This window comes from Thunnus maccoyii, chromosome 3, assembly GCF_910596095.1.
Source record: "Thunnus maccoyii chromosome 3, fThuMac1.1, whole genome shotgun sequence".
NCBI lineage: Eukaryota > Metazoa > Chordata > Actinopteri > Scombriformes > Scombridae > Thunnus > Thunnus maccoyii.
In genome coordinates, this window is record NC_056535.1 from 7,358,127 (window position 1) to 7,500,999 (window position 142,873).

General features: G+C 40.1%; 5 protein-coding genes across 8 annotated transcripts; 4 read left to right on the plus strand and 1 right to left on the minus strand.

Moving 5' to 3' along the window:
• Positions 1–1,012: 1,012 nt before the first annotated feature.
• frmd4ba (FERM domain containing 4Ba) lies at positions 1,013–49,604 on the plus strand. Of its 3 annotated transcripts, none has more exons than XM_042406813.1 (24): positions 1,013–1,231; positions 25,423–25,488; positions 25,594–25,688; positions 25,889–25,981; positions 26,324–26,408; positions 27,703–27,759; positions 28,135–28,157; positions 32,352–32,435; positions 33,829–33,894; positions 34,340–34,397; positions 35,040–35,126; positions 40,328–40,404; positions 40,906–41,044; positions 42,312–42,453; positions 42,558–42,691; positions 42,775–42,891; positions 44,135–44,363; positions 44,508–44,564; positions 44,672–44,807; positions 45,432–45,596; positions 45,844–46,604; positions 46,717–46,852; positions 47,822–47,887; positions 48,426–49,604. In XM_042406813.1, exons 2-24 carry the CDS (start codon positions 25,423–25,425, stop codon positions 48,538–48,540), a joined length of 2,988 nt encoding a protein of 995 aa, XP_042262747.1. In that variant the 5' UTR covers positions 1,013–1,231; the 3' UTR covers positions 48,541–49,604. The 3 variants fall into 3 exon arrangements, with proteins under 3 accessions (XP_042262747.1, XP_042262750.1, XP_042262748.1); XM_042406816.1 differs by having other exon boundaries at positions 47,822–47,960; positions 48,426–48,513; XM_042406814.1 differs by lacking the exon at positions 47,822–47,887 and having other exon boundaries at positions 1,014–1,231.
• A 3,918-nt stretch (positions 49,605–53,522) lies between these two features.
• Positions 53,523–57,551, minus strand: arl6ip5a (ADP-ribosylation factor-like 6 interacting protein 5a). The gene is made up of 3 exons (XM_042405919.1): positions 57,125–57,551; positions 54,552–54,769; positions 53,523–54,283 (listed from the first exon to the last, which is right to left on the minus strand). The coding sequence occupies exons 1-3, from the start codon at positions 57,301–57,303 to the stop codon at positions 54,108–54,110; spliced, it is 573 nt and encodes a 190-aa protein (XP_042261853.1). The 5' UTR covers positions 57,304–57,551; the 3' UTR covers positions 53,523–54,107.
• Positions 57,552–57,709: 158 nt separating this feature from the next.
• Positions 57,710–65,654, plus strand: trnt1 (tRNA nucleotidyl transferase, CCA-adding, 1). The gene is made up of 8 exons (XM_042405917.1): positions 57,710–57,820; positions 58,013–58,142; positions 60,412–60,605; positions 61,264–61,402; positions 61,532–61,658; positions 61,829–62,022; positions 63,064–63,317; positions 64,856–65,654. The coding sequence occupies exons 2-8, from the start codon at positions 58,013–58,015 to the stop codon at positions 65,099–65,101; spliced, it is 1,284 nt and encodes a 427-aa protein (XP_042261851.1). The 5' UTR covers positions 57,710–57,820; the 3' UTR covers positions 65,102–65,654.
• A 213-nt stretch (positions 65,655–65,867) lies between these two features.
• On the plus strand, positions 65,868–68,321 carry avpr2ba (arginine vasopressin receptor 2b, duplicate a). Its single transcript, XM_042405918.1, has 2 exons — positions 65,868–67,001; positions 67,579–68,321. The coding sequence occupies exons 1-2, from the start codon at positions 66,137–66,139 to the stop codon at positions 67,785–67,787; spliced, it is 1,074 nt and encodes a 357-aa protein (XP_042261852.1). The 5' UTR covers positions 65,868–66,136; the 3' UTR covers positions 67,788–68,321.
• A 59,918-nt stretch (positions 68,322–128,239) lies between these two features.
• LOC121894479 lies at positions 128,240–131,349 on the plus strand. 2 transcript variants are annotated; one of them, XM_042407094.1, is made up of 4 exons: positions 128,240–128,837; positions 129,143–129,260; positions 129,356–129,535; positions 130,854–131,349. In XM_042407094.1, exons 1-4 carry the CDS (start codon positions 128,758–128,760, stop codon positions 131,112–131,114), a joined length of 639 nt encoding a protein of 212 aa, XP_042263028.1. In that variant the 5' UTR covers positions 128,240–128,757; the 3' UTR covers positions 131,115–131,349. The 2 variants fall into 2 exon arrangements, 1 of the variants encoding a protein (XP_042263028.1); XR_006095544.1 differs by having other exon boundaries at positions 129,147–129,535.
• The last annotated feature ends 11,524 nt before the right edge of the window (positions 131,350–142,873 follow it).

The window sequence follows — 142,873 nt, forward strand, 5'->3', positions numbered from 1 at the left end:
AAATGCATTTAATGGTTTATCTGAATCTTATATGAGTGTTCAGCAGTCTGAATCAGTCATATCAAGTGGATATCTGTCACATTTATATTCGTTTTAGTATCAAATTCCCTCTTTGTGTTTCCTCAGACAGTGTTTCCCTGTTGAGCTGTGGTGGAAGTATAGTAACAAAAGGAGGAACTTTGGCACTAAAAAGACTAACGTTGAAAGATATCTACTTGATTTGACTCATTTGGACGCTGAAGCTTCATATTAGCTTCAGATAAACTTTTAAATACATTTTTGCACAGAAGGAGGACTGTGAATTTTGGCCCCCATCACTTACATTGTAAGTGCATTATGAAGGATCTTCTAATGAACAGGAGGAATGATTACAGCAAGAAAAACATGTTTCAATGTTCATCTGGGCACCTGACTACTGTTTTAAGTCTGTTTTAAGAAAGACTTGAAAAATTGTGAGCCTGTCCTTTAATCACAGGTTTTATGAATGGTGCCGTTACACTACCCAATTCCTTCCTAAACTGGGGCATATTTTTTGACTAATTAAACAATGGAAAACAAAGAATATTTTATTAGACTGAAACTGGTCTGACCTCTGACAAATTATCCCACAATGGGCCTCAGGTACACATTATGCGCCTGTCTTATGAAGAGCACAGACAGTTCAGAGAAGATAATTCAACAAATGGATGAAGACAGACCACATATAGTTTGCATATTCATGTGAAAGAGGCACATTTCCTACCAATCATATAGCCTAAAATTGCCCTTCGCAAACACAGACCTCAAATTATTCTGATCCACAATTTAATGTTTACACTTTCATTTGCACTGAGCAGTAGTGTGTTTACGCAGCAGAGAGCGCTCCTCCATTGGCCAACAGCCGTGCGCTGAGGCAGCGGCAGAGGGAAATTCGTCTGTCCCATCCTGAATGTGTGGAGGTAGCGGAGAGGAGGAGGCGGGGAGTGTGAATGGATGGGACTGCCTGTGTGGAGTGAGAGACAAGGTTATTATATGCCGAACAGGCAGCCGCTTCTTTTCCTGGACTTTTCACCCCGATCTCTGATTAACTCTACAGAACCAACTCGTCATTCATTCTAATAAATATTTTATTCTGTGTGAGCCTCGGCTTTTAAGGGGAGGGGAGGATTTATTTGACTGACCCGGTGCCGGCGGAGACCCTCAGCGCTCAGACAATAAGTGGGAGCGATCAGATCACAACAAAAGACACAAGGTGAGAAACGTCTGATTATCATATAAACACAGCTCATTGGAGCTTATTCGGGATAAAGTTTAACCGTGAAACAATATACGACTGTTTGCTCACCTGTAACAGCGTTTGTGGCTACCACACGCGTTTTGTTATCTTTATTTACAGTAACTTGCACACTTTTCTGTTATTTTGTACTTTAAACATTTCTCTATGCGTTATTTGTAGACTTTTGATCTTTTATAGCCTATGTATCATTCCTGTGGAGAAAGCGTGCTTATTCATCACTAGCCTACATCAGTGCAAGACACGTTCACTTGCTCTGTTTGATGATACAAACGGATCCACGCCTCCCTTTAACTGGCATGTAGTCTGAATGTCTTTTACATGAAGTCTGGTGACTGAATGTCAGCTGGGTGTTGAATTGTTGACATGTAAACATGAGTGCTTTGCTGGTCAGAAACGTGTACTTTGTATATTTTGTTTTCTTTTCTGGGACAGTTTAAGCACACTGACAGGAGCTTGTGGAGACTTCAGTGATACCTGTGATGCACCTTATGCAGAGAGGATGAGAGAAAAATAAGAGCCTGTACTGTTTTTTCAGTAAAAATGGACATACTTTCTGCTCTGGTTCATGTGGTCAGCCGGTCAGCTCTGTGTGAATATCCTGTTTCCTGGACAAAACAAACAATGGGGAGGCAGGCATGTGATATCCTGTATGAGTCTTGTGTCACCTCAAACCATGAGAAATAGGAGTGTGTGGTGCTGGGGAGGCCAAAAAGTAGAATGAAAACTTTACAGCAGAGCTTTAAAATACATATATATATATATATATATAACTGGTTCGACAAAGTGAAAGGCCTTCTTCTTTTTCTCTCTCATTCATTTGTTGTGACACAGCAGGCCTGGCATGAGGAAGCTTAGTGACAGGAGGTGTGTGAGTGACACAGAACAAAGGCACAGGGCTGGTTTGCGTAGGTGACAATATTGAATTTGTGCCTCATGAGAGCAACATGTGCTTTCTCTCTTTCTGACACACACACACAAACTGCAAAGGCAGCGCGGCTTTGTGTTGACTTTAGTCTAGGATGTTCAGCTGCTTTTAATGGGGTCAGCACTTCCAATTCAATAAAGCTATTAACCGTCACAGAATATTCCAACGCTGCTGCTCAGCTCGGCACAGATATTTACCAATCAGGGTCCATTATCAGCCTTATCTGTACAAGGCAGTGTTTGAAAGGGTAAACAAGATTAAACACCACATCCAGTCAACATGGAGTGTGTGACCTGTGTCGATGAGGTGTTCCCACCTCTCCTCAAAGCCCCTGTTTTGTGTTAAAAGTTGTTCATCAGCATTTTTCTGTTTCTTTCCCACACATTGTCATTATCATGTTCTGTGCACACATCTGAATGAGAGCATTTGTCAGCTAGGCTATGTGATACTGTTGTCATGCAGGTTCATCCAATTCAACACTTCTGCTTGAAAACAAGTTCCTGCCAGACTGGTTCTGAGTACAGATTTTGTCTGTACAGATAGGCCAAAATATTTATTAAAGTCTGGCATGTGACGGATGAGAATGTAAATGGAATCCTTGGAAGTTAAGTCAGAGCACTTCCTCGTGCATGTAACAGTTTCGGTGCACATACTTGTATGAATACATTCAACCAAGTTAATGAAGCTTTTACATTTGGTGTTTGGTAGCTTTTTTCTGGGAAAAAAGTCCTATAGGTGAAAAGAGGCAGACATTTAAACATATTACTGACAGAAACTTACAGGGCTTCTCTAGTGATTTCGTGTTGCACTCCCATAAAGTTGGGGTACTCACAATAGACAGATTTTAAAAAGAACAGTTAAAATGAATGCATTAGTGGCCGAGAAATCCTAACTTTTAGTCCCTACCAGGAGATAAGTTTCAAAAACACTGGATCCTGCAGTATAACCCTGGTGACATCATCAGAGTAAGACTTTGGAGCCCTCTTTCTAGGGCTACAGCAGACATTATTCAACTCACAGGATGAGTAGGACTCCTCATGGTGAGTAAACTAAACTTCATGTGTAAAATCAGCAGAGTACACCTTTAACTTAAATAATATCCAAGTAAAAATATGTCACATCACTGAGAAAAGAGTAGCTGTTGTCAGAATCGAACAAAATATGGATCTTGTGCATTAGCACTTTAATATATATGTAAACAGGCTTGCTGCTGGAGGCCTAATTCAGGGTCAGGCACAGGACTATTTTCTAGCTAATGTGTTTGTGGGTCAGCAGTAATCTATAAGCTTAGAGATGTCAATTCAGACCCCATCCAGAGGGGACATCTGAGTGAAGAGGCTGGGGCCTTGCTTGTTGTGGATGTTTAATAAAGTGATTTAGTCCTAAAACTTTTATCACAAATCTCTCAGTTCTCCTGCATTTGCTGTAAATGTCCTCAGTGCTTCTAGAGCTTTCCGTAGCATAATCACAGCAAACACAGTTCACACCGAAAGTTGTACCAACAAGAATCTGTTCCTCATTGGCTGCAGACCAGCTCAGCGGTGTGCAGACACCACATCTCTTTTCCTTGTTTCATGTCTGCTTTGTGCCCTCAGAAATGACATCCTGAGTGAAACAAAGAGTCTGGTCTTGAGTTTCATGTGAAAAGCAGAGACACATTGTGAAACAGTCCATGCTGATTGTGTGTTTCAAAATTTACAAGAAGTACCACGTGCAAACAGTTTTATGAGACAAATATACTGTTGTCTTTTCTTTGATTTTTTAGGGATTTGGTCCTTTCATGTGGATATGTAGTGAAAAATGATGTTCAGAGGTTGGTTGATGTGTTTATTTCCCATCAGAATACAGCAGAAAACACTCATAATCAGCCCTGGAGAGTGGCTCTCAGCTGGTTGGTAATTCCTCTGGGAGATGGTTTCCATGTCACTTAGATGAAAGAGATTGCATTAAAATAAGCTCCAATCTGTTTAAGGACAGACACGTAGCAGCTTGTGGACAAACTCCCATCAAAATGCAGTGCTCAAGCCCACCTCCTTATGAATTATTTAAAGAACGGACAGAAGGATGGATTTATAAGTTGTCCATGTGTATTAGTGGTTATTGACTGGGGCACTTCAGAGTAAAAACCCTCTGTCCCAGGGGAAGGTTTGTGGGAAATTAATCACAATTCCAACTGTGCGTGGTTTATATTAGTACGACAACCTATATAAATTAGGTGAAACAAATTGGGCTGGTGATATGTCATCATTTATCCTTTAAGCTACTCCTGCTTCATTTCTTCAATAGCGACCTCTGATCCTGGTTTCAAGGTGTTAATATGTAGCAGTTATATGCAACTTCCTCTTTTATATTTTAGTTAAGTGAATTGTCACTATAACAATATGGCGCAATTCAACCCAAAATGTCTAAAATCACAGACAGCAGGAAGCTGCTTGTATGTTAATGCCAAGGATTATTCTTTAGTCTTTTGAATGGTTTTGGATGATTTTCGACAAACTACATTGAAACTTACTTTATTTAGTGAAATAACAAACTGAAGATGGTGAAATCATTGTAACAAACAGTTCAATGGGCCACTTCTTAATTGGTGTTTCACAATGTAACACCCCCCTTTTCGAATAAGTGCTGTCAATGGATTGGTTTATTGATTGAGTACCTCCCATCCTTATTAACCAATGAGTGATTATTCTGTGTATATATAGGATGAAGACATAGTGCATGTCAAAATGTTAGTCGTTTGCACCTTAATAAATTGCTAAAGTGAATTGTGTGCTCCAGTATCTTCTTTGGGTTCATTGAACTGTTTTCAACTGTTTACAATTTGTCCTTTTCTGTGAAAACTGACCTCTGCCTGTGGAGTGGCTGAAGTGTAAGAGATTCCTTCTACTATGGTGAAATTGTTGTTCGTGTGGGACACTTTAAGCTTCCTGGGAGTTAAAGTTTATCTTAGGAAAGATGCTTACTTGCTTTTTGCTTCAAGAGTCAGATAAGAAGGGTGATACCACTCTCATGGCTGTATGGTGAATATTGCCAGTAGCCGGTTAGCATAGCACAAAGACTTGAAGCAGGGTGAAACAGCTAGCCTCTTCCTGACGTTAATGAAATACACCTAACAGAAGCTCTAAAGCTCACTAATTAACACTGTATATCTTTTGTTCTTTGATACATACAAAACCCAAAGTGTAAAAATGATAACTTGTGGTGTTACAGTGGTGTTACATGCCAGTCAACCAGCTGAGACTTCAACACAGCCAGGCTAGCTGTTTCCCTCCATTTTCAGTCTTTATACCAAACTAAGCTAACTAGCTGCTGACGTTAGCCTGATAATTTACTCAACAGAGATGAGAGTTTAATCAATTTTCTCATTTGTCTAGACAAGAAAGCAAATTCACGTTGTTCCCCAAATATCGAACCATACCTTGAAAGGTCACATGTTTTGACAGCAGATTGCTAAAAAGTTGCAAAGATTCATTTAAAGACAATGTTGGTGGATATCATTGATAGGTGAGAGTCACAGTAACAATAACATGTAATTAATGTTCTCATGCTGTGTTTGAATATTTATATCTGACATTCACACCTACTTCTCTCAGTGATTGTTCGGGTGTGAGAAGGTGAAAAAGTAGGTTTGAACTTCTTTCTCAAGCTCCCCTAATTCATTCTTCACTCTACTCCCTCTTTCAGAGACTTCCAAAAGTGTGCATTGTTCTATCCCCATGTATGATTAATTGCATCCCGCTGCCTGCTACCATGGCAGGATTCTTTAGAACAGCGAATACTTTTGCCTTAAAAGATAGCTTCACAATTTTTCAAGTCTGTCCTCAAACAATAGTCAGGTGCCCTGATGAACAATGAAACAGGTTTTTCCTGCTGTAATCATTCCTCCAAGGACCAATCTAATGGCCATTACTGACCATTAGAAGATCCTCTCCAAATGCACTTACAATGTAAGTGATGGGGGACATAATCCACTGTCTTCATTTTAAGCAAAAAAATGATTTAAACATTTATCTGAAGATAATATGAGGCTTCATCCGTCTGAGTTAGTCAAATGAAGTGGATACCTTCCACAGTTACGGTCTTTTTAGTAAGAAAATCACTCTTTGTGTCTCGACAAAGTGTTTTCCTGTTCAGCTGCAGTGGAAGGATCAAAAAGAGGGAATTTTGCCCTAGAAAGATATTGACTTTATTTGACTAATGTGGACGGCTGAAGCTTTATATTATCTCCAAATATTTTTGGACAGAAGTAGGGGTGTTGTCCCCCATCACTTACATTGAAAGTGCATTAGGAAAGGATCTCTGAATGTTTAGTATTAACAGAAGGAATGATTAAAGCAAGAAAAATTCAATTTTCATTTGGGCACCTGACACCTGAAAATTACAGTGAGAGTGAGATAAGACAAAGATTAAGGTTAAAACAGAAGAGGACAGTTTTTAAGGAACAAAAATGTAATTGTGTTTTTTTAAAGATTTATATCAAGAGCAGTTGTTGTTTCTGTTCAGATGGTCACCATCTAGATTTCTTATAGTTTACCCAGGTCTCACTATTCATACGCCTTCCAAAATCAAAATACTGTATGCTACTGTGCAGGTGGGCAGGTGAAATGTAGATCTGGTACTGGATCCAAGCAGGGGGGGCACCTGCCTCCTGGTGAGTTCAACCACATCCTCGGGCAGTGAACCCAACAGATCTATGCAGCATCACACTCCAGAGCTGAATACCCCTCTTTTTGTTTGTGTTTTGCCTCCTCCTCCTCCTCCTCATGTGTCTCTCAGACTGGGATGTAATTGCTGTGAGGCTGAGAAAATGAAAATAACAACAAAGCGAAGCCCTCCACCACCTTTTTCTCTGTCTGTGCTGCTGTTGGCTTGCCTATAGGAGGTTTTGGAAAGATGGAAAGGGGATGGCCTTTCCTGTAATTATGCGGTTTGTGTGCTGCTCTCCATCCATATCCATCTATTCATCCCCCTCTTGTGATCACTCTCCATTTCTTGCTATTTTCCTCTTAAATACACACTACACAGGCACACACAGATCACATGCACTTACACACACAGACACAGACACACACACACACACACACACCAGGAGAGCTGTGAGGTGATGATGTAGAGGGGATGTTTGAAAGCCCTGAATGGTAATGACCAGAATGAGACTCCCTACACCGCAAGTGTGTATAAGGTAAAGGAGGAGAGGAGGATGGACCAATAGGGCTTGAGCTGCTATTATTACCGTCTCAGGCGCAAATAGAGAGGTACATGGTGTCGAGTCTGGGGGAAAAAAAAAAACATGCTCCCACTGCAGGCGTACCTTACAGTCTTGGATCCACAGTGATCAATACTACTCAACGCTTAAAACCCCATGCGAGTGTTTCACATGGTAAGTGCCAGAAGGGATGGAGGCACAGTAAAGAGACACGCTGGAGACTTGTGTGAATATGTGATGTACTCAGTCTCACAACCCCCCACCTCAGTCTCTCAAGCCCTAAGTAATTTCCTGTTGTGCTAGATTTTTCTTGCTTTTTCAAACCTGGCCTGATGAGTTAATTTTGTTTGGGTTGGTTTGTTTAAAGTTGTATTGTTACAGACGGTGTAGAGCTGTGTCTGGTAAACATTAACTACATATTTGATCGTTTAACCTCATTATCAAACTTAAAATGTAAAACAAAACAACCAAAGAAAATGAACAGGAAAAGGTGGTTTGATACAGACTGCAAAACCATTAGGAAGACATTAAGAAAAGTCTCAAACTAAAAACACAGGAATCCAGACAGCCATGAACTCTGCCTTAGTTACTGTGAGACTCTAAAACGTTTTGTTTGAGACACTCTGAGAACAAAAATAGAACAATATCGACAAAAGCAATTACAATTAATTGACAAGTCTGTGGTCAAATGAATTCTGGGAAAAAAGAACTCATTTACCAAGAAATGCTACAATGAACAGTCCATTCAAAATGGACATAGATGGAAAATTTTGGAAGATCTCTATAGAAAACCTCCAAAGAATCAAGCTCAAGAGCAGATTTCATAAAAACTGAAAGATCTTTAAAGAGCTATTAAGAATGATCAGAGCCCACTGGGTTACCATATCGCAGAATTGGAACTGGAAGACCGTTCAGAGGCATCTGTAAGTAGTAACCTGGGGAAGTTATTTTTATATAGACTTCCCCATCGAGTGTCTGAAGCAAAAGTCAGATTGAATTCCTTCCAAATTATAGAACAGCCTACACACACTAAATGATAAATATGTCAATTAAAATAAAGTCACAATTCATGCATGCTTTGTTGATTTCCAAAAAGCTTTTGATTCAGTCTGGTGTGAGGGATTAATTTTTAAACTAATAATAAGTGGTATATGAGGGAATTAAATCAATATATGAAAATAACAAATTGGCTGTCAGAATTGGAGATAAACAGACAGACTTCTTCCCACAGGGTACAGGGGTGAAGCAAGGCTGCAACCTCAGCCCCACCCTCTTCAATATGTATATTAATGAACTGGAATTGTTATTAGATCAGTCACCAGCACCTGGTCTCACTCTTCAAGACACAGAAATCAAGGGTGTTTTATGCAGATGACATGGTGATACTGCCTCCTGCTAAAGAAAGTCTTCAGCAGAGCCTGGACAAAGAAAAACCTCAAACTCTGCATGCAGGGCTGAATTAGGCCAATATCCTTTACTTCTAAGTATTCAAAAAAGATTTATCAAATTCTGAAGCCATATTAAAAAGAGCAACCCTGAGTCCCCTCAGCCAACTGGTCCTGAGACCGGCAGACATTTCATCTTCTGACATCACAAACCCCAGCCAGTGTCAGAGCAGTTACACTATCCCTCAGAAGACTAGACTTAATCAAATTATAACTAAAAAAAAAGAGGAATACATCACTGGAAAACTCAAAATATAAACTAGAAACATATTTTTCCCTAAACAGACAGTGTACTGTGGCAGACTACCTAACCACAGTAACTGATAAGAACCTGAGAAAAACTGAGACTGACAATGTACAGACTGTGTGACCATAGTCTGGCAATAGAGAAGTGCAGACACAGGCAGACCTGGCTGCCCAGAGAGGACAGGCTGTGCTGCCATTGTGTTGACAGAATTGCACTTTCTAACAGAATGTCAAAACTACAGAAATGTTAGGGAGGAATTCTTTCCAAAATCTGAAAAAAAATTGCCCCGAATTCCAAAGTCTGACAGAAAGGGAGATATTACTTCTTTTTCTGAGGGAAAAGAAAGTATGTTCAGTTTGGCTGTTAGATATGTCACCTCCTGCCAGAATAAAAGAGCCAACCAGTAGGATAGATAGCCGTTTATAAATATACTTATACTTACCATATTCTACTTACCTCCTCCATCTCCTTTTGTGTTTTCATTTTGTTATTTATAGATTAATTGCTGTCTATTTTATTCACATTATTTTTGCTAATTTCATTCCGTGACATTGTCTTTCATAATCATAATTGTGCTTTGGCAACGCATCTCAAATGTCTTGCCAGTAAAACCTATTGAACTGAATTGAAATAGTGGATTTATGCTTTGGGCGTCATGAGGTTGCTGTGTGGTAGACAATGAAGATGGAGGCTGTATAGACGCTCACCCACTAAACCTTAGTATTCATCATTAATGGAGTGTTATGTGAGCCTCCTCTTTTACTGGCTTCATACTGGAAACCAAAACCCCCACCTAGTCCAGTACAGATAACACACACACACACACACATACACTGTATCCCAGACACAGCTCACCCCTCCGACTCCTATCCCCTGTAGTTTAGAAAGAAAGAAATCATCCAGCTGCAGTCACCTTCACCACTGCAGCTTGAGATGAGAAGGAGAAGCAGGGAGGGGAGTCATTATCACCTGCCCCATGGACCGAAACCAAGCACCCCGCTGGTCCACTCAGACAGGCCACTCTGTGACAGGGACAGAGGGCTGGGGGGGAGAGACAGCATGTTAACCAGCAACATGGAGGAAACATGGAAGTGTTTGGTGATACAATGACGAGGAAAATGTGTCAGAGGAAACCCTGTAATTCAACAGAAAAAGGCTGTGTTTGATCTAGAGGTCTTTTCAAGGTTGCATTGTGCTATTAGGAGGCTTGGCTACTTCCTTTTGAAATACATGGGTTGTCATATGAGTAAGTACATCCTTTCACATATTGTACTGTACTCTTTTGTAACAGCAACAGAACATGTCTCATATAACTGGATTGGTCACATTTACAGAAGCATGCCCTCTCAAGACAACAACGTTTAGGTGTCCATTATCAACATTAGCCCTTTTAGTCATAGTCAGTCATTGGCCAGCAATGAATGATGTCAGGCCAGTGTTTGGTGATACTGTGGAGGGACTTGGATAGAAAGCTGATATGGAGGTGGTGCACAGGGCACAGTTGTAACAGGTGTCAAGCACACTGGGAGGAAAGATAATACTCAGTGTCCCCAGGGGACGGCAGGGGTTGTTAGACTGAGGAAAATGAATGGTGGTGTTAACGTTTGTGAAAATACATTCATAGTTATTTCTCTGCATTTAGTATTGCAGAAATCTGTAACGCTTATTTTGGTTGCTGTATAAATTTCTCTTTTGAATAAACTCAAAATGATATGAAGCTGAGAATTCAGTTTTTTGTTGCACTGTGGTTGACATTATGTGGCACATCCCTTGATTAGCATGTTCCCCCCTGTAATTTATTTAACTGTCCAGATGACTGATGATTTGTGTGGATGGTTAAAAGGCAATTACTGCAATCCCCTGGTAATACCAATTCCACAGAGATACAGCTTTACAGTTCATCTGGGTGACAGTAATCTGAATGCAGAGTCTCAAACTACTGTAAGGCTGACATCATGATCAAGGAGCATCAGTAATTAGACACAACATAACACACAAATTAAATTAAATTAAATCACTTAATACTACTACTATCTACATTCTTGAAAATGTGTACTTTTGAATATATACTATACAAAAATGGATGTATTGTAAAGTCAATGCAGTTTTAATGATTTTTTTTTTTTGCCACCTTATTGCCATGGTCACAGGTCACATCATTTTGATTGGTTGCCAAACTTTAAGAGGGCTAATATGTGGGCTAATATAATATGAGCCTATTAGAGGGCAGCTGTTGAAGAAACAAAGAGTAGAGATAAGAACACACGAGAGTGGCATGCTGCTGATAAAGAGCAACTTTTGAGACTCTGATGGACAGTAAATGATAACTTTCATTCCTGAATTAGTTTTAGTTTCACTCTGCGTCATTATGAAGGCGATATGGCAGAAATGTTAGCAAACAGTTGCCTATTTACATATCCAACAGAGAGCATAATTAGCTATCCTTTTTGTGTTGTGTTTCTGGCCACCTGATGAATGTTAAGTCCAATATCCAATATTCTCCCTTTAGCTCTGTTTTGGTCTTTACCAATCCCTGATAAAATAATCTGTCTCTTTAGCTGCTAGCTAGATTTTTAGATTAGTCACTAACTTTGTCTGTCTGCTGTTTAGTGCTGGTCAGGTAGTGTACAGTGAGATGAGCCTTTTTGCTAAAACCAGCTGCCTGCTGAGGTTGGAAACAAAGGTGATGAGAGCAGTGAGAGTGAACCAAAACAGTAAAGTTAAGGACTGCAAAACCAAATCAACCAGCTGAAAGATGCTAAAAATCTCCTTAGAGGAGAAGGGACCTGCAGAATCAGGTGATAATTCTCTATAGGTTTTTCATTGCAAGTGAAACCTTTTACATGTATTTATTTGACCCATTCTCAGTATAAAACTATTAATTAGTGCAGCTTTAAGTTTCAGTGTTCAGCCTGATCTGATGGTATTTTTCCAGTAGTTGCCTCATCTCTTACCCTTTTTCGTTGGATCTAGGTCTGTTACTTAACTATGAAAAGAGAGCTCTTTTTCTGCCTCGACAGCAACTCTTCCTCTGAGAACATTTGCATTGTTAAAAACTTAATTTGTTCACATGTGGTGTCTATTCTAAGCAATAAAATATTGAAAAGCTATGAGACATGTTTTCCATCTACATTGTAGCAGCTGTTTCAGAATATGAGATGGTGTAAACAGTAGAAGTATGGAATTAGACGTTCTAGCTGCAGTCAAGCAGGAACAGATGCCCTATTTTGAGGCTCTTTGCTCTACAAGCTCTACCAACTTATAAATCCCCATTTGACTCCCACCGAACTCACCCTCCCTTTAAATCATGGCACCTCTTGAAATCACTCTGACAGAGCTGGAACCTTTGAGAGTGTTCGGCTTACCGAGAGCTTTTGTATTCATACAGCAGGACAAAAATAGAGGTTTTCTGCCATATTGGTGGCTTATTACTGACAGGGCGGTGGCAAGTAATCCTCTGAGACCACTCTCTTTGTTTCAAAGTGATGTCTACTCAAGCCACACTGGTTGCAGTGTGTCTGTACAGCATCTACTAGAGGGCAGTTTTCAACATACAGCACCGATGCATCAGTTGTGATTTCTCAGGCATGTGTTGTCTGCTCAGATATGGCCATGTAATGGATCCGATTATCTAGTTAGTAAATTAGATTGAGAGTGATATGCCAGAGGGTCTTATATCATCTAAATGTATCTATTAACTGCCAAAACTCCACTAATTGCAGATTGTAGCTGCAAAATTGATTTGTATAGACACACTTCAGTGTGTCTATATATTATGTTAATATATTGGTTTAATTGAAGGGAGCTATAATCCTTGCAGGGACTCCAGGGCACTATTTCTGGTATCAGATTAAACCAGGCTAATACACTTATATACATATATTACTGGTGTCAGACAATTTAACATCAGATACCACGTGCCAACAAGATTTCTGAGAACAAAGAGAACTGCTTTCTCATTTTTCACAAACAGGATGTAGAGCAAAATGAGACAAATCACAGTGTTTAATGTCAACTTCCATTTCAGTTGATGTGGAAATTTACCTTACAACCTCCTGTGTCGAGAGGCTCAACGTGAACTGTGACTTTTTCCAGGTTCCCCACACATTCTCCCTTAGGCATCATTCACAATTATGGATGGAAATTGAACAGATGATGGTCTTGATTTATTTATAGTTTCCCTATAAGGGCTGTTATTCATATGTATTTACAGAGTAAGGACAATGTGCTTCCCAGAATGAGTCTGAATGATAACAATTGGTGCTGTTGTCATTCCCAGTGAACTATGAGTGAACTATGATGATTTGTTGAATGACAGATCATCTATAAAGGACATAAAGCATAATCACGTGGATTCTTTAAAATATCTCTTACTTGGCTCCTCAGTTTTAAATCTGCAACCCTTTTCATATATATATATATATATTCAGACACATTATGAGCGCTGCAGAATATACATTATCAGAAGAACAATTTAAAATGATGCTGTTTTTTTTTTTTTTTTTTTTGTTCCTTTAATAGTTCCACCCCCTCATTTGCCTCAAGGCTCATTACAGCCCCTCACCGGTGGTGTCTCCTCCCCTCCCCCTCCTCTGCTTCATCTCTCTTGCTTTCTCTTTGTTTCATTTGGACGCCTGTGGAGATGTCCACAGTGGCCATTCATATTTTCCATCACTTGGCTATGATATTGAAATCTAATGACACAGGCTCTTTATGCTGCTTCTAAGAAATGTCTCTGCAAATCTGGGCTCCCACAATCCCTCGGGGCAACATTTTGACACGGCAGACAGAGCTGCTGGCTGACACGGCAGCCTCTGTCCCCCACGCTTCCCCAGCTCTGACCTCCTCCTCTTCATAGCATCTGGGTTATACACACACATGGTTTGTCATGGCCTGTGGCCTACAGTGTGCCCCTGAGCGCCGTCCCATACAGCAAACGGAGCTGGCCCCAAATCCCCAGACACAACTAACAAGCCTATAGGTGGATGGTGGCAGCTTGAAGTGCCCAGGCCCTCGCTTCGCTCCCTGCCTTCTTTTCTTTTCTACCCCCTGCCTGGCCACACAAAGCCAGGCTTGACTGTACTGCGTAAACAAAAAGCTTCTCTGTCTTGCCATTCATTTGCCAAATGGAGCTTTATCACATGTTGTTAATTGGCTGTAATTAAGATGTCTTGTGGTTTTTTTTAAACAGATGCAGTGACAGTTTCAGTCAAAATATATAATGGCAACCTCTTACTCACTGGCATGGTTTGCAAATTTGAAGGCCTTAGGGTAGACATATTTTTAAATTTTGAGCTTCTTTTGTGTTGATTTGTGTTCTCAATGAAAGACGAGTCAGTGGTGTGTCTAAGGGAGATTAAACAGAAGCAGGATCAGGCAGAATGCGTGATATTTCATTTTGAACTATTTAAACTGTTTTGTCAATTTTCAACCTAATCTTTAGCTATACAAATTAGGGATGTAGTGTAAAAAACGCTTGCAGTTGTTGCTGATGTTCTCAGTGTCTCTGGGGCTCAGCTGCAAAATCTGTTCTTCCGGCACCAGCAGTGTCATTTGACATATCCATTGACGTAGTTGGGGGCAAGGAAGAACTACAGGCTATATTGGTGGTGGTGCCTTCAAGAACAGTCAAATGTGGGTTTCCCAAAACACTCCGCCTACCATTTTATGCTAATTTTACGAAAAGCAGACGCTAAAATATCACACTACTAAATGCTTTAAAATATCAGTATATTTGGAAGAAAACTAGTGTCATGATAGGCGGCCGAATTGGTGCCGCAGCTTGAGTAGCTTTGCAGCATTGACCGGTGGCAAGTGAGGATAGTCAGAAAAAATGGAGACAGACTGAAAACTCTGCACTTCAACAAATGTTACAGTGCTTTGGCAAACCTGACTTTGTTTTCTGACAGAATATTATATCGGACTATTATTCTGAATACAGAACAGCACAACAGCAACTGTGTTACCTGTAACTTTTACAACTGCTTCCAGCTTTGAGCACAGTCTGGTCCCTGCTCTTCGTCATCCAAAACAATGAAAGAAACAGTATCTGGTTGCTGTTTTTCACCCCTTCATCCAGGATTGTTTCCCAAACCAAGCTGAAATGGAGACAGCAGACTGTGAAGTTATTTGACTGTCCACGGGCAGCTCTGGCAGCATTCTGGCTAGTCAGTAAGTTTGCAATGATTTCCCTTAACTGACTCCAGCACACCGTTTGTGTTATGATCCTTGCACACCAGTATGATATATCCAGACTCAATGAGGAAAAACATTTCGTAAATGAAAATAAGCCTTGATAAAAAGATATAACGCTGCTCACTAATGTTGTCTCTACTAACTGGCCACTGTGCTGGGAAACATACTCGCCACCTACGTTCCGTAAACACACTGTCTGTAGCTGATTGGACGGGATGCGCACAAAGCATTCTGTTTGTTGTAGGATTCCCCCTTAAGAGCGATAGGAAGCGAGGGGAATCTACAGCCCATTCTCAGTTTTCTCTAGTCATAGGGCACCAATTTCAAAAATAATTGCACATTTCTGCTGCATAGGTGACCTAGTTCTAAGAAATCATCATTTTCACAGCGGTGAAGTTTCCCACTTTTTAATGTAGCAAAGCCCATTAAAAAGTGGGACATACTCTATGCATGACCAGAGATGACCTCTTTCATGTTTTATGAACTTAATCTATTCATGTATGATGTATGACTTCAAATCATCCTGCTATCGAGTATCATGATTTCTGACAGCTGCGTCCACCTGCTCCATCTCTGGGAGTAAACCCTCCCGCATGTGTGCGTGTGTTATGCGGTGTGTCAGGCATACTGCACAGAATGTCTCCCATTCAGCCTGTCAGCTGCAGTCTCAGTATGTGGCATAGTTCGTCAGCTGTAGGTCCGTGTGGATGACAGCTGCTTCCCTGCCCCGCTCAGGCTCTGTTACCTTCACTCGGTGGCCTTCCTCTTTTAGACAATTAATCTACCACTTACTGTACACCCTAATTGCCATTGCATGTTGAAATGAGCCCGGGGACAGAGAACTGTGATGATCTTGGCAGCGCGGCTGCCCCTGTCATGCCCTGCCTTGTATTCTCAACAGATTCAGACCTATTAATTCTGAACTTCTGGGACTGAACAGAGCAATGGGCTAAATTGTAACAGCCTACCCATCTGTATTCTTATTAAACTTTCAATCCAGGCATCACGAGTGAAATGAGGCCCTTATATTAGCAAAAGGGGCATGGCATTGGCATATAGGTAATAGCAAAGCCCCCCAGACAGATCATAATTCACCACACAATTTCCAGCACTAAATGTATTTCCTCTTTTTGTCCCCAAGGGTTGTGTGACACTCAATTTCCCCATCTGCTGGCTATAAAGGGGCACTGCAGGGTGAACACTAAATATGTCAGTCACCGCTGCGCTTCCACAACAATTGATTGTACTCTGCCTGAGGGGGGAAAGTATAACAACAGCTTGACAAGAATGAGCCTTTAAATGAGCAGAGTCTTGTGTACAGCACATGACATGCATAGAGAAATGTTTGCTGGAGTGACATCAGAGGGGGTGACTGACTGTGGTGTGAGGTCATGGTGTTTACAGCCGTGGTGCCAGGCTGGGGATGGGGAGAGTTGGAGACAGTAGCCATTTAGAGTAAGTTACACAGGCAATGCACACTGCCTGTGAAAAGATATTACCTTGAAGAATGAGCCATATTTTCTCTGTGTACTCCGAAACATGTGTGTTTGCCTTGAGAGTCGAGGAGAGTCTCCTCGGTGATGTCACCAAGGAAACAAAGAACCCTCATTTTGAGGACATTGACTTTATTTAATACACAAAGATTAAAGTTGCTGTGATCAATATTTTTATATTAAAAATGGCTCAAATGTCTATGTGTACCGTGAAAGGGATCGCTCATAGTGACAAACCCACAGAGAGTTATCAGCCTCTGCAGACTCTGCTTTTCCCCTCAGCTCTTTACTGTCTTTCAGCTTATTCTACAACTTCACTGTTTTGGGTTATGTTCACTAATCTTATAACTTCACTAGCAGCTAAACATATCTCAGGAGTTGGTTTAGACCAAAACAGAGCTGAAGGAAAGTGAATATTGGACTTACATTCAGAAACACGACTCCAAATGAATGATAATGTTGCTCTTTGTCTGCTGTTCACTAACTAGCCACATCAACTTTATAAGGTGATAATATATTTACAACCTGTTCCACTGTCCTTAAGTGACCAAAAACAAATCAGTTAATAAAGGTTTTTGCATGATAATGATACATACATTTAGTGAAAGATGCTACAGAGCTGTATCTTTTAAGATGGACATGGATAGTTGTTGAAGTCACACTGCTTATTATACATCCTTCAGAGTTAGCACAGACAGTTATTCCCACTTTCCACTGGGATGCCCTCTCTGAGTATAGACTCCCACAGATTGATTCTAGCTGAGGTCGTCGCCCCTTCCTACATCCTCACCCCACCAAAACCCCAGTATAGAGCATGGAAATCAACCGGGATTATCCACCGCCTGCAGGCATTTGGCATGTGCGTGTCTGTATGTGTGTGTGTTCACAAGAAGTGTGCATATGCGCTGCTCTCAGTAGACAATGCCTGCATGCCCTTGCATTGAAAAAACACTGTATTTTTTGTTGGACTAACATAGACTATTTAAAGTAATTGAATTTATTTTGACTTTAAATCTTTTACTAGAAATTAGTTTTCAGTATATATTGAAAGTCAATTGCATATTCCTGAACTAATTTCTTGATCCTATCCGAGCTATCTGCAACTTCTTTTGATGTACTGACAACTGTCTTTTAAAAATTCCTGAAACAAACTGCTTCATCTGAAATAAGTAGAGTTGGCATTTTTTTAACCTCAGAAATATGTGCTGCAAATACATCTGAAATCCTGCATGTATTAACATGTGGACCTTAAAGTAATGCTCTCCTTTACACACGTGGTGATCATGTGTGTGATCAACAGCGGCTTGTGTCCACCATATGTCTGGCTGCCTTGCCCGCTGTTGCTCCAGGCAGCTGTGGCCTCGCACGTCTGTCTGTATTTATCATGGTTATATAGCTATGGTGCGTCAATACCTTCAAAATGGGTCTCTGATGATGAAACCTGCCCTCCAGAAATAGATCCATCCAGTATTTAATCCTGTTAGGACATTTTTTTTACACTTCAAAGGGGACTTTAAAATGACAGGGGAGGAATGAAATTGTCTCCCTGTTATAGTATTCTGTAAATTAACAACACATTTGCTGTATCATTATTATTGCTGGTGAAGCCTTGTGCACTATTATTCTTATGTGTATTTGACTTTCTTCCAGACAGCCTCCAGTATATGTTAAGAACTTTAGTATGTCTATTGAGATTCACTGCCAACCAGAGAGAGGTTGGGATTTATTTTTCATAGATTTAAAGGAATATGTCGACATTTTGGGAAATATGCTTATTCACCCTGTTGCCAAAAGTTAGATGAGAAGATCAATACCACTCTCATATCTCTGCTAATTATACAGCCAGCCAAATCTACCCCTTAAGCTCACTATTTAAAACATTTATCTTGTTTGGTTAATTTGTACAAAAAATGTAAAGACGACAGGTTGCAGTTTTACCAGGTGTTACGTGCTGGACTATTTCTTGGCAAGGAGCAGTGACTTCCTGGAGTCTGCTGGCTGCAGCATCATATTTATTGTAAATATATAGGCTATATTAGAGTAGTATTGATGTTCTTATTGAAATCTTGCCAAGAAAGAGAATAACCATATTCCCCAAAATGTCTAACTAGAGTAATGTCCATGGATCTGGCACATTTGTGGATTAAAGTGTACATTCGCATTCTCCTTTGTAAATTACATGTAATCCCATTTTCTATAAAAGCCCAATGTCACAGCTGCTCAGCTCAGCCAGTTCACTGCCTGCATAGGCGGTAATTGAGATGTTTATTTCCACTATGTATGCTTTGGAGCGGATTTACACTTACATGCATAACTGCACGCACTGAAGCAATTAGATGCATGGCCGATCCTGATCTGCACCAAGATTTTTGTTTATTATTTGTCTGCGTGGTGTACGATGAATGAACACATAAGGGAAGTTCTATATTGGCTGTAATTGTTACAGCAGCTCCTCTGATATCCTGTATAAAAGTTGATGAGGCAGGAAACAGAATCACTCATTTATTTACTTTGCCTGCTATGTTTTTTGAGGAATTATTTAAAAAATTTTCAGTAGAAGATCTGCCTCTCTAATCTTTCGTCAATATCCTTCCCCCGTGATATTACAGCAGATTCAGGCCACCACAGTGTGCCTGCTCTGAGACAATTACGCTGATCATGTTCAATGAAACAGCACCGTGTTGACTGTGGACACTTAAGCATTCTTGGAAACTGGGGTCACATAAACAAACAGCAGGATATTGTTTCCAGATGAACTGCAACATGTCGCTGCAGAGAGCTGCTCCATCTCTTTCTTCTCTCCTGTATTGCTTACTCGGTATTTTTCCTGCCTTGTTTATTTGAGTCAGGTGTGTGGCTTGTGTGTGACATTTGCTTATTAATGGCAGCTGTACAAAGGAAGACATCTGGTAGTGAGTCACAATTGCTTTTCCTCCTAAATTTGTGCATCAAAGCCTTTTCGAATGCTTTCCCCCTCACAGTTTCACTTTTAGTTTTGCCTTCTCAGATCCACCATCTCTGCTGGTCCAAACCAGACCAATTATTTTTAGCACTCCTGTAGAATATATTGGGTGGGGATGTCTGGTCTCCTCAGGAAATTGCTCCAGCATCCCAGACAAAGTGACAGACCATACCCACACCCTTCTTACACAATGAAGTTGAAATACATGCTGAAATAAAACAATAAAAAATATGATGAAGTAATTGGCCTTAATTTAGCATGTTAAAAAAAAAGAAAACTTCAAATTTTACAAAAGGAGAAAGTTCAAAATCACAGATCGGATCATCAAAACAAAACATTTATACTAGCGTGAGTCACAGAGGAAAGTATTTATGAGTTGAGGGGTGGAGTGGGCAGCCGGAGTATGTTTCTGTGTACGCTGTGTTTGTATACAAGTGTGTTTATGTAGATGGGGAGATGGAGCCTCTGCAGCAGGGGCCTCGTGGTTCTGTCCTGCCCTCCCCTGCACTCTATGAAGCAGTGTTTTGGACCGGGGCCCAGGACCAAGCCTCAGGCACGCTACTCCACTCCAGCCTCTCCAGAGCGCCGACTCTCACTGACATTACATCAGCTGGGGAGACATAGTATACTATGTGTGCTTATGCTGGAGGGTAGATGCTCCTTTCAATTGTTGCTCTCTCAGAGTGAAACGAACCAAAGTGGGCTGCAGATCATCTTTTCTCCTGCTTCTGATTCTGTGAGGTGTTATCAGTAGAAGTAGAAACTGGCCATCAGGGATTAAAAGACAGTCAGTCATGGCTGTGCGCATCATGCGTGGAATGGAGGACCTGGTGGCATCGGGCAGCCAGCTCATCTGGAGCCTAGCACATCAGACCTTAAGGAGGTGGTACAATCGTGGGCTGATGCCATGCAGACGCTTCCTAGAAGCCTGGTTCAGGATTGGAAAATGCTACCAGGTATGGCAGCTCCTCGACAGACGACATTATTGACAGCATATGTGATTGATCGTTCCTTGCCAGATGGATTTCTTTAATTATCTGTTCAATTTTCATGGTTTATATTACCCATAATTTCCCCACTTTCCTCCAAGCCCAGGGTTAGTGAGTCAGTACTTTTTCTCAACTGGCTCATTAGTGTATGCATGTGTTTATTTGTGTGAATGCGTAAAGGCGCAGGCTGCTTCTTGGTGAGTCACAAAGCCTGTTTTTTTTTTAACAAGGGTCTCTCTCCTGGCACACATGGCAGTCATTAGAAAAGCAGCATGACCAGCCGTTTGATCTCACTGTCTGGCTGAAGAGGAGAACTTTCAGAGTTAAAAGTGTTTGAAATGCACTGTGGCTGGAACACCTGAACGCTGTCTGTGTGGTTTACACATCATGCTCTCTGGGCAAACTTGAAAGTTATCAGGTTCCTCCTTTTTGCTTTTTCTCAGCATACTGCCATGTGAAAATGACTTTTGTTGTAGGTGGCACTTATCAGGGCTGTGTCGGTTAGTTTAAAACTGCTTTCCATAACCCAGTTACATTTAGATTACTTTGATATATTCAAAGTATAAAAGGTACAAATTATTTTTGATGTTATTGCACTGAACAAAATGCAGCATTAGAGAAAGAAAGATTTTCTGTTTGATGTGTAAACCAACAGAAATTTCACTCTGTGTCACCTTTTAGAAACACAAAGGCTCTTTAAACTCCTGCGTTTCTTGCTTCCTGTTTAAAAGAATTCTCAGAAGTAACACAAGTATCAGATCCCTTTAATTTTTAAGCAACATACTTGAATACTGTTTTTCCCCCTCAGAATCACATATACTGTGTACACGGGGGTGGAAGAAGTTTTTACAGTATAAGAATCAGAAGAAGTCCTGCATTCAAATTTTTTACTCACATTAAAGTATACGGGTACTGGCAGCCAAATGTGTTTAAAGTATCAAAGTGAAAGTACTCATTAGGTGTCACATTATTATTACTGATGCACCAACATTTAAGAAGTACTTTAATGTTGAGGTTGGTTGAGGTGGAGCTTTAACTCTAACAGTGTTTCATATTTTATAAACTGATTGTATGTAGAATCTTAATTTAACAGTAATTAGTGACAATAGCTGTTAAATAAATGTGTTGGAGTAAAAAGTACCATATTTCCCTCTAAAATGTAGCAGAGAAAAAGTAGCATTAAATGGAAATACTCAAGTAAATTGGTTTAATAATCATTAGTTACTTTCCACCACTGTTTATACAAGGATACTATAACCACTCCACCCAGCTTTTGGTTTCCTAGGCTGAACCGGTGAAGTGGTAAGTTTGTAGACCTGGTCAGAGCTGCAGGGTGTGCCCAGCTCAGCCTGAGCAGGTCAATGGCTGAAGGTCGTGTGAAGAGAGCACCATTGGGGCTCCCTGCCCATAATGACAGGGCTTCAGGGGGATGACCTCCCTGACACAGTCGTGACCTCCCTTTTTATCATCAGGGACCTCGCTCTGAAGCTCAGGTCCTCTCTTCAGCTGGACGGAGGCCAGTGATCACTGTCAGCCTTTTTTTTTTTTTTTTTTTTAAAAAAAAGGACAGCATTGTTTTTGAAAAGCTTTTCTAGTGCTACTTTGTTACTGATGTGGAGGAAGGTGATGCAGATGTGAATACAGTATATCTTTATCAAATGATACTCTACACATCTTAATAGTGAGTGTTTTTAAGAATTTTGAGTCACATACACAGATTTTGAAGGTGAATCTGAAATTCAGGGGTTGTAGCTAGCTGTGAGTTTCAAATCAGATTGTTAACTAAAGGCCTTTGTCCATGTTTTGATGTCATTGCCCTGCAACAATACAGCATTGATAAATGAACCCTTGGAAGGATTGTGCCCCGGACAGCCACAGCAATTCATGAAAGGGTTACTATAGTGAATAATCCCTGATAAACAATGGAACAATGTGTAATCAGCAGTAACAATTATTTTTCCTAACAAGACATATATACTGTAGGTGTGGTTTTCATTGAGGTTTGTTCCAGTGCTTTATTTTTCCATTTTTGTGTAAGTGACACAGATTCTTGCCTCTTCGGGACCACTGAGATATGGTGCTTAAAAACATCCCGCTGTGCAGCTCACATTAATACTTGAAATACAGTAGAGAGAGTGGGTATGGTATTGAAATTTGGGGCTTCAGAGCAAAAGTTTGCATAATACCAAGTCAGCGTGACTGCAAATGAAACCCTTTGTTGAGAAGTACATCAGCTATGCCCACAGAACTGTAAATCTCACTGAGGTTTAGGGCACTGAAAAACAACTAAGTGGAAAAGTAGCTTGTACAATATAAAAGTGAAATGACAGCTCTGTTGTGGTGCAGAGAACAATATGTCCTGGTAGACTGAAGTTTAACACCATGCCAGAAGGCATCTTCCCGCCCGGACTGGACGTCAACTTGACCCTCAATTTCCACCACAGAGGCCAAGCAGTTGGATGCCACATGTTTTTCACTCAAGTCACAGAAATAAAACAAGTCCTGGACACATTCCTGGGCAGCAAACAACATTCAGGCAATTCAGTCTTAGCATTGAGGGTCTCCCTATGTGTCACAAAGATCTGTATAAAAATGCTGTTACTGTTGCAACCTAAACACATGAAATACAGTAGATTCAAAGATTGATGGAATAGGAAAGCAGATTTTTTTATAGCATGAGCAAGATCATTTTTCTGGCTCACTAATTTCCCAACCACTAAGAAGTATACTTTTAATGCATAAAAGCCAACATTTGCAAAATTCTAATGTGATTATGTGTCCATCTAATTATTCTGAAGGAATAAGTTTTTTGTTTGTCAAAAATTCAAATCCTTAAGAATTGGTGTTTTCAGCCTAATCAGGGGCACTGGAATGCACAGCTGTCTCCCACTGTGTCTTTTTTTATACTGCCACTGGGGGGCTCCAAAGTCACAAATTTTAAAATTCATAGAGTGGCTTTAAAGGTTCAGTGTCTAGAATTTGGTGGCATCTAGCAGAACGGACTTGGCAGAGATGGAATATAATATTCATAAGTGTGTTTTGGGCAGTAGGGCGGTGCAGTGGTTAGCACTCTTGCCTCACAGCAAGAAGGTTCTGGGCTCGAATCCTCTGTCTGGCTGGGGACCTTCTGCATGGAGTTTGCATGTTCTCTCCGGGTACTCCAACTTCCTTCCATAGACCAAAAACATGCAGGTTAGGTTAAGTGGTGACTCTAAATCGCCCATAGGTGTCTCTATACTATATATCAGTCCAGTGACTGACTGGTGACCTGTCCAGGGTGTTCCCCCGCCTCTCATCCAATGTTAGCTGTGACCTTCTAGAGGAAGTATGTTTTGATTAGTGTATAATCCCATGAAAGTAAGAATTGTTGTTTTTTCGTTACATTTGAATGAGGCATTTATATCTGCAGAGGGAGCGGGTCCTCTTCCACGGAGCCATGTTGCACTGCCATGTTTCAACAGTAGCCCAGAACAGACAAACCAAACACTTGCTCAAGAGAGGGACTTATGGTTTTTTGTGAGTTTCACGGCTACTATAGGTATTGCTTGGAAGGGGAGGGGGAGAGAGAGGGGGTCAGTTGGTTGCAATCTGCAACCTCATCGCTAGACATTCTTCATCTTACAAATCCTTGCTCAGTTCAGTACACTCAGGGGTTGCTGCTACAGCCTTATTTATTCTGACATGACAAGTAGCTCATAGTGGCTAATGTTAGCTAATGTTAGCAAACTGTAGATTGATGCTGTGTAACTGCTAATTATTGAGTCAGTTTGATGGCCAATACCACTTCCATTAATACCACTCTCTATTTGGAGAGTGGTATTAATCTTCTCATCTGACTCTTAAAAATAAGGCAAATATGAGTTATTCCCCAGAATGTTTAACCATTCTTTTAACATGAGAATTTCATGACCTAGAAAAAGACTGATTGAACAACTCCTGCAAATATAAAGGTGGGTAATTCAAAAACATTTTAAAATTTCAGAATATGAGCCTGAATGTTGGCAACAACTTAAGACACTGAAATATGACTATTATTCATGCCCATACAATAGTAATATTCTATCTTGTGCTGCATTGAAAGGCAGCTCTGCTGACTGCAACAGAATTAATCTTTAAACCATTCACTGTAAACAATAGAATGGGAATTCAATTAAACTATGGACCAGGACGTCATTGTCCTTCAGTTGTGTTTCTTTACAGGAGAGGAAAACGTGGGATGTTGACATTTCAGGGATTTTCATTAGACCAGTGTTGATGCAGAGGAAGGATATGTGGGAGAAAAAATGGAACCGTATGAGCCAAAAAACGTCAGCCTGTTTAAGATTCACTGTGCACTTATAAAGAGAGGGTTTATGGCTGAAATATCTCACTGCAGCACTTTTTTGCACCTTAAACAATCAAATTAAGTATGCCGATCTTGCAATGTATTTGATCAGTTGGAGTGAGCGTCCCATGTGGACACTTGCCCAATGGCTCTTCTTACCAATTCATTCAGAACAAAAACAAACATGATATTGAGGTGAGTCCCTATTCAACTCGCAAAAGAGAAACCATTTTATCCTGGGGATAAAATAGTGGAATCATGGCTCTGAGTTGAGAGGCAAAGGTGGAGGTGGAGTGTTTTTGTAATGATGGCATTGTGTTGTGGGAGCTGTCATGTCTCATGTTTTCTTTCTTTTTCCAGATGACAGAGGGCCGTCTGTGCCAGGTACACCTCCTCGATGGCAGGAAGCTAGAGCTGCTGGTTCAGGTACAGGACATTTTCTGCTTGCCGCCTTAGTGACAAAATATGCTGCATATAGTTTGAGTAACTCTAAAATGACTTAAACTGAACAACTGTATTTTAACCTTCCAGCCCAAGCTTTTGTCCCGTGAGCTGTTAGATTTGGTGGCGTCACATTTTAACCTGAAGGAGAAAGAATACTTCGGACTATGCTTCATAGATGACACGTATGTACATTTTTCAACATAATAGACATTTTAAAGCTCGAAAAAGCATTAAAAAGATGTTTGTGTTTTATTTTAATTTCAGATTTGGTTAATTTAATCCTCATTTACATCAATATTAAAAAAGAAGAGAAAGAAAGGGACAGAAAATATTTAAGATTGCAGTATTCCAACATATGATTCATTCTTTTATCCCTGCTCAGTGGCCAGAATAACTGGCTCCAGCTGGATCGTAAAGTCCTTGATCATGACTTCTCCAAGACTTCAGGTCCTTTGGAACTCAAGTTCCTTGTGAGGTGAGTGCTCTCGCTGCAAACACTTGCCAAATGTGGAATACTAGTGTGCTTACCGGAAACATTGGCTTATAATGACTAATGGTGTAATCATGTTTTACATGTTACACTAAGTTGTGAATAACAGAAGGTTATTTTGTAGGACTTAAAATTGCAGCTAGTCCAATGCTGATTTTGACCAGCAGGTGGCACTGATGTAACACAATTTCAATTCTGCTCTTTGGCTGCCAAACAGTATCTCATATCAAACATGAGACAGTATATGGATAATGCAGAGGCACTGGAAGAATGCATTGATATTCTGTTTCAAATGAGCTTGTATGACCCAAAATAAACTCTTTGCAGGTTTTACATTGAGAAGATCACCTTCTTAAAAGAGAACACAACAGTGGAGCTGTTCTTCCTGAATGCAAAATCTTTAGTGTTTAATGTAAGTATTTTACATTTTAAATTTCTAAAAGGGTGTGTCAAATATTTATTTATTAAACCTAGTAACCAGATTTGGCATGTCCTTAGGTTCTAGATCATCGCAATGATTAATGAAGCCTAATCTCACTATTGATTTGTCATCATTCTTGATGGTTAACAAGATAACTCATGACTCATAGGACATAGGACACATATTGTTATTCATACAAAATTAACCTTGTGCAACTCTGTATTTAGGCCCATATTACACAAGACTTAGTCAAGCAACATTTTAAATATCCATTGCTTCAGCAAATAGCATAAATGTCATATTACCAAAATCTGCAGTTCGTTCTTTTCACAAATTACTTTGACCCCATCTTTATGCTGAATTATTGTGCATACTTCAAATGTATAAAACTTTATCCTTAACGTGATTTATTTGGGAAAGAAATATCTGTACTCTCCAAAAACCTCTACATTTACATTTTTGAAAGATAACACTGCCACATGCCACTGAGGTCTCAAACAGTTACTCAGAATGCTGCTTTCATGTGCTGTTGGAAATTTTACAATACTGCGCAAAGTTAATGACTTAGTGTCATGATAGCCATATGTTATTGTTTAATGCAATTGTTTAGAATTAACTCAGACGGTGAAAGACCTTATGCAACGACCACAGCTTCATAAAAAAAAATAGCCACAGACTCTGATTTATATGACAAGGTTTCAACCCCGTAGAGTCAAAAATTGATTGTTTTTCAAAATTACTGGAACATCAAGTTACGTTTCCAAAGTCCATGGACACTTTCTAAAAAAGTATTAACATGAGCATTATAAATTAAGACAGGCCAAATTAATTAATAGTAGGAGTTTTTGAACCATACGAGGAGCACGTGAATGCAGCATGTGATCAAACGTTGCAGTGCAGTTTTTTTTCGCGGGGATAGCAGACTCGTCACCATGGGAGACGGAGACTGTTGAACCTGCTTTCGGACCGTACCACTTTACAAAGGGGGCTGCAGCCTCAGACCGGACAGCCAGCCTCGGCTTTCTACGCACCAGTCTGTGCTTAATTTTAATTGTCTATAGGAAATAGTCAAGACACCTCGTGTTTTGAAAAACATTATTAAATACTGTTCTCGGGCTATTTTAAACACAGTATTGGCCCTGTGGCAGTGGTTCAGTCGGTAACGGTGGGACCGAGGTACGGGACGGGGAGATTTTCTCTTAAGTCAAGTGTTTCGGACAGGCTGGACTTTTTGTGCGTGTAAATTCTCTGAAATCCCTGTTATTTTTCTTAATCTATACAACAGGAAACCATCGAAGTGGAGAGTGAAAATGTTTTCAAGTTAGCTGCATTCGCATTGCAGGTAAGAAAGAGCTTGTCGCAGGCTTTCAAGACTAAAAATGTTGTCACTCACCCAAAATGTGAATGAAGACCGTCGGGGCACGCAACATTTGAAAACATTTGTCTCTTGTGGTTTGGTCGTAGCTTCGTAACTTAGCACTGTAAAAGAAATTGACCGTTTCATATTAATACTGCTTATTGAAATGAGGCAGTTTGTAGAGAAATTAAGACGATGTCAAACTAAACTGTAACTTAGCCAGTGGTGTTTAATGGTGTAACGTTAGCTTTGTGCAGTTGTTGCAGGAAGCATAGCATCAATGCATTTGGCAATTTAGTAGCTTAAGTGTTCAGTTTTCTTATAAAGCTTTTACTAACTGCATTATTTCCCTTTATTAAGGAGGCCAAAGGAGATTTTACCAGGTAAGACGTTTTCATTATTTAAGCTCTTAGTAAAAGAAATGTAGAAAAGTTTACACACAATGTCTTCGTCACATTGAGTGAACAGTGTGATACATTTGCTTGGTAGAAATGGTAATTTCATTAATTGTTCAGCTACAACTACAAATGTAATGTTTCTTCCTTTCATAATTACATCTACTAACATATTTCATGTTTTTGCTGTGTGTGTATACTAAACCAGCGGCCTGATGTGTATCAATTTGGGGGTCCTTGACACCAAAAAGGTTGAAAACCATAGTGATAAACCATAAACTTTCATTAACTAGACATAAACTAAAATCTGCAGTGAAATATAATCACTGTGCAATCTATGAATTGTTTGTTGCTGTACTCTGACAAGGAAGTAGGGTTCATTTTTCTAAGTTGTTTGGTCAGTGCTCAGTGTGCAGTCTGTTAATATTCAACTTGACTGACTCAGATTTTGATTTTACGCTGGACTTCCCTCAGTTAATAATTCCCTTGAATTTGTTCGTGTGACATTGACCTGAACCCTGGCTGGCTCGCTGCCATCCACATGGCCCTAACTATGTCTGTTAAAACCAGAACACTTGAGTTCCTTTGTCACGCTGTTGTCTATGAAGGCAGATGCACCATGTTTATAATTTCAACACAACTTAACAAAGACCGCTCTTTCTGGCATTTTGTGATTGCGTCATCTCTTTATAAATGTCATATATCCTGACACACACAAACACAAACACACGGACACTGTGTACGTGATTTGGTTGATGACACTGCTGGGAGATTTTGTACGAAACCTCTATAATCTGCTCGCTAGTGGAGATAATGTTTTCATAGTGGGCCTCAGAGGCTTGACCTGCTGATAAGGTATGTTGGGTTTTTTTTTTGCTAGCTGTAGGAATGAAGGGCACTGGCTGCAATCAGTAAACACTCTGTCTGAGTGTGTGGCTGAGCAGGTTGAAGCAGCAGAACCTGTGTGCTGTCCCAGTGCTTTGCCTCTAAAGGCCTCTGTCCATTATGTCAACACAAAGATTTGTGCTCTGTAAGGAATTGTGCATGTATGGTTTGAATGCACCTAGTGACATATGCAATGCTGAAAATGCAGTTTGACCCCTTGTCAAACCATTGCCTTTGTTTTCTTGCAGAAACAAAGAAAAAGAATCTTGGCTGCATCTGTTTGTGCTCATTTACTGCCCCATTATTTACAAGCATGATTGACCTGATAAACATCAATTATTATTTATTTCAGCTTTAGTACAGATTTATGCCTCAGTGTTTTGACTTAAAACTACTTTACCTTCAAGTGTAGTGTGGAGTCTGAACTTTTAGCCCATGTGGGTGTAGGGATGGGCTGTATTTTGTCCTGATTCTGAAAGCACAATAAGAGAGAACTTGCCAACAAATCTGGTAGAGTCAGGGAGGATGGGAATGTGTCCAAATCAGGCCGTCTTTTTCTTTGATTTGCACAGATAATTCATTCCCCCTGCTCATTCTGATTATAGTTTCTAGATATTAAGTTGTAAGACACTTTGAGCATTAGTTTTGTGTCATTTAACAATAACTACTTCTCTGGGGAAAGGTGAAGAAAATGGCAAAATAAAGTTGTGTTTCTCAGACTTCTCTCACTTGAGCATAGCACTGGCCCTGATTTCTGATGCTATTATCATAGTGGTGCATCCCCCCGCTGTCCTGTGGCAGTATTTCTCTCTCCTGTCAGCGATGTCCTTTATTTCTACTTCTTTGAGAGAACAGGCCCAGTAAATCCCCTCATAAAGCATATAATATAAATGTGTCTCCTCTACACTGTATCAGCAAAGGGCCTGGAGCAGTGAGATTAGCGGTGGAGGAGTTAGGGAGACCTCCTCCTCCGACAGCCAGCTGCCTTAAGAGGGATGAGCCAGGCCCACTGTCCAATGGTAGACAACTTGGCGTCAGGAGGACTCACTGTGGTCATGTTATTGTGGTGGTGTGGGCCAACCCCCCGTTGAGCATTGAATTAATGCACCATCAGGTTTCACATTGTACTTGTACTGTATCAGAATTTCCTTTTCTGTGTTAGTATAAAAAAAAACATCACATTGCATCTTGTTCTTACTACACAGTTTCACACAATATTGCTATTGCTCTCACCACCTGCAGGTATAATCCATAGCTCAATGCAACAAGTTACAACTGTTGTCTGGCAGTTGATGAAAGAGCTTGTGGGACACGTAGGAAATCACAAGATTTACTGATGTCTTTAATTAGGTGTAACAGTTTAAGAGTAACTGGGGGGGATTTTTCTTGTACAGTTGTAATCAGCTTTAAAAGTGGGCTTCAGGCGTCAATACCACTATATATTAACTATTAGTAATTAAGATTTAGCTTGGATTAACACAATTCCAATTGTTCTAATTGTGCCACACATAGACCAGTATTACAAAAAGTTTTAGTCCTTAGTTCTATTTGCAGGTGTAGCCTGTAGTTAGTGGTTCATTCACAGCAACAGCCTCTCTCATTGTGCTCCCTCTACAGTCACCACGTCTCAGCCCACTGGAATAGCTGACACATGAGTATTATCTCTCCCATACTGGGTAGGCTGAGCTGGCCTGGGCTGTACCGTGTGTAGGAATTGCCCCCACGCTGCAGGCTGCGGGGAGATAACAGACGTAGTAATGAATTCCAGATTGCTGACAGGGCAGCATGGCTGCGGAGTAGATCACCCCGACAACGCCAGGCCCCAGCTCCCCATAAAATGTATGCCATCAAACAAGCAGCGAAGTGCCGTGGCAGCAAAACCCAGTCAACCTAGGAGAGGTAGCTACAGGGAAGAGTGATTCAAGTGCCTCTGCCCTTGCAGAGGCTCACCCTTGTTTTTGTTTAGTAAGCTGGTTCACATAACTTGATCATTATTGCTCTGTCCCACCATGTCAGCGGCTGTTAAATTTCATTATTGTTTAAAGAAGAAGAGTTAAAGTGACATTCGAAAAAGTCAACTTGAGGTCAAACGGCTATAGGCCTAAAAGCATCTTTATTTTTATGTTGAGGTGATTGTTAAAGACTTAGCTGGTACAATAGTTGATGGTGTTCTAATAGGTTATGTTACGTACGATCTGACCTACACATTTGAGTCCGGTCTGAGAGGCCACGGGCTGTTTTGTAACAGTGCTGGGGCTCATACAATACCTTTCAACACAGGCAGAGGCTGCCAAGTGCTTGTGAATGGCTTTTGTTCGGGTCCCCACTGGACTGGCCCGCCAAGCCAGAGCCCTTTTTGTCCGGCAAAAACTGTAGACCCAGTGCTCCCTCCTACGTGATGCTGGAGTGACTCATAGTTCACTATCGCAGGCCTTGACAGTGACACACACCACAGTTTGTCTTTTCAGATAACATGGTCAGTCTCTGTTTGTTACGACACTTGAAGCCTCTTGCTTGACATTTTTGGCAGAGATTGTGGGTGAGAGATAGTCTACCTGTCGCATCTATCATGTTGTGATCATTGGCTAATCTGTGAAGGTGAATCAATACACTGTAGTTTGCCCACAGTACATAGAAATAGCTAAGTGCATGAGAACCTGCATGAAATGGCTTTGATATTTTTAAAAAGATTTCTTGCCAAGCCCCTTAAAAGGCTCTCTATGACTTAAAGGCCCTCCATGAGCTTTTATAAATGAAGCCTGGCAAGACATGAGTGAAACTAGAGTTTAGTCTTGGCACACAGTACTACTCTTTATACTGTAGATAAAAAAAAGATGAAAACAATATCCTGACACTGCACCTTTTCTAAAGGTTTGCAAACATGAATTATTGCTATCATGCCTTAAACAGAAATTGAAACCACACTGTGAAAGCACAGACATGTGGAGAAAAGTTCTCTACACATTTTTAGACTTTGAGTTGAGATTCTTGTGTAAACATTTACCTTAACTTTCTTTACGTTACCCTAGCTGGCCTGGAGCTCTACTCTTTTGAAGGTCAAAAAAAAGGATCTTTGAGATTTCTGAATTCAGAGATTCTCGTGTTTTATGAGAGTTAGTAATTACACCATAATGACATGTCTCTCATCAATCAACGCTGTAATTTTGATGTCTCTCCCAGCTCAAAGGATAGACAAGTAACTCTGTTTCTCAATCAAAACGGCTCTAGAAAGAACTCTGTTATTTTGAATAAATGCATTTTTATTCTTATTGTTGGGGTATGATTTTCTTTTTACAGTGCTGAGAGTGCCAGATCAGACCTGAAGCAGCTTCCAGTTCTGCCCACTCGAGTACTCAGGGAGCACCCGTCTCTCAATTACTGGTAAGTTATCTGGGCTGCTGAGGTCTCTCAAAACCACAAAATGCATGAGTAAGGGGTGCAGGGTCAGTTTTCGAGGATCACACACAGCTCTGGAGATACTTGCGGTTCAACCAATACCACAGCCATTCCTCCACAATGAATGCTAACAATCCAGCTGTCAAACGGCCTCTGCAGTCAGAAACACCTGGTTGTACAAAGCACTCATTTTCCGCAGACGAACAGTTTTGGGTGGTAAGGTGCATACAGACCTGCTTGCCACTTGGCAGATGGTTTTTGTTCGCTTTTGACTGTGACTAATTAATGCCAGGGTTGTGTTAATTACGTTTGCCCATTAACCCTGAGAGAGAGCACAGGGAGGTGCTGACAGCCACTGGCTATCTTAAGGATGCTGTCTGTCTCTACAATCCACACTGCTGTTTTTTTCACCTCCGCCTGCCTCCTCCGCTTCTGGCTTAACGGTCATCTGAGGCTACAGCAGCCTCTGAAGCAGTTACATTCAGTTTAATATCCAAATTAAAATTGTAGTTGTATGAGCACATGCTGTCTGTTTCTCTCTCTTTCTGCCTGTTAAGCCACAGTCAGTTTGAAGTCTCACTATGCTGTTAGTTAGAAGGGATGGTTACAGTGGGAAGTAAATGGGATGCATTTGCAGGAGAGGTGCAGATGGGTGACAAATTAAAGGAAAAACCGGTACAGGTCTGAATGCTTGAACCCTACAGTCTAGTGGCTTTATTATGCTGTGGGGGACATTTTGCTGGCATGGTTTGGGTCCACTTGTCCCCTTAGAGGGAAGGGTCACTGCAAATCAACACAAAGTTGTTCTGGATCATCACCTTTATCCTATGATGAAACATTTCTATCCTGATGGGAGTGGTCTCTTCCAGGATGACTATGCCCCCATCCACAGGGCATGAGGAAGCACTGAATGGTTTGATGAGTATGAAAATGATGTGAATCATATGCTATGGCCTTCACAGTCACCAGATCTCAACCCAGTTGAACACCTATGGAAGATTTTGGACTGATGTGTTAGACAGTGCTCTGCACCACCATCATCAAAACACCAAATGAGGGAATGTCTTTTTGAAGAATGGTGTTCATCCCTCCAGAACAGTTCAGAGACTGTAGAGTCAATGCCAAGGGACATTGAAGCTGTTCTGGCGGCACGTGGTGGCCCAACACCTTACTAAGACACTTTATGTTGGCTTTTCCTTTAATTTGTCACCCGTCTGTACATCAGAGCCATCAGCAGGCCAGTAGGCCAGACTGCATTTTCTGCATGAGCAGACAGAATGTGTGTCAAAAAGAAAGGGCCCTCTCACAATCCCTCTGTGGCTGGAATGTGTAACACTTGATGGATTATTCATTAAATGTTTTATCTATCCATTTGCAGTGAAGACAAAGTGATTGAACATTACACAAAACTGAAGGGACTGACCAGAGGAAAAGCCATTGTGCAGTAAGTTATGAAAACAAATACAATATCTGCATGATTTAACTTTTCAAAATGTGTTTCCTTGTGCGTGTTAAGCCCATGTGTCTGCACTGCAGTGGCTGTTGTTATAAGAGATGGCTGTCGCCATGCCAGAATGTGTCATCAATTAAAGGAGGTGTTCTTAGTAGGCGGATGTCAGTCCTCTACTGTGTTTTTCCTGGGACTGTAACTCAGAGCAACCCCGGGTCATTTATGCTGGGATGTTTTATGCCCTTGAATTGATCAATGGACTCTCCCTCCCTCTGTCATGGCCCTGAAACAAATCAATCAGCTTGCCACCGCAAATGACTGTGGTTTCTCAATGACTGTAGCTTAAATCCCACTCTGTCTGTTGTACAACAGCCACTGGTTGACAGTGATGAAGTGTAAGTGGCTGAATTTCTGTTAACCTTTTCCTCTTTCTCTGAAGGTATCTGGCCCTGGTGGAGTCCCTGCCGACATATGGAGTCCATTATTACCCAGTGAAGGTAACAGCGCTGCCCCAAGTCATACAGCAGCTTAACCTCTGAACAAGCTTCTGTTAACATGCTGTCTTCATTTCTTTACCAGCATCTAATCTAATACATCAATCTAACCATTATTCGTGTTGCTTGATGTTTGAATCATGAGGATTTTTCCTGTTAAAATCTGTGCTGCAACTAGAGAAGCAACACTTGTATGTTAGGGAGATACAATAAGATTTAATGCTCAGCCTGCTTGGGTGGGATAAGATTATAAAACAAACTGGCTTTGTACAAAATTACACTTTATTTAATTCAAAAGAATAAAGGCAAGAATCCAATAAACCATTGCAATGCATGTTTAGTTTACCACATTTTAAGTGATTCCTCAAACTTTCCTTGCTTTTACTCTCACCCACCGACTTTTCCTACTAAACCCTATTAAATCAAGGTGTCTGAGGAGATCAAACAGCGGCGTTAAAATGACTCAGTTGGGTTTGCAGAGATTTTAAGGCCTTTAATGTATTTGATCTCTTCTTGTGGTGCTATAGCTGTGAGCCTAATGGGGCAATTGCTTTGGTAACAGGCATCTTTTTCTTTTTTTCAAACTCCCACCAATAAAGCTACCTCTAATGAGTGGTGGTGTGGTGTGTTTGTGCTTTCATGCAGGACAAACAGGGAATACCGTGGTGGCTAGGAGTCAGCTACAAAGGCATCGGCCAGTACGATTTACAGGACAAGCTGAAACCAAGAAAGGTAAGTTGACCTCTTTTTTTACAGCTGCTGTATTTGCCTTAATTGTAGTTTCATTTGAATTTTTTTTTAACAAAATTCCACCACGTCTTTGTTGTTGTTTTTTGTGTGTGGAGTTCTTCCTTATCCGTGTCACAGATCTAAGGATACAGGGTTTCATATATTGTACAAACTGTAAATCCCTCTGGGACTCTTAGTTTGGGTGTGGGCTTTATAAATAAACTTGACGTTACTTGGTTTTCTTATGAAGTGACATTTAATACTTAAACAAGTAAGTTTAAGTTATTCGTTTTAACCTTTTTTTGTGGGAGCATTTATTATAGAGAACTATTGAAATACTTTAATTTCCAGTTGAAAACTCAGCCTTAATCCCTGTGCCTCTTGTTAGCTGGTTAATGATCCATCTAGAGCGTAAATAGGTGTAATTAAGACCCTGCTTTTCCCATGCCAGTCAGGAGAAAGAGGAAGACAGATGGGGAAAATATTTTGTAGTATCAGTATGGGTGGTGTGCAGTCAAGGCTGTAGCTTTAAGAGCAAATACAGTAAGGACCAACACTAGCAACAGTGGAATGAATTGTCAAAGGGGTTATTAAACAGCTCAACTTACAAAGTTTAAATGGGAACATGCACAAATACCTGCAGTCTCAGAGAGAAAATGTGCAGAAATGATTTTAAAAGCTTGTCATCAGGGCATTATACCATACAAATAAAAGTACTGTTTTGCTCCTCTATCATTTGTAACTTAAAAAGTATAAATGTACCCCTTATGACAAAAATGTAACTTTAAACAGTTAGTATTGGAGTTACATTGACCTTAATTCAGGCAGAACTAATAAAAGTGTGTTCCTTAAACTGTTAGATGGTACTTTTTAGCTTTATGGTGGATCTTAAAGTAGAGGACCCATCATGTGCCTGATATAGTACGATACATTTATTAAAAATGTATTGCTCCTGTTCCACAGTTTGTATGTGCTGTCGCGCCTGTGATTACCCACCCCTTTATGTGAGAGGTGTTATTTAATAGTGTCCCAACTGAGCATTTCTCCTTAGCCTCTTTCATAACCCTCATCATAGCTATTGTTATATGGCAGGAACCTGTTGACATAGCAGGGTGTGCTGTTACACTGAATACCGAGGCATTAATGGGCACAGCCACAGCATGTCTCTCTCCTACGCTCCTGGTGGAAGGTGTAATTATGGTGCCCTGTGGGAAGCAGCAGGCCTCTGGGACTGGGGTTGGCACTCTGCCAGCCGGGTGGGTGGGTGTTTGGTGTTAGGGGACAGCAATAAGGGTGTTTGGGTACTGGAAGGGTTCATCACTCCTCCACAAAAGGAGGGGAAAGTCACATGAGAACCTCACAAGAGTTTCCTGTTGTTGGAAAAAATGTAGCCTTTTTAAATGACCTTTTTTGTTGCTCTTAGTGATAATTGGAAGTGTATGGCTACTTTCCTTTTGCTTCGAATGGAGACCTCTATATCTGGTGAATACTGATAGTGCTTCTTGTCTTAGTTCACAGCCCTTGTATTCAACCCAGCCCAACGCTCCTTGCCCTATCCCCAGCCTCTCTCAGCATGCTGCATTCATTATGGTAATCTGTGTGTGTCTTGGAGGGAACACAATTGATCAAACAATACAAAACAATTATCTGTGTAGGGAGCTGTAGGCTGGGTTCAGTGGGGTGGTACTGGTGGCAGGTCAGTCAGTAGTTATGCAGTTCTTAAACATATGTAGATTTTCTAGATAAATCCAATAATTATTTATCTATAAATTGCCAGAAAACAGTGAAAAGTGCCTGTACAACAGTCCAAGGTGATGTCTTAAAATGTATTTTTTTTGTCAGACCAAAATTCCAAAACCCAAATATATTCAGTTTACTCTCATGTATTACAAAGAAAAGCATCAAATTGTCACATTTGAGAAGCTGGAACCAGCAAATTTTCAGCACATTTGCTAAGAAAATGGCTAAAACAATGATTCAATTATCAGAATAGTAGCTGAACAATGTAAGCAATGTCTAAATAGGTAAAAGGCATAAATAAATTATTCCAAAGATCTGGATAGGACAAAGACAGAAGTGAAGATGCCAAAAGTAGAGACAACATAAATGGTAAACCACAACAGTGCTTAGACTAAAGATGTGTGTTTCCAGGACATAGGATGGGACTGAAGCAGATGGCAAGTCAAGACTTAAACCAGGAGACTTTTCAGTCTCTTTCTGTGTCACTTGGGCTTTCTCCCAGCGGGTAACAGGACACTCTTTAAGACCACATGCTGGTCCACATATATGATGAGCCAGCAGAACCAAAATAAATCTTCTGTTTATTATGGGTGACATATTGTCAGCTTTAGGGTAATAAGTGACACGATGCGAAAGACTTGAATGAAGTCTAAAGCATTTTAGCCAGAAGAAAAGCTAAAAAGAAGTCGAGATAAAAACCGAAAAGATGCTTTCCCCCAGTCGCTTTTATTTTGCTTAAACTCACTCCATAATGATGAGGATGACATTCCTTCCGCTGTCTTCTTGTGTCAAGTTTTCACATCTTTAAACAATGCGTCATGTTGTGGAAATGTACAGTGTTGCCAGCCAGCTACAGCCGGTGTGTGACGTGGTATGTGAAGGGTAGGGCGGATCTTTTTCTGTACATGTGTGTGAGTCAGGGCCTTTGACACATTTTCATCCAAGTATGATTTTGTAGACACGTGGCCCTGGGGGTCCTTGGGTTGTGGGTGTGATCTGGATCTGAACAGCCTGATCCCATCTGAAACCACAGGCATTTCTGGCACACTTCCACCCGCCTGTAACGAGACGTTTGGCAACAACAAGAGAGATGTAAATACTGAAGATACATAAATTCTGTGTACTCACTCAAATCAAAATATAAAGATTAAGCTAATGCATCTTTGCAGTGTTTAATAAAGCAGTTACTTTGTGTTTATGAGTTGCTGTTTTCACATAAATGCAAAATATGTCAACTCGCTTGTGTGCAAAGGCTTCTCGGATCGTTTTCTCATAAGAAGACCTCTTGCAGTCTTGTGATTGTAGTGTTTGGGGTGTGTCACATCCTTGACATATTTTGGCTTCAGCAGCAGTCACAGGAGAGTCCTGCATTAGTTTCATCCTTGTACTGGCACACAGGTGTGGAGTTTCTCTAATAAGATGAACCATCCAGTGAAAGTGTGTGTTTATTGCATAGATTGTTGTTATCTGTTGTTACAATGTAAATGATGCTAAAGTGATAGCAACTACGGGGGTGTGAATTGGCGTGAGGTTCCTTCCACAATGGGCTTTTTGGAAGCGTCCTGCCGCCTGGTTCCCATTGTTCCCATGCTTCCCAAGTACCATGCTCTTCGTTTCACTGGCTATCTAATGCAGTATTGGCTGGAACTGCATGTTGAGTTCTCCACCATGCCCACAATCATCATCGACACAATCATTGACATTCAGCGCTTTCGTGGATAATAAAGTAAAAGTATCTACATTTAAAATCTATAGAGAATGAAAGCCTCCTGTGAAAGTTTATGAGTAGACAGATTAAATGTGTAACTTGAAACTCTGAGGTGGCATGCTTATTGCTTAGTGTTAGTGGAACATAGTGCATAGTGTTTCCTTTTCACCTGGTAGGTTAAATGGCCTGACAAAGTGTTCCCTTTCCACATGAAAGCAAAGAGAGCTCCTGCTATTAATGATTAGACCATAGTAACAGATTCCTGACATGTTTGGTTAGAGTGGATGTGGCTACACAACAGTGCTTTGTGTGGTATTTACAATATGAAAAGCAGAGAACTCCATAGATGGAAGTGGAGTATTCAAAGTCAGTAAAGGATCAGTGGCTTATGTGTGAGTGACAGGAAGCGGAGTTAGGTTAAAATATTTTTAAACAAGGGAAAACCTGGTCTCGCATATTTACTTGTGTACAACCTGTTCATCTGGTCTGACTGAAAAGGAAGTGAGTGGTGTAGGAGAGAAAGAGAGAGCAGTCCAGAGTGGTTCAAAGCCTCGAAGGCAGCGTGTGAGGTGTCTGTGATGTCAGAGGAGAAGGAGGAGGGGGGGTGGGGGTGAAAGGGGCGTGGCCTACTCAGCTGAAACTCTTGCAACACCTATCTGGCTCCCTGAGAACAGACAAGAGTCAGTATTGTTCGAGGAAGCTCTAGCCCTGTGGGAAACTCAAAGTCAAAAGGATTCAATACAAACCCAGGAGAATTCACCAGGGATTTGATAAGCGTAAAAAATACCCTTCACGGTAAGCCTTTTATTGTGTCCACATAGTACCTGTCAAGCTGTGTTAAATAGTCAATAGGTTTTAACGTTTTATTTTCCTCGTGTGCTCCCTTTAAATAAGTGCTTTAGTTGTGGTTTTCATATAAATTATGCTTGGTATATATGTTTTTTTCCAGTGGAAGTGGAGATGTGTCAGCTTCTTATGATTTCTTACCCAAGGCACAATTTCTCACTGAGGGTACAAGATGTATAATGGGCTTTTGTAGTTCAGAGTAATGTAGGTTGTTACCTTCTAGGTCAGTGTCTGGTGAAAAAGTGGTTATAAATTCTCTTCTACGTTCATTTCAAGCTCCACTGTCGTGCAGCGTCTTTTCTTTTCCAAAAGGAGAGCAGGGAAGAGTTGTTCACAGGCAAGTAGCTCCAGATCTGTTTAGTGAGCTCAGTGTCGGTGGAGCAGATGTTTGATTCTGACATGGAGAAGTCCTGCCTCTTGTTTTCAGCAGCAGAATGAAATTAGAAGCTGGCCTGCCGCCTGGCACAGTTTTACTCTCTGCAGTTGCAGCAGCATTATAATTGCTCTTGTGTTAACTCAAACTTACACCTGACTGGCTGGCCCACTGAGCCCCATTCACTGCTTCAGCTGTTATTTTGTTTCTGCTAATGTTGCAAGTTGACCAGGAAAAAAAAAAAAAAAACCGTACTAAAAGGCAGGCTGCTGTGGCTGAAACAAGGCCAGTTGTTTTTAATACCTGCCTCCCTGTTGTGTTGTCTTTTAGCGAGATTGATTCCCTCGTGCGGGAAGCTTCTAGCTTTTATGAGTAAATTGGTGCAAATGTGTGTCTTTCTGTATCAAATGACATTTCTGTTTATGGACTGTAAATCCACATTTGAATCAATAGTCCTGTGTTGGCTTGTGTACTCAGTGGTGTGTAATGTCTGTCTACCCCTCCCCTCTTTCTGCCGAACTGTCTCTCTCTCTGCAGTTGTTTCAGTGGAAGCAGTTGGAGAATTTGTATTTCCGAGAGAAGAAATTCGCAGTGGAAGTGAACGACCCACACAGGTCAGAGAAGGCAACCCACTTAATCTATCTTAACTGATCTTAATAGCTCCTTTCCCTGTTTTTTGAAGTGTTCCCATTTTAGCTACAGACGTCCTTATCCTACACCTCGCACACTGTGAAGGGCAGCAGCAGCCCCTGACCCATTTAGGACACTGTGTTAATGGCTGTAACCTGTCTGTTAAATGAGTGTTTTCCTGCTGTTTAAGGGCCACTTTGTTATTCGAAGGTTGTTATAAGGACCTCTGCTCTTCACACAGGCTGTAATGTGGCACCTGCAGTCACCAAAGCTCTTATTAAATCCCACTATCTGTTTCACAAGGAGTTTAATGTCGCTGCTACTCTCCTCTTCAATATACTATTACACCCACAAGTTTAATTAGATAAAGATTTCTTTTCTAATCTTTTGTTTGAATTGTTTCTTTTATTAAAGCTTTGTTTATCTGCCATCAAGTGTTTAGTTGTTTTTGTAGTAACGAGTATTTGTCTTATTATCTTCTACAGAAGAACAGTGACCAAGCGAACTTTTGGACAAACTGGTCTTGTTATTCACACATGGTATGCCAGCCACTCTCTGATTAAAACCATCTGGGTGATGGCCATCAGTCAGCACCAGTTCTACCTGGACAGGAAGCAAAGTAAAGTGAGTCTGGATCCTCCTCACTGTTCCACCTCCACTTTACTTCATTCACATTCCCTGCTCACTCAGATTTCAAAAACAATCTCATACCCACTTTTACACCGATACTTTGTAGATCAACTTGCCTTATGACCAGTGACCCACATAGGTGACGCACACACACACACACACACACAGAGAGTGACACCTGTGTGTGCAATGTGACTCCATTATGACTAATTAATTTTGTCTGATAACATTTATTTCACCTCAGTAAGAGCTATAATGTTGACCTTTTTTACACCAAGCTGTAAAATTAGCATAAAAGTAGCAACACGGAACTTGTCTTCCTCTTTCACTTTGAATACAGGCATTAGCGCACTTTGTAAAGTTATTGTGTCAGCCTAGTGAAACAGTGACTGTTCATCATGTGATGCACTGCCTGATCCGTGTCCCATGCCTGCCTGTGACTTGTGTAAATATCTTGACAAAGGGGATATCACAAGCCTTCAGGTTTAATGCAACAGATACCATGCTGGTCAGCCTTATGTTTGGAGATTGGACATTTTTGGGTGTAAAAGGAAAAGAATTGCTGTTATCTATTAAAGTAACAGAAGGTTAGGTAGTTGAAATGGAGCTTGTAAATTGGAGTAAAATATTTTTATCACTTCTCCCATAGTAGGTAGAATGAAATAGGATAGTATTGCCTTTTAATATTATGCCTATTTTTGCCTTGCGTGTGGTTGAAGAGGAACATGTTCATCTCAAAACTATGATGTGGCATATCTAAAATATGAGGTGTGTAATTTGGAAAGAATATATATGTTTCATAACCACACCATTGAGAATAAATAGGAAAAGGCACAGTGTGTTTACAGCCAATGTGTTAAAAAGTGTCAGTGTACCCTGAAAATACACATCCATGCTTTATGTGTTAATGTTTATGATGCGTATTTACAGAGCATGGAGCTATTAAACATTATGAGTGCTGTGTGATATGCGTTTTGTGGCAGAGTAGAGTGAGCGTGTGTGTGGCTACGGTCAAATGAGGTTATTCAGCCACTGTCTCTCTCAAAGGCAGATGGTGTGTCAGTGTTCTTCCAGGAATAGAGCCCACACTGATTGATGAGAGAGCAGCGCGCTTGGAGTACTAAGCATGCAAATGGAGCCGCCACTATGGCAGTGCGCTATCATTAAAATGAAATACTTACAATCCCTTTTTCACTTCTCTTTGCCCTCCTCCCTCTCCTCCTGGTTTCCTCTTCACGGACGTCTCTTTCCTCCCCGACAGTCAAAGATGACCACAACCAGGAGTTCAGGAGACATCGCCATGGACCTCACAGAGATCTGCGCCCCGCGGATCAGTAAACTTTCCAGCCTTGAGAGCAAAGATCAACTTATCATGGCCAGCAATGGAAGCCTCATCTCAGCCGGTATGCAGAGAGTTAATCAGTTAATGGCCTCTGCTCTGCGTTAAACTGATGAGTGATGATTTATGGGTATAATTTGTAGTTAATCAGACATGTGCTTTTTATAGGTTCTGCTGACTCGGAAGTCAACGAGGAACAGAAGAAAGAGAAGATTGCTGAATTGAAAAAGAAAGAGATGGACCTTCAAGACACATTGACAAAGAAACTTGAGGAATTAAAAAAGATCTGCATGAGAGAAGCTGTGAGTATCTCTCTCATCCTGTTCTCTTCCATTTAAAACATCCACACTCTCAGCTAACCGCTGGTTGTTGTTCTCATTTGCAGGAGCTTACAGGCAGATTGCCTAAAGAGTATCCCTTGGCCACAGGTGAAAAGGCCCCACAAGTTCGACGCCGGGTTGGGACAGCCTTTAAGCTGGATGAACTTTTCCCCTATAATGAGGTGATTATCATTGTTTCTTATCTGTTATGTAATTGTCACTCCTTGATGAAACAACATTACTGCACCACTGCCTTTGTTTACCAAGAGATCATTTAGACCATGTTTGACTTTTTGAAATGAGGATTAAGAGTTTAAAGGCTTACATTTAGAGATGCACCAATGGAGACGCACCGATTGAAACTGGCAGATTTCCAGCTGATCAGCCGTGACCGGTGACCGGCCAGTCAGTCTCATATATCTGATTTTTTTTTACTGGTCAAATTTACACACGTGCCACACGATGGTTCACGTCACGCACACAGCAGCACAGACAGTACAGCTACAACACACACACACACACACACACACACGTTTTTATTTTGTTTTGGAGAAAAATGTCATTTTAAATAGTTAATGTATTATATGAACATACAATTGAATTTATTTTTCCATTAAAGAAAAGTTACAAAAATGTTTGTGTATACTGTCAATTATAGTTCTTAGATAGAAAGAAAATATGTAAAAAAAAAATCTTTCATTCTCATTAAATTCTTAGAAAGAAAGAAAATTGGAATCAGCAGATCAGACTTTTAAAAAATTGGAATTGGCCAACAAAATTGCAATAATGTTTTGAGTGTAACACTTGTTAACAGTTTCAGATGGTTTCAGTTTACAAGTCATTTGGGGAAATGAATAGAGCTGCAAAGATTAGTCGATTAATCTATTTGTTGTCAACTCTTAAGTAGTCACCAAGTTTTTTGATAAAGGATTAATCAGTCTGAGTCATTTTTGTAACAAAAAAAAGTCCAAATTCTCTGATTCCAGCCTCTGGATTGTGAATATTTTCTCTTTTTTTTAGTCCTCTATGACAGTAAACTGAGTATCTTTGGGTTGTGGACAAAACAAGACATTTCAAGATGTCATCTTGGAATTTAGGAAACAGCGATCGACACATTTCACCATTTTCAGACATTTTAGAGACCAAACAACTAATCAATTATTTGAGAAAATAATCAACAGATTACTTGATGATGAAAATAATTGTTAGTTGCAGCTCTAGAAATGAATATGAATGGGAATATAAATAAGAATATGTCAGCATACTGAAAATGAAGTTAACCAGATAAAGTCCATATTGTGTATTATAACTTGGAGATGTTTGAAGTTTGTTTCTTTGTTCAGGGTACAGCTGTTGACAGGATTTGTCTGTATTCTCTGGAAATTCCCCGTTAATTGTGTGTGTATTTTGCGCATTTCCCTGCAGGACCCACATCTGAGGAATCTGGAGAGCAGGTTCGCTCTGCAGCAGAAGATCGTGGAAGCAGCCATCAAGCTATCCAATGAGGATGACCTCTGCAAGACAGTGAAGAAAAAGAGGAGAAACAACTACCTGGATGCAATGAGGAAGCTGGAGGAGATTGAGAAGGAGATCAACGCCTATAGGATCAAGAAAGGAAAGAAACCCACCCAAAGAGCTTCACTGATTTTAGCAGGTACGTAGACAACCCAAACAAATGTCTGGCCATGCTTTATCTGCATGTTAAATCACGAAACAGAAAACCACCGTACAAAGATAGAATCAAAAAGCGTATTATTAGACGAGTCTCTGAGGATCCATTTCTCTCTTGTGTTATCAGATGATGTCAACCCTTCAGACCTCAGCTCTCTATCTGACAGTCTCACTCTGGATGATGGTAAGTGCTCAGGCATAATCATGCTCAGTGTGCATTTGTTGACTCCCACCTCCCTCTTTTCTGCATCATAGATCAGTTTTAACAGAGCTATTACTTTTATCTCCCAGATGATGAGTTTGGCTCCCAGAGGCAGCGATCAAGGTCGGTCCAGTACTCCCCAAGACCCCACCATGCAGAAACTCTAGAAATCCACTACAGCAAAGACAGACGAGCCTCTGCCAACGACCAGAATGCAGACAGAAGGTATACAGTTTGCACTGACACCCACCCAACATTAATATTTGTAATTTCCAGTGTGTCTCTGACTGTTGTTTTTGGGGATGGAGCTAGTACAGACCTGTAGAGTAGATCCAGAGCTACATTCCTGCCAGTCACCTCCTCCCTCCTTCTCCTGCCTCACCAACAATCTCCCTCTTATCAGCCCAAACGCACCAGCTTTAAAAATAGATGGAAAAGAACATGTTGCTGCCTGTGAAGGAGCAGACAACAATCCCAAGCTCAGAGGAGAGAGGAAAAGGGAAACAGGAAAGTGGCTCTGGAAACTTAGTTTATATGGCAGCTACTTCATGTGTTTACAAAATACGATATGGGTGATGTGTTTGCTCAGCTCCAGAGATTTAAAATCATTTTAAACAGTCATGATGCTTGCTGTTGCATGAAAAGAAAGCTCAATGGACTATGAAATGACAGTCGTTCAGGTGGAAGCGATGACTTAAATGCTGCATTCAAGCAAACCCAAGGTGGCTTTTTCTTGTCTCCTTCAGATTTGAGAGCAAGTGAAGAGAGAGGAGTGGTGTTTTTCTCGATAAAAGGCTCTGCCCTAAAGAGGCGAATGCCCTGAAAACATTGTTCTTATCTGTGTTCCAGATTAAATTATGGCCAAGTCCAGGAATCACTCCACTACAGTCACCGTGATGCCTTATCAAGCCACGGCAGCCCATACAAACCGGCTTCCAGACAGCCACGTGACGCCCGCAGCATGCCCCCTACCCCCCTCCTCACCCGCAACGCCTACAGCAGCACCCAGCTCAGGTACGGCATCTGTGTTTTTTTTTGTTTTTTTTTTATGATCTGTTTTCACTCTTAAATATCTGCCTTGTCAACAGCTAAGTTTCACACACAAAATCCATGTCTGTGATGGGAAAACACTTGTTAACAAACCCTTTGCTAATAACTAATGTAATGGAGGCAACATGATGATACTACCATTTTTGGGGGGGTTAAAAAGTAACACAAAGTTTTAAAGAAAATAATTCACTCGCGTGTTTTCCAATTGTAGATCAGAGGACGTTCCACAACATTTCCGCCAGCGTAGCGGGAGTCTGGAGTCCCAGTCTCAGTTTCTGACGGAGACCGACCCCCCTGTGCCAACGTTCACCTTCTCCCCGGCCCGACGCAGCAACAGCACCGAGGTCCTCGATGACGGCTCCTCCTACACGAGTCAGTCCAGCGTCGAGTACAGCGTCCCAGGTAACCACACCCACCGACGCAGAACTCGCGGCCGCCACAGGAAAGACATGTACGCCAACACAGGCAGCATGCCCAACCTGGCTCAGCCGGACACCCGCTGCTACGCCTACCAGCCTCGGGCTCGACCCACCACAACAGCTTACTACGTCACAGGCTACCCCAGCTACACAGAGCCAGAGCCTTACTCCAATGGAGCCTACATGTACGACAACGAGATGGAGGGACACTACAACGTCAATCCTTCCTACCACCCCACCCCAACAGCTTACCACAGCCACGACATGCACAGTCACTACGGCAACGACGAGCTAGACGGCATGTCGCAGAACCCGTACGCAACGCTGAGGCCATCCAGGAACCGTCCGGTGCCCCGAAGCAACGAGCAGGTCACCAAGAACATCCAGAAGGCCTTGGTGGCTGAACACTTGAGAGGCTGGTACCATCGCAACGCTGCACACAAACAGCCCACATACAACTATGACTACGACAGAGGCTCCCAGCAGAGCCTGGGCTATCAGACCATGCCTGCACCCTACAGCCACACCAACAGGAATATCTCCTACACATCAGGTTAGATCACTGCACCATACATCACAGTCTCTAGTGCAATATGCAGCTGATCCTGGTTTTACATGTATTTGGGTCATTACTAACTTGTATGTTTTTTTGTTTTTTTTCCCAGTGTCCTCAGCCTCCTCCACTGGGAACTGGCACAACCACATTAGTGGTGGTGGTATGTTGGAATATGACATGCCTATGCATGCGCCGCAGTCTCACCCTTACAGTACAGCCCCCTACAGCCACTCTGCCCACAACAGGTGAGAAAAAAAACAAAAACTTGGCTTCGACTCAGCTCCTTATCCAATAAGCCACTTGATCCTCCTTATCCCCAGAGCTAAGTGCTAGTTTTTAATTACAGGAATGGATGGCTACAACGACATAAAAGCTGCTGTTCAGTTTTGTTATTGCTTACACACAGCTATATTGTGGACTTATGTGTATTCAGTGTTACTGTTTTCTTACCCTCACACCTAAATTCTGAAATCAGAATCCACAAACTTCCACCTACTTAACATCACAGCCTGGTTCAGCAGTAGGATTATAGGATCTGTGCAGCCCACAGTCAGTTCTTCCTCAGAGCTTAAGAATGGTTCTCTCCTCCTTAACTGTCCACCGGCCCGTTCTTTCTTATAGATATGGCGCCTCCTCGCTTTTAAAGGGCTCCTGGCACAGCCCTGATGGTCGGAGGCGCTGTGCCTTTTTCCCTGCTAGCTCTTCCTCCTCAGCTTCCTCCTCCACCTCCTCCCTGCTCTCCTCCTCCTTTCCCTCCTCTTCCTACTCCCCTGGCTGTCGAGCCAGGCAGGTGGCCTCCAGCCCTGCACAGCCACAATCCTCCAGAGGGCACAGGCTCAGTAAGGTGTCCTTTGCTAAAGGTAGCTCATAGTAAGTAAACAGCCATAGCCGGAGCCTGTGCGTTTGCTTCCTTCATTCTGTCCGCAGCGTGACTACATAGTCTGCTTGTTGATGTTTTGAAGTGAACTTTGCACTTTTGAGATCATTCAGTGTCATGTATTATAAGGTAACTGCATGGCTTCTTTACACAACATGCCTGCCCTACTTCCTCCTCCAGCTGGCGTATTGTCATCCAGTGGTCACATTTCTCTGCAGTGTGCCTTTTACTGCTCAGATTTTTTTGTTGCTGTTTGCCTACTTCTTGGCCCTTTGCAGAGGCCCCCCTGCCCATGTGCTGCCATTCACCCTTAACCTTTGCCCCCTCTCATGCACAGATGTCCCCCAGAGTTTGAGTGGCGGAGCAGAGATAGGATGACGTGCCCTGCAGGGCCTTTAGAGAGGTGTGCCTATGCTACTGACCAGGAATAATAACCAATTTCCCCCAATAATCAAAGTCACTGCGCTAAAGAAAGGGTGAGAGACAAGAATGTAAAACTACCCCACATATCATGGTGATGGTGGTGTGTCTTTTTGTATATGTCGCAGGGATTTACAGAAAGCTCCAAATCATTTCTTTCAAGTTTTGCTGATTTCATTTGAGTTTTCTGGGTGTCTTGTGGTGGTGGGAGGGCACTTGTGTGGCAGAGGGAAAATGTGACCCCTGAACATTTTGGCATTTGAGCGCTATGCGTGTGTCTGTGTGCATCTGCTGTTTTGTTGGGTAAGAATGTTTGACCCTGGGGTTGAGATTAACATTAACACGTTTAGCACATGATCATTGTTCTACATTTCTTCTTTCTTGATCTCGCAAGATCAAGAAAGAGATCACAGGATGGTTTTGACTGCCCAGGGTTAATTCATTCTAAACTCACAGTCAACCTGTCTCGAGCTCATTTTGCCTCCAATCTAATGTGTTTTAATCTTTTGTGTTTATTTCAGATCCTACATAGATGTCAATCAAATGGACCCACACATTAACCAAATGCACACTGGCGAGGACCCAGAAGACCAGATTTACTGGCACGAAGACTCAAAACCGGGAACAATAGTTTAGTTGCTCTCTCATCACAGTGTATGACATTTTCACCGTGACAAGTTGTCATCGTGCCTTAGACTGCACTTACCTGTTTTTCTGTACAAGGGGATACAAAGAATGAAGGAACTTACTTCTGTGGAATTCAGAGTTTAAAAGAAAGAAAGAAATGAAGACTCTTCATTTTACGTTCTATTGAACACAAATGCCAAACGGACCCGGATCCTTGTGTTGAAATTGTAACAAAACCCCACAAAGCGTCTACATGTCTGGATTGCGAGAGTTTGTGGTGATGGCACTTGTGCACTGAAACTATACCAGGAGCTGCTGTGGACTGTGTGGTATAGCCAAAGGGAAAGGGGGACTCCAGACCCCTTAACTTATCCAGTGTTGCTCTGTAGAGATGCCGCCGTCACAAACCGAGGACCAGGGTTGTCTCTATAAGAGGATACTGAGCCGCAATGAACAACTAGAACGACTCATCATGTTCTGTCAATTACACACATGTATGAACACTGTGACCACGAATTATCAGACAAGGACTGATAGGACATTATCAAAAATGAAGGATTGAACTCATTAAAAATGAGACAAAAACAGATGGCTACTTCCTGGAACATTGTGCAGTCACCAGATCCAGTTTTATCATTGCATTGCTTGTAACTACCACAGTGCTTCCTGTACTCTTGTTTGTTTTAAACATAAGTATTCAAGCTGTCTTTCTTTCAGTGCTCACAATACAATTGAGCCACATACCTGTACTTCTGTGTAAACACCATTTGAGTATTACTCCAAGACTTTAACAGAGGTTACTGCCACATCTGATGAATCTCTGCAGGAAGATAGAACTTTCTTTGGAAAAAAAAAAAACATGGTTATTTCATCCATGCTGGAAATCATGGACTGGTGCTCCCAACTTCTCTCAAGAGAATGAAGCTGTATGTAAATGTTGGTATTGTTAATACACTGGTTCCGTCTTTTTTTTTTTTCTTTTTTTTTTTTTTTAGAGCATTTTTATGTATTTGAAAAGCATGTAATATATAGTAAACAATTGTTGTTAAGCTGGTTCTTAGTAATTTGTATATTGCATTTGTTTGAATTAAAAAAAAACTGCATTTGAATGAGTTGTTTGGTTCATATGTCATATATATTAAGAAGGAAAGAAGCTGAGGAGATTTAATCCAAAGAAAAAAAAATCTCATCCTTCGAAGTGCAGGAAAACACAGGATTTAAATCCAAATCCATTAAATTAGGTAATTGAACGTCTGCTCAGCCAGTTCACTTAATGAAACAGGGCTTAAAGAAAGTACAGTGACTGTCACTACTCACAGAGGGAAATAACTGAATAAACTTAAGTCTCTTACATTTTATGACTGAACATGTTTTGTCACAGTGGTTGAAAATGGCGGTCTGCTTTCTCCACATAAATGGTTTTGAAACTGCTTATCGGGTGCATTCAGGGAAGCAGATTATAGTCAGCAAGATAACTGTAGAGTCCTGGCAATATCTCAGTGATTTTTTTTTAGCCTGTTACAGTGAATGCAGAGCTGCAATCAGTCATGATGAGAGCTAATTATGAATAAATGATCTGTCTGTTTTTAGAAATGCTCTGCTGAAGCAGAACTGAGAGCTCTGACGCTCTGCTGTATTTTCTCACCGCCTTGCTGTGTTGCCAGGCTGGTTTTTTTATGTCCTTAAGCTGTAAACCGACCAAACCAGTCTTTAAAGCCCGTCACACCCACTATGAGCAATAACCTCTTCTTCTGTCCTCCCTGTGAATGACAAGCCAGTGTTTATAGCACCAAACCCCTCCCTCTAGGCATCTGTGATATAGAAGTCTGCTGTGCAAATGTACATGTACATGCACATGTATTACCCCCCCCACTTTGTAGAGCACACTATAACCCTTCACCTCATTCCCTCCCTTCCTTCCCCAGCCGGCACACATTTTCTACTAGTGTATCCTGCCACTGGTTGCCTCTTTAGGAAGGCCTCTGTTGAGCAGCTTTACTTGCTCGCACTGCTCCTCAGTGTTATGCTTCTTGAGCGAGCTCAGGGGAGGTCTCAGACACTTCCAGCTCCTCGGCTTTACCCGAGGCAGTGGGAGAGGAGGAGTGTTTTGTGTCCAGCTGTCTCCCTCTGTCTCTGTGCCTCTGCTGCTTCACACCAGTTGCAGCCAGACATCAGGGGAGGCTGTTCCAGCTGACACTCAGCTACATAAACAATGGACTCCTATGTACTTCCCCCTCATTTAGCACACTACAGACAAAGCTCCTCTAATGTAGAGAGCAGATTAGGGCTGGGTATCAAACCTCAATGCTTTTTTTTGGTTCTGACAGAAATGTGTCCATTAGCACAAAGTGTTGAAACCTGTGAAGAACTGGAAGCTGACACCAAATGTCAGACTCATAGTTGTGTTTATTTCTTTGATCAAATTGTTTCTGATTTAAAGCTGCACTAATCAATCTTTTATATTAACAATGGATTAAATTACTATATATAATGAGAATGGTGTTGCTCGTAGTGATGAAACCACGGAAAATAATCAGCAGCTCATTCTTGTGGTTTTATGGCCCACATCTGGTTCACTCTCACTGCTCTCATCAAGCATGTTTTTAGCTGCAGTAGGCAGCTGTTTTCAGTCAAAAGGCTCTGATAAACCAACTATGCTGCCTGTCCAGCACCACACAGCAGACAGACAAAGTTAGCAACTAGCTAACATGGTTTTATTAGCTAATAATATTTTTGTCAGGAGTTGGTGGAGACAAAAAAAGCTACAAGGAGATGAATATTGGACTTACATTCAGCAGGGGGACAGAAACATGACTCCAGATGAATGCTATTAACTGTGTGCAGCCTGGATGAGTAAATTAGCAACTGTTTGCTAACATGTTTGTCATATCATTTTTTTGCCCCCATTTTATTGAACTATCAGGTTCATACAATCAAAAAGGCACAGCTCAGTCAGAAACCACAATATGAGAAACAAAATAACATAAATATCACAATATCAAAGTCACAAGTGATAATGATGTTAGCCTCCAAAGTTGCCAAAATAAGAAATCAAGAAATACTGCTTTAAATAGATATTTTGTCATTTTTAGAAGATATTATTTTGGCAAAGTAATTGCACACCCTCTATTGTTTCAACTGCATTAACATTTAAGAACTTTATTTTGTTAAATGAAAATAAGGGTTTTGGAGAAAGTAATATCAGCACAGACAGAATGGGGACAGAATCTGCACTAGTATCCCCAAAACAACAACAAAAAAAGACACCCACCCCTAAAGCACTAGGTGTCACATATGAGCAACTAAACCCGGCAATAGGGTTCAGCCAAGCCCAGATTAAAGTGACTTTAAATCATGTTGCGCCTGGTCTTCTCCAGGATCAGCACATTTTACCTTGATCCAGGGAGTAATGGCTCTGACAAGTCTTGTTCATGGGCTTATGTGGATAACCTTCCACCAAGGAGCTGGGAGAAAAAGCAGTGTGAGTGTATGTAAAGCCTGTAGAGAGGGTTGAGCTCACATGAGGATACAGCAGACTGCGAAGGTCACAGCGGGTCATCATTAATGTGTCACATGTTGGGCTGTAGTGGAGGCCGAAGCAGCCGGATCTGCTGAATGACAGGCTGTTGGAGTTATGAGGCTAGTTAACCAGCTTAGCCAGCCAAAAGCCAAAGCCTCTCAGGCAAGCCAAGGAGGAAGGGGGTGGGGATGGAGGGGTCAACCTACAGGCAGCGTGCTGGCAATGGCAGCGAGCCTGACCGAACAGAATTAGGTATTATAGTTTTCTTCCTTGTCTGGCGCCTTTCTGTTGTGGAAACTAAACAGAGGGCAGATGTTACAAGTCCAAATACTGCACAAGGAGAGCAGTGTTGTTACTACAACAGTACACAGGTTTGTTTTTGTGACATGTGTTGCCCCACTGACGACTACCTTTGGAGGCAATTATGGCTGTTTCAAAATGACAAGTTAGTTAAGTGTTGTTGATTCATGCAAAAACACCACAAAAGTATAAGTGCTGTTTTGTACTGTATAACAGTGCTTCCTCTCCTGGATTACACATCTGTTGAGGAGAAAACACCAAAGAGACACCTGTTGAGTGTGCAGCAGTACACACACGTGTTGGTAGGATCCATACAGCAGCTGAAGCACCAAAAACAAGGGCCTCCACTGTGTCCTGGGAGACATGACTTTACTTGAGTGTATTGCCACCAGCGCTTGTGTTCATTCCTCCAAGTTGCACAATATGGACAGAGATGAGGCACCGCGGGAGAGGGAATAAATCACAGTTGTAAGACAGAGGGGGAAAGCCTTGCAGTGCGAGTCAAAGTTAAACTGGAGAGCCACTGGAATACTATTACACCTGAGTATGCAGAGGTCATCAGAAGGGTTCCTTTCCGAAGTACTATGCCTTACAAACAGAGAGATCATGCTGCCTGAAATGTTATTAAAAATGGATTAAAGTGATATTGAAAGAGTTAAGGTGCTCACTTTGTTTGAAAAACTAGCTCTCTGAGGTGGTTACTCTTTTTAATGCCCATCATTTTTATCTTCATGTTTCCCCTTCTCCTTACATGCCTCGCCTTAAAACCAAATAACAGAACATTATGTTCCAGATAGATTCTTGTTATCTGCAGTCAATTTCAAATGGAATCCAATAAAAAAAAGCAGACGAAGGAGCTGACACAGCGACTATCTTGGGTTTGGAGGTGAATGACTGCAGATGAATCCACTCCGTCACTGTGCAGCGCTCAGCTCTCCACACTATAATCTACTGCAGCCCATTGATTAGCATTGGGGTAAGTGGAGAGGAAAGCAAAGTTGGCCAATCCATCACCCAAGGGGCACTGTCAAGATTAAACACTCGGAGGTGCAGGAGGAATACTGATGGCCATGGGTTAGGACCTCACACTCCTTTGAAGTCTTCATTTTAAATACTGACACAGTGATCGGACTCGGTCACATGTATTTCATAGCTCAAGACAAAGCAGCACTTTCTCTTTTGTCTTTTTTATTTGCATGAGGGTAAGGTAGGTTGGTTTCTATTCAAATGTGTGCTTAAGTAAACCATTACATTTTATGAGGAAACATTATTCAAAAGCATAAACCAATCCAGAGAGAACAGTTCGAGTATCTTGGCAATGATGTGTGTTGAGTGCGCATTTTTTTGTTCTTTGTTAAATAAAAAGCAACACTTGCATTGCTTTCACAATTGTAGTTGAGAGTAAGCTGGCATGACTGACGGCTGTTTCTGAGACTCATTAAATAAGGATTTCATACCTAGGAAGGAGTGTGCAGCTGTGTTGCACAGGAACACTGACACATTGCATAGCAGAGGTGTGAGGCAGCACTGAGATGCCCTCACCATGTTGGAGAAAAGTGCCTTGACAAGTTCTGGGTGGAGTGACTTATACCCCGAGGTAAAGATTAAGCCCTTCAGATAACAAGCTTATCATTTGCTTCACTTCAAAATACACACCAGTGTGCACACTATATGAAACAAACTTTTAAGAGAGTTTAGACAGAAATACAGAATTTTGTTACATCTGAGAAAGTCAAGATCTTTGGCTCAAGTCCAGTCACTCCTTCAGTTTGCCCTCCAGGAAACTCTGGATTTTTTGAAAGTTCTCCTCTTGCTGACCCAGAGCTTCCAGCAAAATGCCCATGGGTGACCTCTTCAGTCCAGCACCTACTATCTTGTTCTCCAGTTTATTCTTCATGTTGCGGAGGCGAAATGAAGAGTGTGCGAATATCACTGAAAGACAGGCGGGAAAGTGACTGTTACTGATGTTTTACATGTTGGGCAGAAACAAAGCCATAAAGATTTGTTCAACTCAAGCTACAATAACATCACTCTTTGAGAATCTGAAACATGTTTCACTGATTTTGAAGGAACTAAGATTATTTCACAATACTTCAAAAGCACTGTTCATTACATTCTATAAAGATATTTGTTATATAATAAAAGGTCAGCTAATAAACCTCTAAAGTCTGACTGTCCAATATTATCATCTTGAACTTACAAGCCAGAGGTAAAGTGATTGCCGTCATGAACACCATGACGCTCCCCAGCATAGATATTAAGATGTAGCTGGCGACCATGACAGCAATCACAAACGCTGTGGGGTTTTGCCGTTTAAAGTTGTTGATCACAGCTCGGTTGTCCCCGGCCCACACTGAACCCAGGAAGACGCCTGACACCACAGCCATGGCTGTGAACATCCCCAGAGGATTCAGGAACCTGCAGGGCAGCAACGCAAGACACATGAGAGCAGAATCATCAGAGCTGCTGAGAGGCAACTGGAGCACAGACAGGATGTCACTGGCTCCACCAAGTGGTTAGATGCTGACTGTACAACAAGAAAACTATTGGAATCATTGACCTTTTGCACATAATTTGAGGTTTACAGAAGAGTATGATTCTATGTTTGGATTTCAAATTATAAGTAATTTCCATTATTTGATGCATTGTAAGAAACGTTATGAAAAAAATATGAAATGATGCTAGTTTTCCTTCCTTACCTTCCCAAGGACGGTAAAAACTATCAGAAGTAGAGCTGAAACAATTAGTTGATTAATCAATTAGTCAGTCAACAGTAAATTAATCAGCAACTATTGATGACTGATTAATTGTTTCAGTAATTCACAAGAAAAAAATACCAAGGATTGTCTTATCTCTGCTTCTCATATGGAGCATTTGTTGTTTTTGTGTTGTGGATTTACAGTCAGATAAAACAAGGAATTTGAAAACATCACTTTGGGCTCAGAGAAATTATAATGGAGGATTTTTCACTATTTTCTGACATTTTATGGACTAATCAATTAAACAATTACTTGCAAAAAATAATTGACAAATTAATCTCTTTTCAAAACAGTACATCAAGTCGTAAGTTCACACACACACACACACACACACACACACACACACACAATAAACTTAAATTAAGTATATCATTTTAGGTATTATTTTTACTGCCTCATCAGTAATTTACATCTGGACAAAGATTTCATCCAAAGCAAAGGTACACATGCACTACATACAGTACCAGTCAAAAGTCTGGAAATACTTTCTCAGTCAAGTGAATGTACATCATCATCACAGCTGCTGTAGTATTCACCCTTGCCAGACACCTTGGATAGGAAACTTTTGTGTGACAAATCCAGTGTTGGCATCCCTCTGTAGTGATGTCACTGGAGTCCATGACCTCAGTGAGTGTGACCTGGACATGAACTTTCCATCACCGCACTGAACACAATCCTCACTTGCATTGACGAATGGAGAATATAACGGAAGATAAAACCTTTCTTCTGTTCTTGGATGGACTTGAAAAGTCTCCTGAACTGCTGTATCTCACAGCTATGTTTCCTACTCTTTCTGCCTCCATGTTTATGGTGCTTTATCGTCATTGGGAAATAGCTGGAGAGAATATTATAAGCAGAAGATGCTCAGGTGAAATCTGCACTTTTTATGTTCTATAAACTGTGGTTTTTATGTGATAGTTAACTGAAAGTAAAGAAAAATGTGTGAAGAGAACCAGAAACCACTAGAATGTTTAATGCTTTTGAAGTTATGATCACTGCTACATTAAATTTGAAGTGTTAGAACACAGAGGCAGCATTTCTGGATTCAGATTGTGCACTAAAACAATAAAGTAATAAACTTTCTGTCAATGCAAGAGCCATTTTCACTCAACAACTCCATCAATATGATAAGACATGATGAAGCCTAAATGTGTCAAAGGTCAGCCTCGTTGGTCATGGGTATCTCCTGACTAAATACCGACTCACTGAGGAAATATCCAATACTGGACTCTGTCCCTGACCGGGGGATTCAAAGCGGCAGCTGATTAAGCTGCTGTATTTTCACAACTGTGCTATCTGCAGTGCAACAGCTGACTAGTCAAACGGCTTAATGAGGCCTTCATAACCATAGCAGCGATATGTCATCACACAGCTCAGTGGACAGAGCATGGCAGGGCATCACTATTTTTAGTAGGCTAGGCTTTAAATGGAGCAAAGTGCCAGCTTAAGCCAACATATTTCATGAAGGGGGGATTCAACAGTTTGTCTCCTGATCTGATGGAATCTACCTTGTATGGAGTTCAAGTTACTTTTTGGTTGCTGGCTCCTCTTTTCTCTCTCTAATCCAGTCTGGATGTCCAAACAGCCCACATGATGCACCGATGTCATATGTGCTCAGATCTTAGGCAGCCCCAGTTTGTAGTTCTCAACAATTTTTTTGCAATAATTTGCACTAATACATAACAAAGTTTCAAAGCATTTTCCAACATGAGAGACACACACTGGGAAAAGGTCCTGACTTTGGTAAACTCATGTTGATAAAGTAAAGAGTTCACACTGAGACCATAATAGCAGCACATGGCAGCTGGCACAGTACCTCTCTGTTCTTCCTTATGTCAACATCCTGTCTGTATCCTGATTTCAAATCCTTTTTAAATCCCTGTTTACAAAAAACAAAGGAACAATAAATACACCTGCAAAGGTGACGAACTGAACTACGTAAAAGGTGAATACCATTCAGCTGTGAAGCACCAAATAAAAACACAAAAGCTGCTTTCTTGATACCGTTACTCACCCGACGATGAGGAAAACAACCACTGCCATTGCCAAGTAATTGGTTTGATAATAAAGCAAGTTGCTGACGACTCTGTTATTCCACTTCGCTAAATCTTTCACGTCAGGTTTAGCGAATCTGTCCGACCCGGGGAAGAAGTCGTCCCATGGTCTGAGCGGTGTCAGCTCTACTTTGGCCATTTGCTCCGTTTACAGACCTGAATCTGAATCTGACAGCAAGACAGAAAGCCGGAAAATCACCTGAAAATCCCCGAATTCTCGCGAGAAGCTATTGATAGCGTGCGCTCTTAAAACCCCGCCTCTCTCGGGTCGTGTCTAAACGGTAACCCTAAATTTGGGAAACTCTCGCGAGTTTGTGCGAGTTGTTTGTCATTGTACAAAAATAATCATGTTTTATGATGTGACAACGCTGTGGCTCGGGTCTGGTTGGGTTTAGGCACAAAAAACACTTGGTTAAGGTTAGCGAAAGATCACGAGTCTCTTGGGTTAAAATGATCACTCTCGCGAGATCTTTCGCAAATCTAGGGTTATCATATAGATACGACTCTTGTTGAGCCTGACGAACCGTCGCGCTATTGGTCAGTCACCGCGTGCTACCGAATCACTTCCTACAAACGCTTCATGGTAGAAGGGTAAAGCGTATCATGAAGTGTCTTCCTGCGTTGTGTGTGAATACAATCCTCGCTTTCAGTTGCAGGTCAGTTCTGTCTGTTATAATTTGAACGCACATGTTTATATGTCGCTGTCGCTCACGTTTTGGCAACGTGTGAACAGTGTGACAGGTGCACTGCGGTGATATTAGCCAGCTAACTTAGCTCAGTCACAGCAGACATACACCAAACATACAAACAGACGCACATGATGTGTGGTTTTGTTGTTGTTTTCACAGATGTGGCGCAGAATATTGAGTCCTGGTGTGATTGGTAGGACACGTTTCTGTTGGAGGAGTCTCTTCACCATGCAGCTGAAGACCAGTGAATTCCAGTCTCTGTTCACTGATGGACTGAACGGACTAGCAGGTGAGGTGTAGCTGCGGCCAGATGTGGTCACCTATAACTCTGCTCTACCTTGTTGCCTACAGACATGTCAGTAACTTAGTTGTAGTTAATGTCTGTCTGTTTCAGGGATGAGAGCATTCAAAGAACGTTTCTACAAGTTTAAGAGGAAGCAGTGAACCTAATACATGTGCCCCATGATCTGATTATTGACAACTTGCCATTGATAATTCTAAAAGATAACATACATTGTGAATGCTTAGTGTTCACTGAAAAAAATAGAGCTAGACAGAGAGATCAGCTGGGTCTATATTTGCTTATTGCAGATATATGGATATCGGCATATGTCGTCCAATAAGATGACAGTTGTAGTACAGAAATGAAATGATATGTTTGAGATAATTTAGAAACAGTGTCTTCATTACACAAGTTTGTCCACCAGAAAGCACTGACACGGTTACTGTTCAACTGTAATCAACACAATAAAACAAAGTAAGAAAACAAATGTCAGGGATCCTTATTAAAAAAAATGTTTGTGTCAGTGTTTATGTAATATTTTTTTATTATATATTTATTGTAATATGTTTATGTATTATGAATAGCACACAAAAGATTGTAATCAGATTTTTCAAACTCTTACATATCCATATCAATATCGGTATCAATTTCAAAAATCTAGTATTGATTAGGATCTAAAAATAATGCTTGCGTTGGTCATTGAATCCAAATCTGAGGGCATGACGTAAAGGCTGTTTAGTCCGAATTCTGATAAAATAATTTCTTTATGTTAAAGGGGCCATATTATACCCCTTTCCCACAAGTTAACTCAGTTCCCTGCAGTCTTAATAAAATGTGTCTGATATGCTTTGGTCAAAATACCACAATGATGAAGCACCACAGCAGCCTTCTCATCCTGTCTGAACAGCCCTGTTCAGAACAGCCGGTTTGAGTGTCTGTCCCATCCCCCTCCTGCCCTTTTATACAGGGTGTGCCGGCTACCATGGCAACTGTTGCATGCATGAACCCCGAAAAAACATGCTCTGCAGGAGAATAGATAGCGGGGCCCATGAGCGGTGCAGCAAAGATCATTTGTGTTTATTCGCCCCAAACAGCCAGAGAGCAACAGCAGGCACTGTCTAGTCCCCAACCAGTGCTGTGATGTGGAAGCTCAGCCTGAATGAACCTAGATTTTGCTGTGATTTAATTGCAATAAATGTATCAAATGGATGCAGAGAAAGCTACATCTTTATGCCGATTTGAAAAAGTCTGAATTCATGCTTTGTCAAGTCTGTCAGCAAGACGACAAGCAAACAACTTTTAAAATGCTTGTTTTCTGCATGGAGTTCAGATCGATCAGAGCTATGCTAACATTGTAGCTGCTCCATCCATACTCAAAATAACATCATCACAACATCATCTTACTGTGTAACTTTAAAATTATATAAATTCACCAGCATTTAAAATGTTTATTATTGTTGAAAGCAGCTGAGGTGGTGTGTGACTCCGCTGTTAACTTAGCTCCGACTAGGTTTAGAAGCGAGTTTGAAGATGAATCCACTTGTATCCACTGACTTTCTGGCTCTGCTGCCCGGCTTTCTCCTCCAGAGCTGACTGGCACATAGCAGCTGTCTGCCGGCAAGCAGCGGCTTGGGGGCAGTGGAAACAAGTTGTGAACAAAACATTGAGATATCATAACCTTTTAAGTTTATATGGCAAACTTGTTAGCAAATAGTTTCTTATTTACGTATCAAGCAGTTACGGAGACACATCGTTCACTTGTCAAGTGTCTGTGAATATGTCAAATTCCTGAGGGGACTTTCTAGGTCTTTAGCTGCTCAACAATCAACTATGTTCACCTGCTAGTCACTAACTGTGTCTGTTTGCTGTTTGGTGCTGAGCAGATAGTGTACAGTCGATTTTAAGAGGTTTTTTTCGCTGAAAACTGCTGCTTGCTGCGGATGAAAACGACGCTATGAAGGTGAACCAAAACAACAAAGGTGCAGTCAGACAGCTAAACAATGAGCTGAAACTGACTATAAAGCTCTGTTAAGCAGAGGAGAGCTGCAGAGTCGCTGATAATTTTCTGTACGTTCATCGGTTCAAGTGAAGCCTCAACATTATACATTGTCATTTGTACATTGTTATCATGGAAGTATGGATTATATCCACTTTAAGGAAACAAGTCAGAAATACTGTGATTCTTTGGCTTTAACTCATCAAGGGAAATTGTTTGTGCCTGCAGACACACTGCCTGTAAAAAGTTACCTAACGTCTCTGTCTTTGATCTTGCCAGAGGTGTTTGAGAAGCACCAGCATGAGCTGAGAATAGCTGGAGGTGCTGTACGGGACCTGCTGTCTGGAAAACGACCTGAAGATGTGGACTTTGCCACCACAGCTACTCCAGAGGAGATGAAGCGCATGTTCCAAACTGCTGGTATTAGGATGATCAACAATAAAGGAGAGAAGCATGGGACCATTACAGCTAGAGTAAGAGGCTGACCTGGCTGAGAGGTCAGGATTTAGCCATTCCCTGCTTTCACTTTTCTAACAGGTCTTTTTCACAGCAGATATTTTCACATGTGATAGCAGGAAAACTACGGGTGGAACTAATAATGTTAACGATGACTGCGTTACATTTAGGTTTACCAGTTTGGTTATTGCGCATGCTGTCTCACAGGAACATTTAATGGAATGAAGCTATAGTAATATAATATTATTAAATACACCTGTGCTTTTCCTGTAATGACCACTCAGCATGTCTGTTGCATAGGATTATCCAGACATGGCTGTGCTAATTAAAGCTCCCTCCATGGAGGGAAAAAAGTTCAGACTACTTTTTAAAGAAATGCTTATATTGTTGATATTGTGATGCAAGAGCAATTTAACACCAGCTGAAAATCTTTTCTGTGTTTGCTGCTCTCCACTGCTATTAGTTCTCTCTTTGCTGCAGTGATGTATAAGTTTTTAGCCTGGTGTAAAGTTACTATTTAAAATGAAAAACATTTATTAAAAAGTAGTAAAATGAGTTCTGGTGCACATGGACAGTTAAGCAACTTTATTAGTGTACATACATTACCACAGCATGATGGCAGTCTTTGCTGTGCTTTTAGTCATCTGTGTTTTATTTATTGATCATCTCTCATAGCTACACAATGAGAACTTTGAGGTGACCACGTTGCGGGTGGACGTTCAGACAGATGGCCGTCACGCCGAGGTGGAATTCACCACTGACTGGCAGAAAGACGCAGAGAGGAGAGACCTCACCATCAATTCCTTATTTTTAGGTACTCCACTGCATTAAAATGAACCTTGATGAGGATTAATTAATTTTGTATGTGTTGGGGGACATTGTCACTCATTACTGTGGGGAATTAAACTAAAAATTCTTATTTGTTTACTTTCCTCCCTTGCAGGTCTTGATGGCACATTGTACGACTATTTCAAAGGATATGAAGACCTGCAGAACCGTAAAGTTCGGTTTGTTGGCAGCGCAGAACAAAGAATCCAAGAGGACTACCTGAGAATTCTGCGCTATTTCAGGTGGATTGTTTTATTTCACTTTTCGTCTTATTCAATTCAAACTATAAAGTGAAAAGAGAGAGGGACTTTGCCCTCTCTTGTAACTGGGAGTAAAACTTCTTTATGGAGACTAAGAAAGGGAAAGAAGATCCCGAAAGCGTGTTAACCTGAGCAGTCTCATCTCACCACAGGTTCTACGGCAGGTTGGCTTTGAATCCTGATGACCACGAGCCTGAGACACTGACCGCCATCAGGGAAAACGGCCGTGGCCTGGCAGCCATATCAGGAGAACGGATTTGGGTGGAACTGAAGAAGATGGTGATTGGCAACCATGCGAGTCATCTGCTGGAGCTGATGTACAGCCTGGAACTGGCCCAGTATATGGGTAAGAAAGGGGCAGAAATGGGCGATGAAAGAGACACTGGTTATGTTACAATAACAATATAACTGCACACTCAGCTTTATTTATTTGTTTTCACTAACAGTGGTCTTTAAAAAAGTCAAACTTTTCCATGTGGGTGTGAAAAAGTATCCTTGTCAAAGTATTCTTTTCGGTCATCAGAGGTGGAAAGACAGCAGTGATAACATGCAGCTAGCCTGGCTCTGTCCAAAGTTCAAAAAATACTTAAAGTACAACCACAAACACAGCCACAAGAAATGTCATTTTTACAGGCTAGCTGTTTCCCTCTGCTTCCAGTATTTATGCTAAGCAACGCTTATCTCTCCCAAGATGTCAAACTACTCTTTTTACACATGGGAAACAATAACCTTGACATACGCTGTTGCTGGTAGAAACTGATTTGAGCTGAGTGAGTGCTTGTATCATTATTCCCCTTTTTAAAATGATTTTGTCAGTTCAGTATTCTGATCATAATTCTTCTTATCAATCCAATTCTGAAGTGCTTTTTGTAAAGATTCCTTTTTGATAAACTGATGATGATCATCCCTACCTGAAATAAGTGGCAGTGCATTAGAAGATCTTCTCCCTCTCATGACTCAAGTCTCATGAAAACAGTCCAAGTCAACATGCATCTGCTGTTAAGACAATGTTTGCAAAGTACAGGCGTCATTAAGAGGAATCAATAGTGTTGTTCCATCCCTGAGATGGAGTGGATTTAATGCCTCTTGAGTTCTGTGGCACTGTAACCTCAGAAGACTTCTACCATGTTACCAATACTCCAGGCTAAATGTTACCAATGTTGGTTAAGTATTACATTAACTAGTTATGATAAAAACTGAATTGTGACCATTTAATGCAATAATTAACCAATGTTACATATTATTTTTTCTATATCTTTTGAATCCACACATGGTTATAATATTATGTATGTGTTATGTATATTCTCAAAACTGCACCTGTTGGTCAACCAGGTATTCAAGTTAATTAGCCTACAGTTAGTCACTACTGCTCTCCTGTCTGTCCCAGGTCTACCACCAGATGGCAATGTTGAGGAGATGAAGCGAGTGTGGCAGAACGCCAAAACCCACTCTCCCAAACCCATGACCATCCTGGCTGCTCTCTTCACCTGCCCAGAGGAGGTGGAAAAGATGGACATCCGACTGAAGGTTTCCAGGGAGGAGAAGAATCTGGCTCTGTTCCTGGTCAAATACAGACGGGAGCTCTGCAAGAGCAACGGCGAGCCCGACAGCCTCAAACCCTTCACTGACTTTATAATTGATGTAAGTTTCTGCCTCCCCCAGTTTCACGCGCATTTTAACAAAACAGGCAGGAGAGAAATTATAGCGGCACACTCAGCAGAACAATACACACATTGATTTTAAGCAATCAGTACTCCCAGAATGTATATACCATGATCCAGGAGGGAGGGATTATTCATCAGAACGTATTGTTATGTGCCAATGAATGTAACCACTCATTGTTTATGGGAGCTTATTTTGAAGCTCAATAGACAAACACATGTAATGCCATGATTAATCCACCTGTTATTTCATGCAGTTCTGGCTTGTTGTTGAGAGATTACTAGCACAACATATCATTATGTTAAATGTCCTCCTAGAAGAGGGAATTATTTCTTTGCTGAGAGCAGCCCTGAAAGCCCAGGTGAAGTTCAGTCATAAGACAGGCTTTGAATGAAAGCTATTAGTTGAATCAAGAGAAAACTGATCTGTAACATTTTTGATAATTGATTTTTTTTATTTTTTTTTTAAAGCAAAAATGCAAACAAATGTCACCGTTTCCAGATTCTCAACTGTGAACATGTTTTCTTAGTGTCCAATGATAAAGTGAAATATGTTTTGGACTGTTGGTCAGACAAAACAATCAAGTTCTGATAGTCAAATCAAGATGGATGGGGGGAAAAAGTGGGTACAATACCTGGATGTGTTGAGTCTAACAATGTCTTCACTGAATAATTTCTCTGCTCTGCTTTATTAGCAATGAGCAATATACAAATATATCTAATAATATCTCATCTATTTGGCAAAACTTGAATTTTAGCTTTTTAATTCTCAGACCTTAAGCTTCAGTTCTTTTCATTATGATTTTCAACATGACTTTTCTCTAAACATTTGGAATCTTGACTTAAATATCTTAATATAAATAGAATTATGTAGAGTTCAATATTGAGATGTGATAAGTGTATTTGACGCTAGATTTAGCTTCAATAAAATTCGATCGAACGCCAACCCTATCAATAAATAAAGCCGAATTAAACAAGGCAGGATGAGAGACTACACCGAAAAGAAAATGACACTTCACTACAGAATAACTGGAATGCTTTAACAGCACTGAAAACTTGTTGATTCACTCAGCTTCTTGTTACACATGATGTGATCCTACATAATCATGCTGTTATCACTCAGTTGTAACTGTTTATTTCACAGGACAGATTTCTGTTTTTTGGGGGGTTTTCTTCTGTGCTCTTCTCACTGTTTTCTGAAGTTGGTGGAGCTCAGTTGGAAACACGTGATGTCATGTATTTTTGTGCACTAATCAGTATTGAGGAATATTTGAACCAAAATCTGTTGACAGTTGCTGGTTGTTCGCTCATGTTGCCAGATCACTGCCAATAAAATCTAATCAAACCACAGAGTCCTGATAAAGCAGATAAGCTGATTGTTTAAAATAAAATAAAGATGTCTCTTTTTTTTCTAACTTTACCTTTGATTGTTGCTTATCTAGTCGTGAATATTTAATATTATAGATTTGAAACCACATTTTCAGGGGCTTTAATTCACATAATACTGTGTCTTTTCAGAGTCGGGAGCTGGATTCTCAGAGTAAAGTTTGCGAGCTGCTGAAGTATCAAGGTGAGGAGAAGCTGCTGGCGGAGCTCTGCAGATGGTCCATCCCTCGCTTCCCCGTCAGCGGTCACGATCTGAGAAGGATGGGCGTCACCTCAGGCAAGGAGATAGGTGCCACCTTACAGAAGCTCCGTGACATCTGGAAGAAAAGTCGTTATCAGATGGACAAAGACGAACTCCTCAGTTACGTTAAGTCTTAATAAGCAGGTACAACTGGAAAAGCAGAGGTGGTTTTGTGTGTGTCAGAGAGTGCTGCTCACAGGTATTGATTGAGCAGACTCATTCATATTGTTGAGAAAGGACACTACAAGAATGGAGACGTGCAAACCCACTGATGAATACAATTTCATCCTAAATTACCCCTGGGCCACTTTTGTTCATCTTCATCACCGTGTAAAGCTACCACCATATGTGTAATAGACCAGGGCAGCTGATTTACCAACATGTTTTATTTCACAGTTCTGCTGATTATGCAACTTCCTTGGATTAAATGGCTGATATTATGCCGACGTTCAGCCAGTTCTAATCTTAACTTTGGGCACTTATTAGCTGGTTAGATATGATGAAGGAAAATGAAACATGGAGGTTGGAATCGGTGATGAACAGTGAAATAAAATGTCAGGGCAATTAAAAGAGAAAATAGTTATTTTCATTATTGAAACAACATTAGAAAGTAGATGTTTGTTTTTTTGATTGTTTGGGTTTCATTGCAATTATATCTTATTTAACTGTTATGTTTTCTGTAAGGACGACGCTCTATAAAAATAATACTTTTTATTGAAAAAGACTGGGCTGGTGATTATTTGGCTCAAGCACAAGCATTGCAGAGTACAGATGTACTGTATGTGTAAATCCTCTACATCTATGTGAAAGGCACTGTGAGAAATAAATATGTCCAGTTGTGGAGCGAGGTTGCTCCTCCCTCCTGTAGTGATGAGGAGATATAAAGCCTTCTGCTCTCCTTCACCAACACCTCAGTTTTCGCTTGGAAACTCTCAACATGTGTTGATCACTGGAAATTCACCTACTAAACTTCCACAATGGTCTATTTTCTAGGAACTACCTTTGATGAAATTAAGTCAAATTGAGGTCTACTCCATCTCTACATGCTTACATTGCTTTTTTTTGTATGTTTTTTTTTTTTTTTTTTTTTTTTAAATATGCCTCCACTTCAGTCACCTGGAATAGTTATATAACGGGGTTCAGCCACTCGGTGCTGTATTTGGTGTGAAAGTATGGCTTGGTTCAGTGTAAATATCAGTAACACTACTTTAGAGCGTGCACTATCTGGGGATGAGCCGCGAGATGAGCGCTTGGCTCAAGTGGAAATAGCTCTTCTGTCCATCATCTTCATCACCGCGGGGATCCTAAACTTCGGGCTCCTGTTGGTGCTGTGGAAGCGGAGGAAGCAGCTCTCCAGGATGCGTGTCTTTGTTTTCCACCTGTGCGTGGCTGATCTGGTGGTCACGTTTTTCCAAGTTTGTCCCCAACTCATGTGGGACATCACTGACAGATTCGTTGGTCCAGATATACTGTGTCGCGCGGTGAAGTACCTGCAGGTGGTCGGGATGTTTGCCTCCACCTATATGATAGTAGTGATGACGATAGACCGATATCAAGCCATCTGCAACCCCATGGTGACTTTCCAGAGGCGCAGAGCGCGCTGGAACGGTCCGGTGTGCGCCGCCTGGTGCGTCTCCCTCATCGGAAGCCTCCCGCAGGTCTTCATCTTCTCGCGGGTCGAGGTCGCTCCGGGTGTGTACGACTGCTGGGCGAAGTTCATTACGCCGTGGGGACCGAGAGCCTACGTGACCTGGACAACTCTGGTGATATTCGTCTTGCCTGTTCTTACGGTGATCGTGTGTCAGGTGCGCATCTGCCGAACCGTGCACATCAACTTCCACATGAAGACGCAGCACGTCGGAGAGGCAGTCAGAAAACCGCTATCCTCCAGGGCCAGCAGCGTGGCAGGGGTGTCCAAGGCGAGGGTGAAGACGGTGAAGATGACCGTGGTCATCGTGCTCGCCTACATCATCTGCTGGGCGCCTTTCTTCACCGTGCAGCTCTGGTCTGTGTGGGACGTCGAGGCACCCACTCAGAGTAAGAAAAAAAAGACACATTCTGACATAAAATTACATGGCATGCCAAATTTAACTGTCATCACTGCAAACTATCAACTGTGATATATTAAGTGAAGAGAAATAAACAACTGAAAGAACAAAAAAAAACACATTAGATTTAATTACATTTTCTTTGAATCCAGAGAAAAACACAGCAATTTGAGTCTTGGATTAAAACAAAAATCCTTGGTAATTCACAACATGGAATATTGATGATGTACTATGATGTGTCTATGTAAGTGGTTTTAAGTATAATAACAGCCTTTAAAAAGACTAATAATAAATTACAACCCTACATTTATCATAATATACATATCCATTTATGAATTTGAATAATTATAATATATACAGGGAAGAGTGCCATCTCCATGTAAACTCACTAAAGTTTAATACACTACTAAGTCAGCCCCAAAGGTTGTTACTTTAAATGAAAAACTGGGCAAACTGAGTTTAATTGATGATGATCCAAAATAACATCCATCCATAACCAGGAATTGGTCCTCTCCAGCAAAAGAGATGTTGAGTATTCCTCTCATTTCCTCCTCATGTGTTTCCAGCTGCAACCTTCACCATCTTGATGCTGCTGGCCAATCTAAACAGCTGTGCAAACCCCTGCATCTACCTGCTGTTCAGTGGGAAACTGCCCAAGAGACTGGTGGCCCTGATGTGCGTGGGCCAGCCTGATCTGAAGGAGTCCATCCAGGAGGATGCCACCATGGTCAGCTCCTTGTACATCAGCCTCAAGAGCCTGTCAGACTGCAGATAAAATCCTTAAGCCTCAGACACTTCTCTCACATCAGGTCATCAAGTATTGTTCCCTCATGAGCAAAGGAGCTGTAGAAATCCACTAATATCTGTGAGGACAAGCATTACAGCAGAACTACAACTCCCTGTAGTAACAGTGTATTGTAGGGAGACCACATTATCACATTGTGGAGACGAGACACTTGAATGTTAAAAAGTACAAACTCATTATGTATGGAGTACCAGACACACTACTAGTCCTTGAAGGAATATTACACTGATACATTAAATAAGCTTCCTATAAAGGCACTATTACGTAACACAAACATTTAAAATATTAAAAGATTTCTATAGATTTTTGGCTGGACCACAACAGCAGGGCCAGCCCTATAACCACAATTGTCAAGAAGGGTCTATCTGCAGTCCTGCAGACCTACACGACACGCCCACTTTACTACCCTGACCCTTAACCATCTCACTGCTCATGCCTAAACCTAACAAGTGGGTGTGTCATGTAGATATGGACAGATGGGTGACAAATTAAAGGAAAAACCGATACAGGTCTGAATGCTTGACCCCTACAGTGAGGGGATCTGGTGGCTCTGTTATGCTGTGGGGGGCATTTTGCCAGCATGGTTTGGGTCCACTTGTCCCCTTAGAGGGTAGGGTCACTGCAAATCAATACTAAGTTGTTCTGAGTGATCACCTTTATCCTATGATGAAACATTTCTATCCTGATGGGAGTGGCAAAAAAAATTGTCACAGACATTCATGGTTCTCAGGTGATGTATTGCATTGAGTTTGGTGATCCCCTGACATTTCCTCTAGTGCCACCATGAGGTTGAAATTTGTGGTTTTGAGTGAAATGTCTTGACAACTGTTGTATGGTTTGTCAGTAAATTTGTAAGTTAGCATTGTCAGTGCGAGCATCTTAACATGCTGACACTAACATTTAGCACAGCTGCGGACCCTAATGGTGGCATAAAATGTTGACAAATGAAACTAAAGGAGCCACAGAATATGGCTCGGGTTATTTTCTGTCAGAATACACAAATATTGACAAGAATTATGAAATGTACACATAATTTGTATTTGATTAAGATGTTAATTATGATATTCTGATTGCATGTGATTTTTTTTTTGTTCTCGTCGAAGAGGTTTATGTAAATGATTTTGTGAAATGAGTAATAATTCTCCAATTTTCAAACATGCATCCACATACCGTAATTTGAAAGTGTTTCACTCACATGTGAATGTGGTTTATCCTCTAAATATCTAATAGCTTATACTGTATGTATTGTATGTCTTTTGGATGTGATTATTCAGCCTACTTCACATCTGTATATATGATCACACATATGATATCTGTTAGTTGTTGGTTGAAATAGTCAGTTATCAGACAAGAGATTGGTCTGTGTTTGTTTTAAATATTGAGTATCTTCAGATGTTTAATGCACGAAGATGCTCACTGTTAAATGTCCCAACATGTTTACGTTATTCAAGGATTTTTCCCTTGACTGATAAGGGGTGATAATATCTGATGTGTTGCCAAATAAACTGTCATGACTTTTCATGTGACTGTTCTCTTTCTTTCCTTTTTGAGGAAAATGTCCCTTAAGACTTTAGGCTGAAATATTTCTTTGCACTCATGAAAAGGTCTTAGTCACACTCTTTCTTTCTTATCTTGTTTTCTGCAGGCTTCTGTTTTTCTGCAACACTGTGTGTCACCTGATAGATTCCTCGTGTTCCATTCTCCAAATGGAAGATGAAGAAACTATCAGGTATCAGACAGACAGACAGACGTTTATTCAGGGATAATTTCTGTGTTTTGTCTCAGTGATTTACAGATATCTCATTAGCCACAGCTAGGTGAGATGCATGAGCAAAACCTGGCACATGGCAGTTCTTTTAGGAATGATGCGATGAACTGTGCATGTTTTAATTTTCACTCTCTGCACTGACTCTGGGTGAAGACCTGTGTGTGACATTCCAGTGAAATCAGTCCACAAAAATATAATTTGAAACATCCACAGCAGTTATCTACTCCATGCTTTCACAAAACTGCACAGACAAATCTGCCAGAAATCTTCCAACAATGAGTCTTCTGCTTTTTTTCTCATCAGCGACTGTCTGGCAGCTGGCCAGGACTCAACTCTGACCTTTAACGCTAATAGAATGACCAGCAGCCACCACTGCAGCGTCCTCAGCTGCTCATCGGTCAGAGAGGAGGGGAGGTGAGGTGAGCTGTGGTTGATGGGTCATGGCATCATTCTTAATTTAAACTATGCTACATGAACCCTATAGCCTCAATATTTTATTAAATATTCATATTTGATTAGAAAGAATCACAAAAATAACAGTTTTCAAGGAAAAAACAACTTTTACTATTATTAACCTAACAGTGGGTACCTTGGTAGGTACCTGGGAAGAAACACAACAAAAGATTTTACTGCAGAACTGAAGACCTGACATACTGCATGACATATAAGCCAGCCCTATTCAGCTTTATTCAGAGGCTTTCAGCTTCCATTCAGAGCCAGAGATTTTTAACCAAACAAAAAATGCTGTACATTCAGTTTCAACATTGAGATGGACATATTTTGTTTTGTGTTTAATAGTGTTTATTTTGGTGAAGTTTAATTATACAAGAGTAAGTAATGCTACATATTACAGCCCACATGCCCTTGCCCTTGTAATTGCAGTGAAAGGAGAGTGAACAAGAAACCACTTATCACATTATTACATGGTAATTACAGTATGCTTTATTTATGCCCACATACCCAGGAATACATAGTAATAAGGGAGGTTCCTCCTGATTCCTCAATGCCTCATCCTTAGCTGCCATGGCTCAGTATAAAAAACTGCCACTGGGAGCAAAGAGGGAATTTCATACTAAAAACGTATTATTATTATTTACATAACCCCGGTTCTCTGAGTAATTTGAGTGAAATGTCTCACTATAATATGCACACCTCGCTGCAGACCTCAGAAGCATTAATCTCATTACGCCAATCCTGATTGGCTGGTGAACGTGTTCATCCACACCAGGTAGTGCCACCTACATTAAATAGCTGCTGCGGACGACACAGTCTCATTCAAGATAAGCACCTCTTCTCACTTGCCCAAGCAAGAGGGGTTGTCTGGTGAGACCATAGACTGTAACAAAATATGGACATAGTCACCGTGACGTCACCCATTGGTTTGCCGAACTGCCGTTTTGAAGTCTCAAATGTAGCGATTTAACCATCGCCATCTTGGATTTGGCCATCGCCATGTTTGATTTTTGGAGCCAGAAGTGACCATATTTGGACAAGAAGGTGGCTTGGTTAGCACCATGCATTTACAAGCCATGGTTAACAGTGATAATGCTAATGCTAATTTTCGCTACTGAAAAACAGACCTAAAACTGTTAAAACAAAATGTACTCACCGGAAAAACTGATCATCCGACTCATTGATGGGTCTTTCATTACAACCAAATGCTGAACAAGGCTTTTTTTAGGCGACCACAATGTTCCAATTAACTTTAGTGAACTAAAAACACACTGTGAAATAGCAGCAGCTACGCCTATACGCAATGGTTACATTACGTAAGCAACGTTGTCACTGTGGTGGCGACTTGTCAATCACAACGTAGCCATGCCCTAAAGCATACCCTGCTGTATTGTCTATTTCACTCTAAATGGAACCATAATTTACAAAATGATGTATTGAAGAAGACTTGAAACTAGCAATTGAGACCATAAACTCATTAGGAAACAGTTTACTGAGGTAATAAATCAAGTGAGAAGTAGGGTCATTTTCTCATAGACTTCCATACAATCGGACTTCTTTTTGCAGCCAGTGGAGTCGCCCCCTGATGGCTATTGGATAGAATGCAGGTTTTTGGCACTTCCGCATTGGCTTCATTTTTCAGCCTGGAGGTTGCCGCTTGGGTGACACATCCCACTCATAATACTCAGAGAGCCAGGGTTAGGTAAATAACCTAAACTTCTCTTTCATAATATTCGTTTTGATGTCTCACTATGAGATGTGGTAGCTCCTGTATTGCCAGACAAGCTTATCTAGTGTCCACCAACCAACAGGGAGAGCTGCTCAGTTCCAGTTAGGACTCCAGGACCGCACATGCTGCACACAGGGCGGAGACGTCCAGCATATAGAAACAGACAAAAGTGAGAGGCAAAGACCAACTTGCCACACCACAAATATCCTGAACAGAAACTCCCCTGAATAAGACCCAGGATGTGGCCAAGCCACAAGTAGAGTGCGCTTGCAGACCCGCCGGCGGCTGCAGAGCCTGACTCGTATAAGCCAAAGCCATCGTCTCCACCACCCAGTGGGAGAGGTGTTGCTTAGTAACAGGTTTTCCCTTATGAGGATTAGCCCAGGAGATAAACAGCTGATCGCTCCTCCTGAAACCTCCTGTCCTATCCATGTGCACACCGCACAAACTGGACATAACGTGTGCAACCGCTGCTCTTCAGGTGGAGCAGCGAAAGCCACAACATCAATAGGAGAACATGAACCAACCACCTTGGGCACAAAGGCCAGGTTTGGCTTCATGGTCATCCTTACATCACCTGGGGCGAACTGAGCGCATGAGGGATGCACTGAAAGCGCATGGATGTCGTTGACTCGTTTAGCCGAAGCCAGAGCCAGTAACAAGGCTGTCTTGAAGGACAGGTGTTTCATGTCCGCTTCCTCTAGTGGTTCAAATGGAGGGCCCTTATGCCCCTCCAGAACCACAGCCAAATCCCATGGAGGCATCAGCGGTTGGGAGACAGGGAGAAGCCTGTGCACTCCCTTCATGAAATGGCAAACCAGTGGGTGTTGGCTCGCTGTTCGTCCCCCAAATTCGACATGACAGGCGGCGATGGCTGCCAAATACACTTTAATTGTGGAAAAGGTTTTTCGTTTTTCAATCAGGTCCTGTAAGAATGACAATATCACTCTCACCACACACTGAAAAGAAATGTGTCCCTCTCTGTGACACCATTCCTCGAACATTCTCCACTTACAGCCATACAGAGACCTAGTGGAGGACGCCCTAGCATTTTGGATAGTGGGAATCACTGTCTGTGGGAACCCCGCAGTGGTCAGATCAAGCCACTCATGGGCCAGGCCCACAGCGCATGTCGCTTCGGGTGTGGGTGAAACACCATCCCCCCTCCCTGCGACAGCAGGTCCCTGCGTGGCAGGAGTTGCCAAGGCTGAGCGCGCAGCAACCGATAAATCTCCGCTAGCCAATGCATCGCAGGCCAGTGTGGAGCTATCAGAATCAGCGTGTGGCCATTTTCCCTCACTCTGGATAGAGGGGGGTATCAGAGCCAGTGGAAGGAATGCGTGAAGAAGCCCGTGCAGCTAGGCATGCGCTAGTGCGTCTACACCCAGGGAGCATCCATGCTGCGCAGGAAGAACAGTGCACATTACGCGTGTCCTCTTGAAACGAACAGATCCACTGCAGCCTGACCGTAGTGCATCCATATCTGTTCCACAATCTCTGGGTTCAGAGTCCACTCCCCATATACTAGTGCGCCCCTGGACAGCAGGTCCACACCTGTGTTATGGGCCCCTGGGACATGCATTGCTCTCAGGGAGAGGAGACGCGTGCTGCTCCGGAGGATCAGTTTGCGTGCCAGCATGTGTAACTGACAGGAATGTAACCCCCCCTGACGATTGATATATGCCACTGTCGTCGTATTGTCCGTCCTCACCAAGACATGGTGACCAGTGAGAGACGAGAGGAAGTGTTTCAGGGAGAGAGCTCCAGAAAATTTATGTGAGACTGTTGGAGACCATTGCTCCAACGTCCACTCACAGACCAGCCCTCGTGTATTCTGCCCGACAGACTTGCATCTGTAGTGACCACTTTCCTGGACAGGACGGAGCCCATGGTCCTCCCCTGAGTCAGAAAAGACGGGGCTCGCCAGTGACGCAGGACTCTGATGCACTCCAACGTGACCAACACTCTCCATGCGCCATGACACACGGGATCCAGCCTGAGGGAAGCCACCCAATCGAAGAATAATTGAAGACAATCTGATTTGAACAGATCTGCGTAGACGAGAAAGCAGGAGGCATGTCTTGAAGGTACTTTCTGCCAAGAGGCGAGCTGTAAAAGACACTGAGTCCAGAGATAATCTCAGAAAGATTACCTTCTGTACTGGAGACAACATGCTCTTTTCCGCGTTTATCACAAAACCCAAGTCAGATAGGTGTCGTATGAGAGTACGCGTGCGCGCCCTAGCCAATCGTCCAGATACATGGCCAGGCTGATGCTTCTTGCAGTGGGGTTCAGCCACTGCCCCCGAGCGGCACTGTGCATGCACAAGCTGGCAACAAAGTGGCGGGGATCTTATGACCTGGGGGGACAGCGGATGTTGCCACTGCACTGTTTATTTTGTTCATTATTTCTATTTTGGCTTTCTTTATGTGCTGCGCCCTCGGCCCTTGGCCTGGATGTGTCAGCGGGACACTTTTTATTTTCTCTATGAAAACGTGTGTGTGCGGGCTGGGGTTTCGGTCGTTTTGAGATCTTAAACTGCGGGACTTGGGAAGCAGCCTGTGCGAAGGTTTTGCGCTGCACAGGTGGACAGGGAACCAGAGCCTTCTGAGGGAGGCAAAGCTGGAGAGCCTCATCTTCCTTCTTCTTGGCTCCACACTGTTGCTGCATAGAAGCTAGCGCAGAGCCGAAGATACCCTCCGGGAAGATGGGCATGTCCAGGATATCAGTATGCCATGAGCATGGAGAGGACATTAAGCGCTCCAGCCAAAAGCGCTGCTGCTTTGTAAGCCTTCTCAGTCAAGGCTGACTGAAACAGGTCAGAATTAGACGGCAGTGCGGGGCTCCTGGAGGACATTGTTGACAGCTGGGGGGGAAGGTGGGCTGCAACGAGTGGCTCCATTGGAGGCATATGGAGCAGACCCCAGTTCTCCATCGCGTCACAGTCGAGGGACGAGGCACTGGGTATCGGGCTCCTGCTGCTGTAAGGGCGGTCTTTCCATGAACGCACAACCTCATCTAGCAGCTCAGGGAAGACAAAGAGAAGTTGTTCTGTCGCACTCTTAGCCAAGGGCAACTTCTTCCCTTCGTAGCAGGATCTGGTGGTCTCCGTTACGACAGCAGGCCAGGGGATGGCCAGTTGGTCTGTAGCACATCTACACATGTCGAGCATGTCCGAGCTGGTGAGAGGAGAAGCTGGTGTGCTGCTCTCATCTCCATCCCGAAAGGCAGCGGAGGTCTCAGGCTGCGCAGCCTGGACTGGAGTGATGAAAATGTCGTCGTCCTATCCATCCTCTGATATGAGGATATCCGAGGCATCATCTTCGTCTTCTCCATAGTCCAATTCCAGGACGTCTCCCTCTGGCAGGGGAACTGAAGCCATGTCCAGCTGTGAGCCCCAGCTGACGTCAGCAGCTGGTGTCACCTCCGCAGTGACTTCCCTCTCCCCTCCGCTTTCAACCGGGTGGTCGCTGGTGGGGAGGTAGGGGTCATGTTCAGACAAGCTAGCTTGGCAGGCTAGCTGTCTGCGGAGACTTTTCACGGTGAACACAGCCCAGTGTTGACGCGAACCGGGAACAATGATAGCTAGCTGGGCATGCAGAAACCTACGTCAGGTCACATGGGAAAAAAGCATTTTGACACTAAAACATATGTACTTTGACTGAAATTTGAATTTTCGTATTTGAATACATATGGAACACTGATGTGAAGCTACAGAATGATATGAAAACCTCAAAAACTCAAAAAGTAATTTACCCACCATTTAAATAACAGCGTGTTGTCACTGATTTACAAAAGACATAACATCAATTTTGTACTTGAATGTATCTCGTCATGTACTATGTTTGAAAAAACAATTGTGTGTGTGTGAGGTGAAATACTTAAGAGAAGAAAATCAGTTTCTTTCAAAGATGCTTCCATATCATTCAGGGTCACATTAAATAACATAGCATGTAGTCACTGCTTTACAAAGAACATGACATCAATTTTGTACTTGTACTTTTTGTCATGTGCTACGTTTGAAAAATGATTGTGGGCCTGAGGTGAAATACTTAAGAGTTGCTTGTTGCCATGGAGACCCTGAAAAATACAGTTTTAGGATTGGAAAAACAAGTAGCATGTAATACCAGGAACTGATTTAATACATTTTCATGTCCTCCAAATTAGATTTGAAAAAAAATGCATTTCCATAACAGCAGATGGGCACGACAGAGGTTAACAATCAGAAATTGCACTTTGAACATTGCCAAGAGATAAAATGCCTCAACAGAGGAACACTGACTGAACACCGCCCAGATCAGACAATCATGCCATCTGCAGTGATCAACAGTAACACTTGGCACTGAGTTTCTTTTTCTACTTTCAGTTATAGGAACATCACTTATATGAAGCAGTGGCTCTGCTTTAATGGTTTGATAGGTTGATCTACACCTGAATCATAAAAACAAATGCAGTTTACATGTGACAGCAGGGAGACCTGTGAGCAGCGAGATACTTACTCTAAGGGTCTGATATTTTGATGGCTCACACTGTTAGCCTGTATCGAACTGCAGTCTTCACATTGTTTGTAATGTATGTTATGTGATCTCTAATGTGATCTCTTTATTCCCCACTAATTTCTATGTGAGTGTGTGCAGATGTGTCACTACTCCCTATTCAAGACACTCAGTAGTTTACCCTGTAGTGAGCAGTAAATTGAGATTTCAGACACTTATGAATGACCACCATTTTGTGTCATCATTGACAGGGGTAGTGTTGCCCAAATGTAATTTTAGCATCTGTAAAATTTGGTGCATTATATTGTGGGATTGTTTCCAGAACACAGTGCATATGTCATGGGCACTACTTTTTTCGTTCTATTGTAGGAATTTTTGAGGGCAATATGTGGAGCATAAATTTAACACTTTAAGTTCAAATAAATCAAATCAAACAGTGGACAGTAAAAATAGTGCATTATATATTAAATAGAGAGAAAATTGGGACACAGTCTATGTAACTTTTGTTGAACTGCGGCCATAAGAGGCAATTACAGGATATCTTGAGTCAAGTTTCTTTATCATTAGGTCACCTGACAGAGCTGGAGTTGATATTGCATCACTGAAATGTACAGTTGTGCTCATAAGTTTACATACCCTGGTAGAATTTGTGAAATATTTTTTGGAAAATATGACTGATCATGCTGAAAACTTTTGTTTTATTTAGGAATAGTGGTCAGGTGAAGCCATTTATTTTCATTTAATTGTGTGTGCCCTTTTTAAATCATAATGATAACTGAAATCACCAAAATGGCCCTGATCAAAAGTTTACATACCCTTGAATGTTTGGCCTGATAATAAACACGCAAGTTGATACACACAGGTTTAAATGGCTATGAAGGGTAAGTTTCCACACCTGTGACTTGTTTGATTGTAATTGGTGTCTGTGTATAAATAGTCAATGAGTTTATTAGCTCTTGAGAGACCCTGCACATTCACCTTCATGTCCAGGGCTGCTCTGACTGTACTGGATACTGAGCCATGGGGAAAGCAAAAGAAATATCAAGGACCTGCAAGAAAAGGGAGTTGAACTTTATAAATCAGAAAAAAGATATATAAAAAGATATCCAAAGATTTGAAATGCTAATCAGTAGTGTTCAAGCTCAGCTGAAAGTTGCATGTGGCTGTTTCAAGATGCACAATAAGGAGGTACTTGAACAAAAATGGGATGCGTGGTCAAGTAGCCAGAAAAAAGACATTACTGTGCCAGTGCTACAAAACAGCCTGTTAACAATATGTCAAACAGCACATAGACAAGCCTCAAATCTTCTTGAACAAAGTTATTTGGAGTGACCAGAATTGAGTTTTATGGTCACAACTATGGACACTATGAATGATACACATCTTACAGATTCTGGCAGGGTATGTAAAAAGGTATAGTAATGTTATGGGGTATATGATGACCATTACTACCAAATTAAACTGAAGTATTCTTTAAAAGGTGTTAGCTGTGATCAACATGTAAGACTAAATACAACCAGGACCTGCTCACTCTCATATTAAATCACAATGATGTAGATAAACACTATTCTGTAAAAGGTTTGTTTACACCATTCATTTTTGTAAACACAGGCCTTAAATTATGATCAGATGAAATGTAACTAAAACTCGTAAATAATGGATGGGAACATACCTCATATGTATGTAGTCAAAGACTGATTTATTGAGCCTTTAATGGTACGTGTTCAAACTCTAAATATTCTCCTTGTGAGATTCAGTGCCCTGTGTGTCTGAAATTGCGCCTTACATAAGAGGCTACTTATAGATTGCGTATACTGCTTTTAAATTCAACACAACAGCTCGCCACTTTTTCATTTCTCATATACATCAGAAAATGTTGTGGATTAGTGTAAATGTGAATGAGGAGGAAGTCATGACACTGTCAAGGTGAGAAACATTGACTGATTTCTAAATTAGCACAAACCTGTTTTACAAAGCATACTGAAAACAAAAAAGCATTAAGTAAATGATTTAATTTATTCCATGTAAGTCCTGTCAATTAGCCAAATGAACATCAAATTGCTTGACCTGCTTGATATTCACTTTCCATCTCTCCAGACTGGGGAGATCCCCTTGTGTCTCCTCACATTTTGTGAAAAAACCTCTTACAGGCGAACATATGATACGGGCCAGAATGTTTTGTTACCCTTTCAAAAGTACAACATACTCAATTGATGTGATGTCATACAGAATTTAAATTTGCACAAACACTTCCACCTGTTCATGACTTGATCGATTTGTTAAACACAAGGGAGTCTTCAGAGTGTGTGAGAAATAACAACTGTTGTAAAGTCATGGTGTATGACCTCACCACCATGATGCTGAACCCTCTTTGTTCCTGCTCTGTCTTTTTGTCCCACGATATCAGTCAATAAACAGAACAAACATGTGTAGAGAATATGTTGATCAATGTATATATTGCATTACAGAGTCTGGAAATGCAACTGGTTTCTCTCATGTCTTGGAAGGATTCATTAGCATTGCATAAATAATCAAACAAATGTGTCATGAGATGGTATGAAACATAGCACCTTTCAGTCACATTTTTCCAATGATAATGCATATTTCACATATTGGATAATTGGATTGGATTATTTATACCAAAGATCCATGTCCAATAAGAGAGTGAATAAAAGAAAAAACAAACCAAAAAAAAACACTAAAGCTGCTGTGGTCCAGATGTTTCACTGAGGGATTTTAACATCATACAAGCACAAGTTTCTCATGAAATCTTTAAAGAGTGTGCAAAGATGAATAAAGCACTGTATAATTCATGCTCCTGACCTCATTTTAATTAAAATGAAATGGGCTTGTGAGGTCATGATGGCTGCTGGTCCCCAGAATAGGTCTGAGTCCTTATTATCTCCAGGGCCTGAGGGATGTGTCCATTTATCAGAGCAGCTATTAGGCCTGGGTGAGGGTTGTAGTGGCTCTAAGATATTCATACTTGTAGGTTTGAGGGAAGGGAAGGTCACAAGTTTACAGCATGGGCATTTCCATACTAGCAGCTGTGGCACAAATTTGTGCCACAGTGGATGTAATTAAGGTGACACTGGTCAAAAGAAAAAGTCTCTACAAATGGATCTAAATGAACTATACATATAAAAGACAGAACATAAAAAGTAAGCAGCTAATAAGTCACACAAACTAGAGTTGAAGATCAGCTGTGTCCAATCAAGGTCTGACTTTTGGGTTAAATATACCCTTATGTGGTAAGCCTAACATATGGTTAGTCAACGTCTTGGCAAAAACTGCAAAAACATTGAGTTCTTGATTTTAGTTATTCAGTGAATGGCTTTAATGTTCGCAGCTGACTCATTATAAAACAAGAGCCATGTAAATGAGGTCTTGGGTAAATATGCATTTTGGCTACATAATGTGCTAAAAGAGTGAGGCTAAAGCTGCTTATCCCAGGCAAGAAGTCAGTATCACTTACCAGTTCATGAATAATGGCTGTTTAGATTACTTCGACAAGTAAGATACATATAATAATAATATATATAATGATATATGCCTTAGCATTTACTACTGTGGGTGATAAGCTACTCTGATGTGCTGACTCTGACGTTTGCAGCTTACATTAGAGCAAATACACACACTGTTTCATCCATTCTGCACACATTTTCTTGTGTGTTTTTGGATTTGGAGAGACTAAAAAAAGATACCATCTTGCCTGCACATTCCCACAGGTGTATTGTGTAATTCTGTCTGATCAGGTTGAAGATGGGCGAGCATTTGTGGAGAAAATCCATAGTTTGACAGGCCTGCCCTGCGTATACGGTGGCTAAGCTATGACTGGACAATGGTGTTCAGGGGTGGGGTTTAGCAGACAGTCAATTAGTCACATAATCACAAGCTTAATGGAGATCACATGTTGTTAATTGAAATGTGACTAGTAATTTTAGGTTAAATACACCTTGCAAAAAGTTTGTCCTTTTTCTTCATGATGCTGCATCAAAAAAAAAAAAAAAAACTGCATCATTCCACATAAACACATGACAAGGATGTTAAATATTTAAAGGATACATGAAAATCTCCTAAGTTGCTGACTATCTCTCAGAGCACAGACAGATAAATAATTAAATTAAAAAATGTATATATACATTAATCTAGAGAAGGCTGTCCTCAAAGCAAAAGAGTTTTAGTGCCTGCGGCAACTAAGACACACTGTGCAGACAACTGTTGCTTTACCAGTCACAGCCTTATAGCAGAGTGAAGAGAGAGATGCTGCTGAACAAAACTCACATCATCTGGACCTTTTCCAGAGAGCCTGAAGAAGAACATACTATGCTCTGTTGACACCAAAATTGAGCTTTCTTACACCACTTGAATTTAAATTGATGGAAGGCTTTGTGAATGTGGTAATTTTTGCTGCAGCAAAATACAGGAAAAATCCTGGAGGAGCACCTGCTGCAGTGTGCAGGAGAACTGCAACATCAACCCCATGGAGAATGGCTTCAAAACAACAACAATCAATGTCGTGGAGTGGCGAAGTTGGGGTCAAGACGAACGTTTGCGGCAGGACCAGAAAATTGCTCAATTACCCAGTGGGTTTAACAGAGCTCTGCAAAGAATAGGAAAAATGCAGCGACCAGGTGTGCAAAGGTGATACAGACCTGTCCACATGGATCCACTGTCAAAGGTCCCTCTACAGTGCTTTTAGTTTCTTCTTAAATACCTGATCTTTGATGGTTCATCTGAGTTGTTGGGTATGAAGGACATGCTCAAATGTGAAACATGGACTGATGTAGTTGTGTAGTTTGGTTGACATCCACTCTCTGGGGCCCCAGGAATGCCAAATACTCACAAAGAGTCCTGCCCTGTGATATGAAAAACAACCCATGAATATGGATCCCTTGGTCTGCTGTCAGCATCAGTGTCTCTCAAACTCAAATTATAACAATAGACTATTAAGTTTAGGCCTGCAGGTTAATTCATGTCTAATAAATCAGCAGTATTTACTAGTGTCACAGATATGGGTTATTTAAAGATCCCCGCCAGACATGTTTGAAAACATAAAAATACTATGCCTGGAATGATAGTTTGTGTCTAAACCTTATTAGACACCAAAACTACCTTAATAAAATCCTTCAAATGACATCTACTTCCTCATGAAAAAAATCAGAATCTATGTGTGACCTGCCTAACTGGAGGGTAAGGCTAATCCCACCTTAACCCGGACTCCCCCCAAGACCACCTACTCTATACAGGTCAACACACAGATAAGTGTAAAGGATTAAACAGAGACGTGGCTTCGAGTCCAACTGTATCAAAATTTATTTAAAAAGATCAATTTATAAAAATGACAGTGGCGTTGTAATACAACCAGAGATCAATTTATTAATATAATAAAGTTAATATCTGCCAAGTAGGTATTTAAGAGTTAAAATGCCTCACACACCCTCACAATCATGCTGTGTCTGTGCATGTAATAAAAAATATATATTCAAAATACTCCTCACTCTAAAGGAAAACAAAAAAAACCCATATGATTAACAAGCCAGGCTGACTGGTACAGGATAACCGCTTTTTCCCATGACTATATCACCATGTGCCTTCACAGCACTGCCACCACTGCAAACACACGCGCGCACACACACCAAACTAACACCCCTAGGTGCTGTGTAATACTTATCTGCATGCAGGTGCACCACAACCCATACGGCTAGAGCCCCCAAACAGTACAGCCCGGGAAGCTAAATAAAGGGGCACAGAGACAGCATTAATACACCTGACGAGGTCCTTCAGGCGCAGTGGGTTCGTCGGATAACACAAATCAACCAATCCTACAGTCAGTCAAAATAAACTAAACCAAAAGAGGCAAAAACAACACTAAATATAACTAAACAAAAGAAACCAAGAAAAGAGAAAAGATAATAAAAAAACAAAAAAACTATAGGCAAAACAGTAGCAAACTATCCTCTACCATAATAACACCGGCCAATTATGGCGCAGCTCAACTGCTCCTCCACACTGGACCCCTCTACAAGTGAAATCTGTCTCCCACGGATCTGGGTGTTCAAAAGCTGGGGTTGTCTGCACCTCGAACAGAAAGACCGAACTCCCTGTCTGCCAGCTGATCACCAGGGACTATAGCACTCTGCTGCACGCGACGGGAAAACACTTCTCTCTGTGTGTGTATTCAATGAGTATTTATAATGTGTCTGGATGGTAATTGAATGGGACCTGATTGCGCTGTTGGCGTTTCCCTTATATGGAAAGTAACATACTAACAAAAAGGGGAAGTGACATAAGTGGCCGTGACCAGCCAGGTAAAAGTGACTACGCGGGGCTAGGCAGGTAAAAGTGAGGTGAAGGCGAGACTAATCCTTCTACATATGAACATGCCAAGATTGTTTATTTCAAAAGTTGTGAAAATAGGTGATGGACAAAAGATGTCTTCTTCCCTGTTAAGTCAATTCTCAGTCTATGTGCACTGGAGTCTTCAAGTTTTCACATCACTCTTGCGTAAGTTGCATACTGGACCACTATTGGCCCCAAACTAGTTGTGATGTCACAGATCATGCTTATAGGTACACACCAAAAACTCAGATTTAACCTGAGAACCTTTCCTCCTTCAGATGATTATGGAAACAGCTTTCTAGTTTCAACTTTCAAACTCTGCACAGTGAAGCTGAAACATTCAAGTGAAGTAACAAACAACAATAACAAACCTTTTTTGAGTGGAGGGGGACTTAAAGTCTAGAAAACATTTGTAGGCTTCATCTTTAACAGTGGAAAATTATTTAAGAAGTTAGCCATAAGAAATATCAAGAACTTTAGCTTGTCACCACTTTATATCACAACTGATACTTTTTTAATCTTAAAGGAACAGTTAAACATCTTGGGAAATATGCTCATGCGCTTTCTTGATAGATATTGATCCCACTCTCATGCTCCTCTTCTGTGGTGGCCTTAAAGTACTTTCACCTGTAAATACTGATGTGTTGACCTCAGTACAATCTTTTATGGTACAGCAAACTACACCTCTTAATTAACAAGTGTATGTTTAGCTAGTTTATATAATGCATACCTTACTTTCAGTGCCTTTATATTATAGTGTATTCTAGATCGCTTTCTCCTAAAATCAGAAGCTCAGACTCATCTTTTAGTCAGTAAGATCAAGTAAGACAAAAAAAGGGTTGGTAAGACAAGAAATCTACCCAAAACATACAATTTTCTCTGATTTAAATTAAAGCCTGTTCTAGATCACTTGCTGTCATTCTTCTCATCCACAGTGAACGGCAGCAGCTCAGGTGGTAGAATAACATAAGAGTAGAAAACAATAAATAATGGTTAATAAGTTTAACATCAATTATTTAATAAGTGATATATATATATATATATATATATATATATATATATCACATATATATATATATATATATATATATACATATATATACACACACACACACACACACACACACACACACACACACACACACACACACACATATATATATATCACTTATTATATATATATATATATGTGTGTGTGTGTGTGTGTGTGTGTGTGTGTGTGTGTGTGTGTGTGTGTGCGTGTATATATATATAAATATGTGTAGTGTACAGTATGCAGCAAATTTACATACTGCAGGTGAGTCAGAAGCTCATACATACCTCATGGTGCACAGTGAACAGCAGCAGTTCATGTGGTTGAGTAGGATAAGAATAAAAGTAACACAACAGATAATGTTGTCGTTATCAACACAGGTAATGCTTTTTATTATTTAAGTAATATTATATGGATAAACAGGTTTACATGATAACATAAATTACTTTCTCTGATTCATATTAAAGTCTGTTCTCGAAGGTTCAGGTGGTAGAGTAAGATAAGAGAGCAATACATAATGGTTTGTCAAATTAATGTGAATTACTGATAGTAAGTGTTATTATATGTCCCAATAGGTGTAGCTTACAGTATATAGCTAGTTTACACAATATTGCTTTCTCTGTTTTTATATTTTGGCCTAATTCAGTCAGAAGAACAGAACTATAAATAATGGTTAGATCAATAAAATCTGATTTATAAAAAAGTACAATAAAGACAAAAAATGGTTAGTAAGACCAGTGATCTTTTAATGATTGAGTATATATATATATTAAAGCCTGGTCTTTGTCACTTTCTCTCTGAGTCAGAAGCTCGTACTCACCTTTTCATCCAGAGTGACCGGTAGCAGCTCACAATAAATAATGGTTAGTAAGATTGACAAATAATCTTTAAATGACTAGGTGAGTAACACTGTATGTATAAACAGGTGTAGCATACAGTGTGTAGATGTGGAATATATAATGTATCCAGTTTAACCAATAACACAATAATATACATTACTGTCTTTCCATTAAGTTTTCTGCATGTATTTTGCAACTTTTCTCCCATTTTCTTTTCTTTCTCCCTATGAAGTGTCCTTTTCACTGCTAACTCTAGTGTTGACCTGGGTAAGACTGCAAACAGCCATGTGTTACCTCCACATGGTGTTGCCAGCCACTACCTTTCATCTGCCATCGATGAGCTTCACCAGGATTTTGTTGTGTTGACTGTTTTTTTGCACCGCTAATGAAGCTCTGCTAATTCGGAGAGGAATATGTTTCATTTCCTGTAAATTCTTCACAATAAAAGTCTCCCATCATTTAGTCATTTAAACGTTTTTAATTTCAAGCAGTAAAGCAGGAAGTGTTGGGTTTTCATTGGCAGTAACTTAAAATGACTCTGATACAGCCGCTCCTTGGCAGGCTTCCAGAAAGCTGGCCAATCAGAACAGAGTTGGCTCATCAGGAGGGGGGTCTTAAAGAGACAGGAGCAAAGACTGCCTGTTAGAGACAGAGGCTGAACTGAGGGGCTGCATAAAGGGCCAGTATGAGATAAATAAGGGGGTTTTTGAACTGTGAATCATGCAAAGCTACTCTAGTGGAGTCCCAGAATATAAATATGGAGCTGGAAATAATAGGATATAATAGCATAATAGGTCCCCATAGCATAATAGGTAATGCATGAGGTGTTGACATCCCTGCCAGACACAAAGGCCTAATGGGGTATTGCCAGCCCTCAGGAGGAAACAAGGGTCAATCCAACCACTATGCCAAAATGTGGAAATATTACAAAATGGATCCAAGTGCAAGACAATGATACCATGGATGTTGATAGCCCTGCCAAATGCACAGGCTACTTGGGGTTTTGCTTGCCCAGCCAGCCACAAAGGCAAGCCCTTTAAAAAGGGTCAACTGAACGACCCTGAGAGCAAGATGCTACCTGATGTGTCAGCAGCCCTGCCAGAGGCTACCTTGGGAATCACTGGCAGATGCAAAGGTCAGTCAGTGAAAAGGATCATTGCAGCCATCCTCCCAGATGCTTTGGTGTGATACCTGTGGTGTGGTAGTGGGGAAGGGTAAATATAACCATATACACAGTAGTGCATTGTGCAGTTAATCTGAGTCACTCTCATCAGAACACCTCTTCCCTGGTCCTCTGAGAGCACTAACCAGCAGCAGCTCGAGCTAGCTAGCGCCAATTATGACAATGATGTGCTGGACATCAGCTTGGACGTTCATGGGATGAACAAGAGGCTTTAAAGGAAAAATCTGGTATAATTCAGCCTGATGTATTTCCCATAAATGTGGCCATTCTGGCTATATGGGTCATTCTCTCTTTAGTCCCATTATAGAGATTTGGGAAAACCCACAAAAAGATTTATATCACACAAAGCGACAATCATCAGGGCAAGCTACTGAGCCTCCTACATCTTTCCAAATAAACGTGATTTTTTACAGAAATTGCTTCAATGTTTGTTTCTGAGTCTGAATGAAAGTAAACACAGAAACAAGCGGTCTGAGCTCTGATGTCGGCTTGAAAGATTTTGCCATAAGTTCAGGAGTTGAATGAAAAATGATACAAATGTACACAGGTTTTTGAGATTTCTGTGGCTCTGTCATGAGTTGTGTCACACAAATCAACAAACTGAAAGGACTGAGTGACAGAATCTCAGGTTAGGTTTTGGCTTACAGCAGATAGTTGGTTTTAAGAGTATACAGGTTTCTATACATTTATTTTCTTGTAAAAGTTAGTGTGAAAATCTGCAAGCTACAAGTAAACTTTTTGCAGTCAGTCGTGCATCTGACAAAGAGAAAGAGAGAGATAGAGAGAGTGAGAGAGAGAGAGAGAGAAAGCAAGTGCACATACACAGCTGTTTATTTTGGCTGTCTGACAAAAAAAAAACAACTCTTTAACAAAGATAAAACCGAATCTACATCCTTGATCTGTGTCTTACACTGTAGGGCTCCCAAAAGATTTTATTTTTAAAGCTTACAAGATCATCTCTTTGTAATTGTTGATAAAGAGCTTGAGCTTTTAAGCATGCTCTACCCACATTACCTTGGACCTAGTGAATCCAGAGCCGTACCTCAAAGCCTTTTAGATGAAAATGCTAGCGATGGGAAAATTGGAGGTCCACAATGTCATGGGAGAAGAGGAGGAGGTAGCTGCATTCTTGCGGTGGAGGTAGCAGCTTACAGAGATGAGGCTTGACAAAATAAAAGTGATCAACCTGCACCATCAGCCATTAAATGACTCTCTACACGCACTGGGCAAAGGCTTCTCTTATGTACCTATTCACTGTAAGAACTCAATAACTATAATGATTTTCAAAACATTCTTTGGTAAACTTACAAGGAGACTGTTTTCACCATATCCCCCTTAGCCTTCCCCTCAGGCAGCTGTAAGGGATCAGAAGGATTTTCTTCCAAATCAAAATGACTTCCAAAATGAAGATCAAATTATATGATACATGTTACATATTATATTATTGGCCTTATTCTATCCTTGGATTATCACTGCTGATGTATTGTACACATGTAAGCAGCCTTTTAATGATGGTGAAAAGGGAGCTGATTTAAACTTCTTCAGAAACTTCAGAAATGCATCATATTTTGTAAAGTGATCAAAAATTTTATATGTGAAATCTTAATCTGCAAAATATACCTGTCAGATAAATCTAGTGGAGTAAGAAGAACAATATTTGCCTCATAAATGTAGTGGAGTAGAAGTTTTATATGAAATTTGCCTAAAAATTTGCCTAAAATGGAAATACTGAAGTAAAGTAAATGTGTCTCTAAATTGTACTTTATAAAACAGATAGTTACCGACCTTGATTATAATTGGCTGAGCCAGGTTCGAAGCCATTGTAAAATACTACACACCTATGAACACACACCTGTGACATTACAACAGTATTGCTGTGCCAATTAGTCACCCATATAAATTGTTTCAAAATGTCAGATTTTGTTGAGAATCTTGATTTACCGGGTTTGCTAAGTGTGGATGAGTGGTGGAAAGAGATGGAAAGGATAGAGGAGGAAGATAAAAAAGAAAGCAGACATGTCTAGATTAATAAGAAAAAATCACATTTTTTGTTGCTGTGTGATTATTTTATGAAACCTTGCCAGATATATGTGGTAACTATGTAAAAGCAATACGGCACAAGAGGCTGTAGTTAACAGGGATTTTAGAACAGCTAAGGTGGTTTTAGTTATGATGTGGACAATGCCCCTTAGCTTTTCTAAAATCACTGTAAACCACAGCCTCTTGTTGCTTATTGCTTTAGTACACTACATGAGTAAGTGTGTATGTAGTTACATTCCAGCATTACGTAGTTGACATTTGGTTTCAGTTCATACAAGAAATCATGAATCATTCACTAACTGAAACAGTGAACACACCTAATCAGATAGGCAAGCACAAAAGTACGTGCATAACTGTGCACGCTGAATCATGGTTACCTTGATTAAATTAAACAAGGCTTCTCCTAAATAAGCACACAAACATCTATGCTTTTGTGCGCACCAAAGGGGGAACTTTAATACTGGTTACTTGAGTTGCAAAACACAGGAGGAGAAGGAGACGGTGGCATCCTGAATGCAGGACGCACACAGTCACTGGATGACAAGCCACTCTCCTCTCTTCTGCCTCAAAATAAAAACACCAAATCAGGTTTCAATTAGGGCTGTCAATCAATTAAAATATTTCATTGTGATTAATCGCATGACTGTCCATAGTTAATTGCAAATTAATCACACATTTTTTATCTTTTCAAAATTTACCATTAAGCGCTTGCTCTTGCTCTTATCAACATGGGAGTAGATAAGATACGCTTGCTTTATGCAAATGTATGAATTTATTGTTGGAAATCAATTAACAGCACAAAACAATGACAAAGATTGTTAGAAACCCTCACAGGTACAGCATCTAGTTTTTAAAAAAAATATGCTTAAGTCACACACTTATGGCAAACTCAACCCAACCCAACAGGCAACAGATGGGCACATTGGCCAGCTAAACTCCCTGATTAAAGATGACTCCCTGGATCCCTCACTTCTAAAGCAAATCACACAATGTAACTATGTCCAACCTCAAATGGGAAAAATAAAGCAAAATCAAAAATATCCCCTTGTGCTATGGGATAAATACAGGATAATACAACATGAAACAAACAAATAAAGTGAGCAGAAATCAGAGGAAAGCAACTATCAGAAAGAAAATTACTTTTGCTCTTTGGTCATCATACGGGTTGTGTATCTTCGATATGGTGGTGACTCTCGATGGCAGTTAAAGTGCAGTCGTTGGATGCGATCCGAATTATTTCACACAGATCGTCATCCTCCACGATGTTAACTGGCCTGCAAGCTGCAGTCACACATTTAGCTGTCGCTGTTGAAAGTTTGCTGCTTATAGGTTTGCACATGGGTTTCCCTCATGCACTATCAAACGTGGTTAGCTGCAAGCAAGATGATTTGGGGCTAACGAGGCTGCCTGCATTAGCATTAGCTGTATACTTCGCAAGTAAATGGTATTTAAGACTAGATGTGCTCTGGTGGTAACTCAGTTCACATCGACAGTAACTACAAATAACTTTGGGCTTGTCGACAGACCCATCTGGCAGGGCTTTGAAAGTGAACTTGCCATTCAAAATACCTTTTTCTTTATCTACTTTTCCTTGCTAGTTTGCATTCAACTTAACGCGAAAGACCAAACTACAGGTGAGGCAAGGGGTCATCATAACAGAACCTACGTTAATGGCGTCAAAGAATTTAGTGGCATAAAATGTGTGTTAAATAAAATGTGTTAATGTGTTATTATTGAGTTAACTTTGACAGCCCTAGTTTTAATACATTATGAAAAAATATTATAAAAAAAACAACATCAAGTATAAGCTCTAAGAGTGATGATTGAACACAACCAGACTGGCTAATTAGGCTAAGTCTAATATCAGTTACACATATGGTACATTTTATCTCTACCACTCAGGCTCATAACAACATTGGTATTTTGTTGCGGTTTATCTTTTTGTCTAGAAACATTCGAAGCAAATCTTCCACAATCACAACAAGAAAACTGAACTATCCAAATAGAAAAAACAGGCACCAGTTTGTCTCCATGGTGCACAAGAAAACTGAGTTTTTGACATGATTCGAAAAATATATGTTCACTGTGTAACTAAAGGTGTCAACAACTGGTTTTCCAATAGCAGTTTTCCAGGTGATCAGTTAAGTGTTCAGCTTCCAGCAGACAGGTTTGGCATCAGGTCAACTTGTGTCAAGTCCAAATGCAAATGAGAAATTGCAAAGGCTCACAGCTCTAACATCACCTCAGGTCACGTCACTGTTCATTCTGTTTCCATGACTTACTGACGCATGTACATGCATGTGTGAGCAAGAGAAAGATGATTTATAATTAATGGAAGATGGAAGATAAAATGTTGGACCTCTATGTGATTAGTGATGTGTACAATCTTTTATTTCCTCCATTGACAGAAACTCTTGCAGCACCTGAGTGCGTCTAAGTAATGAACACTCACTTTTGCATCTTCTTAATTTATTCATAATACATGTAAATTGCAGAGGCAAACATGTTCCCTATTGTCAGTAGTTTATTTGTGTCTCCATCTGCTCAGAATATGCATGTCTTTTGGCTGAGGCGCACACTCCAGACATCTCAAAGTTTGCAGCTTCATATGCATATGACTGATTCTTACCAATACAACAGTTTTTCTGCAGTCTGCAGTGGTTTGATGAACAGCGCATAATTTTAGGCAAGGCTCACACAGCGGGTACTTTCATTTAATATTCAGATATTCTGACACACTGGGATCTCATGATTATCATCTTGGTTTATATATAAGCTGTCCCACACAGATTCAAGTTCACATAGTGAGATCAATTTTTAAAAACTTAAACCCGGTTTCCTCTGGATAATCCAAATATATTCTGTCTGTCAGCAAGATTATTATGAGAGTTCTCAGTTTATAAGTGCCGACTGATTTACAGAGGAGGGATCATTGTGCACTTGTACCCTGATATGACTAAATAATTGTACTCTTTTCATCAACTATTAAAAAAACAAATATATCATCTACAGTAATGAAGTTTTTTTTTTTAATAACTGTTTATCTCATGTACACACTGACAAGAGTGTCAGTGAAAGGTAAATTTAACAAACAGTGGTTGGCCCTTGAAAGTATATTTGGGATGCTGTATATTAATATTTGAAGTTCAGTATGATATTCCAGATTTACATATAATTATAATGTGCTGCTATATATCAATCTTTGGGGCACTGTATATTCATTATTCCCCAAGAAGAGTCTTCTCCTGAAAGCCTTAACTAAACACTGAAGTGTCTGATATAGTATCTAAGGTATCTGTCATCATATGTGTATATATATATATATATATATATATATGTATAATTCTGAAATTCAGAGTATCGTATATGAAACTCTGGCTCTGAATTCTGGCTCAGATTTGTTTATCAGATTCATATATACGATTTTAATTCATCTTGCATGGATTTATGCTGATTCTTTTCAGTGCAGTTTGTCACTTGGAAAATTTGTTAATCACTCATTTCAGTTTTTATACATAATGTTTGGTTAGCTGTTCATGTGCTTACAAGTATTTTACATAGTAAAAATGTAAGTTATTTTAGTGCATTTTAAAGTTTCCATTCTGTTGTTTGAACAAAGACTTGCACATCATTGTGTTCTGTTTTAGTAAAATGTTTTGGTAAAACACAGCTGTGTGATTCTATTCATTAATAATACAGTTACAAAGGTTGGTAAAAAGGTTGGTATCAGTGTAGCTACGTGTTATAGTGAAATAGATTAAAAGTCAAGGCCCTGTAAGGACGATGATGAGTAAGACACGAATACCACTTTGTGGAAACAGACAGAATAAATTTATTCCAAAAAAATTAAATGAATAAATAAAAGAAAATCCACCTTTCACACGCTTCACTTAGATTGGCTAAATGAAAAAATATAGACCCTTTCAAATAAAACAAACCAACTTAACCTACAGTACCTACCAAAAAGAAAAGAAATGAAATTGTCCACCCCTCAGTTTCTTTAGTCCTTGTTTATTTCCTCTTTGGATGCAAGTTTCATTTTTCTTGAATAAGTTTAGTTCAGTTCAGTCAAGTCAATATGTTTTTGGTTTTTTTCCAGTTAACTACATAGTTTCAGTTCAGAATCTGAGCAAATCAACACCTTGTCTAGTTTTTTCCACCCAACGTATTGCAACCAACACTGCCAACATCTCCACTCCTAATCTATTGGATGTTATTCTGTTGATTCCAATACCCTTTGCTAGTATTGCAACCCAAATCCTGTCACTCCTGTCTCAGGTTTTTTAGTTTCCTGAACACATACTACACCTGGTTTTACAGCCATTTCTTTAATGGAATGCTTGATTTCCTGATCATTGGCCAGTAAGCTCCTGGCATTCCACTGTAAGAGAATTACCATAATTTGTATTAACCAACCCATTGTGCTTCCTGCATGACTGATTGGTGAGGTTCTCCCTCATTTATTCCCATGTCAGTCCCACTAATCCTAAATGATTCACTGTTGCTTTGACAACCAGCTGAATTTTATAATTTTTTGACTTTACTTCAGCCGTACTGCAGTGAATGTTACTAAAGGCCTTTTGTCCACATAAATCCTGTCATTTGTTCTTTGTTATAGCTCTCGAACCCCCATTGCTCCTTTTTCATTAGTAGCATTGTTCTGTTCTCTTGACACTCTTACACCTTCTGCATAAGTGACCCTTCTTTCCACTTTTACTTTTTGGATATTACTCTCTTGTCTCATAACGTCACATCCACCATATTCCACACGATGGGCTCCACCACAGTTACAGCATTTTGGTTGCACCTCTGTTCCACACTTTCCATGGTCACCCCCACATTTAGCACATCTTCTCTGCTCTTTACAGTTTTTGGCTGTGTGTCCAAACCTTTGACAATTAAAGCACCTTAATGGCTTTGGCACATAAACTCTCACCAGGTAACTCATAAAACCTAGGAATACTTTCTTTGGCACACTCTCTCCTTCAAATTCAATCAATACTGTTTCACTATCCATTTTCACTCCTTTTGTTGTTTTCAGTGCATTCATTATTTTCCTCCTTTGAAATTACTCTTTAGTTCCTCCGTATCTACACTCATTGGCACCCCTGCTTTCCACTTCAAGTTTTCCTACCTCTTTTAGTTTGAGTGCTTTCTCAAGTTGTTCTTCATTTGCACATCTCATTAATAGGTTGCCATCACTTCACATGTAGTATTTCCCCTATCTTACTTGCCAGAGTTGTTATAAATGCATAAATGAGTTGACTTTCTTCATGTTTTCTTGCCCCTTCTCATTAACCCTCTAAAACCTAGAGACAAAACAGAGTTTAATATTTTTGCAAGTCCTGAGCTTATTCTTTCAGTGAGTATCAAGTGTTATACATCATATGATTCTGAACTTGCTCATACCCTGCTTCCTCACTCTCAGGTCTCTCATCATTGTCATTTCTTATTTTATTCTCTTTTCCTTGTTTGTCTCAATTTTCATTCTTTCATCCCCTCATTTTCCCCTTGTTCTCTTCATCTCTCCCGTCATCATTATCCATTTCTGCCCAACTGCCTACCTCTGATCCGTTCATGGAGCAGTCGTGCTCAACCGCCACCAAGAAAGTTTCCTCAACTCAATTTGAATTTCCCACATTTTGCCTATTATTATTTCCTCGTTCAGGTCCTGCTGATGTCACCTGCATCTCTACTCTCCTAATCTCCCCTTCCCAGACTCTGCTTGTTTTTCTCAAGTAGGTCTATCTGTGGACTCGCAGTATCTATATGACACACCCACTTTACTACATGACACACCCACTTGGTTAGGTTTAGGCATGTGCAGTGAGATGGTTAGGGTTACGGATCAAGGGAGTGTGTCATGTATCATGCTGTTATAGTGACAACATCGACGGGAGTGTGCTGTGTAGTAAAGTGGGTTTGTCGTGTAGGTCTGCAAGACAGTAGATAGACCCTTTTCATTTTTCTTTTCCATTTTTCTCTCCCCTTCTATTTTTTCCCTTTGACCTTGGCTGAATATGGACCCTTTTTGCAGACGCTTCGTGCCCTCTACGGGATATTATGAAAACTGCAATATTACCCCTACAATTCAATTTGACTGTTTTTCTGATAAATTGATGGGGGTTACATCAGTTTCTAATAGCTCATCTTGTTTCATTTAAGTAAAGGGTCATGGGTTTGTCACTTTCTAATAAGCCATCAACAAAAACTTGTCAGTCACCTGCAATTACAAATCTCAATAAATCATTAAAAAGGTTTCTTATAGTAATCAGGTCTGCAGTTGTAAATGTTAATGAGTTGTGTATAAAACCTTACAGCCCTTTCTCCCCTTTTTGGAGGGTTAGTGGTCAAACAGTCCATTGGAGGGGCCCTCCTGATGAACTAGAGCTAACTAGACAAAGCAAGTTTGATGCTGGAGGAAGATTTTCCATAACCTAGTCTTGTATTTGTCCATAATTTAGATGCTGTTTTATATTAATTCTCTGATGATCAGTGTTGAAAATCCTGATACATACATTGTGATTGAGTGTTTTAAGAGACTAAATTGTGAAAAAGGGCAAGGAGGGTGAGTTCATTTTTTTGTGAGTACAAAAGTGCTACTAAATGGTGGTGGACAGAGAGCTGTACCGACATCATCATATCTCTTCTAGTCCTTGTAACTCAGCCAGAACCATGAGGAGATAAACGTCAGCAGCTGCTTCTCCTGATGGGTTCTCTTGCTTGGGGGACAGAGCTCTGTGCTCTGTGTTGTAAAGACAGAGGTTAGAGCCGATGTTCAGAGGTATATAAGCGCCAGCAGCTGAATGCAGGGGTGTAGCAGCAGGAGATGTAGGATCCAGCAGTACAGGGTGAGACAGTAGATTGACTGTGGGATTGTGTGCTGCATTGACGGCAGGCAAGCTGAGAGCCACATGAGTCAGTGACGAAAAACAACTCCTATTATCAACCTCAATGCAATGCCCTCTACTTCAAGACTGACTCCAATTCAGGCTTTAAATTAAAGAACTGTGTCTTTTAGCACGGTATACTTTCTGCTGCATTTTTACCACTTCCCCTACCTTGTCAGACATGGACATGAGGCCCACTTGAAGAGTATTTATCAGGAACATTCAATGAATTCCTTTGCTTGTCTTAATGTTGTATGGCCAACCACTATTCATTTATTTATTTTTTCATGCCTTAGACTTTTACCTTTTTTTCTTGTTATGATATCTGTTCATTTCTGTAATGTTGATCTTGATGTGTAGGTCTTGAATATAAAATTGTGATTGTAATTGAGCACAGGAGAGGCTGAGAGACAAACATTATGATGTCCTGTGATATTTTTGTTGTTGTTTTAAATCTCTAAAAAGTAAGTTAAGATTAAAAAAAAGATTGGAAAAATGATGTCCTCCAGCATTGGGTGGTGGTGGGTTAATAATAAAAGAAAAAAAAGACATGGTGTGCATTTAAATATAATTAACAGCACAGTGGCGACGTAAAAGTCTACTTGGTGGTGATTTGTTGACCTAAACAAATTAATCAACAAATGATAAAAAGAACACATCTCTAGACATTCAGGGTTTGTAATACAGAGGTATTTCAAAATTCTGTATATCTATCTATATAAAACACAGAGAAAATAAATTATCAATAAAAGAACAGGATGTGGATGTTGAACCACACTGAGTGTTGTAGATTTAACAGGAACCAGAGCTATGGTATGGCATATCAATAAGACAGATGCCGTGATGAATTCCAAATGAGATTCATATTCATGCAGCACTTTCATTTATCAATTTTATACCTATATACCTGAAAGCATTCCTATCATAAAGGTAAAACAGACTTTTCTTCCATCACACCCATCTAAAGAACGGAGGTCACTTTCTGTTTTTATGTCACTCACATATTGTTAATTATACATGGACTATTCCAGCGCTGTAGAGAATTAATTCATCAGTGCAGAAGTCAAATCAAATCAAATCCACTTTATTTATATAGAACTTTACACACAACACAGTTGATCCAAAGGGGGGGGTTCAAGAGTTTGGGAATGTATACTAAACACCATGGGTTTGATAATTCTGCTTGTAGTTGGTTCAAATTACACATTTCTGGTAGAGTTTAGAATGATGTTGCAGATGGCTTTAAATCAAGTCCCCAGATGTTTGATAAAAGAGTGCCACTAGGATCAATATTAGGTCCCCTGGTATTAACTCTATGTAAATAATATTACACCATGACCTCTAAGAATTCTCAATTCTGATTGGCTGGCAGGTGTGGATTAACTTTTAGGAACCAAACAGTATTACCAGACACCTATGATGCAGGTGTTTTCTGTTCTGAATGAATTCTCCAGTATTAAACTCAGACAGAAAAAGTGACACTTAGCTAAGGAGCCTAGGGTTATTTGTGTAACCAGCAGTATAAAATTGATAAATAGCAGTTCAGTGAGAACCACACGAACTTAATTTCAAACGTATTTCATATTGGCGTGAATCTGTATTCACATATCGACTAACAGTAACTAACAGTCGAAGGAAAACTTTTAAAATTTGTTAAAACGTTAGCTACGGTGAAGCTATGATTGTCCCACTGAGGTGTAGCCTGCAGGTCTGAGGGGCTGAAGAGAGGAAAAGTGGCCAAACCACACAGAAGTCACAGATAGAGTGTGAGAGGGAAAGAGAGACTGAGATAGAGGGCTAACATGTCTGTGTCTCTGTGATAGATGGAGGGGGCGAGAGGCAGCCTGTGAGAGAGAGAGTGCTATGTGATATTATCTCCTTTTGAAAGACCATTTTAAAGTCCAACTGAAATTAAATTGCCCTTTTTGTCTACTGCAGCATACACATCTGCTCTTTAAATCACTTGTTCTCTATTCTCCTTTGAGAAAATATCAGAAACAAAAGTGAGAAATTATTTCGACTAAATCACCTTGCAATGGAGTCCTTATTTTGATACAGAAAATCTGATCTTGCATAAAGCAATAACATGGTGTTCTATCATAGGAAGAGCAGACAGTCACACTGAGCCTGATAGCGTCCTGCTATACAACACAAGAACCAAACTTTGAACAACAAACCTGCTAAAGCTTTCCTTCTTTTCTATCTTACAAACATGAACACGTCTTGTCCCTTGCACCATAGCTTGTTGAACGAGCCACTAAACAAACATTCACTGGGGAAACTGCACTGCTGACGTCATTTAGCATGCTAGGTAGCTTCTAGAGAATGTGAAGATATGTCACACCGCCTGCATGTTGCGACTGGGGTGCCATCTTTGGAGGACAGCACTTTTACCGCACGGTGGTGTCTAAAAATTTAAAAGGTTAAATCTGTTAAATCTCATGGAAAAGGGAAGGGATGGAGAAGGAAGCAGAGAAAGAAAAGGGACTCTACTCGGAGAAAATGAATCTCAGTGCAAAGTCATGGTATTTGGAAAAACTATGCATGATAAACAACATAGATCCAGATGACTTGGCAGCCCAAGACTAAATTACAGACTCTGATGCACTACCTCCACCCACATACCTTGACATTGTAAATTATCTTGTTTTTAGACTGAGTGCAAACACTTTGCATGAGTTTAAAATTTATAAATCCCTAGAAGCCCTTGAACAGTTTTGTGGCAGCTGGGTGCACAATCTGCTAATTAACAAGTCGGCTAACTACAATAGCACAGTCATACTCACGAAGGTAAGGTGTGACTTCTCTTTTTGGCCCAATATTAAACCAAACAAAATACGAAACTTTCAAAAACATTCAGCTATGTGATTATTTTATTGAGTGGGTTTTTCTACTTGCAGTGGGCAGATATGTTTAGTAATTGGTTAGCATTTGGTTATGTCAAGGTAGAAATAGATGGAGACATGATTTCACAGGTTCGTCCTACAGCGTGTGCATAAAAAGAAGATCCTTTAGGTTTGTATGCAGGGTCCCTTCTGTTTCTCATTTCTAATTCATTTGTTATATGATTTGTCATTAATTACATTTCTGTTGTGCAACAGGTCATGCACTCCCAGTGCCTCAACGAGGATCCTTGGGTTGGCTTGGGTTATCATCAGCTCCACTGGTGAAGTTTCCTCAGCCTACTGTACATGCATGGCTGGTGTTGCAGAGACATGCACTCATGTTGGGTCCCCTGCTTTTCAAAGTGTAAGCAACTATCCAGTGCAGGGAAATGAGGACTGTCACAGACAAACCTGCATACTAGGGACGTGCAGAGAGCACAGTATGTATTTGTATCTATATTTGTTGAGGCAGGAAAATTATCTATGTTTGTATTTGTATTCAAATAAAAATGGAAATAGGTGTAAAAATCCAGTTTTTGTTTTTATTACACTTTTAATTTTAGGATTTTAAAGTGTTAAAAGTGTTTATGAATAAACTATCTTATGAAGGAGGTCTGCACTCTGAACTGGAGTATCTCAGATCATAGATGACTGCGCTGACTACTGAGCTAAAACCAATGCATTGCAAACGCACAGGCAGACTTCTACTTATTTATACACCCATAACACAGAGACAGCACACTGTGTAATGTGTAGGGAAGAACTTCAAAGGCGATTCTTGCTTTGGACTTTTCATTTATTGCCTAGTTTTTACAACTTTGTGGAAGGGAGAAGGGGAACAACAGGTTATTGAGAGTCCCTGGAAAACATTTCACTTGTGTCAGTAGCTCAGCTTTATCTCTGGGGAACACCCCCAACTCCAGGGGTGATGTCCAAATTAGGAAATGTGCGTCATGTAGCAGGTGGATGTGACTCCCCTTGTTGTTGTTCCCCACTATTCCTGCTTTGCACACCCAAACTGCATACAGGATCCTACCAAGTAATGTAAACAAAGTGCAAGCTGAGGTGGAACATAAGATTGATTAAACTTCTGCTGCAACCACACAAAAATCAGTAAACTGTCTTCTTTATGGTGAGACTGAGAACAGGCCTGGCTTGAGGTCTTGTTCCAGGAAAATCACTACAACGTCACCTACGCATTTGGATCTAACACAACACTGATCTTGATAAAGCAGGTGGCAAATCTGCTATACTGAGTGTGCTGCCACATTACTGTGAGGAGTTCAGAGATCCTGTGCAGCCTGTCACAAATTTGAAATCCCTTCTCTGTCTATGTGATAAGCTGATGTTTCAGAGAATCAGGTTGAACAGATTGAAAAGAGGACATTAAAACAGCAGAAGTTGTCATTTTGGTTTGCTGCTTGACCAGGCAGGATCATCGCCTCTAATATGCATGCTGTTTATTCTATTGATATCAGGTCACCAGCTCTGTCAACTGTCAAAAAGGTTTGCTATCCCAAGGACAGCAAATGTACCACAACCGATGTCACTTGGGGCATAACACATGAAGAAGAGGCAAGGAAGGCCTATATCGAAAGGTTCAAATTTGGGTTTTTCATAAACCCAGCTTTCCCTCAAGTGGGAGCATCACCAGATGACATAGTTGCTACTTGCTATGGGAAAGGTTTCACTGAAATTAAGTGTCCTTCCAAGTACAGAGACAACTCCATCAAAGAGGCATGTTTGGCCAAAGTCAGCAACTGACTGACTGGTTATTAAATCATGACCAGTCCAAGGTTACAGTTTGCAGTTTTATTGTTGAAAAGTGGCTTTACAAGGTGTATAGAACAGGTATCTCTGCGTATGGGGGTACATGTATGTGTGGTTTCTAAAAAAAGGAGCAAAAAGACAGAAAACCTTGTATATCACTTAAACTAAAACTAGCATAATTAGCATGACCAGCAGTAGCAGCCAACAAAAAAACAGCAAAATCTTTTTAGCAAAGAAGGAATATACATGTAGCTATATTAAGAGTACTTACAATTTGATGAACGCACACAACAGCCAAAACTACAGGCAGTTACACCCTTCTTAGAACTTAATTAGCTTCACACAGAACACAGAAAGCAAACTCCCTTGAACAACAGTCTTAACGAGTTACACACAGGTACAACTGAAACAAAGTCACCAATATTACACATTAGTCCAAACTAATTTTGTGTGTTTTGGACACTCAAAGACTGTTATTCTGCGCATAAAACCGAACCTTGAGTTTTGGAGGGCATGCCTACAGAAGGCACAACAATTTTTCATGGTGCTGTCCATCCTAGAGCTCATTGTGCAACACTTCACTCAAACAGTCTCCCCACAGAAAACACACACACACACCGACGGACACACACACACACACACGTAAGTTTATACTTCACATAAGAAAGTAATGAGAGCAGGTATATTTTTGAAAAAAATATAAAAATTTAAAATATTTTACAATTTAGGTCAAAGTTAAAGACCAGAGAACTCACCTGACTGAAAATGCAGAGAACACATTTTCACTGATGCAGGAATGTTGTTAAAAGTAATGTCTTTCCTTCTTACTGCAGCTACCTTCTAGTGCTTCTCTTTGTGTTTTTTCCACGTAGGAAAGATGAAAAAACACGTTTTGTTGTCCAGATTTCTCCCTGAATGATGGTGCAACCTACTATGGCAGTTCTTGATGCAGCAGCACTGACCTACCATGGCGACGTTTTTCAGAAAATCAAAACACAGCCTTCAACTCACCAAAAAAAGGGGAGTGATCCTCTAAACATGGCACATTAACCCAAAATTCAACAACGTGTGATGTCAGTTTCACATTCTCTATTAGCTGTTCAGCTGCAGAGATGCTGGTTTGGTCATTGCTCTTCAAATCCCTGATAGCAACACACTATTTGTCCATGACTTGTAGCTGCAGCAGTTTTTTTTAAAAAATTTTTTTTAACTTGGTCTCTTTTCCATAAGGTGCCTGTAGCCATTAGCTTGCCAGCTAATGACAATCAAACAAGCCTCCAACACTTAGCCTCCTCTGTGTCATCTATCATAATCATGGAAATGTACAACTTCAGGTCAGGTTTTACCCCTTCCTTATTTTTCAACTAAGCACTGCCAAGTCCGTTTTTATGCTGTTGGCATCTTGTATGCCATCAGCTCTACGTCAAACCAGGTGTTCTCCAGGTTAGGGTCTGCTTTTTATGAAACCTGAAACTTGCTTATTAATTCAGAGCTTTTTCAAAGCTCCCAAAAGACAAAATGTATGCATTGCACATCAGCACGAACCTTTAATGTTCCTACTCATGATATCAATGTAAATCTAATCAGTGTTATAAATACTTAAGAATTACAGCGTTATAAATACTTAAGAATTTGGTTGAATAGCAGATTGACAAAACTCCCAATTTTAAACAGAAAATCCATTATACAATCCACAATACTGTCTACACTGGACCATGGACATATCCTGTATGCTCATGCTGTTGCCACTACCCTGAAACCATAGGATACCATTTACCACAGTATTATTCAGTTCATTGCTCAAGACAGTTAATGCTCTCGCCACTGTAAGTTACACATTTGTGAACAGCCATGACACCAGATCACAGGATAGCTTAGTCTTAAAAGCTCCTCATACCAACTTTTAAGTTGTTAAGATTACTTTCTGATATTATGCACTTTACTACTGGGATGAACTGCAAAACAAACTGAAATTAAAGACACTCACTCCTTTGAAGTTCTACTTGCTGATATTTTCAATATTTGTGATTGTTTTAATTAGTGTGTGTGTGTGATGATTTTGTGTGACAGATTTGTCTTGTCTTCTCAGGTCTTTTTTCCAATAAAGCTGAACCAACTAACATGCCTTTGCACTTGTTGGCAGTTCCCTGGTGACATAACAGCAATAATTTCACCTCATGTGTAAATGGTGGCATTTATCTGACTCATTACTCCTGGTTTCTGTATCATGGAAAAAAGCAGCAGGCTGCTGTCAGGCTGCTGTTGACTTGACAAGGTGACATTAGCAGCACTGAATATCTAAACAAACCTTAGATGTTGTCAGATATGTATGTTTATTTGTCATTATCTTTGGATGTAGGGGCAGTCGGCTTGTAATTGGCGATAAATTAATCTGGTTGCCTGATGCTTCGACTGTTAAAGGCACCATTCAGCACAGAAGTCTAACCAAACAGTTTGAGGGAGGAAGCAGCACACACAAAGGTGAAATGTGAGCAGTGGCTGGATTGAAATACCTGCTGCATGTAAATGAATGTGTAATGGGTTGGAAATGCCACATATTAAGTTTTTATGTAAACAGACACCCCCTAATTTTTTGTTAATTATATGAACTAATCTAACTCTGTTTATACAGTTTTGACATCAGGTCAATACTCAAAGATGTCAGTAGACAGTGCTCTAATGTCACTGTGGATACCTGAGGGGGATCACTCGTACCTGCTCTGCTCATGCGCAGCTCAATATTAAATGAGCATCGGCTAGAGCAAGACGCTAACTTTGGCTCTCTCCCTTATTAATCCACAGGTATGTTAAAACTTGCTTTTCTATGATTAGCTCTGTTTACTAGCTAATGTAAATGCATTACAAATCGTTCTGTGAAGTTGTGACATGGTTTAGAGATGTATTTGGAACGTATTTTTCGTGGGCGCCGCCATTGATAATAGTTACCTCTGTGAATTTCGGTTTTCTACTATTTTGTCAGTGAAAGTTACAGACCTTTGCATGTGGTAACATATAAAAATGTGTTTAAAAGATTGTTTAGAGTATAAGCCAGTCAGTCGCGAGTTAATGGTAAATAGAGATGCTATATTCAAACCAGTTTCACTTCCGGTCGCTCGTTAACAAGGCAGAATCGCGCCATTTTGTAAAGGTTAAGTGCAAGTGCAAGTGAGTGTTATGCTAATGTTGCAGAAAGGTTCTGTGTACATTATATCAGTGTAGGATGAGTGTAACTGTGGTGTATGTGTTAAAATAGGAGTGATTGTAGTAATGTCAGTAAAGTAAATGTGTGTTTTGGGTAATATAATTTTTGTGCTGTTATATTATATTTTATACATATATTTTACATATATATATATATCTTAGATTATATTCTATACATATATTACATTATATTTTAGTTAAGCCTATTCTTATTTATTTAGAAATATAAGTCATATTTTAAATTCGTGTGAAGTTATTTTTCTTTAGACAAAATGTTTTATATTGTTTATTGTGAATTTGGTTTCAACATTTATTTTATTTCTGTGACATGTTTTGGTGTGAATGTGAAATATCAACTTTGAAGCAGCAGGTTTCAGGAAACTGACGTAACTGAGAAATATGTACAGTTTTATACTGTTGTGTTCAATATTAAATGAGCATCGGCTAGAGCAAGACGCTAACTTTGGCTCTCTCCCTTATTAATCCACAGACCATGTTTTTATCGGCTACACAGCGCACCCTTGCCTGTGTAACCTTTGCTGGCGGTCCAGATTTCCCCTAGGTCTGGCACCGGTAACAAATGCCTGCGCTTTGCGGAGCACAAGTTCATTAGCACCTGTGTGATTGTGTGGAGCCAATCCAAACATCAACCTCACACATGAAAGGTTGGATGCTTGAGAAGATAACACTCACTAATGTTTTAAATATGTCACTAATAAGGAACTTTAATCAGTGGATTTCTCTGGTTTGCACTCATTTTAGCATGGCCTCTTCACATCTCCCACAGCATTATACAGAATGTTTGCATTCATGTGTCTGTGACTCATACAGTGACATCATTATATGTCTCTTGGGATCATGCCACTTACTGTATTTGTCATACCTTGTTGTCATGGCTACTGGATAAAACCCCTTCCCCCACATGCCAGTGCTCTGTGGATAGAGAAGTAATGATTCTACAGGTGGTGGTTTATTGTTAGTTAAACATTGTTGGATTTTTCTATTCAAGCCTGAATGTAAGTAGCACACTGCAAGTTAATACATGGCAAGCTGTTATTCTTGGAAAGTGTCATGAGGTAGCATTCACATTACATTCACTCCAAACCGTCACTGATGGTATTGCATATTGAATTGAAATAAGGCTAGTAGCTCTGGAAATAAAGTCACTATATGTTGCTACATTACTTTGTTACTCATCAGCAAGATTCCTTTATGTTCTTATGAATATAGTGGGACTTAGAATATATTTGATGGGCTTAAATTACCCAGTGTTATCAACAGATCTATATTTTCCTAGAAAGGGGGGGAAAAAACCCTCTCCAACCAGGGGTGATTCATCTCTTGACACATCCCTGGTGGAGGATGATCTAACAGAGTAAATGAGGAGATTGAAAGCCTGATGAGAGCTAGGGATGTGGGAAATCCACAGTGGCAAAACCTTCATCATGTGTTCCAACAAAAATGCCACTGGTATCAAAGACTGCGCTTCAGTGCAGAAGGCAGATGTGTCAATTATGTAGTATGGGCTGATGCAGTGTTAAAGGACTCTGTACTGTCACTATTAAATCATTCAGCTAACACTGCTGACAAGATCATCATATAGCCAGAGAGCAGAGTATGCCTTCAATTATATATACATAGAAATACATATGTATAATCTATATATGGAGACAAATGATGCCTTTTGTTTTTTTGTAAACCAAGGTCAAAGGTTTGCTAAAATGATGTACATACATACATGATTGTAACATCCTGGAAAAATATAATTTATTGAGCTTTGAGAACTTTAAATTTTTTAAATATGCTTGTTTTGTATATAAGGCTATGCATGGGCTTGACTCCCCTTCTTTAAATGAATTCATTAAACAGAGGGCTGACAGTGGCAATAGCACGAGGGGCACCACTAGAGGGGACTGTGTGTTACCATGTAGACACACCACATTTGGACAAACTGTGCTATCAATAAAGGGAAGTAAATACTGGAATGGCCTACCACTTGCAATAAGGGAGTGCCCCACACTACCGGACATGTGTACAATGTAGTTTGTCTTTTTCTTCTCGTATTTGTATATTTGTATTTGCATGTTGTTACTTAAACTTAAACTGTTACTACCTAGGGACTACGGATGTAAATTAGCATTTTTTGCTAACACCAGCATATTTGCATTTTGTATTTTATACTGTTGTACATTAATGTGCTCTGTCCCTCTCAAATAAACAAACAAATAAATAAGTAAATAAACATAATGATCACCTTTACCTTCATACATGTGACCAAATGGTGGAAAAATATGAGTTTTGAGTTTATGTATCCACCCTATAGAGCACAAAAAATGACATAAGCATAAATAAATAACTAAATAGGTTTTGGCAATGAAAAAGGACATGATTAAATTAATGTCCTGGTTTCCTTCCTTCTACATTTCCATAAAGAATCTTTTATTTACACTATTTCTGTATTTCTGCATTTATTCATTTATGTATGAATTTCTACACTTACTTATTTCTGTATTTCTACATTTATTTATTTCTACGTCTACATCTGTATTTCTGTGTCTGTATGTTAATGAGGTAGGCGGTCCTAACTTCAGTCTAAAGCCAAATTGGTTACAGAGCAATGATGGTTTTGGCTCTACTACTGCTGCCTTGGCTTGACCACAGCCCTCTGAAGCAGCAGACGAGCCGAGTGACCGCAGCAGCTTCTGAAGGAGGATGCTAATATGCGTCTTCATCAGTGATTCACTGCCAGCATTTTTAAACCAGCGTGGAGCTGCTATTGACTGTACTTACAGATCCTAAGGGGTCTTCTTTGCTTTTTGTTCAGTAAGCTAATCTGTGTTAGCTAGCTAGCTAACTTTAGCCTACTGTAAAACTCACAGTCTGGTAGGACAACAGTTATTTGTTTATAAATTAGATTTTGAGTTGGCAAACCCGTTCTCAATTCATATGTAACTAACAAAATTATGTTTTAATGTAAATATCAAAATTATCAGCCTACCATAGTTCTTTAAAAGTTTTGTAATTAACGTATAAACAAGACAAAGGACAGCTTAAAATAAAGACATTCTTTTCTGCTCTTAGCTGCCATAAAAAGGAGCTCACAAGTTCCATTTGCACAATAAAATTGAAAAATGCAATCTCCAAATGGACAAAAGCCTTTAGATAACAAAGACAAAACTAGAAACTACAATTACTAGAACACCAATTAAAGGTGGATGATGTAACTAATTCTTGGTAAATTATGGAGAAGAATTAAAATTTGAAATTTTAATTAGCAGGAAATAAAGACAGAATTTTTCTTCAATTGATGAATGCATGGAGGTGGGTTAATTGGACATATAAATGGAGTAGAAAACAATGCCAACTATAAACATGATATGATATGATTCAGTTTCAGGGGTCACTAGAGAGGGTTAGCGACCTGTTTGAAATGTGTGGCTCGAGTAAGTAAATAAATGATTGTGGAAAAACATTACATTTCATGATAATACTCATTGGGGAATGCAAAAATGGGGTCTAATTTGCGGATTTCAATCAACGTATTTGGGTTATTGTAAGTGCCTTTTTGTAGGCCTTAAAGAAAACAAGTAAAAAAATAGAAACTCTGCATTTGACACAGCTCCAAACCAACCCACTTACAACTGAAAATCAAGGGGAAAAAATAAGTGGAAAAAAACTAACTTTATATTCCAATTTTATTCTGAACTGTCTATAACCTCAAGAAAATCATGCCAAAACCGTTCTCCATAAAAACATGAGTTGCTGCTGTGCATCACTGGTCTCCACACTGGTCTTGTTTGATGATTACTTCACACACCAGATCATTTCACAGTCTCTCCCGGACTGACATTCCAACTTTCAACAGTGTTGCTTCGCTTCATAGCAACACTGAGGGTTTCTGTGAGGCATATATTTCCACTCTCACATGCATGCTTCATTCAGCTATTTGTATACTTCTCGTGGGGAACTGAAATGTGTCTGCCAGCGCTATCCGAACAAAGGCTGTCTAACCTGCAAGTTTAACATCAATTCAATTCAACAAATCCTTTTAAAGACCTTAATAACTGCAGCTGAGCAGATCATGTGCAGCATCACAATTCTTTTTCACAATTCTTTTTCTCTCTCTAAATTTTTCTATGGCTCTCACATTAGAGGAGGCTGAAAGCTCACCCTTATAGAGAATTAAAGGACAGTTTAAGTTTGTAGTTACATTAACTTCAATCTTTTTCCACCTACATGCAGCCTCGGGTCAATCTTTTTATTGGAAATGATCACTGACTCTACTTTTTGTTTTTTCATAGCCATTTATCCAAACCTAGTTTTAAACTGGATGTATCTGTATAGCTTAAGGGGAAATTCTTCTTCTCAAAACAGTGACAATATTGCACTCATTGCAGTGAGAGAGATGGCCTTGTGTTGATGTTCTACAACCCAATTACTCACCACTCCCACATGTATAACCTTAGGCAGGAAATGAGCAGAGGTAACCCAGTTTAGCGTGTTTAAATAATTATATTTCACCTTACCCCCAAACTCCTTTCTAACAAGCTGTTTACACTGATGGACAGGTTTCTTTTAATAGATGTTAATAATGATCAACTCAAAGTATTGTTAGTGTGCTGAGGTTCATTTCTAGGCCATCACATCGCCATGACCAAAAATGATCTAAATAACTCATCTTTCACAAGTTACAGAACACAGAACTCTTCAGCTCCATTTTCATGTTGCTTGAAAATTTTGTTCAAAAGCATTTCTTGCTGTCACGGTCTATCAAAGAAGAGTAGTAAACAGTTCCCCCAGGAGCCTGCCTTTTATCTTGCTGAAATTATTATTTAAATGGGAATACATTTGATCTGGTCTATTTGCCCCAAAGAAGCATTTCTGAGCTCATCAATTCAGCGAACCACAGAATGATTGCATGTAAGTATATAAACCCTGTGATGTTTTTGCAGTCTTAGCAAATCCCCTTTGAGTTTCTGATGATCCAGTTACCAACTATTTCAACTTCATTTAATGGCAGACTTCTTGAATGATAAAACATTGCTTTCTGGTAATTGCTGGGTGTTTTCTATTCATCTCTGTGTGCTTCTTTGCGCTGTCCACAAGCACATGACCTGGGATTCTGTCTTCTAATCCCTTGAATGTGTCTCATAGGAGACAAGGAGCGAGAAAGGAACCAGAGGAACCTTGAGCAAGGAAACACAGCGTATTTTATAACAGACAGCAAATTCCATCAGTGTCAATCAGCTTATTGATTGGTCACTGCAGCAGTACTGCAATATTTATATTATTTAATTACTGCAGCAGTGTAGCCAGGACTAACAGCACCAAATGCAGCTGTAACATTTTTTTTTTTTTTTTTTTTTTTTTCTTTCATAAAGTTCAAATGATTACCTGTGTGTATATCTGAGTGATGACTAAAACTGGGAAACATAAAAGGCTTATTTTTCATTTTCTTCTTTTCTAAGTGCATCTTGGCTGATTCAGGTAAAAAGTTCAAGTCCAATTACATTTGTTATTATTTCCACAGCCTAAGAGTCAGCAGTCCTATAATAACAAGCCAGTGCTCAAAAGGATGGATCCATTGTACCTGCAGCTTTCCACGAAATAATTGTTTTCTTTTTTAGAGAATTTTTGCTGTTTTAAGTATGTTATCTTCTTCCAGTATTCATCAGATTTTGATTGTTATTGTTATTCCCTTTCAGTCATTGTCTGTCATTGTCTGGACAAAATTTACAAAATGTCACTAAATGTATACACATCAGGGGATGTCTTCATCATACTCTGGATATATTTTTGCTTTAACTTTAATTACACACCATTTTTCTTTTGCAAATGTTTGGATGGATGGCCAGTGTAGAAGTAGTGAAACACTTGCTGCATGTTCAGTAGTGACCTCATTTTTCTTCACCTTGTCCTGTAGCAGTTTGTTGTGCATGTATGAATCTATGGTTCATTGCACATCAGATTGTCCCCTTACATAATATGAGGAATATTTCAGATCTTATTTTCACATCTGTCATGACATGTGGGAGGAAATTATTTAGATATAAGAGTCAAGCAATTACTGACAGCCCATAGCGCAGTGCGTCATCAGTGCCATCACTGAGGGAGCTAAGATGTGCCATTCAGTAAATACTCGCTTCTCTTTCTTGCACCTCCTCTCTCTCACATCTGTGTTGGAAGGAGCAAAGACACAAAGAAGAGATGCAAATCAGGGAAGCGAGGAGGCACATTAGCTAAATGGAAAGCACCCTATACATGTTGGTCCAGAGTACGGAGTTTGAGAATGCATGCTTGTGCTGGCTCCCTTTCTGCCTGCTGCTGTGGGTGGTTTGGTTTTCTGGTTCAGAAGCCAATGTTTGTTTTGTAGGTTATATTATTTTGGTATTGGTTGTTGGGATGTTTTATATGATTTGACTGATGATTTGATACGTATAGACTTAACATTTTTATGTAACTTGGGAACTATATCACACTATGCATCTGTGTAGTGTGCAGTGTTAGGATAGTTTAGATTGGGCGGAGTGATATGCCATACAGTGAGGTAATGTATCAAGTTTATTGTTAATCCATCAAATCAGGTTTAATCAAAGTAATATTTAACACTAACATACACCAGAGTTACACTGGTGACAGCGGGTTTGTGGATTGCTAACTTTACAAATATACATGAGTCAGGCAGTGTAACAAGAAATGTTCAACCACTGGGTATAGGGCCTCAGATCTATTTTAGTGGCTTCACTACTAACCTTCCTCGTCTTTGTCTTTTCAGGCCCACTCATAACTTTCTTAAGTTTTCAAAGAAGAGCAACTGGTATATGGTACAGCCAAACAAGCACACATTGTTTTCATAAAGTCAAATCAGTAATCAGCCTTTTTCCAGCATGTCATGAGCAACCACAATCTCATTTCATCCTGCACACGGCACAGATAATTTGCCTCACAGCAGCAGGGCACAGTAAAAGAAGTGGGTTACCTTGCTGAGAAGTTGGAGGTGTGCAATCCGTCAGCTGCAGCTCTTCATCTGACCGCTCACAGTTTGCCCCTTCTTGTTTAATTACTTGTTATGATATTTGAAACTGATCCACTGTTAAAAAATGCTGAAAACAACCATCTCAGTCACCTTTGCGGCTTAGGCCTTTGTTGCATGTTATTCCCCATCTGTCTCTCTATTTCCTTTTCTTTAGGCCAACGTTTGCTGTTGGCTACAATGCCCCCAAAAATGTATATATAGAAGAAGAAAATCTGAAACTTTACTGTTTTGGATCACTCTCACCGCATAGCGTTGTTTTTGACCACAGCAGACAGCTATTTGAGTTGGTGAATATAGTCAAGCATTTAGCAGCTAAATAGCAAAAGTTGATAGAGATAAAAAACAGAGTTAAAGGAGAGTGAACAATGGACTTACATTGACCAGGTTGCCAGAGACATGACTCCAAATGTATGATAATGCATGTTGCTCTGTAACTACTGGATGTGTAATAATCCAATTCAGTTGAATTCAATTTTATTTATATAGTGCCAAATCACAACATGAAATATCTCAGGGCACTTTTCATATATAGAAGGTCTAGACCATACTCTTTATTTTACAGAGACCCAACATTACTCCATGTATCAAGCCACCCACCTCAACAGTGTGTTTGAATGCATAAAATGATAGTAACGCTTTGAAATACAATAAGGCCTTCACACTACTCGGTGCTGAATGTAAATACATTGAAAGGATACTGCTGAAAAATGCTGACCATAAATACTATCAAAATAGGGTTTGATTAAATAATAATAATAATAATAAATAAATCTTGGAGATGATACCTTTTACTTTGTTCACACACATATTCCACACATGCTCATATTACAATCATGACTGGTAACTCTGATAAACATACTCTATCACTAATATTTGATTCCATTTTGATCCTTTATTCATGTGACTCATGTGACTTTTGTCTGCCTTTGCTCTAGGCCATGTTTATGACATGTGATAGACCTGAACAGACCTGAAGCACTAACATCTTTACACAGTGATGCTATAGCAATAACAGGAAGCAAGGTTTGCACAGTGAACCAGAATCTAATGAAAACATACTGTGTAACCTTTAGGTTGCTCATGCTTGACCACTAACAACATTCTTTATTGACAGCAACCAGTAATAATCCCACAGGGGGAGACACCTGTCTCTTTCAATGAGGACAATCTCTGGAAGGGTCATGTTTAGGGAAGAACAAATCAGTTAACTAATCCCACGTGATGCCTTAACAAAATACAATTTGACCCTTTAAATGAAAAGAATTGCTTTACGTTTTAGAGTGAGGCATTTACTACATACACCAGAGTGAATGAGCTTCATCAGATTCATCAAAAAACTGTTTACCATTCCTAATTTTTCACCCCTATGACTGTAAATAACCCAGCATGAATAATTCAACTGAAAGATATGCATAGTCACAGACTAATTTGAAAGGAGTCAGCTTGAGTGATGAAGCTATCATCAAGTCCTATGTCTGGCTGCTTCAGATACCGTGGAAGCATGGAAACATGCCAAGCTCAGCTGAGGAAATCAATGGACAGCTTTTCAAGCCAGCAGTTTGCTTTCAAGCCAGCAATTCTGCACTGCTAAACCTGGAGTATGCTCTAAAAGTCAATAAAAGACACAACTAAGGTAGGTGGTAGAAGCAGTGGAACAAAAAACACCACTATCCCATTTATTGTCATCACATCCTGCAGATGATAGTGAAAGGCAGAATGCACAGGTCTGTTTCCTGAAAACCTGAAGAAATAAAACAATGACTTAAAGTAAGGACACTCCCCAAGGACATCTATCAGTACTATCCAAAGACACTGAAATCAGGGACATGAAACGTTGTACTAGACTGTAGAAAATGACTCCTGATTATTTCGACCAATCTTCTTGATAGCTCTGGGTGAACATTGAGCCATGTTAAATATTAGTGTCTGTAGACATCCTATTCCAAACCCACACCATCCCCTACATACACATGAAATATATACTGCCTCATCTTAATCACTCATTGCCTAAATTTAGTAAGGGGCCCTCTTGCTTCTCAAACGCTCTTTATGGCTTCAGACAGGATAAAATACCGTGAAGAATCTGTTACCTCTTGTTATATAAGACTCTTCCTCATGCTTCTGGGGTCCTCAGCTGTGCTTGATTGGGCTTGGCTGAGCACCACTGCATGTGTGAAGAACTCTTGTCATTTCCTCCACCTGCTAAAGGGAATATAAGTTTTCTCGAGCACAATTTCCCAGTTGTTTACTTTAAAAATTAGAAGGAACTGCCACTTATTCAGCTATTTTTCTTTTAAACCTCACATGTAGATACATGGTAATCTGATACCTGTGCATACCAACTAAATATAATGTCATAAACACCCACTGACCTGCCTATGTAATAAAAATGTTGAACATATAACTTTGTAACACAATTATGTAATAAAAGACTTCATCCCTCACTGGCTTCCCACTCATGAACCAACCATGTCTCCTAAAAATGACAATTACGTAAATGCTACTAATTTGCAATAGCAAATACATTTTAAAAGAAATGTAAGGCCGCCTGGATTTATGTTTTGTGTTAACATAACGAGGAAATGTTTTTAATGAACCTACTCAATTTGCAACTTTACAAGAGTTTATCTACAAAACGTTCACTGACAACACATTTATATATATATATACATATATATATATATATATATATATATATATATATATATATATATATATATATATATATGTACATATAACATAAATCTGTTTGGTGCAACTAAAGCAGAGGTTACATTTTTATGGAACTTGATTAAAGTTCCCCCCAGTCATATTTTAAGGCATAAAAAATTGTGTCTGATAAGGATTTTTCACAAAAATGGTAAACTACTTTGTAAAAATGCTTAAAATTACATCTACTCAATCTCTCTCAGTGAAAAATCCAGAATCTTTGAATATAAAAATATTGTTCATTTGAAAAGTTGAACTGCTGGATACAAGATGTCTCCGTCTTCACTGTGAAGTCCATTCTCAGCGTATGTGTCCTGGAGGCTTCAAGTTTCCACATCACATTTGTGTAAATTGTACTGGACCACAATTGGCTCCAAACTAGCTGTGATGTCACATTTCATGCTTGTAGGTACATGCCTTAAAATAAGATTTAAGCTGAGCACAGGGAAACTTTCTACTTTCAGCAGATGAATGTGAAAACTGCTTTCTAGTGTCAATCTTTGCACAAACATCATTCTGCACAGTGAAGCTCAAACATCCAACTGTAAAAACAAGAAGAAAAACATATTTTTCAGTGGAGGGAGACTTTAACCTTTGAGAAAGATTGTTGTGTTGGTTAAATATTTAAAAAGTGAAGACAAACTTGAAGCACAAGACATTTTTGGTACTTTTTCAATATTACACCTATTAAATATTAAAAAGGTACTGCACAGTAAAATATGTTTTTTGAGCTGTAAACTGAATTATATGACTGTTCTGTGATGAAACACATCAATGCTGGTGTTAATATTGACATTGACATCAAATTTATAAACAATAATCCATTACATGGCATTTTTCAATGCTTTTAGCAGCACCAACAAAATTGTATTCACGTCCATTATATCTGCATGGCTAGACAACACCATCAGTAAGTGGGAAGGTATACATATTTAAATTGGGTGAAAAGGCCCTTCAAGATCTTGGCATTGATCATTATGGAAATGACTGTGGAGTAAACATATCACTCATGATTTGATTCTCACCACACATAGCAAATGAAGTCAGAAAACACGTGCGGGCTACAATTGACAGCTCTTTCATGTCAACCATCACCTAATGGGCTTCCAGTTTCTTCTGTGATGAAATAAAAGATCCAAAGCAGCCTTGCTGTGATGTGCACCCTGCTTCTGACACGTGTGACGCTATGTTCTTTAATGTTCAAAGCACCATAGGAACTTAAGTGGGGGAAGAAGCTGTGTGGTCTGCTGGGTAAAAAAGAGATAAAGATTCTTAAATTGGCCTCTAATAGTGAAGTGCTTGTGTGTAGGTACAGGAGATGTTATTTCCACCCTCCCCATCCTCTATCACCACGGCTACACAAATTGCATCCACTTCAGTGTTTATCATTTCTTGTACATAGACATTGCCTTTCTTTGCATGCTTCTGAGGGAATGGAAACCTCATTTTAAGGAAAAAGTAAAAGTGCTTTGTCAAAAATGTATCTCACATTCAATCTCTCCTTTAAATCATCTTTTGTCTTGCAAATGTGCTTTATTAATAAATGGGAGCAGATTTTACTTTGCTTGAAGAAAAGGTTGACTTATTAGAATTATTTTCTAATCCTCTATTTTGGAGCAAAAACAAATCACTGATTAACCAAACTTAAATTGATGTGACTAAAGTGGAAGCATTTGAGATAATAAAATTAAATTGTCTTTGTCGTTGTCTTTGCAAAACTCATTTTGCACTCTGTAGACCTGCACCCATAGCACAAAGAAAAGCAATTACATAATCACAATCTTTATCTGTCATGTGGCGAGGATGATACCTAATACTTAGAGCTCATTGTGGTCTGTTTTTTTTTTTTAAATAAGGGTTTAAATCAAAAGTAGGTGCTATATTTAAAATGATAAGGTGTGACTGATGAATCTCATACATCACAGGGATCAGGCAGAGCAATAATGGGTCATAGCTTGTTCCCTGACATTTCAGGTGAAATGCAGGTTATGTTTTGTTCTCCACCAAGAAACCATTGACTGCACAGAGCAAGTCCAGCTTTTGTCTTTTATTGACTAGTACATTTAATAAAATTTTGATCAATAACATGAAAATCTTAAGAGTCAACGAAAAACCACAAACATCATCTACTTCTGTATTAACAATAATAGGACATGGTGAGCTTTGGATTGACAGCTTTGCTTTTGTCTGAAGATAAAGGCCTTAAAGGACCATACTGGAAATTTTGAACTACTGTCAGATAAACATGCAGTAAATATACTGTACTTATAGTATCTTGGTACAGTTCTACAAAATGTGTCCAGGCTTTGTAGAGAAGTGTAAGCCAGAGCAACTAGAGCAGCAGTTGTTGTCATACAAACTTCATGTTTTGAGTGAAAATACTTTGTAATGTTAATGGGTTGATTATAAAGTGAAGAAAAAATGAGAACATGACTTGAACAGACACTAATAATACAGCAGGCATTGCCCTCGAGGATGCAGCAGACCAAACCACAATCCATGCCTGATATATATTGAATGTAAAGCGCATGTTAGCAACAAGCACAAAAGCTCAGACGCGACTCAACTGGACTGTGGAAACAGCCAACAATGACAGAAGGCCTGATATGTAACACACTGTGCTGAGACAAAGACCTCTGATGCATGACAACAAAAGCAGTAGACACTTGTGGGACACAAAGTCAGGTCTCTGAGATCAAAGTTGAATGCTTATCCACCATTTTTGCTTTGCTACATAAAGAGCACACAACAGTATTTCCTGCACTGGCCCTGAACATTTGTATTAGAATAAATTGGATAAAATAGTCTGCTGTATAAATATCCCCATATGAACAGAGGTCCAATTGCACACAAAGTGCTGTGCAGAGGCCTGTTTCACCTTGGTAATCCATTATCATTATATCTGTATTTATTATTCATTAAAGCTACATCATTGTTGTGTGGTAATGCAGCACAGTCTTTTATAAGAAGTCTCCTCCTACAGCAATAAACCTCAAGCCTCAAGTTTCAAGTCTCTGCCGACAAGTTTCATACTGTATAGAATTAAATCCAGTGGTAGCCTTAAAGGTAGAAAACACACATTTAAAATCTAAAATTTTAAATCTAAAACACCACACCATGTAGGCTAATGGAGTAAATATGTATGATTTGTGGTCAAGAGGCGAAAACCTGTAAAGACATTGTTCTGGTTCTGTAAATACAATGAATGAAGTTGTTGTTCTCATCAGCAACAGTGTCTTGGTACTCTACAATCAATTACTCTCAGCTATGTCTTGTCTGTTGAAGTGAATCAACCATATCTTGTACAGTGTACTACATTGTTTAACAAAAGAACGGAGTGCCCTCTAGAGGAAATTATTTGCCCACACCACCAGATATAGATAGCCAACTCACAACCCTCAAAATGTTTTTTAGACGAGCCTCCATATCAAAGGATGGTTGAACCACTGAAGACACTTCTTGAAGAGGGAGCTTCACCACATACCTTTATGACTCGTAAAGTGAAAGGGCCAAGGATTTAAATCATATAACATATACTAACTATTATATTAAATATAAATTTTGATTAATGATTTATTAAGTTTGACTGTATATTAATTGTATGCTAAGTGAACAGGGGCTTAATTGTAGAACTTCCAATGTGCAGCTATTTAAAAATAAATTTAACTGTATTTTTGAATGTGTGTATTTTTTTATCACTCATGCAGGTTTGTTCTTTGTCCATGAGATGTCAGTGCTGTCATGTAGAACAAGGAAGCACAAGTAATGTATTATTATGGTTTAGATTGTAATGAGGGGTGATTATAATATAATAGAATAGCACTTTATTGTCCACCAGAGTAGAAAATTGTGTAGCTCATCAAAACAAAAAAGCAGCATAAGGACATGTAACACAGGAGTTTTCAAAGTCTGAGACTGTGGGCCTCCCTCAGACAAAGCTTAGAAAAAGCCCCCACCCCCTTAGTTTAATTGCTTAGTTTTGCTCAATTCCTGGATGCCTATGGGATCACGATTATGTTATTTGATCCCATAGACACTCAACAATTGAGCCAAGATAACCTAATATTGCTGTTTGACATAACTTCAGACTACACCAAATACATAAAAAAGTCTGTTCTCGGGCATTTATTAATTTCTGACTCTGGGAAAGGGTGAGAAACAGTAAAATTTCCCAAAACTGCTGTATCTCTGAACTATCTGTTTAACCAAATCACACACATTTAGGCTATTGTATGTGATCTCCTTTTGATAACTAATATAATAACTAATGTAATATTTTTTCACTTCCATTCACTTAACCTCCCCTGAAACTGTTTGGAGCTCCTCTGGGGAGGCCCGCCTTCCTCTTTGAAAATTTCTGATGTAACATATAAAAACAAGTAACGTGTATAACAGAAGTAGTAACAAGAAACTTAAGTATAAATGGCATAAGAGTACAAAAGTAATAAATACAGTCCAAATACTAAAAAAGCAAAACACTAATACATAACACAAAATACCATGGAGTCATGGCTCAGTTTTTTGGGGTTTATTTTAAACTGCAGATTTCACTTGGAATAAAAGATTTCTTAAGGTCATATTTTTGGCTGCCAAAGGCATCCTATAGCACCTCCCGGAGTCTCAAACTGAGGAAATAAAGGATGAGAACTGGAGAGCCGTGGGCAATTGTCTGGAAAATGGATCAGTAAGTACGATAATCCCTCCTGCCAAGCTTTTGTCATGATCTTCAACACAACAAAGAATGCAGACGCAACTGAACAACTTCAGTTTAATATCAATCTTCCACCTCTCACAGACTCCGTAAAGGCACTGTACATTGCAACAGGGTTTATATATAAAGTTTTATTTTTATTAAATGTAACATGTAACTGATCACTTTTGCAAAATCACACACCAACACTAATTTATAGTTTTCCAGTGTCATTACTGTCTGCAAAGTTAAATAAAATACTTAATTTACATTCTAATAGAAAAATGCAAAAATAATGCAGTGTAACATGACAACATAATGTAATATGAGACTTCCTTTTCACTGTGACAGTTTAGTGAGTCTGGGATCAGTGAGGGCTTGGCGAGTCGCGGACGGATCGATCACTCTATCTTTGTTGTGCTTGGCATCTATCTGCCATCAATCAGGTAGCGGTAGACACCTCCCAAGGTCAGAGCCCAGGTTGTCAATACCAGACATATTATGATTCAGCACTTTGTCGACAAGCAGCAGCACCAGTGTGTCTCTATCAGATGCATATTTATCCAACTTGCAATGATGCACTGTAGTTGACAGGTGAAGAAGCATATTTAAAACAGAAATCTAACTGATCAGGTGAAATTCAAAGCAACACCAGACGTAGACCAGACCATACAGCTCCAGAATAATCAGCTCCTTGGTTGGATGCAGGGGAGGCTCCGCTGCAGCTGGCAGGCTGGCAGGCAGGGGCTGCCACTTAGTGTACATTATTTATCCAGATTATTCACGGGGCTGCTTTCAGCCAGCCACAGACGTGAATAGGGAAACTTGTGCTGATCCTTTGCTGACCGAGCCAAATTTACAATACACCCCGACAAAACCCGTGAAGAAAAGCTTCTTATCCAGCAGTGTCATTAAGTGATATCACACATTACAGACTGTGGTTTTATTCAGGCTTTATTTTACTACATCACTGCAAAATAAAACAAATAATTCATCTGAGTTTGATATGTTTATGCCATGAATTTCACATATTTGTTATCACATCTTTTTAGAAGAGGTACAATTTATAAAGAGATCAGTGGTCGGCAGGCTTGGCACCAGCGGAGGTATTGCAGGATGTGGTGAATCTTGAGTTCTCCAGCTGTTTTCCTGACCTCTGCCATCCCCTTAGAAATCCTGCGGCACAGCCACAAAGAGCCTGATGAAGCTGCCTGTGCAGCCGCTGTAGTCAAGCAACGGCTGTGAAATAAAGACCCAGCTTTTGTAAGCCTGCATCAGCATAGTGTTTGATTGTGTGCATGTATGTGTTTGTGTTTGGATGCATACAGAGGTTGTCTTCCTGCTGGTCTTTATGTTTCCATCTGTTGTCTGCACCTGCACTGTGTCAAGGTGAGGGGTTGACCTTTAGTGAATGTCACATGTTATGTGTTTTCATCCTCTCACAGAGGTGTATCTCCTGCCTCAGCTGTCAATCACTGTCAAGCTACCACTGTCCTAGAAGGTGATCAAATTCATATCAATTTTCTGAACACAAATGTTAATCTCGTTCCACCAACAGGCAGGTATAGCACAATAAGTGATAAGTGTGATGAGGCACATAATGTCAGGCTTACACCACATTTTCACAGGAATACTCAATTTCCATGCAGGATTCTGATAAACTCCCATAAAACCAAGCATGAGTCCAGAGGTATTAAGTTCTTATCAAGTTAAATCGCTGAATATAAACATATTAGGCTTCCAATATTATTCCCCAGCTACAGAAAGCTTGTAAAGCCTGGACGGTGAATGGGAACAGGAAGAGAGCATGCTGATACTGATGATGATGATGATGATGATGATGAAACTTTATTGATACCCATGGGGAAATTCACTTGTTACGGTAACTCAGAAGAAAAAGAATGAGTGACTGAGTGAGTAAAAAATAAAAAATAAAACTACAAAAACTATATAAACTATACACCTATCACATATACAGATATGACCTGCAGCAGTAATGCACTAAAATATTGCACTGGAAATTGGATAATTGCGCCAAAAAAAAAAAAAAAAAGGCATAAGGTCTTGTTGCACAAAGATGAAACATAAGATAAATATGGTGATAAATAAATGACAAAATGATAAATGAATGAATAAGATATATTGCTGAGCTATATTGTGCTAAGTAGCTGTGATGTTATAAGTTGTGCATGATGGTGACAGAGCCAACAACAGTGTTATAGTACGCTACTGTTAAAAAGTCTGACTGCCGTTGGGATGAAGGACCTGCAGCAGCATTCCTTCTTACACTGTGGGTGCAGCAGTCTGTTGCTGAAAGAGCTGCTTAAGGCCCCCACAGTGTCATGGGGATGAGAGGTGTTGCCTACAACTGACAACAGCTAACATCATCCCCTCACCCACCTCCTCTATGGAATCTGGAGGACAGTCCAGTACAGAGCTAGCCCTCATAACCAGTTTACTGAGTCTTTTCTGTCCCCCTCCATGCTTCCACCTCCCCAGCAGACTACTGCGTAGGAGATTGCTGATGCAATCATAGAATCATCTAATCACAGAATATTCTTAACAGTGTCCTGCACACTCCAAAGGTCCTTCGTCTCCTCAGCATATGGAGACGACTTTGGCACCTTTGGTACAGGACCTCTGTGTTGACCAACCAGTCCAGTTTATTGTTGAGGTGAACACCCAGTTATTTGTTTGCTCCCACCCATCTCAATATCCATCCCTGGATGTTCACCCATGTAGTCTGGGGCATCTTCCTGCAGAGGTCTAACACATCTCCCTTGTCTTGCTGGCGTTTATATGCTAGTACGGACTACAGGAGACAAATGCAGGTTGGAAGAATTTAAATAAATGCTTTATTGGTTTGAGGACTTAATCGAAAGAAACAGCAGTCATTATATTGCACAGTTTTGTCTAACAATTGCAACATACTGTAGTTAGACCTGCTTGTGAAATGAAAGGTTCTGTAAAACAGGCAGTATGGGAGAATGTGATGATGTAAAATATAAAGCAATAAACTTCTTGTTATTTTAATCCTTAAAATATGGATTCTCAGAGCATAAAAATTCAAAAATAAGACACCACGAAAGCCTTAAAACCCTACTTAGAAACTATCCATCAGTTTAGATACCCAAAATATTTCTTCTAAAATGATTGAAATTATCTGACAACTAGCCAAAGACATTGCAATGCAAGAATCATATGTAGGATGAATTTCAAAACTGTCTGAAGATCAGAGCACAAATCCAGCATTAGGGTGGACTGGAGCAGGCTGGTGTGGATTGAGTTGTGAACGGAGGAGAAGAGCAAGTAGCAGAGCGAATGAAAATGACAGCTTCATGCCCCCGTCACCCTGGCAGAGGGAAGACTGATGAGCCGCTTTTTCCCAGCAAACTCTGTCTTCATCCGTCATCTCCTTTTAAACTGATTTGCTGGAGAGAACACGTCTCTGTCATCAATTACTGGGGATTTTACCACAACAAAGCTGATCAGATAAAAATATCGCACAAGTTTGCTCTCCTCCAGTGAACATGTCAAGCATCGCTCCCCGCTGCGAAGCTGCATGAATAAACTGATTTCCAGGATTTTCAAAGTTGTTGTGTAACAATCTGCCGCAGAGCTCATATTAGACTTGTTTATTCATAAGCTATGATTTCCCTCCTTTTACAATGACACAGAGTTACATGTTTATGCCAACATTAGCTATGTGTATTAGATCAACAGTGCTATCATTCTTAATTATTGTTGTGCCACTATTAAAACCAATTACCTGATGAACTGATAATCTGATTTAATTTCTGACTCACAATAAAATGTTACTGCATTAACATGTTTTTATTCCGCATGGTGATGACTGATGTGACAAGTGCACACCTGTTAGCAGAGATAAGAGTTTATTTCTGGTGTATGACCAGTGCAGAATATTTATTGATGACATTTTCATGTCAAATCAGTAAACTCGTTGTTGGATATTATGTCATCAGTTTTAATTACATATTCAGAGTTGCCTTGCGTGAGTCAAGTTCCCTGTAAATTTTATAATGGAACAAACCTCAATAAATTCTAAGATTGATATGCTTATATTACCAATGGATCAAATTATTATGTGTAGTATGAAAATAGTCATAGTGATAAACCCACAGAGAATTATCAACCAGCACCGCAGTTTTAACACCCTTAAACTCTCAGTTTTAGTTTCCAGTCCACAACTTTACAACAGTACAGACAGACAATTTAGCAGCTAAAAAGACAGATGTTTCCCTTTGGATTTGGTGTAGACCAAAACAGAGATAAAAGGAAAATTAATATCAGGTGGACACAAACACAACTTCAAATGAATTAATGAAGGTTTAACAATAGATCAAATGACTGTACTATGAAAGGTGTTGCTCATGGTCATGATCCCACAGAGAATTATCACATAACTCTGCAGTTCCCCTCAGCTCTATGGAGCATTTCGGTGTCTTTCAGCTCATTGTTTCAGTGTTGCAGTCTGCAACTTTACAGTTTGGTTCAGTCTCACTGCTCTCACAAACTATATATCTGTATATGCTAGATATGTAAACAGTCAGCTGTTTGCTAACATGTTCATCATAACAATTTTATGATGTGATATGTTTATGTTGCATTTACAGCTTGCTGCCTTCAAGTGGTCCAATAAATGGATGTAGCTTTAAATAATTTATTGTGCACAGACAACTCAGTATAATCAATAGAAAGAAAATTATAATTAGTACATGGGCGGCTGTGGCTCAGGAGGTGGAGTGGATCATCCACAAAAAATCGTTGGTTCAATCCCCGACTCCTCCTGTCAGCATGTCAAAATGTCCCTGGGCAAGATACCCAGGGACACTTCGTCATGCGGACAGGAGGCGTTTGTGTGTATCTGCCAGAAGCTCTGTCAGAAATCGGCTTTTTATACAGTTTTTAACCACATATTTACAACACACTCTCTAAATTTGGTCGTTTTTAACTATATCTCTTAACCACTTGAAGGATTTTAGTCGTTGGACGTAGATTTGAAGTTGTTTTTAAGAGTTAAGTTGTTATCTACTCATGTGATGGTTGTGTGTGTCTTGCCACCTTATCAAAGTTGAAGAACAACATCTCTCGAAAACCCAAAACAGACTATTACCTGCACCCTTTTACTAATTCCTCTTAAAACCTCAGTAAATTCTGGAAAATTAATAAAACTAATAATACCAGCACTGATCTACCTGCCTAAGTTGTTAATGGTCTTACTCAGATAACTGATAGCCATGAAATTTGCGCTATTGTAACAGTCATTTTGCATCTTGTCAGTTATTTGACAGTCTTAGTGTTGGTCCTAACGGTTGTGTGGAGGAACATAGGTCATCCTTCCTTAATACTACTACTGAAGTAAACCACTCCTTAGCTTATCTCCTGTCTCCAGTGGGATAGTAGCTGACACCTTGTGCAATATTGATGCGTGAAAATCAATGGGTGATGACAAACTGGATCCATTTGCTTTGAAATTGTCAGCACAACTTTTTCCAATTATATAACATGTTTTCAATCTCAGCATTACCTCTGACATCATTCCTACAGTTTGGAAAACTGCCTATGGTCTTCCTCTCCTTAAAGGTGGTTGCAAATCTGAATTAAATAATTATCATCCAAGCTCAAAACTATCTTGTCTTGCAAAAATACTTGAGCATCATACCTGTCTGATTTCCTTAAACCTCACATTCTACCTTGAGCTCTCCGCTCTCAAAATGCTCCTGTGTGTACCCAAAGAAAGAAAAAAAGAAGTCAACAACCTCCCTGCTGACATCAGAAAATCGGAGTCTGTTGAGTCCTTTAAATCTAAACTTAAAACTCATCTTTTTGCCTTAACCTAAAATTAGTTTCCTTCAGTTGAGTACTTCATGACCTTACTGCACGGTGGGTCAATTTCTGTCTCAATAAATTTATTAAGTACTGTCCTACTGACGAGATTATTGATTATTGCAACTGTTCTGAAAACCATCTCTCTATCTTTATATTTATTTGCTCCACAAGCACGAGTGTCCGAGCTGTGTGCCCCTCTCTCTTCTCTCCCTGTTTTCTCCTCCTGTCCTCTCTTTTCTCTCAGGCATCTCTTGCTGGACCAGCACCCATCCTGGAACTGTTCTGCCTCCCTGGCTGTCGGTGCCATTTCCTGAGGTTTTGGATCTGGTTCCCCAGAAGTTCAACCTCATGTCTCTCTCTCTGAATGATGTCCTTATCCCTCTCTTTCTCTCCTGCGTGAATAATGTCTTTTCTTGTCTCTTCTCCCGTGTATGATGTTATGTGAATCTCCCCTGTGTGCATGTGTAGTCTGTCCTCCTATCATGTGTCTCATGTCCTATTCTGTTCTGGTGGCACATGGAAGCTTTCTGGCCTCCTCTTCATCAGATTCTTCACATATATTATAAATCCATTATAATTTTGTTATCCTGTTCAATGCTGTATTCTGTAATTTGTCTTTCTTGATCTATTCTTTACACACAACATCTATTGCACATCTGTCTGGGATTTTTTAGGGACTTTTTCCTCATTTGAATTGGGCTATAGAAATAAAATTGACATGACTTGACTTGACTTTAAACTTTTAGAGCCACACAGCGCTCCTCTCAGAATTGGAAGTCCCATTTTCTCAGAACACAACATAAAAATGATCTCCTTTGCATAATCAAACCTTAAGACTTTGTAAAGATAGTTTGTTCTGCCCGCAGCAAAACCTGATTGATTAATTGTAAGCCCTCTTTATACTAAAATATCTCCACAAAAACACAACAGAATGTGAAGATTTCAGAACACCAAATCTGTTAAAGAACTTTTCAGGAATGTTACAGCAAGTTTTGAGAAAAAGACATCATAAGATAAAAGGATAACCAGCCTGTTCTCTGTTAGTCCAAGAACACAATGAAAAATAAGAGCTCTATTATTGTATTTTTAATTTGAATTATTCTTGCTATCATACATGTGTCAGAGCAAGACTCCTCTTAAGAAGTCTGGCATTAGATGTAACATAAACACCAAAATGACACATTCAGAGTCAAGTAATTGTTCTAGCAGAGCAGCACTGGCAGGGCTGCAGTTTCCTAGCAGCACCACTGACTTTCAATGAAAGATGAGTAAAATTGGGCAAAGATTGGATCTGACAAATTGAGCAGCTGAGGTTGAAAGAATAACATTCTGTTGGGCTCTACTGATTAGATTTGTAGCTTTTGCAGATGGCTACTAAATGACTTTACTATGTTCCCAGAAGAGCTGTTAATTACCATTGGAAAACTGACTTTGGGTTCATAAGTCAGTCCTCACACTAACATCTTGATTTTTTTTTAAGCACAAGTAGGATATTTATATAGAAATGCATAAGTCTTATCAGCCTTAAATACACGCTCCCTTTCCAAAAAATTGGACACAATGTACATTAAATATGGTGTAAGGAATGGACAGTCAGTTTTGAGTTAAATGTATGAATATGGTGTCATTGATAAACTTGATCACCTTGATGGGGATAATAAGATTCATGAGGTACAGTAATTGAAGCAAAGTGAGTTGAGGACAGAAAAGAACACGTGGCTTGTCACACTAAAACACAAACAAACAGCAGAGAATCCACCATCACACAGTCTCCTGCTGAGTACGAGGTTCAGGATCCAATGACAAATGGTGCAGGAGTTGCAGCCTTAAGCTAATCAGGCTTTGTTTGGGTGCTCAACTGAATTTAAACAACAGGATCAGGATCAAAGCACAAATACATACTGATTCCATTTGGGTGCTTAAAAACATTGTCGGTTTATTAGTATTTATAGCTTTGACCATCATTTCTATTAGTAAGGCTAACATTGTACTCAACAATGTAATTGCTGAAATCTGGGAACACTGCAACATCACTACAAGAGAGCCCAATGGGGCAAGAAACAGGTGCAGTCAGACAATCAGACATGTTGTAAAGAAGGCAACAGTTTAACAAGATTATCTCAACCACTTTATCTGGAGATAAAACTCAGTTATAATGAAATCAACAATACCAAAACTGTACCACATAAGCAGGAGGTTGGGGTAGTAGATAGAGAGGCAAACAGCACTGGCATGTAAGGTTATAGCCGCAGTGAACACCAACATGAATAATGATAATAATGATTTGACTTTATGAGTAAGCTGAAAGCCACACAGCCGCTGAATGAGCCAATGGTTGCAAGGCATGAGTGACACAGCTGATGCCAAATTAGCTAATGCTAACATAACTACAGTGCCTTGTTAGATCTTTTAGATTTAACTTCCATTGCCAATTATATGATGCTCTGTGTTACTACAGTCACTAGTTGGTACTACACAGAGAGAAACATGTAGTCTACAACCTTTTTCCGAACCAACATATGCATTGTGGCTCTTTTCCGGCGGTAGAGACTATGAGTAATGATAGGTAGTCAGCATCTGTAGTTTAGGGGAAGATTATTTAGTTTGCATCCTGCTATGAATGCTTTAATTGTTCAGTCATGCTGTGACCCCACCCGCCCCCCCGCAGCACGGCCCCATGTGTTACATGAATATTGATTAGCCTAACAGTTTTCTCACCTCTTTCCTGCTATAGCCTGCCTTGAGTCTGGAGGCAGGTAGCACAGCTTCCTGTTCAAATCACCGTGGACATTCCCCTTCGGATGTGTAAAACAACACTTTCTGTCTTTTGGTGGAGCAATTGGGGATACAAGCTAAATTACATGTGGGCCAAAGTGAGATCACAGTGAATTATTTATGTGCCTCCTGCCCTGTGCCCTGCTCATCTCGGTATGCATTGCAGGGGTAGCGGAGTCAGGCCAGGACATGCCTTCAAGCTGTTATTACAACCTAGTACTCCTCAGGCAGCCATCATAGAAATCGATATGGTCTCTCCCCTGTAGGGTTTTCGTGGACTTCAAAAGCAATACAGGGGGATGAGTTGTGAAAAAAAAGATGTTTGTAAAACATCGAGGTGGTGCTTGTTACAAAGCTGTATCTTCATTTTTAGTTCCGAGCAGGTGATGAAGTAATCGTTTCACTGCTGTTTACCGCCATCAGTCAGATTAGCCATTTATAGTGTGCATTTCAATTATTTCCTCCAAGCAATCCATTGCATTTCAAAGATCACTGGACATCAGTTTCCCCTCTCTGTGACATTGACACAGATACATTGTGGAAGTGATTGGATTGTTGGATGTGGATAAATTGGTTTGGCTGCGAGTGTTGTGGCCTCAGAGCAGAGCTGGAGGACAGACGCTGAGGGAAGGAGATAAGGGACAATGGCACCTGATGAAGATGATGGCTAAAGGGGAAGTCTTGGGATAGAGCTTAACATGTTATGTTTGTCTTCTCAAGACCATGTCTAATCCGATTGCTGCCTCAATGCACTAGGGGATGTCATCTGAGTCGGGTGCAATAGAGCCCAGATGTACATGACTCAGGCTGAGGGCGCTGTATGCCTATGTGATTTGCTCGGGGTGTTTTGGCTAATAATTATTTTTGCTGCAAGATATAAAGAGATTCATGTTATTTCATTCTTATAGAATTAAGCAAGCCAACAGAGTTGAACTTTTTTGGCTTCATGCGCCACTGAGCAACTTTCATAGGAACGAACGGGGCCCCACCTCCGACGCTGTATCCAGTTCTCTTTATTAGGGATGCACAATATTATCAGCACGTCATCGGTATCGGCCGATAAAAGCTCTAAAATGAAATATCAGCATCGGCCATTTCTGCTGATTATGAGAGGCTGATTTGTTGCCTTCTCCTCCGCTGCCTCACTGTGCTTCCCTCCATGGACTGTTTCACTCTGACGGTCCCGGTGCTTCCTCCGCAGGCTCCACTTCACTCAAGCTGCTCGTCAGACCTGCTGCTTCTTCCCACTTTAACTTGAATAACAAACCAGGGCTCAGTGCTCTGGTTGGATCCACATGCAGAATCGGGGCTAACGTTAGCTGGGAGGCTAGCCTTGGCTAGCTGGCTGTGCTTCCCTCCGGCCATGCTGCGGCTAATGCTCCGCTAGCCATTGCCATTCCACAAGCTATTCTGTTAATGTGGCTAAAAATACCCAAACATTGTTTGCTCATTCCCAGTTCTTCTTTTTTGATTGACCATGTTTTGATCACAAATGGTTATTAGGTAAAAATGAGAGTATGATGATGCCACAAATTGCCAATACATATGTAGTGTGCTCATATTCTCACTACCTGAAGTAGACCAACTGCTTGAGTCAAAAGAGGCACAAGTTGAGGACATCAAAAAAGGCTAAAGCCAAACAGACTTGTGATCTTTTAAGTTCACTTTTTATATGTTTGAGATTATCTGTCAGATTCACAGTATAAAGAAATTCTGTCGCCTCCACCAGCAGCTACAACATTTCTCTGCATCTGCACCCACAGCAAAACTTGAAGAAAGTGACAAAACAGACAAACTAATGCAATACGACGGCAGTTTCCTTTTCAAGATGCTGACGGCTTTATTTGTCTGCTCTACTTTCTTTGACTGGCTGTCTGAAATTCTTACCTTTACTTGGTGACAACTCACATAGTGTTGAAAGTAATATGCTCTTTTTGATCACTGAATTGTGCAGAGAGGTATCAGATGTCCTGAAACAGCTAACTAAACATTTATTAGAATGAAATAAGAGTAAATATGAAAGCCATGCACAAGATGACATCAAAGGCTCTAATGATTTATGGTTTTTTTAATGGTTTCTTAAGTTTGCAGTTTTACTAATTAGTTTACTAAACAGAAGGTAAGAACCAAGTATAACACCATGTATATCACTTCTAATTATAGGAAGGTTGGTGTTTCATTCTCACTTTTTTTCACGTCTTTGAACTGAAAATCGCAACTCTCTAAAGGCCTATGTCAAAGATCTGTTTTTAAAATAGCATTCACATCATCTTAATAATTACCCATCGAGTTTTAATGATGTTGTGTTCAGCTGCTGACGATGGAGACATACAACATTTGTTGGTTCAAGTCAAACCCACCTCAGTGTAGAAAGATAAGATTTCAACAGTCAAATCTTAGTAGAACTACACAAGTAGTAGAACAAGATGTTCTCATACTTCAACGGCCCAGCACCCTGCAAAGATGATAATTTCCAACCTGGATCACATCTGGTGAATTTATTAATCATCTTCATCTGGTTATGAATGTTCCCACTGTCCATCCACTGAGATGAATATGAATTAGAGAATCTGACACAGAACATTAACCGTCTTGGTGAAGAACATCTGCTAGAAACCTGGTAATAAAAACCCCACATCCAAAATTTACATCTCTCAAATTCTCAATTAGGTCTTCATTACCTCAATGGACACGGAAGAAAGCAAAGGTGTATTCTTTTCTCTTGTTTATTATGTTTGTCAGATGAATCAACAAGTTGGTTGGTAACTGGTTAGAGTTAGATAAAGATCCTAGTTTGGGTTAAAATAACCACTTGGTTGAGGCTGGGGGACGTTTGTGATAATGGTTAGAAGAAACAAACATTGACTGTCAGGAAAAATTAAAAACAATGAGTTATAACAGAGCAGAATGATCCAAAGTGTAGTAGATGTTTAGTGCACTGGGACATGCCTCTGCTCAACACATACAGTACATAAACACAAGCATACAACATGTATGTAAGCCCTCATACACACATGCAACACACACAACAGCAGGTACAGTAAGACCCAGCTCTGTTCATGAAGCCCCAGCTGACAACTTATCCAATTACGACCGCAGAAACACTGGTTACAAGGGAGTCAACTCTGAAATTGCCTGGTGTGATTCAATGTGGCCCACGCTATGTGTAAAATTGACAGTGTGATTTCTGACTGGGTTCCCAGCAGAGATTACCTCCCACAGGACGCTGCTGTTTCAGAACCCCGGGCTGCATGCCAGACGAGGAAGGTGAATGTTGGAGCCTGTTTGCTTCTACGGCAGAAATCTCTGGTGAAAGCCTCTTTAAAGCAGAGTGAGTGATTTTTATTAATGTCATTATGTTAGAGATTGTATACTGCAGCATTCAGTGCATTCATTCTTAAATGTGGTTGATTAAATTGTGATTGATCTCATAATTTAGACTGTTATGGATATTTGTCTTAACACTTCATTTATGATGTTTATGGTATATTAAAGTCAAACTGATATTTGAATTTTCTTAACTGTTTGTGCATGGTAAAATAAATTATAATGATTGTCACCATCCTGTGTCTCCCTAACCTGCTGCTACTGGCTCTTTCCCTCTATCTCCCTGTGTGTGTGGTTGTGTGAATGGAGACAGGTGTGCTGGAGTCAGAGCAGAGTCACATCAGCTGCACCTCATCTCAGTAATCAAGCCCTCTTCAAATACTCAGCCCTTTCACTTCCCGTCTGGCAGATCGTAGCCTCTGCATCAGTCAGTCTACACTTTGAGCCAGTTTTCACACGTACCTGTTTTCTTGCTGTTACCTGTTTTTCACTTTCCTATCGCTGTCTCCTTTTCTCTGGCAGTTCCATCTGCTCAGTCTCCGGCCCCTGTCTCCAGCCCCTCATATCGTCTCATCAACCCTCCTTCCCTGCCCTGGATCCTGCCATGTTCCCAGTTTTCAGCCCAAACCTCAACCCCAGGTTTCCAGCTTCCAGCCTAAGCCACAGCCCCAGTTCCCCAGTTACCAGCCCAAGCTTGCCCAGGTCTGCATTCCCTATTCCCCAGCCTTTATGATAAATACCTTGTTTCTATCATGTCCTTCTCTCCCAGCTGTGTCTGCACTTGGGGTCGCCTGCTCTGACCCATGTAACAGTACGGTCTGGCCAAAGACATGAACCCAGCAGACATTCATCTGCTCAGAATGCCGAAGTGTGTGACTTGAGGCTAATGTATTGCAATGGGGAATGCTAAGGGAAAGCCAAATTAACTTCTCTAAAGAAATTATGTTTTAACATTATTTGACATCAACCCTTGATCACAGAGCCAGATTATGCTTTACAGTTGACAAAGATTTTTCGTAGTTGATGTTGTCTCAGCAGGTCCAGAGTTTTTGGGTTGAGCCGTAGTTAGCAGTGGTGTAGAGTCACCAGTGAGGTTTAGTAGTTGTACAGCCCAGATCAAGCCATGGGCAAGTCTTTGTGGAGGCAGGTGTTGAACCACCGGTGAAGAGGGGTTAAGCCTTGTTTCAAGTTGCTGTGAAAGAGTCTCTGTCAGCTTAACTCCCACTTTGGGCCGTACTGCTCTCAGCAAGCAGGCCGAGATCCAGTTTAAGTGTTGCTGTCTTCTTCAAAGTGATTGTTACAGTTCAACTTTAGGATTCAGGCTTTCGCTGGCTTCTTGTAATCTTAGTTTAATGTCAAAGTTTAATCTGACTACACTCAAATCTTCATTCAGTAGTGGATAACTCTATGTGAGTTGATGTGACTTCAAAATAAATGCTACACATGAAACACAAGCCTTAAGGTTACAAATAAGACAAAAACAAACTAAACTTGTTCCAATAAAAGATTGACATATGCGCATACTTAGTCGAAGAACAAATAAAAGACACATCTTAACAGAAGAATTATGTCTTGGCTCATGAGTTTCTGGAGCCAGCTCAAAGGACATCCCTCTGAGGTTATCTTTATTAGTCTTGATAAAACTGGCAGAGTTTTGAGTGTTTTTTAAATATTTTTGTGCCAAATTGTTGATGAATATTCAATTTATTTGTTCTGGGGACTTTTTAGGTGTTGATGACTTTGACTTGAGATGGTAAATTATTTTTCTACATTGGGGAATTAAGTTTGAGTACCAGTATATTATAAAATCATACATAAAAACAGTTCGGCATTATATATTCATTTCATAATATGTAAATCTTTCTTATCAACGTACCAAACCTTTATTGATTCACCCTTCTCAAACCATCTACATGTCTAGTCATGAAATAAAAGTTTAAAGCAACAATTATGTGATTAGATTAAACTTTCAGAAACATAATTTCAAATACAAATTCAACATAACTATCCTATGCTGCAGCGGTCCTCACTTCCTGTGCTGCAGCACTCCAGGGAGGACTCCTGGTCCTGCACTCCAGCCACTGGCCTTCAGTCCTGCACCACAGCCGTCTGGTTGACCTCCAAAGTGGCTTTGCTCATCTGTCCTGACATCTGGTCGACCTCCAGATTGGTCCTGCCCAGTCACAGGTCTCGAGAGCAGCGCTACCTACATCGCCAGCTTCCAAGTCATGCTCCAGAGCTGCTCCACCTGTCTGGTTCAACTCTGGAGCGACTTTGCTGATCTGTCCTGCCCCCTGGTCACCCTCTAGAGTGCAAACGGCCATCTTTCCTACCTTTTGGTCGCCCTCCTGAGCGACTCCGCCTGTCTTTCCTGCCTCCTGATCACCCTCCAGAGTGACACTGGCCATCTGTCCCACCTTCCGGTCATCCTCCCGAGCGATACAACAAGATATGGAGATACATGGAGCTCTTTGTTCAGCGGATCAGTTAGAAATAATGCAGGGAGGAATATTAAAAGCAGAAACAGCCACAGTAATGATGATGTTTGATGAAGAGCTGCAGACAACCAACACACCTCCAACAGGTAAACAACTTATTTTACTTTGCCCTGCTGTGTAATGGAAAAACACTCACAGCGTGCCAGCTCAGCTTGAGTCATGGCTTGGCACGACTATCCCGAAAACAATGGAAAAATGCCCTAATGTTGCCAGAATGGAGCAGTGAACTCATGCGCTGTGCGTGGAGCAGATGACCATATAAAGAAATCTGTCACAAGCTGACATCGGCTCAGGCTGAAAGTAGAAAAAAAACATTGGAAACCGAGCGTTCAGAGCAGTCTGAAGCCGGTGCTTTTTGCTCACAGGGATTACTTCTGCTTCTTCAATACAAAGCTCCAGCCGACTGGAATGATCTTCTCCTTTTTCTTAGATCTATTACCTCTCTCCCCTGCGTCAGGACTTCCTTATTCTGTCATCTTAAAACGACCTGTTCATGCTTTTCATTCGTTGGTATTTGCAATTAGTAGATAAACTGCTTCAAGTGCTCTCTGTACTGATGAAACTGATCTGATTTTTCGGGTCATTACTTGTATCCAATCTTCTTGTACAACTGCTGAGGGTTGGGGGTGTGGGTTGGAGATGGTGAGCAAGCTGTCTGTATCTGTGTATTTGTAGTGTATGTGTGTTATGTAATGATGTCTCTGTATGAATGTGTTATTTTCTGTTTTTAGGACCTCCTTGAAAATGAGATGCTACATCTCAATGGGCTATCCTAATAATAAATTCCAATTTAAGCTTCTACTTATATGACAGAAAATAAGGAAAAGTATAATGGGTCCCCTTTAAGTGAAACTTTGAATGTAGGACTTTAACTTGTAATGTGTTAGTGTTTCTATAGTGTGATGTTACTACTTTTAACTGTCTTTGTGACTTCTGGAATTGAAATGAACTATTGAACTACTATATTCTAGTGACTGCCCACACAGATATTGCACCAAACTAGACACCGAAAAATCATAAGAACATTTATGTAGAGGTGGTATCAAAGCAGAAAAATAAATAAAACTGAAATTTCTTCTTTATGTGGTAAGTACAATTTTGACCAAACAAGTCCAAAAGTCAAAACACCAAGGAGATATATACAGATTTTTAGCAAGAATAAATTTTAATCTCCATGGAGCAGTGATGATTGAAATTTGGTCAAACAGTAATGTAATGGACATGCATGTCAAATCTCGGCTTGAACAATTCTGTGTCACTATATGCTTGTTTAAACATCCATAGTGTTTTTTAATGTGTGTGAAAGTCCTCTTCTTAACTTAACTTGCCTTGTAAAAACAGTCTTATCTGCCAGAGGGGACAGCTCAAATTCCTCTCCTCCTCCTTCCTGCTTTTCATCACTACTTCGCAATTTCAATGAAGTTGGGAGAAACAGACAAAAAAGAAGTTAGACTGTTATGAAATGACAATTTTTAACCTGGAATATAATAATTCAGCGGCTCATCATCTCCAAGCTTCTCTAAAATGTATGAGTTGCTGTTCTAGTGGGCTTAAACTCCTGTCTTCTCTGGTAATAAATAGAGAATGTGCTTTGCTGCGAAGCTTACGTGCTATGGGTACAACTTACTTGAAAAGTCACTCTTTTTTGCCTTTGTCAAAGTTGCAGTTGCCATGCAGAATATTCATCAGCCTCAAATCTGACGCCCCTTTTCATGTGCCTCAAGCTTACACTTATATGCTGTGAAGACGCTCCTCTCATTAGAAATTCTTTAAACTCACAGCCTCAAATCGCATTAGCTGAGCATGGCAGGATCCCTGGTGATGCAACCCCACACAGTTACTGTATGAGTACACCTACTGCGCGCAGGGGAAGAGCTATTTATCATTACACAGCCTTAGGAAACAAACAAGGAAGTGTGCTCAGGAAGTTGTTTTGCTCTCGTCTCGTTTGTTTACCCTCTCAAGGTCAGGAGAGTCAGACATGCATATTGATGATGGAGATGATAGGCCATCCCATGTGTTGGATCTGCCATGGAGCAAGTGGTAATCAATGCGGGGAGGAAAATAAATTAGCTTGGCAAAGTGTGCAGCAATTGAAGGCAATCAAAGCAAGAACACATGCACAGATTCACACACAAAGACTCCCTCAAAGACTTGACCCCACAAAAATGATCTCTGCACATTTCAAAGAAATACAAGTGCTATATCTGTCGGTTTTCCTTGTTTTTGTTGGACAAACATGGAAAAGAGTCCCAATAAGTGTTCCAGCTTGCCAAGTCAATAATGCATGGAGCTGGGTAAATAATTGATCACACACTTCTTATACTTTCTGTTCTTCTCTGTGCTGAATAATTGAGGGGGGAATTGTTATCTTCTGGGGTACCCCGGGGTTCCTTCTTCCCTGCAGAGGCTGGAGATGTTTTACATTTCCAAGTGCCAGTTACAACAAGGAGCCCAGTGTTTGGGTTTACAGGGCACCTCACAGCTGGGGAGAGTTACATCACTGCTGCAGCCACAACAGAGATGATCTCTGAGTGGGTCAAATAAGGTAACATGACATGAGATGCTGCAACAATATGGGACATCGTTTTTTTTTTCCTTAAAGCAGTTATAATCAATATCTTTATAATCACAATGCATCAAATGATAATGTGTAATGTCAGAGGCGACACTAATAGTGATGAACCTAGAGAGAATTATCACCCGACTCTGCAGCTCCTCTCAGCTTTACGGAGCATTATAGTGAGTTTCAGCTGTCCGGCTGAAACTTTACTGTTTTGGTTCACTCTCACTACTCTCACATTTTTTTAGTATTTTTTAGCCACACCAGGCAGCTGTTTACAGTTCTAAAAGTCCACCGTACACTGCCTGCTCAGCACCAAACAGCAAACACACAGATAGCAACCAGCTGATGAACATAGTGGAACATTTGGAAGCTAAAGAAACAGTTCCCTCAGGAGTCGGTAGAGACCAAAAACTGAGCAAAAGGAGAGTGAAATTTAGACTTTCAATCAGCGGGTGACCTGAAACACCATTCTGACTGAATAATGTTGTTCTGTATCTGCTAGATGCAGCTGTTTGCCATATGACTTTAAAAGGTGCCAATATGTCAATGTTGTGTTCACAGCTTGTTTCTGCTGCCCCCAGGTGGACAAAAAAAATCTTTTATTATTGCAGGTTTAATTCTGTTCTTATTTAGCAATATTGTAGTTATATTGTGGCATGGGATGCACTGTAGCTACAGTCAGAGAAAAATATTTGAGGGTTTATTTTTTTTCAGTTCTGCAAAATGGGGCAAAAATACTTACAGTATGTATAGCTACAACACCAGCTTCATCCCATGTGCTGAAAATCAACTGTGTGATTGTCAGAGACAGAGTTAGGGATAGGCTATTGTTTGAAATTGAAGTGAGATTTCATTGTCCTTTCAAATATGTACCATATCATGAATTATAACATTGTACTACAAGTAGATTCATCAACTGGAGTTTGGGTGAGTCGTCGTCTTGGTTCATTCGCCATTTGGTTGAACATGTCAGTCTTGATGCAGCTTCATTTTAGAGATAGAAGAGCACATTTTAAAGCTGTTATCTGTACATAAAATACAGATAATTTGGGTCTTTGCAAGGCCCCTGTGTTTATGATGGGACATGACAAAGCTGTGAGGAAGAGTGATCACAGGATTAAAGTTGAGGAGGCTTCCAGCACACAGGCACAGCTGCTTGTCACAGGTAGCTGTTAATTTTTGTGCCCATGCTGTGCGTTCATGAATGAAAAAAGGACTGTGTGTGTCTTTAGAGTGTGTGTGTCTGTCTGTGTCATAGTGAGGGTTTCTCAGTGGGAAGGTGCCAGTGTGTTGCAGTGTTGCATTTTCAGATTAACGGGAGCTTGAGGGGAAAATTGCCAAGCAGCTGACAGGTTCTCACACACACATTTACACAGTCCATTTCTACTCTTTCCAAAGTCTTAATTAAATGACGCTACCTGTGAAATTTGCTTACAGAAGTGTTATGACTGCTATTATACAACGCCATCAACCCTTATTGCACAAGTGCTTATAAAGTCTGCCTGATTCCTCTACCAGTCATTAAAACAGCTGTGGCATGCCAGTAAACTGTTTTATAGGGGCATATTTGTCCATAATGTGATGCATTTAGGACTGTCTGGCTCAACTCCAAATGTGTGATGCTAAAAGCTCTTTATTCTGAGTCACATTCCTATTTAAAGACAGACTGTGTGTGTGTGTGTGTGTTTTTAGTGAAATATAATCCCTGATGATTCAGCAAGTGGCACTGTACTGTATGTATAATTTGTTGGCTCACCAATCACATAGTAACACCTTAAGGTTCACAAATGCAACATCCATTTAATCATGCTGGAGACCTACCATGTATGAAGAGTGATTTGGTCTGTTGTTCTTTGGTTCATGATACAATGAAATACTTTTAAAGGGGTGGAATCTATCTTAATGGCTGACCTACTCAGACTGTATAATGATCTCTGGCTGACTTTAGAGTAGATACAGAAAACTTGAATGTATTTTATCATTTCTTGTGTTCATAAGGATTTCCAGTGATGAAGCTTATTAAATGTATTGGTGCATTTTCTTTCATTTTCTGTATCTGAAAGGGAGAAATTCTTGTTTTAATGATGGTGCACTAATGTCGCCATTCTACAGTATCATAGACAGACAGTCACATTGATGAAAAATCTGCTGACAGCAGTTACACAAAACAACAAAAGCCATGACTTTGAACAACAAAAACCCACATTAGCTTTCCTGCTAATATCTCCTTTTTCTACAGAATAAGTCACGTCTTGTGTTGCACCTTGGCTTCAATAAACGCGCCGCTGTCGACAGTCTGCAGACTAAAAAGCTAATTAACTAGACAGCTGTAGCACATTAAACATCTTAACAAGACTACAGCCATGCTAGTGGCTCTGTGAGGCACCTGTATTTGAGCTAAATGCATACATCAGCATGCTAACATGCTCACAATGATAATTCTAGCATTTTGATGTTTAGCAGGTGTAATGTTTTTGTTGCGGGGAATGTCATGAGTGTTGCAGGTCATTAAAAAAAAGTATTGGACTGAATGAAACTTTGTTACTTCATTCCCCTGACAGGACTCAGCCTGTTGTAAAACAAAACAAACCTGGATGTGTAGTCATCCCTCATTAAAAAACTCAAGGTGTACAAGCTCTGGTAGGATACACGGCTTTGATTTATGTCCTGCTCTCACTTTACATTGTGGATGCAAAGAGCTCACATACAGTTACACCAATGAAACACAAAGATGATTAGTCCTCTTTGATTCATGAGACCACTCTCTCACTTCTCAGTTGTAGCTTCAGCTGAACTGGTCTATGGTCAGCACTGAGTGACAAAGAGTAAACTGGATTTGCCAGGTGCGACTGTGTATATAAATGTAACACTTCATCCCCTGCAGTTGCTCGGCCTGCCTTTGCTGTAAATAATTTCCTCTTCAAATTGCTTGTTTAAGATTTTCTCGTCCTCCTAATCCAGTCACATCTGTGTTTTGTTGGATAGCAGGAAAAAATGGCTTTTGTTCTGCCTTGTCAGTTTTCATTTGCTTCTAACAGACATTTAGACTGGTGGACTTATACAAGAGGCTTATATCAGAGTCTATCAAACTATATGTGGACAGAAAGTTTCATTTATAATAGCTAATAGCTATAATTATAAAAGCTTGGAGTACATAAGAATAGTCAATTTTTTCAAACACTCAAGATTATGTTAACGAGTAATGCAAATTCAAATTGTCTGCAGAAACTACTGTACTAAAATTAGAAAAATGTGCTGAAATGTAAATCACCTTATATTTCTTCTTATACCGCATTACAGCTGCAAAACTGTTGCAGTTATGTTGTTTTCCTCTATGAAACTCACTGGATGAGGGGACATATTGGGGGACTCATTGTATAAACTGTATCAGTGTACAAGCATCCATGCATGGCTGACAATCTTAAATCAAACACAAACAAATGTGAATCTTTGTGTACCTTGTGATGTGTGTGAAGGCCGTCGATAATTACGTGTGGCTCTTGAAAAGCGCATATGGATTGTGGAGTGCTTAAAGCCACTGGATTGTTTGGTGGAATCTGTTAGCACATAAGATATCTTTCAGATATCTTTATGATATTAAAAAGGCCTCTTCAGTGTGTGTTGATTGCACAGTGGGGCTGTAAGCACTGAGTTGTGCTTTGAATAATTGTTAGTCATTTAGGATCCATAAAGCAAAAAAGTCTTCTTCTTTGTGATGTTAATGGTTTCTAAAATTGGCTGAGTATACTCTAAAAAGGGATATTTACAGTAAGCATTTGCAAGAATACAGCCACGTGGTCTACTTGACAAACTACGCTCTGTTACCATGCACCATGAGGGAGCTTTTAAGACACATGCTGCCTCTGTCCCTCTGCACACATCAACATCCTTCACTTACAGCAACGAACTGCCATTATTTCACTCTAAAGCCGAGCCATAGACTAAAAGCCAGAATTTCTCTTCATTTGTGAAAAAAAGTCAAAAGAAGGAGCTCCAGACAGAGTGTGCATGATAATTTCTCCCTGCTTGTCCGTCTATTACACATCTAGAAGATGTCTCCATGATAAGATGATCATCTGAATGATACATGTTCACCAGAACCCCTGTTACCGCTCTGCTGACTCCTGATAAGTGGAGCCATTCATCATCATCATCATCTTCTTCTGCTATGCATATATTAGCAGGTGACTGCAAAGACTTTATGATATCAAACAACTTTATTAGAACTAGAAAAGTAGCATAAAGCTTTATATTAAGCTGAGAAGATAAATAACTTAATAATAATATAGCATCATACTCACAGCTGTGAGCTAATTAATCAAATTACGCACAGCAATCAGTGCTGGGCAGTAAAATGATTTTACTTGTGGACAGGAACAGCAATCAAACTGCATGTTTTGGTTTGGAAAGCATTCAGCGCTACATACTTTCTTTAGACATCATGTCTCTATAATTAAAGTATTTTGTGCACACCATGATCTCAGAGGTGGTTGTTCAGCTTTGCAGATTAATTTTCAGAATCTGTCAGAACAGCTTTAAAAATTTGCCAAAGATGACTTGAGTTTTTACTGTACTAAAATCTGTTTAATACATATATAACACATGGTGTGATTTGGCTGGGAGTTTTTGTGATTCAACCACCACTTACGACATAAAAGAACAGTGGTGAAGCCCCTTCTACACTGATCAAAACATCTTGTCATTGACGTGGAGGATAGAGCATGTCCAGGTAGCCAACATGTACAAGAGGTGAATGATGAGACTCCGGCCCCAATATAAGACCAGGACTGTCATTACTAACTCATCACGGACCACCAGAAGCTTCCCAGTGGGACAAAGTCAGTGGACAGCTGGAGAAAGATCACAGCAGGCCATTCGGATCCAACGGCAGAGATGATCCTTTATCTGAGGAAGGAGTTACAATCTCCCAATTGACCTAATTTCCATACAACTAAGCCAGCTCCATTTCCTTAGGAAGACCATCCCATGCAGTTGAAAGCTCAAGAAAGCTATATTATTTTGTTACACAGAATTTTTAATTCACCTTGCCACCATAATTTGAATAAAAAAGGAAGAAATATTAAAAGTACTTCTGTACATGTAGTGAAATGAGGTAACAACTAAAGTTAAAGTGTTTCCAAGTACATTTCAAGGACATTACTTAAAAAAAAAAATACAAGAAAATTGAATTTCTGTAATGTTCAGGGGGCGGATATGCTACTATGGGGCTTTGATATGATATAAGGAAAAAGAACTACAGGGTGAAATATTCATTTTTCATGTAGTTGTGACACTTTTTTTCTCCCACTGGAGTTGTTCCTCTCTACAGTTTAAAAAAGGCAGGTGGCCAACAGTACTGTATATTAAAATGGTATTACCAGTCCAAAAATAGTCATATTGCTATACATTTCAAAACCTTAGACACGCTTTAGTCAAGTAGCTTTTTGATTATCTATTTGCGTCTTTTCGGTTTGGTGCTGTCATCTATTTTTGGGATGAAGCTGATTTTGCCTTTCTGTTCTCCTTCAGCTCATGTCAGTCCCATCTCTGTTGCTCTCCTTTTATGAGAACTTTCAAAGCCGTCAGTGGGACACAAAGTGGAAGACATCATTTGAATTTCAAAGGCCTGACAGAACACATTGCCTCTATCAGCAGAGTAAAGGTCCTCTTGACAAGAAAGTGCCTTCAGAATTAATCATCCACGCTGAGAGTCCTCCTGGATGCTGCTTCCTCTCCCGGCAAGGCGAGCAGCCAAGGATATGGTTGGAGAGAGCAGGAAGCCGTAGCCAGACTTGATGAAAGCGTTGAATCCCCCCCGCCACCCTGCTAGCTGCCATTCTGACAAGGACTGAACATGTGTTTTTATGGGACAAGCAGCATGAGGTCATCTCGTTCTCATTTGTGCTCTTCACTCACATCAATGTATTTCTTCTGTTTTGCAAAAACAAATCCTAAATTGTGTCATTTTCAGTGCACCCCTGGGAGACGTAAAATGACCCATGAAAACACAAAGCTGGAGCTTCTCCTGAGCCTTCAGAGGTTCTGTTCACGAGACATACGGCACCAGCGAGTGGCAGACAGCTTCCAGCCGTCATTGCTATGAGCTAATTAGCCATCACTAATGTGAATCAGCTTCCATTTTTACTCACTTTGATTTACAGGGCCCGTCCCCATTACATCTCCATGGTGACAATGCAGTCTTTATGGACTGTCGTGGGCTCCACACACTAAATGATCCCATAAAAGAGCATTTATGGCTGCTCAGCATCACCAGTCCCTCTTGGAGGAGAGTCCCGTGTGTAAACTGTTGGGATCAGATGTCCTCATCACCAGCCAGATCTTCATCTGTGGGTTTGGGCTTTGATCCAGACAGTAAGCACATGGGTAAATGTTTTGTCTTAGTGATCACAAACTTTCTGAAGGAGAAGTAGACCATCACCATATTAGCATTTCCTAAATATCATGCTGCAGCTGACTGAGCTGTTTCTACATAATTTTCATTCCAGTGTCTCTCTTTACTCTGTGTGTGTGTTGAACGAACTAATATATTGAAATAGTGAAACAAAAAAAGACAAATGGGAGGTTGCTATGAAACTGTTCTCATTTTCGATGCAATGAATCATACAGAAAGGGAGAAAGGCTACTGTACAGTCTTTCCTCAAAGGCATTTATGATATTGCACGTATACACACAGCAACTCATGGAAGTAGTTGTGTGAGGAATGAAAAAAAGAAGTTTGGGAGAGAAGTTCAAATCCAGCCATGTGTTTCCACATGTACAATATGATGTAGAACCAATAATTCTAAAAAAAAAAAAAAAACCCTTAATGTACCTTAATTTTGGCTGCTATAATTTCATTTTTGAAAATATTCATTACATGTTAACTACTATATGTTACTAATGAATTACAGCAAGCTGAAGCCCTGATCTGCCAAAAATCATCTAATCACATCTCTGCTAAAATCTTGTGCAACAGCATTGGCACAACTCACAACCTCGTACAAGTTGTTACAATATAAAGTCTTTGTGAATATGTTTCATAGCTTTGGTTTGGTATCAAAACATTTTGTTTGGTTATCATCAATTTTCCTTTTTGATTTTTGGTGCACACATGCCATACCTTTGACTTGTTCGCTAACATGCTGGGAAGGATAGGGTGTATTGTAGCCTGCATTAAAGAAAAAAGACACTGGCTTGTATTCGGAGCCCATTATAGTCAGCTTTGAATTCATGGATGTATTGTGAACTGCGTCACAGACCTCTGAGCACAGATTTATATACGGTACAAACTCAGTTCTGGCTGCGCTGCAGGCTGCTTTTGAATGTACAATAGTTTGGCCTGAAATACAATAATTCTGGAGTCTTCATACAATTATTCATTTTTACACACTTTTTCACCACTTGTGCATCCACCTCATGATGTGTTGCTGGATTAACAGTTTTAATTAACTGTTAAGCCCAATTCCAATGCTGGAAAGGCATGAGGAGTGGAGTTTTAGACAATGTTGGACAATCCAACAAGTGCTTTGTTTGAAGCTCAACATACCTTCTACCTTGCTCAGCATGACTACCTGGATTTATATTGTCAGTGGAAACCGCCTAAAATATAAGATGACAAATAATGCATAATAACAGTGTACATAGATACAGAAAGCTAAATTAAAATGGTAAAAACTTTAGTTAGCTGAAGATGAATTAGTTGTGTAACTATTGTATACTGTAATTGTCTCTTCTACTCCACTCTAATTAATTTTTTCTCACTATTTAGTCTGATGAAATTGTGAATTTAATTGTTCCCACTGCTGTTGTAATGTTTGTCACATTTTAATAAAAAGTCAATCCTGTGGAACAAAAGAGTAGCTTTGAGCCTAATGAGGAGCACGCAGAGGGAGCTATTTAGAGTTCATTCCTCTGTTGTGTACTTTTATCTTCAATGTGTAACAGTCTCAAAATTAATTTAAATCACTGTATCATGAAGAACTCCCATCCCAAACCGCCATTACCTTTCAAGTATGTCACATAAAATTCTACCCTGCATGCGTTGGTGTTTTCTAAATGTCAAATGTACTGCAGAAAATCTTTAAATCCTCATCCCAAGAAGTGCAAAACATGCAGACTTAATGAACCACAGTATTATATCCTAGTTTGTTTACATTGTGGATATTTCTCTAAATTTAAAAGTCTGAACTGCCTTTTGTTCTTGCGGTTGAAACCAAAGTTGCTTGAGACACTTACTTTGTATCCCTCTCATCAGTCTCTCTTTCTAGTTCTGGGGGGCTCCTGTCAGGGGAATCAATCTACAAGACCAGGGGAGGGGAGGAATGACACAGCACCCATCGCTCACCCACGCAGCCCTGCTCTGCTCCTGACGGTAAGCCCTGCGATGATGGGAGGAGTGCGTGACAAGACAGGGAAGAGGAGTGATGGGGTCTCTCCATCACAGCCAGGGTCCTGTCAGCATGGCTCAAACACTTTTTTCCTTTTTTGCCAAAGTTCAACTTTGTAAAATCGCATCCCCGCCAGAAAAGTGCTTATTGCCAGCCAGGAATTCCACTTCTTTCTCTCTTTCTCCATTTGCAGACATCTATCCTATGATGTTAATGAGAGAGAGGTTACTAGGGTAATCATTCATCACTGATAAAACTGGACTGCCTGGTGAGATCTCTTGGTGGGAGGTAGGGAGGAATGAACAGCTGCTGATAATTCCGACAACCTGGTACTAGACCGTGAGTTCCTCATCATCTGATCCTAAATCTAATTTACTGTGTAATTTCAATGAACTTTTCATTCTCTCAAGGCTGCAACTCATCCAACATGTGCAGCCTCCTGCATCCATCTAAAGGAGAGCAGATAATCATTTTAGAAGAATCAGAAGACTGCAGACGTGAGGGGACTCCCCATTTCAGATATAAACCTGATGTCTACTGTTAAGATGACTTTTTTCACACTTCACCTGTCAGTAAGGGAGAGGACCTT

Bases quoted from the DNA above. Each gene is read 5' to 3' on its own strand.
- frmd4ba (XM_042406813.1), top strand. From the start codon at position 25,423: ATGACAGAGGGCCGTCTGTGCCAGGTACACCTCCTCGATGGCAGGAAG. The intron at 35,127-40,327 runs GTAAGTTGACCT...CTCTCTCTGCAG, and splicing joins ACAAGCTGAAACCAAGAAAG to TTGTTTCAGTGGAAGCAGTT. The intron at 44,364-44,507 runs GTACGTAGACAA...TTGTGTTATCAG, and splicing joins AGCTTCACTGATTTTAGCAG to ATGATGTCAACCCTTCAGAC.
- arl6ip5a (XM_042405919.1), bottom strand. From the start codon at position 57,303: ATGGCCAAAGTAGAGCTGACACCGCTCAGACCATGGGACGACTTCTTC. The intron at 54,770-57,124 runs GTGAGTAACGGT...GCTGCCCTGCAG, and splicing joins GTTGTTTTCCTCATCGTCGG to GTTCCTGAATCCTCTGGGGA. The intron at 54,284-54,551 runs GTAAGTTCAAGA...CCTGTCTTTCAG, and splicing joins AATCACTTTACCTCTGGCTT to TGATATTCGCACACTCTTCA.
- trnt1 (XM_042405917.1), top strand. From the start codon at position 58,013: ATGTGGCGCAGAATATTGAGTCCTGGTGTGATTGGTAGGACACGTTTC. The intron at 60,606-61,263 runs GTAAGAGGCTGA...CATCTCTCATAG, and splicing joins ATGGGACCATTACAGCTAGA to CTACACAATGAGAACTTTGA. The intron at 62,023-63,063 runs GTAAGAAAGGGG...TGTCTGTCCCAG, and splicing joins GGAACTGGCCCAGTATATGG to GTCTACCACCAGATGGCAAT.
- avpr2ba (XM_042405918.1), top strand. From the start codon at position 66,137: ATGGCTTGGTTCAGTGTAAATATCAGTAACACTACTTTAGAGCGTGCA. The intron at 67,002-67,578 runs GTAAGAAAAAAA...ATGTGTTTCCAG, and splicing joins CGTCGAGGCACCCACTCAGA to CTGCAACCTTCACCATCTTG.
- LOC121894479 (XM_042407094.1), top strand. From the start codon at position 128,758: ATGCCAGACGAGGAAGGTGAATGTTGGAGCCTGTTTGCTTCTACGGCA. The intron at 128,838-129,142 runs GTGAGTGATTTT...GTGTGAATGGAG, and splicing joins GAAAGCCTCTTTAAAGCAGA to ACAGGTGTGCTGGAGTCAGA. The intron at 129,536-130,853 runs GTCTGCATTCCC...CCTATGCTGCAG, and splicing joins ACCAGCCCAAGCTTGCCCAG to CGGTCCTCACTTCCTGTGCT.